This window comes from Triticum urartu, chromosome 5 (genome assembly GCF_003073215.2).
Source record: "Triticum urartu cultivar G1812 chromosome 5, Tu2.1, whole genome shotgun sequence".
In the NCBI taxonomy this organism is placed as follows: Eukaryota; Viridiplantae; Streptophyta; class Magnoliopsida; order Poales; family Poaceae; genus Triticum; species Triticum urartu.
The window spans coordinates 258896543-259040721 of record NC_053026.1 but is presented as its reverse complement, the minus strand read 5'-3'; the positions used below and the strand labels follow the sequence as shown (position 1 = coordinate 259040721).

The 144179-nt window shown below is 45.4% G+C and overlaps 1 long non-coding RNA gene across 1 annotated transcript; it reads right to left on the bottom strand.

The window, feature by feature from the left end:
* Positions 1 to 36132: 36132 nt before the first annotated feature.
* Positions 36133 to 36973, bottom strand: LOC125555870. Its single transcript, XR_007304926.1, has 2 exons — positions 36920 to 36973; positions 36133 to 36198 (listed from the first exon to the last, which is right to left on the bottom strand). It is a non-coding gene; the product is annotated as an uncharacterized LOC125555870 (long non-coding RNA).
* Between the last annotated feature and the right edge of the window lie 107206 nt (positions 36974 to 144179).

Below are 144179 nucleotides of genomic sequence, written 5' to 3'. Positions count from 1 at the left end.
GAGGTGTCATGATGACATTCATAGGAAGATTCTCCAGACACCTTTTCGGAACCCAGATCTTCTTCATAGGCGGTCCATTCCTGCAGTTAGTACCAATGTACCTGGCAAACACTTCACCATTCTGATTCTTAAACAGTATATAGTTTGCATCAAAGGATTCATCAATGATAATGGGGTTAGCACAGGTGAAGCCAGATAGATTGGATGGGTCTGCTGAAGATTCCTTTGCAGCAACCCACATGGTTTTGGGGTACTGCTCAGGTTTCCAGTAAGAGCCATCAGCATTCATTTTCCTTACGAACCCAACACCCTCTTTCCTCGGGTTTCGGTTCAGAATCTGATTTTTGAGGACATCACATAGTGTCTGATGCCCTTTAAGACTTTTGTACATCCCTGTTTCAAGCAATGTCTTCAACCTAGCATTCTCATCAGCAATAGCAGTGGTATCCTCAGCAGAGGGGTTAGTTACCACATCAACAGTTGAAGATATTGCAACAGTAGTAGCAGTAGAACATTCAGCAACAGAAGTAGCATTATCACGCTCAATGCATTTAAGACATGGTGGTTCAAATCCTTCCTGAGCGGGACTGATTTGTTTGGAGTGAAGTGACTCGTTTTCCTTTTGAAGATCTTCATGAACCGCTCTCAATTTCTCAAGATCTTGCTTCATTTGAAGATAATCATAGGAAAGCTTTTCATGAGTTGTTGAGAGAGTTTCATGATGACTTTCAAGTTCCTGATACTTAACGTGAAGATTTTTTATGTCTTCAATTAAGGATTCAGATCAAGTCATTTCAGCACCTAACAGATCATCGCTTCTGTCTAACAGTTTTTGAATATGTTCCATAGCTTTCTGCTGTTCAGTTGCAATTTTAGCAAGTGTTTTGTAGCTGGGTTTTGAATCACAATCAGAGTCATCGTCACTAGATGTTTGATAGTGATTAGTGCGTGTGTTTACCTTGGCACCGCGTGCCATGAAGCAGTAGGTAGAAGCGGAGTAGTCCTTGTCATTTGCATCGGTGTCGGTGACGAGGTCATTGTCTTCAGTATTGAAGATGGACTTGGCAACGTATGCTGTAGCCAGACTTGCGATGCCTGAATCGGACTCCTCCTCAGACTCCACCTCCGCCTCCCCAGAAGCGGACTCCTCCTCTGAATCCATTTCCTTGCCAACAAACGCACGTGCCTTGCCAGATGAGCTCTTCTTGTGTGATGAAGACTTTGAGGAAGACTTGGACGAAGACTTTGAGTATTTCTTCTTCTTCTTGTCGTCAGAGTCATATTCCTTGCTCTTCTTCTTCTTTTTGTTCTCATTGTCCCACTGTGGACACTCAGAGATGAAGTGGCCAGGTTTCTTGCACTTGTGACATGTTTTCTTCTTGTAGTTGTGAGCAGAAGCTTCATCATTCCTTGAGCTTGATCGGGAAGACTTTCTGAAGCCTTTCTTCTTGGTGAATTTTTGAAATTCTTCACAAGCATAGCAAGTTCCCTTCCAATGTCTTCAGGATCATCAGAACTGCTGTCAGATTCTTCTTCAGATGAGGAAACAACTTTTGCCTTCAAGGCACGAGTTCGCCCATAGTTTGGACCGTAGATATCTCTTTTCTCAGAAAGCTGAAACTCATGTGTGTTGAGCCTCTCAAGTATGTCAAATGGATCGAGTGTCTTGAAATTAGGACGTTCTTGAATCATCAGGGCTAGGATGTCAAACGAACTATCAAGTGATCTCAGTAGTGTCTTGACGACTTCATGTTTGGTGATCTCAGTAGCGCCGAGGGCTTGAAGCTCATTTGTGATGTCAGTGAGTCGGTCAAAAGTGTGCTGGACATTCTCATTGTCATTTCGCTTGAAGCGGTTGAAGAGGTTGCGAAGGAAATTGATTCTCTGATCTCTCTGGGTTGAGATGCCTTCATTGACCTTGGAGAGCCAGTCCCAGACCAGCTTAGATGTCTTCAAAGCACTCACACGGCCATATTGTCCTTTGGTCAGGTGACCACAGATGATATTCTTGGCAGTAGAATCCAGTTGAACAAGTTTCTTGACGTCAGCAGCAGTGACACCTTCTCCAGCCTTGGGAACACCGTTCTCGATGACATACCATAGGTCGACGTCAATGGCTTCAAGATGCATGCGCATCTTATTCTTCTAGTAGGGATATTCAGTTCCATCGAAGACGGGGCATGCAGGGGAGACTTTAATTATCCCTGTAGTCGACATAGCTAAAACTCCAGGTGGTTAAACCGAATCACACATAACAAGGGAGCACCTCGCTCTGATACCAATTGAAAGTGCGTTATATCGACTAGAGGGGGGGTGAATAGGCGATTTTATGAAAGTCTTCAAAACATGGAAGTTATGAAGACAAACGATAGAAATAAACCTATTACCATGCAGCGGAAGGTAGACTACACTAGACAAGCCATAGTCAAGTATTCAATGAAGTGAAAGCACAATGACTTAATAGCAGCAATGTAGTAAGGATCAGGTAGGAAGATATTATGAAGCCATACAGAGCATGCAGTCACTCAGTGAAGACAAAAGATAGTTCGAACATATAATGACTTCACAAGGAGCAACAATAAGTAAAGGGAAGGGAAGATGAAACCAGTGAATCGTTGAAGATAATGATTTGTTGGACCAGTTCCAGTTGCTGTGACAACTGTACGTCTGGTTGGGGCGGCTAGGTATTTAAACCTTAGGACACACAGTCCCGGACACCCAGTCCTGAACATGCAGCTCAGGACACCCAGTCCTCACCGTATTCCCCTTGAGCTAAGGTCACACAGACCTCTCCCAATCACTCTGGTAAGTCTTCAAGGTAGACTCCCAAACTTTCACAGACTTCATTCACCGGCAATCCACAATGTCTCTTGGATGCTCAGAACGCAACGCCTAACCGACTGGAGGATGCACAGTCCTCAAGTGTAATAAGTCTTCAGATCACACAAACAAGAAGACTTAAGTGATGCCCAATTCTCTCCGGCTCTGGGTGGTTAGGGCTTTATCCTCGCAAGGAATTCTCTCTCAAAGGCTTCAAGGTGGGTTGCTCTCAAACGACAAAAGCCGTATTCTCAATCTGAGCAGCCAACCGTTTATGGTTGTGGGGGGTGGGCTATTTATATCCACTTGGCAACCCGACCTGATTTGTCCGAAATGACCCTGGGTCACTAAGGAACTGACACGTGTTCCAACGGTCAGATTTCAAAATCACACGGCAACTTTACTTGGGCTACAAGCAAAGCTGACTTGTCTGTCTCTGGACAAGATTCGCTCTCATAGTCTTCACTCGAAGACATAGGTGTTTTTGGTTAGGCATCACTTCAATCATTCTGACTGGTTCTCTTGGACCCCACTTAACAGTACGGTGGTTCCTATGACTCAACACAAAAGAAAAAGAACTACAAAAGATCTGAGTCTTCGAGCTCCATAGGCTTCATGCGATGTCTTCTCTTGTCATAGTCTTCAATGTGAATATCTTCATATACCACCTTTGACATCAATGTCTTCATACATTTTAGGGGTCATCTCTGGTTGGAAAACCGAATCAATGAGGGACTTCTACCTGTGTTATCCTGCAATTCTCACAAACACATTAGTCCCTCAACTAGGTTTGTCATCAATACTCCAAAACCAACTAGGGGTGGCACTAGATGCACTTACGACATCCCAGTTAATATTTTTTAAAGCCCATTTTCCTGTTAAGCCTAATGCATCCCTCCTAGGAAAGATTTGTAGCCCAGCGGGGCGAAGAATAACAAGTTAACCTTGCCTGGGTATTCCTCAAAAAAAGTGTAGCTGGGCCAGCCATTTTGAGCTTGAAAAATTAATATCTGGGCTGGATATCTGGCCTGGGCTAGACGGGCCACAGCCCGCTGTCACAGCCCTATAATTGCTTGTAACTAATTGCATGAAAGAATTCATGTCATCATGTTTAAACTCAAGAAATTTGAATTGGGGATTGATAAACCCTAGCACCAAATGAATTCAAATAGGTTCAAATAAAATCTTTTTCAATGAACCCAAAATGCTCTAAGAAAAGTTCATGATTTCTAGTTAAGGTGCAAACCTCTGCCAAAAATGATGAATATATTTTTAGGTCATTTTTGGATTCTTGAATTAACACAAAAGTATTTGAGTTGGAGCTATTTAAATGCTATATATTTTTTAAATGGTCAAAATATTCTGAAGTTATTTGTGGAGCTCTGGAATAGTTCGTCTAACATCCACAATAATTTTCAGAATTTATTAAAATGATTTAGTGCCTAAACTAAATCAAAACAAACAGAACAAAATAGAAAACAAAACATAATTATAAAAGAGAGAGACAAGAACCTACCTGGGCCAACTTACCTGGCCCCACTGTTCGGCCCATCCCACCATTGTAGCCACCGCGCCGTCTTCCACCTCGCGCCAGTAGGCGAGGCGCGTGCCCGACGCGCGTGCACTGCCGTGCGGCCACCTCCTCCCTGCCTGGCTGCCCCCTTCTCCCTCTGGACGCCCTAGATGTTGACACGCACCCCCCGACCCCTCTCACTCTCCCTCGTGGCCCTCCTCTCCTCTGCTCCCTCTCTCTCGCCCGGACCGAACGCGCCGTTGGCACCGTCCAAATCCGCCGCGGCCACAGCCACCTCCTCGCCTCTCTGATCTATCCCCGAGGTCCGCCGCGACACCCTCTTCCTCATCTCTAAGTCACATGAGACCGGGAGCCCCGACGTGTCGTCCCCCACACCTTCTTCCTCCTACGGTCGCGGAGATCGTCGGTGACCCCACGCCGTTCCCAGCCCCTCCCCGAGCTCGCCGAGATCTTCACCGCAACCGCTGTGAGCCCACGCCTCGTCCCCCCCCCGCCCTCAATTTATGCGTTTACATTTCGTAGCACCGCCCAGCGAGCACCAGAAGTCACCGTCCGCCATTGCCGATGACCTCTACGCTCTCGAGCTTCTCCACTCGAACGCGTTGCACCATCGTGCTCCTCGAGCATCGTAGTTGCTGCTCCGCTGCTCGTTTTGCTCGCCCGCTTGCTCTAACCCCGCGCTCGCGTCACCACCGCACTCTGGCCTCCGCCTCACTCGCCGCCGCCGCCGCTACAGACCAACCCATGACCTGCTGCTGCCTCGCCTGGATGCTCGGGAGCACGGGCTCCCTCCTGGTGCCCTCAGCGCGCCGAACTGCTGCCCCTAGCACTACTCTGGCGAGCCGCCGCCGCTCTGGTTGGTCTCCGTCGGCTAAACGCCGGTGTAACCAACCGTTAGGGCCGAATCACCCCACCAACTAACCCCCTGGGCCACTGACGCATGGGCCCCATGCCCTAATTAACCATAGCTTTATTTCTGCTTAGATTAGTTATAACCCAACGAGTCCCACATGTCAGGGTTGATCATGTTGATGTGGCCGTTGACCGGTCGCACCTGTCATCCACCAAAACCAGCCCTGAGTCACTGATCAATGTGTCCCGCAGGTCAGGTTTGACCTGGCCGGCCCAGTTGACCTGCTGACATCAGCCTTGCAGAATGCTGATGCAGTAAAGCTTTTCTGGAATTTAAATAAATCTAAATGATTTATTTATTTTCAGAAAATGCCCAAAACTTTGAAAAATCATAGAAAATAACCTATAGCTCAGAATGAAATAAGTTATATATGAAAAATTATGAGAAAAATGCAATCTATCCATCTGTACCATTTTCATGCATGAAAAACCAAATTATACCTACTAAATATGTGAAAACACATAAATGGCATTTTTAAATGCTTAATTTGGAGTTGCATTTGAACCCTTGGTTTAAATGCTTAATTTGGAGTTGCATTTGAACCCTTGGTTCAAATGAACTTCATCCAAATCAAATGCTAGATGCATTAGCTCAAACCACATCATATCTACATGTCATGATCATCCATCATATTGTTGCATTGCATTGATTGTGTTTCCTTCTCTGCTGCCGGTATTTGTCCCCTCTCAATAGACGTGGTTCCAACGATGAGATCGATGACACCGATGAAGAACTATACTATCTTCAGAAGTGCCAGGCAAGCAACCCCCCCTTTTTCATTTCGATACAATCCCACTCTCTCGCTCCTGCTCTCTTTTACTGCATTAGGACAACAACGATTCATCTGTTACTTGTTGCGGTAGTTGAACCCCTTTTCCTCTGCATGACCTGTCATTGCCACAATAAATAGATGAAACCCACTAGTATGAGTAGGAGTTGTTTGAGCCTGATGTTCATACTCATTCATGCTAGTTTGTCATGCCTGCTACTTCTTACAGTTGAGTCAGGTCTGATTCATCGGGGATGAATTGGAATGGCGATGAACATGTCCTACTGTGTGTGAGTTAAGTGTGTGAACATGATTTGGTAAAGGTAGTGGTGAGAGGCCATGTAGGAGTACATTGAGGGTTGTCTCATTGAAACCGTCCTCAGGAACTGAGTTCTGTGTTTGGGATCCATGAACAGCTACTACCACGCGTTGGGCCCGAAACAAATGGACCCTTTCGACTTATTAACCGCCCATGTCCTTTGTCCGGGAGTTGCAAGTAGTTTCTGGTGTTTGTAGTATGCTGGAGGCCGTGCACAGCGCTGTCCCGAGGGATGCGCTATGATGCGGTAGGCACGTGGCCCGGTGTACTGAGTCACTCGCTTGGTGACCCGGGAACCCTGTACACATCGTTCGAAGCCGTATGTGGAAACCTTGGCTGGACTCCCTGTGGATGGAACCTGAATAGGCGATAAACATGCACTAGGGACTTGTGTGGTTAGTCAGGTCATGGCCGACACCTCGCTGGGCTTCCGCTTGAAGGTTGCCGAGTACATGTCGTGTAAACGGCGATAAGTGGTGAGAGAGTGTGTGAAGAAGTACACCCCTGCAGGGTTAGCATCATATATTCGAATAACCGTGTCCACGGTAAAGGACTTCTGGGTTGCCTGTACAGTTCATAGAAAAGTGAAAGTGGATACTCTAAAATGCGCAAGATAAGCGTGAGTGCTATGGATGGCGTTCTCGTAGGGAGATGGGAGCGAATCCATAGTGGTGTACTGATATGGTGAATATGTGGACTCGTGTGCGCCACCTCAAAAGAGTTACTTGCAGTCGTAGATCAGGATAGCTACCGAGTCAAAGCTAGCTTGCTGCAGTTAATCTCCACCACCCCTTTGTTGATACTGATGCATATGTAGCTAGTTCTGATGTAAGTCTTGTTGGGTACATTTGTACTCACATTTGCTTAATATATGTTTTTGTAGAGAGACTTAAGTCTCACTAGTAGTTCCGTGTGGACTTCGACGTTTAGCTTGTTACCTCAGCTACGATCTTGTGCCCTCGGCAGGGTCTTGTAGATAGTCAGGCTTCTCAGTCTTTTTCATTTGTAGTTGTCTATACTCAGGCAAATTAAGCTTCTGCATGTGCTTGTTGCTTGTATGACTTGAATGCTTGGTCATCAGACCCATGTTTGTAATATCTGACTCCTCGGAGCCTAATGAATAAATACTTTGAGTCATAGAGTTTTGTTGTGATGCCATGTTGTATTTGCACATATCGAGAATATTGTGTGTATGTTATTGAAATGCTTGGTATGTGTGGGATCCGACAACCTAGTTGTTTATTCTTGGTAGCCTCTCTTATGGGGAAATGTCTCCTAGTGCTTCCACTGAGCCATGGTAGCTTGCTACTGCTCCGGAACACTTAGGCTGGTCCGCATGTGTCCTTCTTTGTTCCTATGTCTGTCCCTTCGGGGTAATGTCACACGTTGTTCCTTTTAAGTCCTTGTAGCTTGCTATGACTTGGGTTCATACGTTGATGACCGACACGTTCGTTGCTGGGTCATGTATGCTTGTCCCTGTAAGTTAGTGCCACTTTGGGTTTATGACTAGTCATGTCGGGCCGGGTTCTCTGTCATATGGATGCTAGCGACACTATCATATACGTGAGCCAAAAGGCACAAACGGTCCCGGGCCACGTAAGGTGGCACCCGTGGGAATACCGTGCGTGATGCCACAAAGTGATATGATGTGTTACATGCTAGATCGGTGTGACTTAGGATCGGGGTCCTGACACCCACCCAGTTAATACCCCGCTCTCCTTTCTCACAAAAAGTACCCTGCTCTCCTCTGAACAACAACGAAAACATCGCTCAAGAAAAACTCGGCAGTGCTCACACCTCAAAAACACAAATACTGCTCGAGCTGCTTCGTCCCAGCTGTCGGCCACTCCTTGTGCAATTCTCTCATTTATTGACTACATAGGTTGACAATGGTGTGGGACCGTGATGTTAGGAAACGAGGAGGAAGCAAAAAATATATATAGTTGTACATAATAAGAAGGAACTTGCGTACGTACGGCTATGGCCCTAGTGTGTCCCTACTGTCATCCAGTCAAAATAAAGTCATCTCCTGAATCCTCATGTTCGTTGACTATGTTGACAATCCTCATGTACGGATGGTCTGATACAGCGTCTGCTCTTTATTTAGGAAGCCAGGATCATCGGACACCTATGAGCACCTTCGATAGAATGAGACGGCATGAAACTGTAAGGCCGCGCTTGGGAGCTCTGGTTTATTTCACACATGTATTAAGACACAAGTGTAATTTACTCGTCACCGGAAAAAACGCGTAAAATACAGGGGTAATGAAACCGAGGGCCCAAGGTCTATAAGTAAAACTGGCGGGTTACGCATCTAATTTGAGAGACCAGTGTATATTTTACTAGTCGAAATTGAGCAACCAAGTGCTTCGCCCGAGACCATCTGCTTTTATTTACAAGCGTCCATTTTACAAGCGGTTTTGGTTGGAAAACAATGATCCAATCACAGCCTAAGATGATGAATTGGTCGGAAGATCATATGGTTTCACCTCTAACCTACCCGAGTTGTCGTATAGGCTATGAATGAAACCTAAGACAATGAACTTCTTAAGCATAGAAACAATAGAAGAGGATGATCTTCTTAACATGCAAATCACGGGCATTAGATCAACATGCAAAACAATATGAAGCATTATTCTTAGGAGGCACGGTGAACAGCTCGTGATGCCGCATACCCCAGCATTCTGAGCTTAACTTTGCAATCAAACTCACAAGGCCTGGCATTACATAGAAAACATTCAGAACAAACTCTTAAAACACCTTACATAAGTCAACATTCATGTGACTATGCATCTCAGCAGAGTAAATATTTACTTCTGAACTGAAGACAGGAATAGGAAAAAAAACGATCGACGTTGCTTGTCGATGTCAAAACCGGCGGATCTCGGGTAGGGGGTCCCGAACTGTGCGTCTAAGATTGATGGTAACAAGAGACAGGGGACACGATGTTTACCCAGGTTCAGGCCCTCTCTATGGAGGTAATACCCTACTTCCTTCTTGATTGATCTTGATGAATATGAGTATTACAAGGGTTGATCTACCACGAGATCGAGATGGCTAAACACTAAAAGCCTAGCCTATATGACTATGGTAATGATTGTCCCCCCTACGGACTAAGTCCTCCGGTTTATATAGACACCGGTATGATCTAGGGTTACACAAGGTCGGTTACAAAGAAAGGAATCTACTTATTCGATCGCCAAGCTCGCCTTCCACGCCAAGGAGAGTCTTGTCCGGACACGGGTGCAGTCTTCGGTCTTTGTATCTTCACAACCCATCAGTCTGGCCCATGGCTAACAGGCCGGACGCCCGAGGACCCATTAGTCAAGGACTCCCTCAGTAGCCCCTGAACCTGGCTTTAATGACAAAGTATCCGGCGCGTAGATCTGTCTTCGGCATTGCAAGGCGGGTTCCTCCTTCCGAACTCTAAGATGGTCTTCGGACGTAATGGTCGTGTCCGGATCTGTAACACACACCACACACAACCATAGAGAATATAAAAAATCCACGAGTCCAATCTGCTGACAACTTTTTGCAACATGACATCACGTCCGCCCGGTCATAATTTCAAACTGTTTTTCTTCTGCCGCTCTACGTTTCGAGACGCGGTTGCCATCGGCACATCTTGTCAAAACAGAGATCGTGTCCCCTTATTGTGGGATTCTCATCAATACGGGTGTGGGTAAACCAACCGTGCTGTTTGCACAGCCCTTCGGAATAGGCGAGTTTCGGGGCGAGTGGGGAGGCGTTCGAAATTCACTGCCTTTATAAGGGGATAAGAATCCCCCCTTCTTCTCCCACGCCTTCTCTCTTCCTCTGCCCTTCCACTCTTGAGCTCTAGCACCCAAGTTCTCATCTTTTTCCCACTCGAGTAAGCACTCAACTATGTCCGGATCTGGCGGTCAAGGCAGGTGGATGGCCTCCTCCGTCAAGGAGAAGGACATTACTGAGCTTCGGGCGGCCAGTAACTTGGCGAAGGAAATTGCCCACCGTCTTCCAGCCCAGGGGCAAGTCATCCCCACACCGAAGCCCAATGAGAGGGTGGTATTCGTCCCCCATTTCCTCTGCGGGCTAGGGTTTCCACTCCACACTTTCGTCCGCGGGCTGATCTATCACCGAACTCCTTCCTCAACATCTCGACGTTCATCATCGTGTGTGAGGCCTTCCTCTGCATCCATCCCCACTTCAGGCTGTGGCTCAAGGTCTTCAACGTGAAGCCGAAGGTGGTGGATGGCCAGCACGCGGAGTGCGGAGGCGCCATGGTGAGCAAGCTGACCAATGTCTCCTGGCCAAAAGGAACTTTCATAGAGACCGTCAAGGAATGGCAGAAACAGTGGTTCTACTTCATAGAACCCCACGGCGCCACCTAGGCCGCGGCTGCCGAGTTCAACTCCGGTGCTTGCCTGCGACTCACCCCCTGGGTTGAGAAGAGCCCGAACTGGAGTTCACCAGATGAGCTGATAGCGCTGCAGATGCACGTTCAAAGCATGGTGGACAAAGATATCAAGCTTGTCGATGTAATCCAGGTGATGCTAGTTCGCCAGATTCTCCCATGCCAAAGCCGAAACCGCCCTCTATGGGAGTTCAATCCGAAGAAGCACCATACCCTGAAGAGGCTCTTCGAAACCACTCACGAAGATGCCTGGAAGTTGCTCTTCAAGGGCAACGAGACACCGCCAACCACAGACTCGGACCGCGGGCACGACATTAACCACCCCGCCAACGAGGTATGTTATTTTTAACGCATCCCCTACTTGATTGTTTCAAGTATAATATCTGAGTTTTTATTATCATAGCTTCTTCAGGAATAGATGGAGAGGGCGTAGTGGATCAGTGTCCGGCTTCGCTGCCTGAAGAACTAGTCATCCCGCGTTTAGCGAAGATGTTGGTGCCGGCGCCCTATAAGGCACCGGAGAAGAAGACCAAGGGGAGGGCCAAGGGGGTCCGGAGTGTCCCCCGCCGCAAGGGTGCTTCAGACACGACGTCCGAAGACAAGACCCACTCCTCCGCTGCCGAAGATGACGATGATGATGATGAGGAGGAGAACGATTCCCCCCATGATGGGGGAGGAAGAAGAGGGCGGCCTCCACAATTCTGGAGGCGGAGGCACCCAAGAAGGGGAAAGGCCCACTTGTGGGCAGCTCCGCGTGGGACGTCGACAGCAGTCCGGACCGACGCCCTGCACTAAGCCTCGGGCTGCATCGTAAGTGCTAAGTCTCATACATGCCCATAAATCTAGCCTCTCCTCTTTGTTGTATTGACATGATTAGTTATGGTATTGTAGTTCGGCCCATGACAGCTCCCAGCGGTCCTCGTCACGAGGTTCGTTCGATTCAAGGGCAATGGCTAGCGAGTCACCGCCGACCGCTTACTCCCCCAATGCCAAGGGCAACGCAGAGGTGCTGTCCCGGAGGACTTTCCCAGGCCAGGGGGAGGCTCAGGAGGTGCCAGAAGGCGAGGGCTCCATCGCCAGACACCAGGGGGAGCCAATCCCCTTGGAGACTGGTGGTGAGGGTCGTATTAAGTTCAGCCCTCAGCCGGATTTGATTCCGGAGACCGATACGGCTCCGGAATCCGGCGCACAACCTCCTTCGAAAGAAAGGGGGTATGCCTATTCCGCCAGTGACCCAACCAGGGGCACCGGATAATCTGCTGGAAGTGCTGCGAGGCGCTTCCATTGTGGATGAGCACCGTGTTCTTATGGGCACGGTAATTGAAAGGGTTCAGTCCGCCAAGAGCGGACTAACTGAAGCCTGCACCAGCCTGCTGACAGGTTTTGAGCTAAGCGGCGCCAAAAAAGAGAAATCCCAATATAGACAGTAGCCCCTGAGACACTGTCCGGTGTTCAGAAAGAAAAAGGCGGACAGAGGATCAATCCTTTATTGCAGGAAACTAACTAAATTTGTCTGAAGTGAATACGCAGGCGTCGCTGTTGGCCGCAGCCTCGCATATTGCCAAGGTCTCCAAACTGAAGCGGAGACTGGAGCAAGCCGAGGACGAGCTCGGCTAGGTTAGGAGGCAACTCCAAGAAAAACAAGGTATGCGATAACCCGTTATTTATTCGAAAAAAGTAAAATGATATGCATTGACCGAAGTGTCATGATATGTATAGAAGCGACGAACGAGGTCAAGGCCCTGAGAAAGGCCCTGGCCGAAGCCGAGGGGAAGGCTGTCAAGGAGCAGGCCGCCCGTAAGAACCTCAAGGCCTGGGTCAATGAGATCCAACAAGAGCTCCAGCACGCGGTGACGAAGTGCGAGACCTTGGAGCACGAAGCTTGGTATTCCAATGTTCAGGTACCTAGTGACTTCCTTCAAGTGTCGTCCAAAAGGTATGTCTTCATCCGGTTGTGCAAACATGTTCCTTGAGTCCGCCGTCCTAAAGGGTAGAAAATGGAGAGGAGTCATACATGAGTAGAGAAGAGTGACCTACGTCTCATCTTAGTGGTCGTATCTTACATTCAGTGTGTGTTATGATACCATCTTGTAGCGATCTGACCTCAGACGGTCAAATCTCTGTGTTCAGTGTCATCCCTGGATCAGTAATGGTAACACACACAGCACTTGAAGGATTTATAACAGAGTAGCAATCACACACTTATTACATCGAATGTCTCAGAAGAGAACTTATTAAGATAAATACGGCTTAAGGCCATCTAGATAAGATAGTAACGGAAGGCTGGGAAGATAAAGTGAGTCCATCAACTCCAACGGCATAGATGAGTGCATGAACAATGACCTAGCGCACCTTACTCCTTATCTGAAAAGTCTGCAACGTGATATGTTGCAGCCCGAAAACGGGTCAGCACATGGAATATGCTGGCAATATAACACAATAGAGCAATGAACAGATAAATGCTATAACTATATGCATACATGGCTGGTGGTGGCTCTATGGTTATAATTTTTTTGCGAAAAGCCAATTTTTCCCTACAACAAAGGAATATATTTTATTTAACTATCATTGTACCCCCATCTCAATCCCAATTAAAAAGTGAACATTAGCAACTCAACAAATTAATTTAGAGTGATGAGATCAAACCAATAATTCAAGTACCAGATACTCAAGCTGTCCATAGCCGGGGATACAGCTAACCATGATTAGTTTGTACACTCTGCCGAGGTTTGCACACTTTTCCCCACAAGACTCGATCTCCTCCATTGGATTTCTCGCACTACATTGTGTTTGAGAGACGGATGACCGAGACACAGTCTTTCAGAAGCATTAACTCTAACCCTGGGTAGATAGTACCAACCTACATCCCCTACATCTGTTAGCCTACCACTAGAAGAGGTCATGCAACATACTAAACTATGCTAGAGCCCATAATAGCTTGTGGCTGCACACGGAAGTTTCTAGCATGAATAATCTTATGATCTCTTTGAGCCTGGGTGGCGGGCCATAGGAGGATCACACAGTATAACCCCGGGATCTCCTAGGACAACAATGCCATAACCCCAGGTGCCCTAAACCAACAATCCACCTAGATGTGTATTAAATTTTCCACCTTAAGTTAAACCATTAAATAAACAATCTCACATCTGTCATGGATACACTCAAACCCAATCCACGTCTACGAGCATAACATAGCAATATGAGCATAACGTAGACGTAACTCCCAAGGGTTTGATAATAAAACAGGTAATAGGTTCTACCTCATCATCTACTTCCCAATACCCACAAGTTTGAGGATTGTAACTAATGCATAAAACTGGGTATGAAAAGAGTATGATCAATGTGTTACTTGACTTGCCGACGATCCACAAAACCTAGTGACTCGTCGTAGCACGCTTCGCACTCCGGGAATTCTATCACAAACAAAGAATAGCATACATAAGCACTCAAGCAAAGATGCATGGGTAAAACTCAAATAAGAATACATAACCATAAAATTCAACTAAAGAACTCCGATTTGCAAAAAGAATCAAATCAAACGGAGCAACAAAACTCAAACTGTGAAAGAAACAAGATCCATTTACTAATCTGGACTAAAGTCAAATTTTACAGTACCAAAATCTTGTTCAAGTTGGTTAAACAGAAAGAGGGCTTCAAGACGAAGATCTAGGCACTTGTTTCACCTGATTTGGATAAACGAGCGAAAAGATAAACCAAAATGAAGACCAGGGCAGAAATCACGATTGAAATAATCGCAGAAAAACCCTGGAAAATAAAACAAGACGAACAGGCTAACGAACGAACATTCGTTGTGTCGGTGTACAAAAGTAGGGGCTCTCCTTTTGACCCCTTCACTTGTGCACGGGCAGTTAGAACCGTGCGCCACGGCCACACTTAGCAAGGCATAGGCGGGAAGCCGGTGAGAAGCCAAAACACGAGGCAATCAAGGCAACGCCAAGACCAGAAGCGCAGGAGGGCAAGAGGGCGAGGTGGACTCCCTCGGCAAGATCCTTGCCGAGGCAGCCCCCCGCAGCCCCGGCTAGAGCCTTGCCGGGGCAACTTGCCCAACACCAGCAGAGCGAGCCACCCTTGAGCCCACAGGCCCTGACCCAATCAACTACATTGGAGCCAGGGCTCGGGATGCGCCTCTGTGGTGGCATGCAAATCTTCGTCAAGATCATAAACATATGAGTTCAGATGAGGACCGAAAGACGGCGACCCTCGGCAGGATCCTAGCCGAGGAAATCCACAAGACCCTCGGCAAGACTCTTGCCGGGGATGACAGCAACGCCACGGCAAGACCCTTGCCGGGCCCCTGGCAAGACCCTTGCTGAGGGCATCAGCAGGGCCACTGCCAGGCCTGCGCCAGTCAAGAATCCACCGCCATCCCCATGCAGCTGCCAGCTCAACCAGTTGAGCAGGTGCTGGTGTGGCAACGTGCGGCCTCTACACCAACCCCGCAAGCTCATGCATGGTGGCATGCAAGTCTTCCTGAAGGCTCCACCACCGCGCCAGCCCAGCAGCCAGCCAATGTGGCGCCATGACGCCCCGTCAGCTCGGACGCGTGTCAAGGCCAGGCGAGGCAGCGACAGCTGGGACGTGCTTCCCTGGCGTCCCCGATAAAGCAAGTGGGGCACGTCGGCAGCACATTAAGTGCATTTGTTCGACGGTCCCAGAGGATAGGCTCATTGACTGTAGACCTTTCCACCTCCTGTGTGCTAGTGTGGCAATCCCTTTTTCCTATAAAAGGAGGCCCGAGGCGACCAGGAGAGGGATTCGGCTTTTTGGAATGGCGCAGCCACCGTAGCTAGTTCAAAAAGCTCAAGAACACTTAATACATCCACCAAAGCAGGACTAGGGTTTTACGCATCCTCGCGGCCCGAACCTGGGTAAACGATCCGTGTGCTTGTTCCTAAACCTGCTCTTCTCACGTCCCCTCGCCCGCCGACCATAGAAGGGATCCCAGTGATTCCATAGGTGTCGTTCCCACCGACATCTTTGGCACGCCAGGTAGGGGGCGCAGTTGTGAGAATCTGGTCTAGTAGTTAGCCTAGCGGTTCTTCGTCGCCATGGCTCCAAAGAAGATGGCGGCCATGACAGTCGGTTCGTCGGGGGCCAGACGGCCCATACCATTGGGGGAGAGTAGCGGCCTGGTCGCGGACAGGACCCGAGGCACGGCCCACGAGCACCAACATCGCTCTGGTAGTCAGACCCCGGCGAGCGGCGTCGTTCGTGCGCCAGATGGTGGGCCGCACGCCACAAAATCCAGAGACGTATTTGGGCCCCCTGCAGGAGGCACGGGGCCCTCTGGGGTTGCCGCCGTGCCACCCACGGGCGGCGTCACGACCTCCCTGACGCCCGCCCGGGCACCCACAGCGTGCTCTTCCGATGGTGTGCGCGACAAGCAGCGTCACCACGCCGGCAACCCTGGACATTGCCGTGGGAAGAGCCCTGTGCATCATCTACGGGACGAAGGAGGCCAGTCTGCCCGCCGAAGTGCTGGCAAAAATGGCACGTAGCCGCTGGGCCGTGATAGAGGTCCTTCTAACGTGGTTGGAAGTCTAAGCGCGCCACGGTCCACGTAGCTTTCGCCACCACCCACGCCAGCAGAAGCTTTGGCGCGCACGAGTGGAGAGCCACCATCCGAAGCCTCGTCGCCACCGCCAACAAAGACGAGCCACGGCCGGCAGGGCCCTCGGGCCGGTACTCCGTCGAGCCACCATACACCAGCGGTGGAAGGAACGGGGGAGCTGCAGCCACAGTGCACTCTCCTCCCCCGGGCCAGCTACCGCCGGTGCTGATCCGTCGTGACGACGCTGGTGATAACATTTCAATAGCGTCGTCCAACCTCGGACCCACCGCAATGCCAAGTTCTTTGGGAGCAAGCCCACAAAGACGCTCGAACAACTATCGAGCGTCGGCGCGATATACGCCACCAGTCGGATAAGCAGGCAGGACCCGCTATGGACCACCCAGCACCGGCGGGCTCCGGCGGCCTACCTTACGAGGTGGGTTGCCCAGCCTTTACCCGTGAGCTGCGGCAGTTCCAGTGGCCGTCCCACCGCATGTTCAAGCCCGACGTCAATGAGAAGTTCAACGGCAAGACCCATCCGTCAGAGTTCCTCAGCATCTACACCATTGCGATGCAGGCTGCCAGAGCTCGCGACGACAAGGTGCTTGCCAATTACTTCCCGTTGGCACTAAAGCCCAACGTCATGTCTTGGTTAATGCACTTGCCGGCGGATCCCATTTCTTCTTGGTCAGATATGTGCCTTGAGTTCATTGGTGCCTTCATCGGAAGCCACGAAGCTCATGTCCAGGCCAGTGATTTGCATATCATTCCCTAGAAGGAAGGGGAAACCCTACGCAAGATGCATGAAGAGCTGCCAATGAACAAGGTTAAGGATGTGGCCGAACTTTATGTTCTAGCCGATAGGTACGCCCGGCTGAAGAGGGAAGGAAGTACCCCGGAGAGGACTCCGGCGTGGAAACCGACTCTACTGATGAAGACACTGCCGCCCCGATGAAGAAGGGCCGGCATCGCAACAGGAAACACAAAGGCAAGGCCGTGCTTGCCCTCGAGGGATCCGACGACACTGGCGCCGCCAAGAAGGCCAAGGCAGACAACCCCGACAAGGAGATTGCTGGGTGCGCCGCCTGCCAGGCCTTGGCGGCCGCCGACAAGCCAGGAGGCTCCGACAAGCAGTATTGCAAGATCCACTGCACCAAGGGCCACGACCTCGAGAACTCTCCGACAGGTCAAGCTGCTTGCCGAAAAGAAAGAGGCCGAGTATGAGAGGCGGGACAAGGAGAAGGGTCAGGATGGTGCCGACGGATCCGGCAAGAAGCGTGGCGGGCAAGGAGGCCCCCGCGGCAAGGATAACCAGCGAGAGGGGCCTGCTCGGGGCCGCGACAAGAAGAAGGAAGACGATGATCACGACGAGGAGGACGAGTCCGGCGAGCTAGAGTTTCAGAAGGCTACAGAGGCCATGTGCATCGATGGTGGCGCCTCGCTGCACACTTCTCACCGCCAGCTCAAGTAGTGGGCGTGTGAGATTACAGCAGAAGAGCCATTGTTCGACGCTCAGAAGCCACTGAAGTGGTCCATCACGCCCCTCATCTTTGACGCCGAGGACCACCCTGACCGCACAATTGCGGTCGGGTGTTTGCCGTTGTTGGTCTCGTCAACGATGTGCAACCTCAAGGTGAACAAGATAATGGTTGACGGCGGGGCCGGCCTGAACTTGATCTCGCCCGTCGTGATCAAAAGGCTGAAAATTCCTGATGGAAACCTCGAGGAAACGGACACGCTTCAAGGGGTCAGTCTGGGAAGGAGCCAGCCGAAGGGGAAGGTCACATTGCCCATGACGTTTGGAGGTTTGTTGAACTACAGGACGGAGAGGATCGTTTTCGATGTGACCGAGATCCCCTTGCCTTACAACGGGATCCTCGGCTGCCCGGCACTAGCCAAGTTCATGGCGGCGGCGCACTACACCTACAACACGCTGTAGATGCTTGGCTGATGACCATCATCACCATCCCCTCCGATAAGAAGGATGCGCTGATCCGTGCTGACCAACTCTATCAAGAAGCAGTTGCAGCAGCTTCCGCCAAGGCACTTGCTCCTGCCGTTGAAGCTCAGGGAGGGAAGAAGAAGACCGACAAGACCTCTCGCACCCACTCCGGCAAGCGCACCTCTTCTGGCTGTTGTGCTACCGTCGAGGACGTGCTCGAGAGCTCTACCGGCAAGACCAAGAAATCCAGAGCTGCACCACCAGAGACCAAGAGGGTGTCCGTCAAGGAGGATGGCACGGGAGGGGCTTTCACCATAAGCTCCACCCTCGATAGCAAATAGGAAAGTGCACTCGTCACTTTCCTGCGGGCGAATGTCGATGTGTTTGCGTGGCAAGCATCCAACATCCCCGGTGTTCCCAGGGAAGTAATTGAGAACCACCTTGTTGTCTGTCCCCATGTGTGACCTGTCAAGCAGAAGGTCGAGAAGCAAGCTTTGGAATGACAGGAGTTCATCACAGAGGAGATCAGGAAATTGGAAGTGGCAGGTTTGGTGAGAGGAGTGCTCCATCCGACGTGGTTGGCCAATCCGGTGGTGGTGCGCAAGGCAAATGGGAAGTGGAGACTGTGTATTGACTACACAGATGTCAATAAGGCTTGTCCTAAGGACACCTTCCCGTTGCCGCACATCGACCAGATTTTTGACTCCACGGCCGGGTGTGATCTGTTGTCATTCCTCGACACCTACTTGGGCTACCACTAGATCTTCATGACAAGAGAAGATGAAGAGAAGACAGCATTTATCACCCCATGTGGTACGTATTGCTTTTTACGGATGCCTTCCGGGTTGAAGAGTGCTGGCTCGACATTCGCAAGGGCGGTCCAGATTAGTTTTGAGCCCCAACTACATAGAAATATGGAAGCTTGTATGGATGACATAGTGGTCAAAACCAAGGACAAGGCGACCCTTGTACAAGACATAGAAGAGACGTTTGCCAACGTACGCAAGATCAACCTCAAGCTAAACCCTGAGAAGTGTGTCTTTGGCATCCCATCAGGAAAACTTCTCAGGTTCTTTGTGTCACAGCGTGGGATCGAGGAAAACCTAGACAAGATCAAGGCTATTGAGCAGATTGAGGCACCCAAGCGGATCAAGGATGTGCGCCGGCTCACTAGCTGTGCTGCCGCCATGAGCAGATTCATCTCCAAGTCCGCTGAGTGTGCCCTTCCCTTTTTCAAAATCTTGAATAAGGCAAGCCGAAAGGAGTGGACCCCAAAGGCCGAGGCGGCATTGCAGGATCTGAAGAAATACCTTTCCTCTACGCCAATACTGGTTGCTCCTAAACCACAAGAGCCGTTGCTGCTGTATCTGGCGGCAACGAATCAAGTGGTCAGCGCCGCACTAGTGGAACAGAGGGAGGTCGAGGAAGAGGCAGTGGCAATGGCAGGACCGGTGGATGGCAAGTCAGAGATTCCCCCAGCAGGGCCTGGTGCTGGCAAGGCAAGGCCCCCGGCAGAGTCCGACGCCATCGGGGCAGGGCCCGCGCAGCCAAGTGAAGTGGTGCAGAAGAAGAAGATGATGCAGCACCCGGTTTACTTTGTCAGCTCCCTCTTGCAGGGGCCAGGTCATGGTACTTCGGTGTGCAGAAATTGCTCTTCAGCCTCCTTATGGCCTCGAGGAAGCTACGTCATTACTTCCAAGCCCACGAGATCACTGTCGTCACCCGCCTCCCGTTGCAACGGATACTGCTCAACCCAGATGCAACCGGAAGGATTGTGGAGTGGGCCTTGGAGTTGTCAAGCTCTGGGTTGAAGTTTGAAAGTACTTCGACAATCCAGAGCAGAGTCTTGTCAGAGTTCATTGCATAATGGACCTCAACGCCCGACAAATAAATCTTGGAGACCACTCTCCCCGGCAAGGAAGCAAGTCGCGACTGGATCATATACTTTAACGAGGCTTTCTCCCTGCAAGGTGTCGGTGCCGATGTGCTGCTTGTCACACCCACCGGAGAGCACCTCAAGTATGTGATCTAGATGCACTTTCCTAGGGAGATGTCCACAAACAACACTGCTGAGTACGAGGGGCCGCTTGCCGGTCTCAGGATCGTGGAAGACCTCGGGGTGAAGAAGCTCATCGTCAGGGGTGATTTGCATCTTGTCGTCAGACAGGTCAACAAAGATTACCAGAGTCCATTGATGGAGGCCTACGTAGATTAGGTGAGGAAGCTGGAGGTGCGCTTCGACGGTATACAAGCGGAGCACGTTCCCTGATCGGAGAACGACATCACTGACTACCTGTCAAAGCGCGCTGCATTTAAGCAACCTGTGGAACCAGGTACGTTTTTGCTTCGGTTAACTCAACCATCCGTCGAACCATCAACTGAGCGGAACAAGCGGAGGAAATCGGGCCCAAGCAAGTACTTTCCCGTCGAGCCTCCAGGGCCCGCCGACAAGGGTGTTGCCACGGATTCCGAGCCTGCCAAGGGGCAGCTGGCTCCGGCAGGGCGCCAAGCCCTAGCCGTAGAGACGGCTGCCATCGAGCCCTAGGCTCCAGCATGGGCATAGCATACTGTCCATTTCCTCCAGACACGAGAACTTCCTGAGGAGCAGGAAGAAGCGGAAAAAGTAGCTCGTCGGTCTGCTTTGTACCAGTTCGTCGATGACGTCCTGTACAGAAAAAGACCGAACGGTGTGAAATTCAAGTGCATCCCCCGGGAGGAAGGACTGGAGTTGTTGGCGGAGATACATGGAGGCATATGTGGCTCCCACATAGGGTCGAGGGCCCTTGTCGGCAAGGCATTCCGGCAAGGCTTCTTCTAGCCCACCGCCCTCCAGGATGCGACAGCACTAGTAGCCAGGTGTGAAGCATGCGAGTTCCATTCGAAGAAGCTTCATCAACCAGCTCAAGCTCTTCAAATAATCCCTCTCTCCTGGCCGTTTTTGGTCTGGGGGCTCGACATACTGGGCCCTTTCCCTCGCGATGTTGCGGGCTTTGAGTACTTGTATGTTGCAATCGACAAGTTCACAAAGTGGCCGGAGGTGGAGGCAGTGAGGAAGGTGACAACACAATCAGCTGTCAAGTTCTTCAAGGGACTAGTCTGCCGTTTTGGTGTGCCAAACAGAGTCATCACCGACAATGGCACGTAGTTCACAAGCCACACCTTCATGCAGTACACCCAAGACCTCGGCAGCAAGGCCTGTTTCGCTTTCGTGGCACACCCACGGAGCAACGGCCAAGCGGAGAGGGAAATGTTGAAGTACTGCGAGGCCTGAGAACAAAGACTTTTGACAAGCTGCACAAAAGCGGAAGGCGCTGGATTGATGAGTTGTCGGTGGTTCTTTGGTCGATCAGAATGATGCCAAATCAAGCCACCGGCCTAGACACCCTTTGCCCTGGTATACAGGGCAGAAGCAGTTCTCCCCGCAGAACTCATATACGGGTCACCTCGAGTGCTCTCTTATGACGAGCTTAAGCAAGAGCGATTGCGGCAAGATGATGCAACGCTCCTTGAGGAAGATTGTCTTCGGGCGGCTGTGAGAGCAACACGCTACTAGCAAGCCTTGCACCACTACCATAGCCACAAGGTTCATGCCGAAGCTTTGCGGAAGGCGACCTTGTTCTTCGGCGCATTCAGTCGGCCAAGAATTCCAACAAGTTGACCTCAAAGTGGGAAGGCCACTATCGGGAAATACGAGTCACCAGGCCCGGCACAGTCCTCTGGGAGACCGAAGATGCTTTCCAAGTGAGCAATTCCTGGAACATCGAACATCTTCGCAAGTTTTACCCATAAGGCACGGTTGCCGGGCCTCCCGGCAAACCACCTTTTGTACAAGCCTTGCCGGTAAAGCATGTAACCCTCCGTACAAAGCCAGGCGCAGACCCTGAGCATAAATAAACGTAGCGATGGCGCCCTAAGTTATAGCATGCATGCTAGGTTAAGTCTTTGTTAGGGTTGATAATGCTTAGCGGCGACTAACCCCTAGCCCAGAGGTCGAGTGTGCATCTTTCTGTTCTCTTTGGTTCGCAGGGCACGCGGACACTTCTTCTGAGCCGCTTGGGAAAAAGAGAACGAACCGGCGCTCCGGCTCTGGCAGGCCAAGACTGTCGGGGGCTGAAGATACAAGGATCCAACCACGGCAAGCCAAGGTTGCCGGGGGCTGCGGATTCAGATAAGTCTTTCATCCCCCTATTATGTGTTTCCTTATAGAACTGGGACATGTGAAACCTTGTTTATGTTCTTAAAACCACCATGCTCCCCCTTTCCTGTACAGAAGAGCTACCTCCTGGGTCGGAATTTGGTAGTAGTCGCCGTGGCGAGGAGATGAATGAGGGAACTCTACTTCGCCCCTGCCTCCGCCAAGAGCGCGAGAATGGTCGACTGAAGTGGGGAGAGGGCAAGGCCTGTTGCCGGGCGACAATGTTTATCTTAAAACACTACAAGAAATATGTCAACTAGTGACCTTCTGGCAGTGACCCTGGAAGAATTGGTCATAGATCTATGACCATTTGAGACCAATTGGTCAAAAGCTGCTCGGGGGGCTCCAAACCCTAAACCATTGCGACCATTTTAGTCAGAAAGGTCGTAATTTCCTTACACGAAATGGTCATAAAGCAAACAACGCTAGTCTCCTACCTTATTTCTAGTTGTTAACGACCAATATTTGAGCCCATCTCATCTGTTTTGCCTATGTGTCATGTCCATGTGTCAATTTTTGCCCTAGGTTGTGAAGCAACCTATATTTCTGTTATTCCAAAAATTCCCAAAAAATTCTCATAAATGGTTTGGATTATATCTTCATCAAATATGTCAAAAACCTTCCTTGCCTAGTTCAAAAATAATTCAACAATATTCATTTTACTATTCTGTTCAGAGCAACACTTTGTGAAGGAAGTACCACTTTGGCAGGTCCAAATAGTATCCATTTTCTACAGTGCTTTCCTATGCTCAAATAACCATCCTCCACCAAATGCCAGCTCAATCCATTCATTATTTTGAGCCCATCTTCAACATTCGTATTTATGTCCAGTGTGGTACTTTGCAAAGCAAGTACCACCTAGGCTCCTCCTTTTGAGCTGAAAATTTTTGAAGACGGCCTTTTGAGTAACTGATCATCCTCAGCCAAAACTCACGCCCATTAGCCATGTACATTTCCCGTACCGCTAATCAAACACTTGGCTGCGAATTCATGTTTGAGCATCGATCGGTCTCCTCATGAGAATCTTATGTTGTAATTTTCTTCCTAGCACCTACCTGGGGAGTGCCAAACCCACTAGACATGCCTAGGCCGCCCAGAACACATGGCAACGCCACGGTCATGCGGTGACCACGCGGCGGGCATGCGAGTTTACGCGCTCTAGAGTTTGGGCCCTCGGCCACCGCCCAAACCTCGACGTATCGCCACGAAACCATGTATTTATGATTAAATAGGTACTTATGTAACTAGTAATGATTTTTGGAAAAAATAAATAGCAAACTATGAGGCAACTGCAGTTCAAATTTGACCCGCTTCTAACTGAATCGGCGGAAATTTGTCTTTTTCATGAGAAGTGGATCAAAACTTTTTACACCCAACCATTTTGTCAATTGTGCATTAAATATGTCCTAGTATTTTATAAAATTGATTTGGTACAATTTTGCAACAATTATTTGGGAGGTCCTTCACAAAAAAACCTCCTTTTGGGCACTCAAAAAATGGAAAATGGTTTTTTCGTCCAAAGAAAATGAAAACTTCCTTAGGCAACATTGTTTGCCATTCCATATGCACCCTTGTGCACAATATGAGATCATTTGAACAAACTATGCCATGAATGTGGCCATAAGATTGATCATTTGGCTTGAAAGCCATTGATCTCCACACGTGATAGCTCGTTTCTGAGAACACTTTTTAAAAATAATTGCCGTATTACAATTTTGTTATTTTTCCTGGGAACTTGGCCACATATAATGACACAATGCGAAGGTTTCCCAATTTTTTGATTTTTTTTTCAAATTTTTATGCGTGTTTCAAAATGCGGTCAAAACGGCGGGAATGACCGTTCCTAGCTAGTGGTTGAATCTTGGAATTTTTTTTGGTGTTTCTCTGATTAAATAGGTACTTATATACCTAGAAATGATTTTTGTAAAAAAAATAAATAGCAAACTATGAGGCAGCTACAGTTCAAATTTGACCCGCTTCCAGCTGAATCGGTGGAAATTTGTCTTTTTCACGAGAGGTGGATCAAAAAAATTTACACCCAACCATTTTGTCAATTGTGCATTAAATATGTCCTAGTATTTTAGAAAATTGATTTGGTCCAATTTTACGACAATTATTTGGGAGGTCCTTCACAAAAAAACTCCTTTCGGGCACTTAAAAAATGGGAAATGATTTTTTCGTTCAAAGAAAATGAAAACTTCATTAGGCAACATTGTTTGCCATTCCAATATGCACCCTTGTGCACAATATGAGATCATTTGAACAAACTATGCCATGAATGTGGCCATAAGATTGATCATTTGGCTTGAAAGCCATTGATCTCCGCACGTGATAGCTCGTTTCTGAGAATGTTTTTTTAAAATAATTGTCGTATTACAAGTTTGTTATTTTTCGTGGGAACTTGGCCACATAATGACACAATGCGAAGGTTTCCCGATTTTTTGATTTTTTTTTGAACTTTTTATGCCTGTTTCAAAATGCGGTCTAAACGGCGGGAATGGCCGTTCCTAGCTAGTGGTTGAATCTTGGATTTTTTTTGGTATTTCTATGATTAAATAGATACTTATGTACCTAGAAATGAGTTTTGGAAAAAATAAAAAGCAAACTACAAGGCAGCTATAGTTCAAATTTGACCCGCTTCTAGCTGAATCGGCGGAAATTTTTCTTTTTCACGAGAGGTGGATCAAAACTTTTTACGCCCAACCATTTGGTCAATTGTGCATTAAATTTGGCCTAGTATTTTAGAAAAATGATTTGGTCTGTTTTTGCAACAATTATTAGGTAGTTCCTTCACAAAAAAACCTCATTTCGGGCACTCGAAAAATGGAAAATGGTGTTTTCGTCCAAAGAAAATGAAAACTCCCTTAGGCAACATTGTTTGCCATTCCAATATGCATCCTTGTGTAAAATATGAGATCATTTGAACAAACTATGCCATGAATGTGGCCATAAGATTGATCATTTGGCTTAAAAGCCATGAATATTCACGCATGCTAGCTCATTTCTGAGAACACTTTTTTTAAAATAATTGTCGTATTACAAGTTTATTGTTTTTCCTGGTAACTTGGTCACATATGATGACACAATGCGAAGGTTTTCCAATTTTTTATGCCCGTTTTGAAAATGCGGTCAAAACGGCATGCATGACCGTTCATAGCTAGTGGTTGAATCTTGGAAAAACCTTTTGTGTTTCTCTGATTAAATAGATACTTATGTACCTAGAAATGATTTTTGGAAAAAAATAAATAGCAAACTATGAGGCACGTGCAGTTCAAATTTGACCCGCTTCCTGCTGAATCGGTGGAAATTTGTCTTTTTCACGAGAGGTGGATCGAAAATTTTGACACCCAACCATTTTGTAAATTGTGCATTATACATGGCCTAATATTTTATTAAAATTATTCGGTCCAATATTGCAACATAAATATGGTAGGTCCTTCACAAAAAAAACTCATTTTGGGCACTTGAAAAATAGAAAATGAATTTTTAGTCAACTACGACCAATTTTTTAGTTAACTGCGACCAATTTAGATGGTCATGACATGGTGCGCGTGTATTGCATTTTGATTGGTCCATGGGTGTTTCACGCGGATGGTGGATGGATCACCGACGGATGCTCCCGGATCCAACGGCTCTCCTCACCCGAAACCCACCTAAGCCGAAACCCTAGATCTCGTGTTTCACATTTTCCATCCACCCCCCCCCGCCTCCTTTCTTTCTCCCCTCACTCTATTCTCCTTCCTTTCTCCCCTCCCCTGCACCACCCACCCCTCTGCCGCTCACGCGCGCCGCTCACCTCATCCAAGACCGCCGGAGACCCCCACCCTCTCCTCTACCCCACTACCGCCGGCGCCCCCACCTTTTCCTTGTTTCCCAAGCACCTGAAACCCTAGCCCGCGGCACAACCATGGCGACCGAGCTCTGGATCTGCGGGCTGGAGGTGCAGCACCGGATCCGGTCCAGGGCGCAGCCATCATGCAGCACCATCACCAGCTGGACCAGTGGCTCGCCGACGGCGTGGGTGGGGTGCTTCGCCAGACAAAGTCTGCCCCCTGCCTCCCCGTGCCCGACCGCTTCGCTCTGCCTCAACCTCGCCGTCTCCTAGGACCTACGCGGCTGCCTCCAGGACCGTGTCTTCACGCTCGAGGAGGACCTCCACGCCGCCGCCCAACGCATCGACCTCCTCAGGGCTAACTTTCCCTTTACTCCAAAGCGTTTAACTCCTCGCAAGGGTGACACACGAAGATATGCTCTGTCTCCGATTTCATAGACTACCTCCTTGCTTTTTGAGTCTACATAACTCTTCTGCCTGGACTAAGCTACCTTCAGTCTATCTCGAATCAGCTTAACCTTCTCTTCTGACTCTTTAATCAAATTCGGTCCAAACAACTGATGGTCTCCAACTTCATCCCACATCAACGGTGTCCTGCACCTCCTTCCATACAAAGCTTCAAAAGGTGCCATCTTCAAACTGGCTTGGTATCTATTGTTGTATGAGAACTCCGCGCAGGGTAAATTGTTGTCCCAACTAGATCCATAATCTAGTGCACAAGCTCTCAACATTTCCTCCAGAATCCGTTTGACTCTCTCGGTCTGTCCATCTGTCTATGGGTGAAAAGTTGTAATTAACTCTAGCCTGGTACCCAAAGTCTAGTGCAGCTGGTGCCAAAATTTTGAAGTAAACTGCGCTCCTCTATCTGATACGATGGTCCTCGGAACTCCGTGCAGACATACGATCCTGGTCATATATATCTTGGCCAACTTTGCACTTGTATAGGTCGTCTTCACTGGGATAAAGTGAGTAACTTTGGTCGAACGTTCCACTACTACCAAAATAGAATCATATCCTGATCGGGTCCTGGGCAATCTGGTGATGAAATCCATGCCAAGATTGTCCCACTTCCATTCAGGTATCGGCATAGGATGCAGTAATCCTGCTGGCTTCTAATGTTCTGCCTTCACTTTCTGACATACATCACATACGGCCACATACTCGGCAATATCTTTATTCATTCTAGTCCACCAGAAATGCTCCTTCAAATCCAAATACATCTTGGTGTTTCCGGGGTGTATTAAGTAGGGCGAGTCATGAGCATCCTGAAGTATCAGCTTCCTGATATCTGCATTATTGGGCACATAAACACGGTCCTCAAACCACAAGGTGTCGTGTTCATCCTCCCGAAAACCTTTGGCTTTCCCTTTGCTCATTCTCTCCTTTATCTCGGCAATTTCCTTGTCATCCTTCTGAGCTTCTCGAATCTTTCCCAATAATGTTGACTGAACCTCCATTACTGCAACAAAACCTCTAGGGGCAATCTCAAAATGAAGCTCCCTGAGATCCTCGGCTAACTCCTTTGGCTATCCTCCGCTTACGAGGGTATTGGCGTAACTCTTCCGGCTCAAGGCGTCTGCTACGACATTGGCCTTACCTGGATAATATTGCAACTTCATATCATAATACTTTATGAGCTCCAACCATCTGCTTTGCCCGAGGTTTAGCTCCTTCTGCGAGAAAATGTACTTCAAACTCTTATGATCCGTGTACACATCACAACGGTTTCCAGTAAGAAAATTTTTCCAGGTCTTGAGCGCATGCACTACGGCTGCTAACTCCAAATCATGTGTGGCATAATTCAACTCATGTGGTCGAAGTTGTCGTGAGGCATATGAAACAACTCTTCTGTCTTGCATAAGTACTCCTCCAAGTCCTAAGCGAGATGCATCGCAATACACATGGAAATCCTTGCGTATATCTGGCAAAATCAGCACTAAGGTTGTAACCAAACGTTTCTTCTACTCTTGGAAACTTGCTTCACATTCTTCTGTCCATTTGAACTTAGTATCTTTATTCAACAACACCGTCATAGGCTTTGCAATCTTGGAAAAATTCTCAATAAATATCCGATAGTATCCCGCTAGTCCAAGAAAACTGCTGATCTCTCCAACTGAGGTGGGTGCCAACCACTCAGTGACTGACTGGACCTTGGTGGGATCCACTGCTATACCTTCTCCTGATATAACATGTCCAAGAGAAATCCAACTTCCTTCAACCAAAACTCACACTTGCTGAACTTGGCATATAACTAATGTTCCCTGAGCTTCTCGAGAACTAAACGCAAATGCCTCTTGTGTTCCTCTTAATTCTTCGAGTATACCAAAATATCATCAATGAACACCACAATAAACTTATCCAAGAACTCCATGAATACCTTGTTCATCATGCTCATAAAATAGACAGGGGCGCTAGTCAATCCAAATAACATAACCGTATACTCATATAGCCTGTACCTTGTGGTGAAGGCGGTCTTAGGTATATCCTGTTCTCGGATCTTCAACTGGTGGTATCCTGAATGCAGATCGATCTTGGAGGATACCTTAGCTCCTCGCAGCTGGTCAAACAGATCATTGATCATCGGCAGTGAGTACTTGTTCTTGATCGTCACTTTATTCAATGCACGATAATCAACAACCATTCTTAATGATCCATCACTACAAAAAAATACACTTCCATGATGATACGTGTTTGTCACAGTAGGTCACGTTTTCTGTCATGCATGTACATCCATGACCAATTTATGACAGAATCAAGATAGCCATACCTGTGCTGTCGTAGAAGTGTTCCATGACATTACCAAAATTATCATCACGGAAGTGTCCACTTCCATGTCGATAAATCGGGCGTCACAGAAGTGTTTTCGTCAAGGCTGACCGACACGTGGCATCCACCGTAACAGAACGCCGTTAAGCTATCAGGTCCGGTTTCGGATCCGATAACCCGTTAACAGCCCCGACCAATGGGGATTTTCCACGTGTAAAATTATCATTGGTTGGAGGGAACACGTGTCGGCTCGCCATTGGGACAGATGTCATCCACTCATTGGACCCAAAGCGCCTATGATATGTCGACACGTGGCACGACCCAATAGAGGCCCATTCCTGTGAAAAGGCTGGCCCGTTTGACTTGATCAAAAGGTGGCGGGCTGGCCCACGGCAAGCCTGTTAACGGCCTGTTCGCATATAGCCCATTTACAGCCTGCTAACCTAGTGCCCGTTTATGACCTATCCAAATTAGGCCTAGTAGCATCATCTGGGCCGTCTAATATAATTCCAGCCTGTTTTAACTTCCAACCCATATATGGCCCATGACGTCTTTCGGCCCATATGAGGCCCTTAGTAACCCTCGGCCCATTAACGGCCCGTGGTAAAACTGGCCCGTAATGAACAGTGTATCACTTTATACCCATTAATGGCCCATTATACCGTTGGGCCGTTTCCAGCCCATGTTATCTTTCGGCCTTCTTAGGGCCCATTTATTCTTGGGCTCATTTCCAGCATTCGTTTACTTACGGCCCGTTACAGGCGTTTTCTGCTTGTGGGTCAAATTCAGCCTGTGGATACAGTCGGCCCGTTTGTGGCCCATTAATCTGTTGGGCCATTTTAATAGCATCATCAAATACGACCGATTAACGACCCGTTATAGTCAGCCCATAAAACATACGATTTCCACTCTAGACCGTTTACGGCCCCCTATATGGCCCGTACAAGGCCCATAGATGAGACGACCCATAGAAGGCCCATTGACCCGACGGCCCACAGAAGGCCCATTAATCCGACGGCCCATAGAAGGCCCATGTATCTGCTGGCCCATGGAAGGCCCATGGATCCGACAGCCAATAGAAGGCCCATGGATCCGACAGCCCATAGAAGGCCCACGAATCTGACGACCGTAGATGGCCAGAGATCGTCCGTCTCGTAGATGGCCCATGGAACGTACGGCCTGTGGAGGGCCATGGTCACTACAACATTTGGGCGAGTTGTCCCCCGTTTAAACGATATAGCATATTCAAAGAATTATCCTACTCTATACTATCACCTCTAAAAACCATACACTATACAATCACTAGTAGAAAAACGACGTTTAGTACCGGTTCATAAGGACCTTTAGTACCGGTTCTGGAACCGGTACTAAAGGGTGGGCACTAAAGGTCCCCCCCCTTTAGTCCCGGTTCAGCACAAACCGGGACCAAAGGCCCACCACGTGGCACGAAGTGCGCTGTGGTCTTGGGGAACTTTAGTCCCGGTTGGTGATTTTTTATTTTTTTTTAAATAAAGCAAAAACAGCCCGCCTACTAGGCCGGCACGGCCTGCATACGACTAGAAACCCAACCTCTAGTTGGGCCAGGATGCAGGCCCGTACGGCCCAGTAGACCCCACATGGCAGAAGACTTGCAATAGGCCCACAAAGGCCTGCTTAGAAAGGGTTTGATGGTGTCGAGCTGGCCCTTTGACCTTTAGTGGGAGGTATTTGATGGCATGGAGGTCGTCTCCACGGGCCATGTGGATGTGGAGAATAAAGTCCTCAATCCATACTGCGGGATCGGTTGTTCCGTCGTATGATTCAATATTGACGGGCTTGAACCCCTCGAGGAATTTGTGATCCAGCACCTCATCTGTGAAGCAGAGAGGGTGTGCGGCGCCTCTATTTCGGGGCGTGTCACGGCGCACCTCCGATGAAGTCCGTCTGCGGTTATTGGCTCGGTTGTGACTAGGTTTGTCACGTCCGAATAGGTAGCCATCATCCCAAGTCGGGAAGCGTCCTCACGATCTGTAGATTGATCTGGTGTGTCCTGCTCTACTGTCCAGCTCCTACTGAAGGTCGTATGTATGGTCCCGAGCTGTTCTGTCCCTGTTTTTGCAAGGTGGTGGGGCGGGTTGTTGTTCGACTTGAGTTTCCATTTTATCCCGACCGCGGGGTGGCCGGTCCGCCGCACTATCCCAACCACGTGGTGGTCGGTCCGCATTGCGTGAGGGAAGTATGGGATATGGTGCCTCCTCGTCGAACTGAGGTAGCAGTCTGCACTTTGGGTAACTTTTGGCTGGGCGCTCGAGGCCGTATTCCTCGGCTGCCAGGACATCAGTCCACCTGTCAATGAGCAGGTCTTGATCAGCTTGGAGCTGCTGCTGCTTCTTCTTCAGGCTTCTTGCATTGGCTATTAGCTGGCGCTTGAAGCGCTCCTGTTCAAGGGGTGCCTCAGGCACGATGAAGTCCTCATTGCCGAGGCTCTCATCATCCTCGGAAACTAGACGATAACTATCATTGTCTGGGTCATTAGGCATGGCCTGTTTATCAGGGTTATCTTGCCTGTTGTCTTGTTCCTCCTGTTCGGATGCAGCCCCGACAGGGTCTTCATTGTTTTCTCCGGTGCCAGTGTTTCCATCATTTGTGCGATGAGGCTTAGAGCGGTGTTTAGGGTGCCGACGCTTGGACTGTGTCTCAGAAGGTTTATTCACAACTGGATCTCCTTTGTCATCATTGCTAGCGTTTTTAGGTGTCTCGACCATGTACACATCGTACGAAGAGGTGGCCGTCCAACATCCAGTAAACTGCGGGTCTTGGCCTTGCTCCATGTTGGCATCTCGTCCATACCGTCGGTGTCTTTGGAGCCGTAATCAAGCACGTCGGTTAAGTCATCGACAGTGGCTATGAAGTGGGTGGCGGGTGGGAAGCGAAATTTCCCATCATCAGCCTCTGGCTCGAACTGAACATAGTTCGACTGTGAGTCCTTCTCCAAGGACAAGTTTTCTAAAGAGTTTAGCATATCATCCAAAGGTGAGTGCTGGAAGATGTCTGCAGCGCTAAATTTGAGAATTGATAACTAATCCAGCTCGGTGTCCGCAGGCATACCTGGTCCGGGACTTCTAGCCGGAGACGAGTCCGGAGTTCCATTGACGCAAATATTGCGGGGTGCCGGGACCGTGTGCGGCTCCAATGTCGCGGACTCTAAGGCCTCGGATGGCATGATCTACTCTGGTCCTAAGGCCGTTGCAGCAACAGGGGCCATCTCCTGGATGTGATCCGATGACAGATTTAAGCCATGTTCATCGGGGTGAGGGGGAGCGATCGCTGCGGTTTCAAATCCATTGAAGATCAAGTCTCCACGGATATCCGCAATGTAGTTCAAGCTTCCAAATCTGACCTGGTGGCCAGAGGCGTAACTATCGATCTGCTCCAGATGGCCAAGCGAATTGGCCCGCAGTACGAAGCCGCCGAACACGAAAATCTGTCCGGGGAGGAAGGTTTCTCCTTGGACAGTGTCACTATAGACAATTGAAGGGGCCATCGAACCTTTCATTGATGGCATAGTGGAACTCTCAATGAAAGCACCAATGTCGGTGTCAAAACTATGCGTCTAGGATCGATGGTTACAGGAGACAGGGGACACGATGTTTACCCAGGTTCGGGCCCTCTCTATGGAGGTAATACCCTACGTCCTGCTTGATTGATCTTGATGAATATGGGTGTTACAAGAGTTGATCTACCACGAGATCGTAATGGCTAAACCCTAGAAGTCTAACATGTATGACTATGGTAACGAACGTGTCCTTTGCGGACTAACCCCTCAAGTTTATATAGACACCGGGGGGTCTAGGGTTTACATAGAGTCGGCTACATAAGAAGGAATCTTCATAGTCGGTCGCCAAGCTTGCCTTCCACGCCAAGGAGAGTCCAATCCGGACACATTTACAGTCTTCAGCCTTCATGTCTTCACAGCCCATCAGTCCGGCCCATGGATAACAGGCCGGACGCCCGAGGACCCCTTAGTCCAGGACTCCCTCATCGGGAAGTACCGATCCTTCGCGTAATGCGGAAGAAATCTCCAACGATTTGCAACCTCCGAAGAGCTGACCGGCTCTCGCCGCATCATGATAGTCAGTTTTCGGCTTTCTCTACTGAGGTGCTCCTTTGGATAAACCAAGGCACAATCGCAGTAGTTCTCCCTTTACTACCTTAGCCAATATAGCGGAACGTAAGGTAGCAAGCACACAGGAGCCGGGCAACCCAACTATTGACCAAAGACATGATTCGGAGCCAATGCATATAGTGCTAAATTCGGGGTGCCGAACTATACCATAAAAATGTTCGGACTTTTTGTTGCCGTAGTGTGGGGTGCTATGAAGCCCCTATCAAACATCAAATGTACCGAAGTGTACGGGTGCTACCTGATAGGGTTACCGACAGGGGAGAAGAAGAGAAAAAGAAAGAAAAAAAAAGAAAGAAAACAGAAAGGGTGCAAAGGTGATAAGCTGGGGCCCTAAAGCTCTAGCCGTGAACTGTTTTCATTGTAATTTGATTAATACGTCGAAACGCATTGATACAAGTAGTGCGATAAGCAACAGGCTATTTAACATGCTAAAAACCAAGGGAGAGCTGCATGTGGGTCCTGAAAAACAGGTAGAGTGATTGTTAACGAAACCACCTTGAAAATCCCCCATACGTCTGCGTTCCTCGCCGTCTTGGTGTGTTTATCCTTCAAGAGAACTGGTGATCAGGCCATCAGATGGGGCCTGTGGGATTGAAACCTGAAAAGGGAACGAATAATAGTGAAAGTATGTGTGCATCCGGTGTCGATTGAGCCGTACTGTGCATCACAAACTAGCTATGCCTCCGTCGATGCCCATGGAATTTTGAGTGCGTAGTTATGTACGCGTGGTGCGAATGCCATTACTTGGCTAGGACTGAGACGGAGGCCGAATTGCTAGTCTAGATCTTGACGAGCTGAGCTGTCCTACTGGAGGGTAGTTCGGACCCTCTTGACGGTGTCCATGGGCTCGACAGTCGAATTAAGGTTCTGCTTGAGAAAGCCGCTCTGTACTTCTGCTGCTAAGGCAGCTGTGTGCTCCTTTGTATGGAGGGAGCGTTCCGTATTTTTATTGACTATTATGATGCCACGTGGACCGGGCATCTTGAGCTTGAGATAAGCACTAGTAAGATGCCCGTTCTATGCTACGGGGTCACAATTGATAAGTGAAACATTGTTTGCTTAAACATTCCTACGGAACAATAAAAATTGTTCCTAGACAGTGATCAAACAATGTTATATTGTTCATAGGCGCACATCAAGCATAATTAAACATGTGATTTCAGACCCCTTCGGCTTCGTCCAAGCCAACCATTTTCTTCCCCATCTTCACCTGTAGGAAGGTTTTTTCTTCTTCCTACCCGGCTTTCTCATTACTCACTTTAAATAGAAAATCCGACCACACACATTTAGTAATTGCGGCAATAATGACCACCTTTATCTCTAAATACAAGAGAACTCACATGAAAGAAGAGAACACAAATATAAACACTTTATTTATAACTTGCATACATAAGAGAGTATATAAAATTCATAGTGTTGCATGTACATGAATAATTGGCACTACAATATAGAAAGCATCATGAACGCTTCTCGTCGGAAGTTTATTCATAGAATGTAAATATCTAAAACATGCAAGACCTGAGCTCCAAAACAAATTTTGCTTAAACGCAAAGGAAAAGCTGTTGATTCCATTGATAGGGAGAGTAAATATTGTATACATCAAACAATCACTACTTCATACATAACAGTCTTTATTGTTCACTGTATTACAATGAATGTTAGCATATGAACGTTACTTTCTCTATCTCTACTCTTCTCTTATAAAAAAACCAAGTTGGTGATGATGGTGTAAAGTAAACTATGACAATTTTACAAAAGGATACCCGCACCTCTCTCGCCTCCTCACCTTATCTCTCATCTTTCTCGAGATATCATTTTTTCGATGAAATATTCTTAAAACCAATCATCTCATGAAGCATATAAGCCTCCACACGTGAAACACGCCATCAAGAACTTCACGTCATGGAAAATCAACACTGTACTTAATCAATTGTTATTAAGCTTAAATGTACAAGAACAGGACAGAAGTAACAAGATATCCCCCCTACCACAAAACAGAGTATCTCCACTATAAAAAGCAAAGTATTTAACTTAGCTACATAACAGCTTTTGAAGCATAGAAAATCAGTCTCGCTTTACGCCCTCTCAGTGCACCGCACACCTCCAGTCCACTCACCTCTGCCAATGGGGTGTGATCTCTTTGATTTTTCACCTCTTGCAAGCACTGCTTAATAACAAAATTATCAATAACCATGTTTTAAAGTCTCAAACATAGTCACATATATATTGGTATATACAACAAAAATATAGGCATGATTTCCCCCTTTATTTGATATGTGTCTTGGATTATGTTAGGTATTACAAAAAAATGCTCAACGTATAGCAAGGCACTAGAGACAATGCTGCTGGAGGGCATTCATTGTGTGAGTATATATACTAATTATTTGAACAAAACTTTCACCCTCTTACACTATATAAAGCAAGATTTGACTGTATCAAGATGAAAACCAAAGCCACTGCCTGGTACTTGAGGAAAACATAAAAAATAGTATATATTTTCCAGCCAGGAACTCTGTGCTTGATCTAGATCTTCTGGCTATTTTTAGCATAATATTTCAGTCATCATAAATTTGTTTCTATACTGATGCTTATTATAATTAACTTCCTTGGTGATAAACACCTTCTTTACAACACTAATAGGCATAGAAGATCAAGCATATCACTTTAGGCTAGTTCTGTATGATGCAAGGTGCTGGAATGTTTACAGGATATGCAAGCAGATGTTTGAAATCCAACAACACTAATATGCTCCATTTGGTCAGTTTGAAATCCAACAGGATATGCAAGTAGATGTTTTTACCAAGCAGTAAGGTACATGATACAAACTTTTTGTTTTCCTTTAGCACTTTGTTGGCACGAGGGCTGTAACATTTGGGGCATAGACCCACTGCTTTCTTGACCCTACAGTTCTTCAGCATCACTCCTAAATCCAAGGGTTTCTCCAGGAAACTCCTAAGCTTATCAAATATCTTTTGGACCTGCCATGTAAATCATTTTTTTCTAGAAATTTTAGTGATTTGGTGAGAACAAAAATACAAGTGTAGTTGGAGGTGATACTGAGTATATATGTGCATATGCGTGACAAAGTAACGTGATTTTATATAAAGGGAAATATAACAAATCTAGCTTGGGAATTTCTGTCTGAATAACTCCATTAAAACAAGCTGATCCACCTAGAACTAAGATGCAGATCTTTTAATAGCAAACAGACCAACCTAGAGTTCGAAATACCCAACAATCAATATGCATTAATAATAAAATGACAAAATTACATGTTACAGAACCACTACAACTCCCCGTGATGATGTTCAACTTCACCAAAAAAGTGTCGTCATCGTCTAATAGTAGTATATGTCGATACTCATCTATTGTGACCATTAGTAAATTTTTGGGCACTAAAAATCTTCATTAACAGAAAATTATGGCCAACATGATATTGAAGTTAATTCCTCTAACAGTAACTATGGCATGTCTTCTTGTTCATAGCCATTCCAGAAGAAGAATCCAAAAATGGAATTGAACCAAATATTGCTACAGTGGTGACCGGCTGACTGCTGTGGAACCAATAGCTAATGTTGAAAAGAAAAAGAAAAACAATACACCTTGGAATATATTTATTGAACATAGGAGACAAGAGAGTTTCCCTACAAACACATGTCTGCAATTGCACAAATAAGGATTTCCTAAAACACAACATACCTTGGTCCTTGGCGAACCAGATCAAAAGGCGAAGAGCGTGACCAGAGCGTGTTGAGCGTGTTGCTTCTTTGGATGTGGTTTGAGCAGCATGAGTCCCATTTGCCTGCTCACTTGATTTATAATGGGCTGCAAGAGTGGTTTCTAGACAGTTCGACATAGGCGCGCGGATTTGGATCATAGAAAAATTGAATTTGGTAGGCAACGAGGGTGGGCACAGTGAGGTTTTGAAAGGACAAGCGGTAGCCGGGCACAGCACCATAACTGGCCGTGAGCGCGCCGGCACGAAAGGGGAAACAGTAGTAGGTGGCAACTAACAAGGTTAGGACTTGTTCTTCTTCGAGGGCCATGAAAGCAGCAACTGACACCGAAACAAATCTTTAGGCTATTAATCTTTTTGAAGTAGCAGTGTAGTAGAGAAATGTTCCGGACATTAGAAGTTCCTGATTTCTGCAACAAGGTCAAAGGCAATGATTCAGAGTTTGGACTTGCTCAAAATGGGGAACGCTTTCTTTCGCAAAAGAAATGGAGGAACACTTCACAATTAGAATAGCTTATCTTATAATTATAACCGAAGTATGCCTCAAGAAAAAAATTGAATAGGACGTAACAAACAACGTAGCAAACATAGGTATGCAAATGGTCCAGATTTCCTGGATTTTGAAAAGCCAAATAGAAGTATATGGGTAAACTTATTGGATTTAATTATTGATTCCCTCAAAAATTCTGTTAAGTAGAAGTAGCAAGGCTGAAGCATCTAGTTAGCATTGCATCTTATGGAATTACTAAAACTTATGGCCTAATATTTAATTGTAGACATTGTCAGTTTATCACCACTGGGAATTACAGTAGACAACTTTGAGACCTTGCATTGAGGGTACTCGCGAGATCGGAAACTTGCCTATTCTTGTCCAAACATCCACATTTGGAGTGCCCAGCAACCTATAGAATTAAAAAATTAAGGTAGTCCATCAACATCTAATGCAATGACATGCATCTTCCAGTTTTGTCGTCGACTTCTTTAAAACAAAATTAGGGCCTATGTGATATCAAAATCAATTCCTCTACTGCATTCTTATTCATAGTTTCATTCACCGCTTGTAATTCCTCATTAATAAAGTAATAATTAAGTTTCATTCATTTTAGAATAAGAATGTGGATAAGTAATTTTGAAACCAAACATTCCACATCTCTGCAATTGCACAAGTAAGGATTGCCTAACCAGATGAACATGACTTGACGAGAGATAGACGAGCTTTTACTCTTCCATCAACACACCATACCTAATACCTTGGTCCTTGATTAAGTAGATCAGAAGGCAAAGCGGCTCTAAAGATGTGAGAGCATGTGACACACTTCTTGGGATGTAATTCGAGCAGAGTAAGTCCCATCTAATTTGAGAGGCGCCATGGGTGGGCACAATGAGCTGTGGGAAGGGTAGGCAGTAGCCAAGCAGAGCACCTGCATGTCAACCATCACAATAGAATATGCCATGGAGTGCATCTGTGGGGAGGGGAAATCAGCAGACGGTGGCAGCACAGTCGCCGAGGATGAGCAAGGCGCATCCACCGTAACTGTGGAGGTTAGCGTCGGAGGAGATGAGGGAGAGGGTGGAGGAGATGAGGGAGAGGTGTGGGGTGTGGTGGTGAGCCTGCTGTAGCAAGAAAGGGAGGAGGAACGAGGGGTGTTGGAGCCATGGACGCAACCGACGGCATACATGCGAGGGGTGCCATCGCGGGAGTTGGGGTGTGAAGGGGATGGCGAGGAGGACGGGGTGATGGTGATAGTAGGCGGAGGGACTTCGGCCGGCAGCCGCAGAGGAGGCAGGAGAGTCGTCGGTGGATAGCAACAATGGCGTGCTTGCCGAGGTCGGCCTCGGAGCAGACGGGTAAGGGGAGGAGGAGACGGCGAGCAGGAGGTGCTCGTGGTGGTGGTGGGTGGTGGGACGAGAGGTGCTGGGGTGGATGGCGCCGGCATCGGCCACCATGACAGATCCCCAATCTTGTCGGTCGATGGTTCTTACAGCAACTATTTCCTTGGATGGTCAGGTCTTAGGTGAGTTGTGGAATAGACTGGATTGTTCTGGAGAGTTGGGGTTAGCTGCAAATGGGTGACGGAGCAGTGGGGGTCTTTTTGCAAAATTTTCACAGAGTGCTTCACGTGCGTTAGATGCAGATCCGATGACTGTAATTGAAGGATGGCAGGCACACCATCATCACCAATTCAGCTTTTTATAGGAGTAGAGATAGTGTGGCATTGCGTTGAATCGGGCGAATGCAGTCCGTCCGAGCATTGCGTGATAGCTGCTGCGAAAGGGGACTACGTCGAAGATTAACTCCTCGCTTCGGAAATTGTTTGGATATCCGAAGACAACCTCGAGCGTGATTTAGCCCGTACAGCGGGCCTCTACACCTGGTATGACTCCTTTGAAGGTAGTCTTTGTGGGTTTGATCCGTGATGGATTAATGCCCATTTTGCATACCGTGTCCTGATAGAGCAGATTGAGGCTACTACCCCCGTCCATAAGGACGCGCATCAGGTGAAATCCGTCAATGATAGGGTCAAGGACTAGCGCGGCTGAGCCACCATGATGGATACTAGTCGGATGACCCCGACGATCAAAGGTGATCGGGAATGACGATCATGGGTTGAATTTTGGGGCGACTGGCTCTGTCGCATAGACGTCCCTTAGTGCGCGCTTGCACTCCCTTTTGGGGATGTGTGTAGCATATATCATGTTCACTGTTTTGACTTGAGGGGGGAACTTCTTTTATCCCCCTGTGTTCGGTTGCTGGGACTCCTTGTCGTCGTCCTCGCTTTGTGATCCCTTTTCCTTGTTCTCGGCGTTTAATTTGCCGGCCTGTTTGAAAACCCAACAATCTCTGTTGGTATGATTGGTTGGTTTGTCTAGGGTGCCATGTATCTGGCACGGGCGATCGAGTATGCGGTCCAGGCTGGATGGTCCCTGATTGTTTCTTTTGTATGGTTTATTCCGCTAGCTAGACTTGGAGCCGCTGAATCCGGCGTTGACTGTAGTGTCGTCGGAATTATCACCATTGCTTCAGCGTTTGTGTCTGTTACATCGGAGCTTGCCATTGCTGCTTTTGACCTCGGAAGGGCCTGCCTCGCTGGCTATGTTTTTGCTACGAGCCAGCCAACTATCCTCACCCGCGCAAAAGCGGGTCATGAGTGCCGTAAGGGCTGCCATAGATTTTGGCTTTTCTTGGCCGAGGTGGCGGGCGAGCCATTCCTCGCGGATGCTATGTTTAAATGCCGCTAGGGCTTCGGCATCTGTACAATCGACGATCTGGTTCTTTTTGGTTAGGAACCTAGTCCAGAATTTCCTGGCTAACTCTCCGGGTTGTTAAACTATGTGGCTTAAGTCATCGGCGTCTGGTGGCCGGACATATGTACCTTGGAAGTTTTCAAGGAAGGCTTCTTCCAAGTCCTCCCAGGTGACGATAGAATTTTCAGGCCGGCTGTTTAACCAGTGCCGAGCTGGTCCTTTAAGCTTAAGTGGGAGGTATTTGATAGCATGGAGGTCATCTCCACGTGCCATGTGGATGTGGAGGATAAAGTCCTCGATCCATACCGCGGGATCAGTTGTCCCGTCGTATGATTCAATATTCACGGGTTTGAACCCTTCAGGGAATTCGTGACCCATTACTTCATCAGTGAAGCAAAGAGGGTGTGCGGCGCCTCTATACCTGGCCGCATCGCGACGTAGCTCTGATGGAATCCGTTTGTAGTTGTTGGCTCGGGCATGACAAGGTTTGTCACGTACGAATAAGTAGCCATCATCATGTGTCGAGGAACGTCCTCGCGATCCATAAATCGATCGTGTATACCCTGCTCTACTATCCAGGGTCTGTCGGAGGTCGTATGTATGACCCCGAACTGTTTTGTCTCTATTTTTACGTGGCGGTGGGGCAGGCTGCTGTTCGGCCTGAGTTGCTGCTCTATCCCGACCACGAGGTGGTCGGTCCGCCGCACTGTCTCGACCGCATAGTGGTCGGTCGGCCGCATTACGTGAGGGAGGTTTGGGCTCTGGCGCCTCTTCATCGAATTGAGGTAGAAACCTTCGCTTCGGGTAACTCTTGGCTGGGCATCTAAGGCCGTATTCTTCGGCTGCCAGAACATCAGTGCACCCGTCGATGAGTAGATCTTGGTTAGCTTGAAGCTGCTGCTGCTTCTTTTTTAGGCTCCTTGCGGCGGCTATTAGCTGGCTCTTGAAGCGCTCCTGCTCGAGAGGTTCCACAGGAACGATGAAATCTTCGTTGCCGAGGCTTTCCTCATCCTCGGAAGCCGACGATAACTACCATCCTCTGAGTCATTGGGCAAGGCCTGTCCGTCGGGGCTAGCTTGCCCGTTTTATTGCTCCTCTTGTTCGGATGTTACCTCAGCAATGTCTTCATTGTTTTCGGCGTCGTCCGGAGTATTATTTTCTTCGGTGCCAGCATTGCTATCTTTTGAACGACGTGACTTAGAGCAGCGCCGAGGACGCCGGCGTTTTTGAAGTGTCTTGGGAGGTTTATTCTCGACTGGATTTTATTTGTCATCGTCGTTGGTTGTTTTGGGTGTGTCCACCATCTACACATCGTACGAAGAAGTGGCCGTCCAGTGTCCAATAGATGGCGGGTTTTGGCCATGCACCTCATCTGCATCGTCGTCCATACCGTCGATGTCTTCGGAGCCGTAATCGAGCATGTCGGTTAAGTCTTCGATAGTGGCTATGAAGTGGGTGGCGGGTGGGAAGCAAAATTCCCTGTCCTCAGCTTCTAGTTCGAACTGGATATAGTTCGGCTGTGAATCCCCCGCTAAGGATAGATTTTTTAATGACTTCAGCACATTGCCCAAAGGTGAGTGCGGGAAGTTGTCTGTGGCGCTGAATTCAGCGATAGATGACCGATCATGCTCGACATGCGCGGACGCACATAGTTCGGAACTGATAACTGGAAACGAGCCCGTGGTTCCAGTGGCACAGGCATTACCAGTGGTTAGGTCTGTGTGCGTCTCCAACACTGTGGAGTCTGTGGCTTCCGTGGCAGGGTTAAGCTTCCTGTCCTCGAATGGCGTGACCTGCTCCGGATCTAAGGCTAGAGCGGTTATAGGTGCAATTTCCTGGGTATGGCCCAATGAAAGATCTAAGTCATGTTCATCGAGGTGATGGGGAGCGATTGCCGTGGTATCGAATCCACCGAAGATAAAGTCTCCGCGGATATCCGCGACATAGTTCAAGCTCCCGAATCTGACCTGACGGCCAGGGGCGTAGATGTCGATCTCCTCCAGATGGCCAAGCGAGTTGGCCCACAGTGCGAAGCCGCCGAACACGAAGATCTATCCGGGGAGGAAGACCTCCCCTTGGACAGCATCGTTGTAGATGATAGAAGGAGCCATCAAACCTTTTGAGGACGGCACAGTGGAACTCTCAATGAAAGCACAAATGTCGGTGTCAAAACCGGTGGATCTCGGGTAGGGGGTCCTGAACCGTGCGTCTAAGATTGATGGTAACATGAGACAGGGGACACGATGTTTACCCAGGTTCGGGCCCTCTCTTTGGAGGTAATACCCTACTTCCTGCTTGATTGATCTTGATGAATATGAGTATTACAAGCGTTGATCTACCACGAGATCAAGATGGCTAAACCCTAAGCCTAGCCTATATGACTATGGTAATGATTGCCCCCCATCCGGACTAAGTCCTCCGGTTTATATAGACACCGAGAGGATCTTGGGTTACACAAGGTCGGTTACAAAGAAAGGAATCTAATTATGCGATCGCTAAGCTTGCCTTCCACGGCAAATAGAGTCTCGTCCGAACACGGGTGCAGTCTTCGGTTGTCGTATCTTCATAGCCCATCAGTTCGGCCCATGGCTAACAGGCCGGACGCCCGAGGACCCCTTAGTCCAAGACTCCCTCATTGTTCACAACAAAGGGCGTCCCACTCAAAAATATCAAATGCATGTCTTCTGGCTAACATCAATGAGCAAAAATTGACAAGGTTTTCCAATTCCAATATATTAAACTAATGTCATCTTGCTAACATCAATGATTAAACTTTGACAAGCTTTTCCCATTCAAAATACGTAATGCCTATGATTGTGGAACAGGCAGGGTTTGTCATCAGTTTGTCATCTGATAGTCTGGTGGCTCAAGGTGACAAGGAATGATTAGAGAACCATTCGGTGTATTGTGCATGATGAAGTATTATGGAGGACATGAACCATCTGAATGTTTTGTGCAGTTCCACTAAATCAAGCTGAGCATCCATGTGGATTTTGTATTTATATGCTGCCAGAAAACAAAGACACATCAACACACACATGAATATTGGCCCCAGTGTCAACCCACCAATCGGTGCATTAACAAACTGAAAGTACAGTAAATAGATTACCATACCCAGATGCCCCATCATTGTTGCTTAGAGTGACATTGACAGACTTGGAGTCCTTTCCTGGCTTCTTGGTACTTGTTTGGGAACTTCTTTGCCCAGTGTTCCTCCGAACCACAAGTAAAGTAGCCATCTCTCTTTTGTCTTTCTTCTTACCCTTCTTAATGGCCGACGCTGGCATCTCCATTCAAACATATAGTCTAGTGGCTCAAGGTAACGACGAATGATTAGAGAACCATTTGATGTATTGTGCGTGATGAAGTATTATCGAGGACACAAACCATGTGAACATTTTGTGCAGTTCTAATAAAATCAAGCTGAGCAAACCTGTGGATTTTGTATTTATATGCTGCAAGAAAACAAAGAGACATCAGCACACACATGAATATTGTCCTAGTGTCAACCCACCAATCGGTGGACTAACAAATCGAAAGTACGGTAAACAGATTACCATACCTAGATGCCCCATCATTGTTGCTTAGAATGACATTGACAGATTTGGAGTCCTGTCCTGGCTTCTTGTACTTGTTTGGGCACTTTTTGCTCAGTGCACTCCACGTGTTGTAGAGTTTCCTATGCTCTCTGCAGACTAGTCATGTCACCAGCGTCTACTAATACTCTATAAAGCTTCTCGATCATTCCTTGTGTAATGTAGTGCAAACAGTGATTGCTTCTTTCCGCAAAGTGGTAAGACCAACTGGACCCACTAATGTAGCAGTTTGCCTTAGACACATTGGCTCCTTTTGTGCAGTTCAACTAAAATCAAAGTCGGAATAAAACCGAGCTTTAATTTTGATATCCCTATAAGCAACAATAGGTATAAGGGAAACAATTACTGAGAAATAATGGTTGATGACTTGTACTCCCAGAAGAAAAACATCTACTGATCTACCTTATCTTAACAAAGCAGGAGAGTAGCATTTCTCAATCAATGTGATTCATTCGTATTAACTGAGACATTATCTTCACAATGCCTTGTTTCAACATGTATAAAGAAGGACAAAGCAGAAAAGTACCATTCCTAAAACAATGCGACTGGTTCATTTTAACAGAGACATTATGTTAACAATACCTTGGTTAAACAGGTTGAAAGAACTACAAAGCCGGATAGTACCATTTTTAAAACATTGTACCTGATATATAATAATAGAGACATTATCTGAACAATACATTTCTTAAACATGTACTCCGGCCGATCCCTAAGAGAAATGGTACTCTCGCCGATCCCTAACAAGTGTTGCAGTTTTGAACTAAGATTCAGTAGTTAATTCTGGGGAAAGTCGGTACTGACCTTTCAAGACCAAGATTTGAAACAACTCGTGAGGAAGACCTAAAAGATATCTCAACACAAATACGGAAATCCGGTCTCATTTTGCACATTTCTACCAAAATTAAGCGAAGTAAAATGTCGCAATATCAACAGATTCAATAGATATCCATGTTTTAATAGAGCCAAAAAAGGAATCAGTTACTAGCCAATAAAGGAGGATGAAACAAGCGGCCACAAAAATGGTAATCCCACCAATACCTAACAAGTGTTGCAGTTTTGAACTAAGATTAATTAGTTAATTCTGAGAGTGGCATTGCTTTATTTTACTAGCAACATCAGATTAACAAAAAGCATAAACAGTTCCAGGGGTGAGTGGGAACAGCAACAACATGTGCTTCCATCTACTTATAAAGGGGGCGACAAAGAGTTTGTTGTAACAAAGCAACAATCATCATGTTTGGGTTGGTCCCATTTTTGTTCACTACTTAATGGGAAGAGACAGCAATACAATAGCTTCAATTCATCATTTATTTAAAACATTACCAATACAAGTAGCACAACATCTCAAAGCACACTGAATCATGTGGATGAAGGCCTGTACTGACCTTTCATGAGATGACCAAGATAAGATACGAATCTACAAACATGAATAGGAAATGCAATCTCGTTTTGTGCAGTTGCACTGAAATCAAGCAAAGTTGCCAGTGTGAAATTTAAGTTTTCTATAGCAACAAGTTGAATAAATATCCCTATTTTAAAAGAGGCAAAAAAGGAAAAAATTACTGGCCAATAAAGGAGGATGAAACATGCGGCCACAAAAAGAAGCATCTACCTTATCTTGATGGAAAACAAAGTATAGGATAGTAGCATTTCTAAAACGGTTGCATTGATTCATGTTAACAGAGAAATTCTCTTAAAACAGTTCAGTAGTTAATTCTGAGAGCGGCATTGCTTAATTTTACCAGCGGCATTAGATTAAGAAAAAGCATAAACAATTCCAGGGGAGAGTGGGCGCAACAACACCATGTGCTTCCATCTACTTATAAAGGGGGTGATGCAGAGTTTGTTGTAACAAAGCAACAAGTATCATGTGTAACATCCCAAAATTCTAAATTTTGGAATGTTATATTAAATAAATAGTTTCGATTAATTGTTTGATTTGTGGTGTGGTTGCTTGAGTGCAATTGAGTGAAATTTGAAAGTTGTGTAAGTTAAATGATAGCGAATAAAAGGACTTCCCAAACTTTCACTTTGCATTTTGATCTTCATGAATTCAAATTTATTTCATTACAAATCCCTAGAGATAAGATGATATGACTTCTTCCATTTAAATAAATTAAAAAGGGTTTTGAAAAGATTTGAATTCCATTTGAAAATATTTCAAATTCAGAAACTTTAAGCAACTCAATGATTTTCATGAGAGAAGTTAAAATGACTTCTTCAAACATATGAAATATGAGTTGGAAGTTTCAAAGAATCAAATGTAAAAGTCCCTTTAAAATTATTATTTTCATTTCGGTGTTATTTGGATTTTATTCAAATTATTTTTCTCCAAAAAAAATATATGGAAATTAGGGTAAAATGATTCCCTATAGTAGAAAATTGGAGAGAAATAAATTTGAAATCATTTTGGTATTTTTAAAATGATTTTTATGAGGTTTTATTGTAGCAGTAGCACTGTTGGATTATTTTATTTGATGCTAGAGAAATGTTCATTTTATAGAAAATCTTTTTCTGAAAATTTTGATATATTATATGCCTATATAATATTTTTGTTTATTTTGTTTTTATTATTTTCGTTTGTTTGTGTTTTTTTTAAAACTTCTCTAACGAACTGGGTCGGCCCAGCCAACCGGGCCAGGCCATGGCCCAGTCCCGCGCGTCGTCTCTCTCCCCGACGAGGAGACCTGTCGCCGCACGCCGTCAGCACCTCGGCGTCCGTGCCACCTCCGGACTCCCTGCGCCGCCTCCTCGCTTGCCTCCTCCACGCACCCGAGGCCGCCCCTCCTTTATAAGGCCGGCCCCGGTCCCCTCTTCTCTCCTCCCAACTCGCCGCGCTCGCCGAAAGCCGCCGCTGCAACGAGATCCACCACCGCCACCCGCTCCACTCCGTCGCCCTCGACCGCTGCCATCACCACCGCCGTCACCGCCGCATCGCGCCACGCCTCCCCGTGCCTCCGCCCAACGCCGCCGACCACCGGGGCAGCCGCCCCGCTCGCACCCAAGCCGCCCGCCGCTGTCTTCTCCAACGCAAACGACCGCGCCACCACGGTAAGCCCCGGGCTCCCCTCGTCCGTTAGATCAAAGACCAACGGCTCAGATTAGATCTAGGTTTTGTTTTTTCTTTTCAAAACGTTTTCTATTAGTTAGTGAACGTTCGCTGGTTAGGTCATTGCAGCGAACACTTTCATCGCTTAGGTCTCTGTAGCGAACGTTCAATCGGTAGATTTATTCCTTTTTCTTTTTATTTTCAGCCAGGGACTTAGATGCAATTAGTTTATTTACAGTTTAGCCCCTGATCTTCAAACGATCACAACTTTTACACCATTTTTCCAAATCCAACGAAACCAATGCCCACTTCTTCATTATGATCCCCTCTATCCTGTAAAACAAATTAAACATATTTTTGAAAGTTTGAAATTTGGTTTCAAATAGATTTGAATTCAAACTTCTTTTGTTCATAACTCGAGTTTTATAACTCCGATTTAATTGATTCTGTTTGCTAATTGAAGCTCTTGACCTAAAATTTCTGATAAGGCCAAATTCACCCAATTTTGGTACTTTTAGAAATTCTTTTATGTTGCAAGAGCTATTTGCCTGTTTTCAAAGTTTTCCGAGATCTTTTCTTCGATTCTTTTGCATGAGTGCTTATGTATGCAATTGCTTGCTCACTATAGATTGACTGAAGTGTGACGAGTAGAACTATCAAGAGTTATGAGTGTGAATCATCTTCATCAACAGTACAAGGCAAGTTCACACTTTGATCATATTTTTCATACCCAGTTTTAATGCATTAGTTTCACCCTCAAACATTTCATGAGTAGGATGTGTTAACTTGTGGGTATTTGGGAAGTAGTTGATGAGGTAGGAACCTATTGTCTTATATTCAAACCCTGGGTGTTACTACGTTATGCTTATACTGCTATGCTATGCTCGTAGACGTGGTTTGGTTCATGAGATTCATGAAAGATGTGAGAGTTATTTATATCTAAGGGTTAACTTAAGGTGGCTACTTTAATACACATCTGGGTGGATTGGTTGGGGCACCCTGGAGCACCTAGTGGTTTGCCCGGCCACCCAGAGAACCCAGTGCTTGCCCAAGGGGATCCCGGAGTACCCGTGTGATTACCCTATGGAATGCCACCCAGGCTCAAAGGGATCATAAGATTATTCATGCTAGAAACTTCCATGTGCAGCCACAAGCCATTATGGGCTCTGGCATAGTTGAGTATGTTGTGTGACCTCTTTCAGTGGTAGACTAGCAGATGTAGGGGGAATGTAGTTGGTATTGTCTACCCAGAGTAAAGAGTTAATGCTTCGGAAAGACTGTGTCTCGATCATCCATTTCTCAAACAACATGTAGTGCGATAAATTCATCGGAGGAGATCGAGTTTTGTGGGGAAAAGTGCGCAAACCTCTGCAGAGAGTACAAACTAATCATGATTAGCCATGTCCTCGATTATGGACATCTTGAGTATCTGGTACTTGAATTATTGATTTGATCTCATCACTTTACTTAATTAATTTTTTGGGTTATAATTATTATTTTGGGATTGAGTTGGAGGAACCTTCTCAATGTTTTCAACAAACTTTGTAGTTAGATAAAATTTATTCGTTTGTTGTAGGGAAAAATTAGCTTTATGCAAAATTAATCTTAGAGCCTCCACCAGCCAAATATGCATGTAGTGATAGCCATTATTAAGCATTGCTCTACAGTGTTAAATTGCCAGTACATTCAATGTACCGACCTACATGTATGCAACGTCTCATGTTTGCAGGAACCTTACAACGAGTAAGTGATACGTTAGGGTTACGATTTCTACACTCAACTTTGTCGTTGGTGTTGATGGGAATCCACAACCTTGTTGTTTTACTACCGCTATTTGGATTGAGGTAATAGTATTTACGTTACTTTATACATCTGATTTACCTCTGTTATAAATCCTCGAGTACTATGTGTGTCAGCATACTGATCCAGGGATGACACTTAAGCACAGAGACTTGACTGTCTGAGGTCGGGTCGCTACATCATGTCTGGGCAGCAAATCTAGTCCTCCACAAACTACCCAACCCCCCAGTTTCTTTCCATTTTCAACAAAGAGATTGGTTCCTTACAGATGTGTGTACTGGGTTACCCCATTTTTCCCTTTTCGACAAACAAAGCGGCTGGATAGCCAATCTACTACTTTCCCTCCCTCCTTTCCTCATTGAACCACGTCCTAGATTCATGCCCCCCCCACCGCACCCTTCTTTCCTCTTTGAACCAAGACCTAGATTCGACTACAGAATCGAAAAAGATCTACATGCAGCTAGAGCAATGACGGTTTCAAAGAAACTTATACCTTAGGGTCGTCGGGATGTGGCAAGGCGTGCGGCGGGAGGCCGAATCTGCCCACACTACATACGACGGCAAGGAAGAAGGGGTCGGTGGCCCTCCCGCATAGGCGCTAGGTGAAAGAGAACAGCGCACCGGCAGTGGATTGCCTCCCTTGCCGAAGGTGATAGAGTGAACGTGCATCTCCCCCCTTCCTGGTGCGGTGAGATCCGGACACCTCCTTCACCAGCTATGAGGAGGGAGGAGAGAGACAGGGGCAACAACACAGTCTTGTTTAGATCTGGTGAAGAGGGTGAGAGACTGTGAATATAGCAAACCCTAGCAAAGGAACGCTGAGCCTCTAGCGTGTATATATATGTAGTGCAGCGAGAGTGTGGAGAGAGCAAACCCTAGCGACTAAGAGTTGAGGCTCCAGCTTATATAGTGTACTACATATATACTGTATTACGGACTGAGCTCCGGTGCCTTAACTGCACCTGCCTTTGGCTGTATGTCAGGTGGGCCAGCCACATTTTGGGCCCACCTGTCATACACCCAAAGTCAGGTGCATTAAGTCAATGAAGCTGTGTCCATATAGTACTCGTGTATACTACTAATATATAGCGGAGCGGTTTTCTTATTATCTCCATAATAATCGTTTTAAATTGTGTAAGTACGAAACAAAACTCTTTATTTAACGTACTAGTGAAGAAAACTACTACTTTCGATGAACTAACGATCCACGCATCCTGGTTGCACTTCCTGTCCTTCACGTGCGGTACACTACAACCACACATGCGCCAAATTATTGGAAACATGTGAGAGTGTGTACAACTAAAGAATTTTAATTCCAATTATTGGAAAGGTTTGTGAGTATGTATAGTTTGCCCTCTCTCAATAATTATGGTTCGTTGTGTTCGGCCTAAACTTGGCCAAACTTTCCATAGTTTGACTTCAGTGAAATCTAATATGCAGAGTAAATAAAAATGGAGTGCTACTATGCCCATCCGGGTTTAATCAAAGTTAATAGCTGGACAAATAAAATTACAGGGGGTGATAAGGGCACGAACCCGAACGCGCCGCTGATTTAGCCCGATCTTTCACGATGCAACAACCTCGAGCAAATTCCAACGACGAAAGCTCCCAATTATGCGAGCGATACACGCAACCTGAACCTGTGGTAACAACAACTAACAAGCAATACCTCGGTTGACAAGGCACCTCCCGTCGGAGTAGAAGTAACCGGCACATAATCCGTCGTCGCCGACGTACCTCAAGCCAATATCTAGCAAATCCTCGATCACGAGAATCCTCTTGCCAAAGTGTAATCTTCTTAATAACAGAAAATTTCACAAAGATAAACAAGACAAACACCCAGAGGGCCGCTTCATAGTCGATACACGACGTTGTCTAAACTCTAAAAATAGTCTTATCCCTAAAAGTCTCAATAGTAAATAACATATATAACCTAGGATACAAACCGACTGATACTTGGTCGGCCAAGAAAAACAAAAGGCACACAGGCCATCTTACGTAAGGGCATGTACAATGGTTGATAAGGTAGTCTTATCTTAAGTCTTGCATGTAATTTAGAGATGACAAAACATTTTATCTACAATGGGTCATCTCTTAGCCTCATCTTCAATAACTAGTCATTCCTAAAAATGTAGCGAGACATATTATGCTAAGAGATCATCTCTTGTGTTCTCTTAAATAAGAAAGGACAAGCTTTTTCTTATGAGTTCTCTCTCCTCCACCTCATCACTTATCCTACGTGGCACTGGTAAGATAGCACCATTGTACATGCCCTAATTGAATTAACATCCTTCGCGTGTTTTGTTGCACCGCAGCCGATCTCCTTTGCGTGTACGTTCTGATCTTCTATTTTTCTTTTTCTTTTCCAAACATACACAGTTGGTTGACTTGGAAACGTATCTGTAGCATGTACGTGGATACTGCTCCTCTTCCTATTTTTCCTCCATGGTTTCCACGTCCCATTATTTCTCCAAAGGCATCCATGATATTCTTTTGCACGTTGGTTAGAAAACAAACAAATCTTTCCTAGTTTTGTGCGTGCATGCACTTGCATGGTCTCCTTTAAACCAACAACACTCTCACATTTAACATGCACCCTTTCTTTATGTATAACTTGCATAAATCCTGGACCACATAGAATATGCAAGGTTCCATCTTTTCCTTTGCTAAGATGTGTCATCACCTTCATAATTTGTTCATCCTCGTCTCGGTTAACTTTCTTTCCGACATCCGCCTCATGTACATGCATTGTCGCTGCCTCATTCATAATATCCTCCGTTTGCACCCCTCTGTCGACGACTGCCGAAGTCGCCTGCAACCCCTTGTCATTTACCGACATACTCACCATGACTTGTGTACTAGTCATGTTTGCAGTAGGGCATGCCACATCATCCTCCCTCTCTTGAAAGGAAACCGTCCTCGGTTTCGAGCTGTCATACAAAACTCTCTCTTTCCGTACTGTCAGCACGACATCTGAGCAAATCGACGTCTCTTCCATTGGTTTTAGTGTCATTTGTTTCCCATCATGAACAAAAGTATATGTATTCATCCTCCCGGCATGTGTTGCATTGCGGTCGTATTGCCATGATCGTCCAAGCAACTTCTAATGGCAAAACGTCACATTCCACCTCATCAATATACTGTCCAACTTTAAATGGCACACGCACCTTATGTGTAATTTTGAGCTACCCACAATTATTCAACCACTCCAAACGATGTGGTGCATCATATCGCCATGTGGACAAGCCAAGTTTCTCCACCAATGTCTTGCTGATCCCATTGGTGCAGCTACCTCCATCAATAATCAATTTACATGTCGTTCCCTTGATGTCACACTGAGTCTGAAATAAACTCCACCGCTGCCCTTTATCCACCTTATTATTGTTGCCATTGTGTACCCTCTTCAGTTGTATGCTCAACCCATTCATTGGTGCTGATGCTTCCTCTTTTATTGCCATGTCCACATGTGCCTATGGAACCTTGTGAACACCAGGTACTGTTTTTTCCTTCTCATTTGGAGTAATCACGAGGGCCTCTAACTTGTTGACACCCTTCAACACCAACTTATTAATTTTAGCATTGTGCTCCATGACTTTGATTTTCTGAGTACATGCCTTCACTGGAGCTACCACCATGGTTGCCACACGGGGCACCGCAATACTTTCATGACGAGAAGGTAAAAAATTTGCCCTTAAAAAGTTTCGAAAATCCTTCCAAATAGTCGTCGAGTAATCTAACTTTTTGTCACGTGTCTCCTTACGCCACAACTCATACAACTCATCATCCACACGCTCCAGTGCAAGATCCAAAGCAATAAACTCATCAAAATTAGAATCCTATGAAGCGCGCTTTTCAAACGCACGTTCCATCATATTTTCCCATGATTGATACTCTCTCGGTGTAGCATCACTTTTCAACCACCCTGTAATTTTTGGCGTCTTCAACTTTTCATTGTGGGACTTGTAGCCATAATAGTCAGGGTCGCCGTACATCCTCAATCAAGAAAACAAATATTGCACCATGAGAAACCAAGTAATCTGATACCACCTGATAAGGGCACGGCCCCAAACGCGCCGCTGATTTGGCCCGATCTTTCACGATGCAACAACCTCGAGCAAATTCCGCCGACGAAAGCTCCCAATTACGTGAGCGATACACGCAACCTGTAGCTGTGGTAACAACAATTGACAAGCAATACCTTGGTTGACAAGGCACCTCCCGTCAGAGTAGAAGTAACCGGCACGTAATCCGTCGTCGCCGACAGACCTCAAGCCAATTGCTAGCAAATCTTCGATCACGAGAATCCTCTCGCGAAAGTGTAATCTTCTTAATAATAGAAAATTTCACAAAGATAAACAAGACGACACCCAGAGGGACACTTCATAGTCGATACACGACGTTGTCTAAACTCTAAAAATAGTCTAATCCCAAAAAGTCTCAATAGTAAATAACATATATAACCTAGGATACAGACTGACTCATACTTGGTCGGCCAAAAAAAAGGCATGCAGGCCATCTTACGTAATTGAATTAACATCCTTCGCGTGTTTTGTTGCACCGCAGCCGATCTCCTTGGCGTGTACGTTCTAATCTTCTATTTTCTTTTTCTTTTTGAAACGTACACAGTTGGTTCACTTGGAAACGTATCTGTAGCATGTACGTGGATACTGATCCTCTTCCTATTTTTCCTCCATGGTTTCCACGTCCCATTATTTCTCCAAAGGCATCCATGATATTCTTTTGCAGGTTGGTTAGAAAACAAACAAATCTTTTCTAGTTTTGTGCGTGCATGCACTTGCATGGTCTCCTTTAAACCAGCAACGCTGTCACATTTAACATGCACTCTTTCTTTATGTATAACTGGCATAAATCCTGGACCACATAGAATACGCAAGGTTCCATATTTTCCTTTGCTAAGATGTGTCATCACCTTCATAATTTGTTCATCCTCGTCTTGGTTAACTTTCTTTCCGACATCCGCCTCATCCACATGCATTGTCGCTGCCTCATTTATAATATCCTCCGTTTGTACCCCTCTGTTGACGACTGCCGAAGTCGCCTGCAACCCCTTGTCATTGATCGACGTACTCACCATGACTTGTGGACCAGTCATGTTTGCAGTAGGGCATGCCACATCAGGGGAGCTAAAGACAAAGTTGTGAGAAGGCTTAGAAATCAATACAAAACTTATGCTCTTAGTACCAACTTCGATCCTTCTTCGAGGAACATTTGGTTGATAGCCAATTGTGTGATAAAATTGCACCAACGTGAAAGATGACTGCATCTCCAACGCAACCGTGTTGGAGCTATGTGGGGAGCTGCGGCAGTGGAGTAAGCCGGCTCCAAAAGGACGATGTACTACCTGGGACATCGGGCTGTAGCTAGAAGGGCGGTTGGGACGCGTCATCAGCCCATACCGCGGGGACCCCCGATTGGGACGCACCGACTGGGGGTTTTCTCCCTCGCCGATGTCGACCACGTCTACGCGGAAGATTGTTCCCTTCCCCCAGCAGCGGGATCAGGCCAGATATGGGGCCAGCGGTGTGGCCACCGTCGTTCTATGCTTGTGAAGAGAGCAACCCAAGCAAGCAGGCTTGTAGCTTAGGCTCCTGCTAGTGTATATATAGTGGTTTTCCTTTTCTCTCCATATCAACCATTTTATATTGCATACATGTCATTGAAGAGTGAAATGATGGTTGCTTCTTCCGACTAACTTACTGTGTGATTTGACTACTCCTTAGTGGCCCCTACACGTACCCCCCTACGTGTATGACCGTTCCTGAGTCTCACTTGTACTTCTCTCTATTTTCTTGCATGACACGTAGACATGATGCCCATAGAGGAATTTTGTTACTGGATGTTATTACGTAGTACTGTACTACTAGCACCTACCCCCTCCTTCCGGTTCACTACTAGTACTCCCTTCGTCCTAGCTTATTGGTCCCCTTTGTACTCAATTCATGGGCTCGTTTTCCTCAACAAGTTGTCTTTACCAACGTATTAATATCGGGAATGCATGCATGAACAACGAATGATTAAACCTTGCATGCAACGTTTTGACAAAGCATTGACTTATGAACATGTGAATGTGAGGGACTACAACCTCGTGCATGCATGCAACAGTCACACGTACACATGGACGCAAAAACGCACGCGACGCCTTAATGGATGCATGTCCGAGAACATGACGGAACACACACAGTCACGCTCAAGTGCTCAACCTACACCTGCATGCACACACATACTCAGCCAGGGTGAGCTAGTGACCGTATAAACACCAGAAAATGTATATATTGAGCACAATGAGTGCATTATGAAGTCCACTGACCGTATTTTTACAAATATACAGTGACAGACAGTGTATTTATCTCATTTTAAATTAAGCCATATTAACCGGAAAGGAGGCAGTATGGACTAGCATTACTTTGTTGTGTCCCGTCAACTTTCCGAACGAGGAGAAGCTTGCAGGACGGGAGAAGCTTGCGTGCAGTGGCTCACAGGACAAGGAGAAACTTTTGACTAATGCAAGTTCTCCCTCGCTCAGGCGGTGGACGTGCAACAGTTAGTTAGGTGTCAGATTGCCAGAAGCATACACTATACTAGTACTATTATTGTTCGACTTCCCGAAGAGGCGAACAACCAAGCTCAAAGTTTACGAGTACAAGTACTACTACTATAGAGGTATGTACTATACTACTAGGAACCGGATGGAGGAGCGTCTACACCCTTATTATATTTTAAAAATGTGATAAAGCAATCTTCAACACATTTGGTTCTCTTCGAGGGTTCTCGCATGTGATAATGGAAGTTGATTGCATGGAACACTCGCCACAATTCTCGCTTAATTTTGCCTCATACCCTGTTACAAATAGGAGCGTCCGGTAATATTTCCTCTTTTTTTGTTATTCAACATGTAAACAGGTCAGCAAACCTTGTAGCGCATCTTTGTCCGAACCGTGCTTGCTGCACTTTGAATGTGGCCGATAGCTGGCTTGATGAAACACCTCGTTTCCTTCTTGTTATTTTTTGCGGGGTACCTCGCTTCCTAGTGACCATTCTCTTGGCTGATCGTCCTAAGAATGCTTATATATGAATAAAGCTCTCTCATTTACCCACAAAATAGATTAAGCCATATTAACCGGAAAGGAGGGAGTATGGACTAGCACTACTTTTTGGTGTGTCCCGTCAACTCGCAGAACGGGGAGAAGCTTGCAGGACAAGGTGAAGCTCGCTGACGCCTTTTGACTAATGCAACCTACCCTCGCCCAGGCGGTGGACCAGCATCAGTTCATTCCATGTCAGATTGCCAGAGTCATACACTATAGTACCCAACATGCGGAGTACCATCATTGTTCTACTTCACGAAGAGGTGAAGAGGCAAGCGCAAGGTTTAGTCGTACGAGTAGTACTACTACTAGAACTGCATGGTAGAGCGTCTATACTCTTATTTTATTTTAATATCTGATAAAGTACACATTTATTTGGGAGAATGGCGGAAAATGGCAGCCCAATAGTATAGCATTAAAAAACATCGAACATGTAATGATGATATCGATCAACCATGCTCGAATATATCTTGGCCTCCATGCGAGCCCGTCTGTGTGCTCGCGCTCCTCATCTCTCTCAAGGAACGGCGGGTTGCCACCAATTGAGATCGGTTTGCTCACACGCCGGTCCCACATGTCAGTGATATGCCAAGAGGAGGTGCGTTGACTGACTGGCCATACACGTACTTGGTTTTGCACCTTCATACTACTCCTCCCTCCGTCCTAGTTTATAGGGCACGCTTCATTCTGATGCATTTCCCTCAATGCATTTCCACCACCAGAGAGACTTTAGACATATTTAGTTTAATGCTCAATTAATTAGGACATGGTAACCGCAATCAAGTCCACAATTTTCGTTCGATGCACTAGGAGTGGAGTAAGTGCATGCATGTGTGTTCTCGGGGTGGAAGCACTGCATGCATGTGTGTACGCATAATTTCCTCTAGTCATAGACGCCGTGCTATAACTACCAATGCTATTTTTTAGGCCGATCGCTAGTCGCCTTGGTCCTAGAGATTTTTTTTGAAGCGCGCTCTATAAACAGTGACGGATGGAGTAGTATGAGCGGATTCAAAGAAGAGCGTATTGATGGTTACGTATTCCGAGCAACTTAAAGTGGGAAAGGTGGGGCTTATGATTTGACTACTCATTACTCACTATTAATGCGGCGCAACGACCGGGCTGAGTCTCTCATGCAGTTGTGCACTACTCCCTCGATTCTTAAATATACTCCGGAGTATTTGTCTTTCTAGAGATTTCAACGAGTGACTACATACGAAGCAAAATGAGTGAATCTACACTCTAAAATATGCCCATTTGAAATTTGTAAAAAGACAAATATTTAGGAATGGAGGAGTATAATTTTGTGCATGGCACATGGACTCGGATGCTGAAGAGGCTTCTAGCAATGCTATCAAGCTTCCAGCATTTTGTTTACATAATTGACGTACTATACAAATAATTATCCAGCGACATGAAATTGTACAATGCTCTAAGCTTTCAGCTTTTGTTTCGTGTGTCTTGCCATCGATGCTCTTTTGGAAACAATAAAAACTAACTTCCTTGCTAATTCATCTCACTGGTTAGCAGATCAGAGCTAATATTTACATCACAACTAAAGACAAAGTTGTGAGAAGTTGTTAAATTAAAAGCGATCCATGCTTTCATTGGCAGCAACGTCCCCCAGCTCTGTCTAAATGAACAAGGCATGTTGGGAAAAAAGTAGCTGTCTGGAGCATGCAACATTCCGATCATTTTGTGTAGTTCCACTAAAATAGAGTTGAGCGTCCCTATTCCAAAGATATTAAGTGTGATTACGATAATACAGGACTGCTGATGAAATAATAAACACACAAATAGAACCCGATCACCTTTGCAGTCTCTCTTAAGGCTAACTAGTTGGAGAAGATTAAGAAAATAGTTGGAGAAGATTAGGCTCGGAGTTGGATGAGGAGGATAGAGCAAAGCCAATCTCCCTTTGTGCAGTCGCACTGAAATGTAGAGATGTTGCCCGTGTGAAATTTTAGTACAACTGCACAAAACACTCTTAACAAAAAAGTGATTTGTGCAGTTCACCAAAAGGTCGCAATAGCAACGAGGTGAAATGGATAGCCTTGTTTGAAAAAAGAGGTAGAAAGGAAACAATTACTGGCCAATAACAGTTCATGACACATACAACAACAAAAAAGAAGCATATTCCTTGTCTGAAGGGAAGATAACAACACAGTTGTCGGGGATATACCCCGCGGCGTAACCCGGCTGGAAGTATAACCCGGCCGGACTTGGCGATTCACTGGCGACCCGCACTGACCAGACGGTTTACAAGCAACCTGTTTAAACATTATGACGCACTAGTAACCTGGCGGGCGGGACAGACGGATGACAAGGCTCAAGGCCGAGAAAGCCGGTTTATGTTAATGGTGGGTCGGTTTAAGAGGAAAGGCGTGAGGAATATTTACCTTACAAGGTGTTAAGACCCGGACTTGTATCCAGTTTGTATTAGAAGGTAGACTAGTCCTAATCCTAATAGGACTCCACATGTACCCGCCCCTCTAACTTATATAAGGAGGGGCAGGGCTCCCCAAAGAGGGACGAACAATAAGCAAGAAGATAATCTCTAGGGCTAGACACAACTAGGAGCGCCGGTTTACGGCGACTCTCTCATGAGCATAATGAGATCTAGCCTCAAACAGCATGTAGGGCTATTACTGGATGATGTTTCCCAGGGCCCGAAGCTGTCTAAATCCCCGTCTTGTGTGTTGATCCGCCCCGCATATCTCGATTCTGACCAACCCCTTCAAGCTACCGCGTAGATACGTTGGCCTCACGACTAAGTCCTCACACTAGGACATCTGACGTAATTATTCCACGACAGTTGGCGCCCACCGTGGGGCCTGCACACGGTGGTGTTGAGTTCTTGGAGGGATCTACTTCAGGGATCAAGAAGCTCGCGGTTTACGGATGAAGAACTAGCGTGGAGCAATAGTATGGGGAAAAGCCGTGGCCGGGTTAATTAATTTTGATGTTCAACTTTGGAGCGGGCCGCATGAATTTTGAGTTCAGAACAAATTAGGGTTTGGAGTTCTGTTGTGCGCCGCCGACGCAAAGTGATCCATCGAATCCGGTCAATCAACAAGTGCGTGTGCAGGCAAGGATCAAGACCCCGTGGGATCCATCCATTGAGCCATCAACACAAGAAGAAAAGTCAAACCAACAACAAGTCAGAGAGCCCGGGTATGCATTGGACTCCGATTCCGCCTCCACCGGCTGGCATCACCGCTACGGTCAGCCTCCGCCGGCTCGTTTCTGCGGTGGCCCGCTTCTGCTGCTATTGTTTCTGGTGTCAGGACCAAGTCAAATCTGAAGTACTTGTAAAAGCAATACTATTCCGTTGCTGCTGTTCACATAGAGTGATCCATCAAATAATTGAGTACTGCCCATGGTTTAATCTCCAATGCACAACCCGTCCGGCTCGCCTCTGCTGCTAGCCCACGTGCGTGTACTTGCCACCATGGACAAGCCGCCGTGCCATTGCGCGGCCTTGAGCCGCTCGCGAGTCATCGTCTCTCCCGCACATCTCACGAGCCGGCCTCTGAGCTGCCGCCTCCATCGTTGTGTGCATCTTCATCTGACGAAAGTACCAGGTAAAATATTCATCTGCTATAAAAATAGCATTATACCGGGAATACGGAGCGCACGGCATCATCATTTTTCACCGTCGGTTCATTCGACCGTACCCGCGCCGACTTAACTGTCCGCGTTAACGGCCGACTCGTCTGTCCGCACCAGCTTACAATGCTGCGACCAACTCATCTCTTCGAACTGCCTCTGATGTTGCGGTCGTTTTACTGTCCACCCTGCGGTCCGGCCTATTCAACGTGTTGGTTTGACTATCGTACTTTACACACAGATCATCTGTCGTTCACAAACATCAGGTGATATCCATCTAAATTTATCGTATTAATACTTATTGTTTTTTTTGAAAGAACAATTACTCTGCCCTGTAATATTGTTACACAAGACAACTTTTTATGCCATTATACTGCGGATACGGAGTGCATGCACTAGCATTCGTCTATGCCAGGCTGCTCGACAGACATGCATGCAAGCCGCAGTTCCCGCCATCCAGTCCGCATCAACTCGTCTGGACCGTGTGAATTGCCCAATAAAGCGCACACAGGCTGCCATCCCCCATAGTAAGGTCTACATCAACGTATAGCCGTCTCACCCGTCTGTGCCGGTTTACAATACCACAGGTAAGTCCCTCGTCCGCCCCCACAGCCGACTCTCTCATCCGCATCAGCTTACAACGCAGCTGCCGACTCTCCCCGTTCGCACCGGTTTACAATGCCGTGGCCGGTTCATTCGTCTGCACCCGCGTCCGACTCACCCATGGTGATCATCAACTCCGCGGTGGATAATTTCTGGCCTAACATATGAAAGAGTAGTTGTTCACCACAAAAACTATGGCGGATCATGGATGTATAGCTCGCGCCACCATTATAATGCGCTAGCATCTGACCATACCATCAAGCTCGGTGAATATATGTACAAGCCGCCATTCTGCAGATCAGTTTATATCAGCATGATGTGGCTAACTCGCCCATCCACGCCGACTTATAACACCGCGGCCGACTCAACTATCTGTGCAGCCTGTGATGTTGCAGTCGTCCTTGTCGTTCGTCTCTTATGGCCTGGTCTACATCAACATACCGGGCCGCACTTGTCTGCATGAGTTGTTTATTGAGTATGAGCAAGTTACAACTTGGGTAGCCCAGTTTTCTTTCAACAAAATGGAGGCAAATTATCATATACTATCAATCGCCGTCTGCACTGGGTGGCTCAATGGGCAGGCGCACAAGTCGCCGCCACTATGGTTTGGTTAAACTTCAAATAGCCAGTTCGAAGGAACCATTGGCCGAGTTGCTGACACGGCTCATATGGGATCATTTATAACCCGCCGCAGTCACCTCAACCTTCTGTGGATTCACATCATGCTATCAACACCAATGATATACAACTTATGCCGGTTTGTATCACGGTCAAATTGTTGGGGAACGTAGTAATTTCAAAATTTTCCTACGCACATGCAAGATCATGGTGATGTATAGCAACGAGAGGGGAGAGTGTTGTCCACGTACCCTCGTAGACCGAAAGCGGAAGCGTTATGACAACGCGGTTGATGTAGTCGTACGTCTTCCCGATCCAAACGATCCAAGTACCGAACGTACGGCACCTCCGAGTTCTGCACATGTTCAGCTCGATAACGATCCCCGGACTCTGATCCAGCAGAATGTCTGGGAAGAGTTCCATCAGCACGACGGCGTGGTGACGATGTTGATGTTCTACTGTCGCAGGACTTCGCCTAAGCACCGCTACAATATTATCGAGGATTATGGTGGAAGGGGGCACCGCACACGGCTAAGAGATCAATGATCAATTGTTGTGTCTTTTGGGTGCCCCCCTGCACCCGTATATAAAGGAGCAAGGGAGGAGCAGGCCGGCCCTAGGAGGGGGCACGCCAAGTATGGAGTCCTACTAGGACTCCCTAGTCCTAGTAGGATTCCACCTCCCATATGGAATAGGAAAAGAGGAAGGGAAAAGGAGAAGGAAGGAAGGGGCGCCCCCCTTCCCTAATCCAATTCGGACCAGACCAAGGGGAGGGGTGCGGCCACCCTTGAGGCCCTTTTCCTTCTTTCCCGTATGGCCCAATAAGGCCCAATACGTATTCCCGTAACTCTCCGGTACTCCGAAAAATACCCGAATCACTTAGAACCTTTCCGATGTCCGAATATAGTCGTCCAATATATCGATCTTTACGTCTCGACCATTTTGAGACTCCTCATCATGTCCCTGATCTCATCCGGGACTCCGAACTCCTTCGGTACATCAAAACTCATAAACTCATAATATGTCATCGAAACCTTAAGCGTGCGGACCCTACGGGTTCGAGAACAATGTAGACATGATTGAGACACGTCTCCGGTCAATAACCAATAGCGGAACCTGGATGCTCATATTGGCTCCCACATATTCTACGAAGATCTTTATCGGTCAGACCGCATAACAACATACGTTGTTCCCTTTGTCATCGGTATGTTACTTGCCCGAGATTCAATCGTCGGTATCTCAATACCTAGTTCAATCTCATTACCGGCAAGTCTCTTTACTCGTTCCGTAATACATCATCCTGCAACTAACTCATTAGCTGCAATGCTTGCAAGGCTTAAGTGATGTGCATTACCGAGAGGGCCCAGAGATACCTCTCCGACAATCGAAGTGAAAAATCCTAATCTCGAAATACGCCAACCCAACAAGTACCTTCGGAGACACCTATAGAGCACCTTTATAATCACCCAGTTACGTTGTGACGTTTGGTGGCACACAAAGTGGTCCTCCGGTAAACGGGAGTTGCATAATCTCATAGTCATAGCAACATGTATAAGTCATGAAGAAAGCAATAGCAACAAACTAAACGATCAAGTGCTATGCTAACGGAATGGGTCAAGTCAATCACATCATTCTCCTAATGATGTGATCCCGTTAATCAAATGACAACTCATGTCTATGGTTAGGAAACATAGCCATCTTTGATCAACGATCTAGTCAAGTAGAGGCATACTAGTGACACTCTGTTTGTCTATGTATTCACACATGTATTATGTTTCCGGTTAATACAATTCTAGCATGAATAATAAACATTTATCATGATATAAGGAAATAAATGTTAGCTTTATTATTGCCTATAGGTCATATTTCCTTCACAAATATGGAGAATCTCAAGCCAACTCATCGAGTCACCTTGAGACTCGGGGGCTACGATGACATGACTCAGCAAATGTTGCCAGTTTCAGCAAATTTAAGAACCCGAGGACGATGGAGGGGAAGATAACCCGGTTCCGGAGGCTACTGTTATATTGATGAAAATTTAAAGGCTGTCAGAAAATTTCTGGCTTAGAAAGTATATGACAGTTACAAAAGCCCGGCTCAATGAAGAAGTTCCGGGTCATCAGGAAGGATTCCGGTTTAAAATCCGGCTCAAGGGAAGTCAGTCTCACTGAAGCTCTCAAATCCGGTTTAAGAATTTCCGGTTCAAAAAGAATTAAGTTCTCGCAAGTTCGAGTTTAAAAGGTTGTCAGAAAATTTCTGGCTGAAAATGAAGATTCTGGTTTACAATCCGGTTCAAGGGAAATATGTCTCCCATAAAGCTCTGACGCTCTCAATATCTGGTTCAAAATACCGGTTCAAGAAGAATTTATCTCTTGCAAAAAGTTAAAGGTTGCCGAAGAGGACCTGTTGCCATGACACGCGGTTCAAACCTTGAAGGATCCACTGCTCAGTTGGTAAAGCACGAAGCTCTTAACCTTGTGGACGTGGGTTGAAGCCCCAATATGGGGGTTACATCAAATGATGTTATTTTCAATGAAGTATATATAAAGTCCCAGCTCAATATTATCTTACTGAGCCGGCCCATGGGGGCTACACTGATTGAAGTTTTTATAAGCATAAGGTAATTAGAAGTCCCAGGTTGCTGCAAGCATGACAACCCGACACTTGGGGGCTACATATATGGAATACTCAGTTTATGACCGGTGATTGAGATGAACAAATTGGGTTACTTCAAGCTTGTGACATTCATATTGAAGCAAGTCTTAAGTTATTACTATGTTCCCTTCTTAAGATTTGGGGGCTACAAGTGACAGGCATATAAGAGGTATATTTTCAAGCTTGATGTTAAACTACAATTATGACCCGGTGCCATCAATATTTATAAACCGGCAATTTTTGCAATGATAAACCGACAAGTTCTACATTCTTAAACCGGCTGAAGATCAGGTGAGTATTTCAAGGACCAATATTTTTGTTAAAGCAATGGGAGTTGAGTCAAAGGAGTTATTCTTCATAATATTTCTCTGTGACAAACCAATGTCAGCAAATTGATTATGAAGTTAGCTTATTGACCCGGGTTTTCTAGAAGAAGGAAATGACAAGGACTTAAGGATGTTCAGGTGCCGACTTACAAGAATTCTTAACCCGGAGTACAACCTGTCAAATTTGTTCTTGTGTTTATTTTGTAGTAGAAGTTTACCATGGATAAATCCAAGCTAAACATGGGGGCTAATGTCGGGGATATACCCTGCGGCGTAACCCGGCTGGAAGTATAACCCGGCCGGACTTGGCGATTCACTGGCGACCCGCACAGACCAGACGGTTTACAAGCAACCAGTTTAAACATTATGACTCACTGGTAACCCGGCGGGCGGGACAGAAGGATGACAAGGCCCAAGGCCCATAAAGCCGGTTTATGTTAATGGTGGGCCGGTTTAAGAGGAAAGGCGTGAGGAATATTTACCTTACAAGGAGTTAAGACCCGGACTTGTATCCGGTTTGTATTAGAAGGTAGACTAGTCCTAATCCTAATAGGAATCCACATGTAACCCGCCCCTCTAACTTATATAAGGAGGGGCAGGGCTCCCCAAAGAGGGATGGACAATAAGCAAGAAGATAATCTCTAGGGCTAGATACAGCTAGGAGCGCCGGTTTACGGCGACTCCCTCACAAGCATAATGAGATCTAACCTCAAACAGCATGTAGGGCTATTACCGGATGATGTTTCCCGGGGCCCGGAGCTGTCTAAATCCTCGTCTTATGTGTTGATCCGCCTCGCATCTCTCGATTCTGACCAACCCCTTCAAGCTACCGCGTAGATGCGTTGGCCTCATGACTAAGTCCTCACACTAGGACATTTGCCGTAATTATTCCACGACAACAGTTGTGTTTGTCTAAAACGGTGTGAGGAGGAGATTGCAATATGGAAGGTACGCCAGTCGAGCTACGTTTTGGGCAAAGAACTATGGAAGATCCACATGCAGCGACGTGGGAAGATGGCCAGTGGAGCAAGGCTAGAGGGGATACCTGGGGGTCACATGGATGTAACTAGGTGAGCGACGGCGGGCGGGGTCTGCCCATACTGCGGCAGCGAGCAGGTGGCGTAGGCCCTACCGCGCTAGAGCTTGGTCAGAGAGAACGCCGGGTACCGCAGATCGTGACGTGCTCCCTCGGCGCCGTCGAACGGAGAAAATATGCACATCCTCACTTTCCGTCGGCGGACGGGATGCGGTCGGATCAGTGACCAATGGTGGGAGAGAGAGAGGCCACCGCCGCCTTGTGTGAGATACTCTGAAGAGAGACGAACCTAGGCAGGCAGGCTCCATTGTATATAGTGGAGCGGACTACCTTTTTCTCCATAAAAATCATTTTATATTCCGTGTACGTGCCACTGAGCGATATAACTTTATTTAAAAATAATGCGCCAATGCATCAAGTAGAACTTTGTTTCGTGCACGCATGGTACACGACCTCCGTAGGTAAACAACCGCTACACGCGTTCAAATTAGCACGTGGGCTGCCATTTTCGTACAGAAATGATCTCCATCGTGTACCTGCGCGGGTATGGCTGGGCACGAAGCGTGAGTACGTACACCTATTCTCTTCGTGTACATACACCACCTATGTGGGGTTGTGTGAGAGAGATACAAACGTAGAGAGATATAGTGTGTGGGTTCGTGAGTGTTTTTTTTGGGGGGGGGGTCAATCAAAAAATGTAACATATGCAATGTGTGTGAAATAGAGTCCTAGATATATCATATATATAGAGGGGGCGATCCACGAGAAGAGAGTGGAGGTATCATTGGCTTGAGGTATCCATAGAATCGAAGAGAGGGATGATGATGTGTGTGTGTGTGCACGCGCATGATCGATAAAGAGTGCCATCGAATTTGTGTGTGCCCACGTCAAAGATATAGAGTGGCTGGCCTACTGGAACATAAGAGGGGACAAGTGCAGTTTGTATCTGTGGCATGGACACCTGCCTACAACGCTCGACTATCGGTGTGTGGTGGTGGGGGGAGGCCTAATTAATTATAGAGGTACAATGACTGGTATATGTGTGGAGGAGGAGAGAGGCCTACCTTATGTATTAAGGGACATCGATTGGAATCCATGCATATGTGTAGGAGAGGAATAAGGTTGGGAGAGAGACAGAGCTAGAGTGTTGGAGGGGGTGGTAGTGGAGTTGCTTCTAACAAATGGTGGGAGACAGTGGCGGACCTAGGAATGGGCCAGGCCCCAGGCGAACTGGGGCAAGGCCCAGGCACCTTAGTTGACTGTAGCGTTTTATTGTAGCTACAGTGTTAAAGTCGATCGATGGGTGGGGGGGAAATAGTTAAAGTCGACCTAGGTATATGTAGGGAAATCAATCGGTATACATGCATGTATGTGTTAGAAGCAAATAAGGCCCGAGGAGAAGGATAGAGAGAGAGTGATACATCTAGGAGGTGGTGCGAGAGGCATACTATATCGAGGGGGAAGGAGTGTGTGAGTACGAGATCGATGAAAAGAGTGGTGGGAGTGAGGCATGGAAGGTGAGAAGAGAAGAGGGGAATCTTGTGTTTGTGGTAGGCACACCTGGCTAGAGAGGCATATCAATCGATGTGTGGCATAAAGAAGGAGCTGGGGAGCCTACACACACCGTGGGTGAATGACCTAAAGTGAAAAGACGAATTTGCACAATGGAGCTAGAGAATGCCGAGGGAGGTTCAGAGGGATGTGGGCGTGTGCATGCACGAGAGAAAGTTAGCGCTAGCTACAAAGATAAGAGGATTGTGTGGGTGTAAAAGACGAATAGAGATCATAATTCATTATAAAAAGTGAATTCAGATATTTGAAGAATTTATCATAGTGTTTTAAACCGACGCATGTGTGAATATATATAACGGTGATACACATGGTGTGGTTATGAATATGTTATACTACATATAATATAGTTTACTCTTCTCTTATAAAAAACAGAGTTGTTCATGATGGTGTGCCTGCCATCCTGCAATATAGGCCATCCGATTTATATATAACGGATCGGAAGGAAACTATGGCAATTTTGAAAAAAAATACCCACACCCCTCTCCATATTTGCAAATAAGGCCTCCCCTTCATCATGTTGATGTTCCCTTGAACGCATGGGAATCTTGCTAGTACTACTTATAATATATAGAACATTGATTATAATTTGGGATAATGTGTTGTCACAGCCCTAGAATACCTGAGTGGAATAGTTGCATCTGCACTCATGCATCATGGCCAAAATTTCTGAAAGTTGAATTGAGGTTTGTTGAAACCCTCAGAAACCAATTCAAAAATAATCAACATTTAACTCTCATCAAATGAGTCCAAGGAAATGTTCCTGTTACTCTGAGAAAATATTGGTAGGAGGTAAAATTCAAACAAATATTTTTGGATTCACATAAATATTTATTTTGGGCATTTGAATTAAATCATAATGTATTTGAATTGGCTTTATTTCTGTTATAAAAGAAATACATGCCCAATAATTTTTGAAATTATTGTGGGGCTCTAGAATAATATCTCTAGTCCATACAATAATTTACAGAAGCAAATAAATTGGTTTAGTACCCCTACTAAATCAAAACAAACAGACAGAAAATAGAAAACAGAAATAAAAGGGGGGGAGAGGGTTATTTGGGCCACTTACCAGCCGGCCCAGTAGTTCGGCCCAGCTAACTGGCCACGCCAGTCGTCCCTCTCCTCTCGCCAGGAGGACAGGGGCGCGTGCCCGCGGCGCGCACGTGTAAGTGCATCTAGTGCCACCCCTAGTTGCTTTTGGAGTATTGACGACAAACCTAGTTGAGGGACTAATGTGTTTGTGAGAATTGTAGGATAACACAGGTAGAAGTCCCTCATTGATTCGGTTTTCCTACCAGAGATGACCCCTAAAAATGTATGAAGACATTGAAGTCAAAGGTGGTATATGAAGATATTCACATTGAAGACTATGACAAGAGAAGACACCACATGAAGCCTATGGAGCTCGAAGACTTAGATCTTTTGTAGTTCTCTTTCTTTTGTGTTGAGTCATAGGAACCACCGTACTGTTAAGTGGGGTCCAAGAGAACCAGTCAGAATGACTATAGTGATGCCTAACCAAATCCTATGTCTTCGAGTGAAGACTATGAGAGCGAATCTTGTCCAGAGTCGGACAAGTCAGCTTTGCTTCCAGCCCAAGTAAAGTTGTCGTGTGAGTTTGAAATCTGATCGTTGGAACACGTGTCAGTTCCTTAGTGACCCAGGGTCATTTCGGACAAATCAGGTCGGGTTGCCAAGTGGCTATAAATAGCCCACCCCCTACAACCATAAACGGTTGGCTGCTCAGATTGAGAAAACGGCTTTTGTCGTTTGAGAGTAACCCACCTCGAAGCCTTTGAGAGAGAATTCCTTGCGAGGATAAATCCCTAACCACCCAGAGCCAAAGAGAATTAGGCATCACTTAAGTCTTCCTGTCTGTGTGGTCTGAAGACTTATTACACTTGAGGACTGTGCATCCTCCAGCCAGTTAGGCGTTGCGTTCTGAGCATCCAAGAGACATTGTGGATTGCCGGTGAACGAAGTCTGTGAAGGTTTGGGAGTCTACCTTGAAGACTTACCAGAGTGATTGGGCGAGGTCTGTGTGACCTTAGCTCAAGGGGAATATGGTGAGGACTGGGTGTCCTGAGCTGCGTGTTCAGGACTGGGTGTCCGGGACTGTGTGTCCTAAGCTTTAAATACCTAGCCGCCCCTAACCAGACGTACAGTTGTCATAGCAACTGGAACTGGTCCAACAAATCATTGTCTTCAGCGAGTAACTGGTTCCATCTTCCCTTCCCTTTACTTACTGTTACTCCTTGTGAAGTCATTGTATGTTTGCACTATCTTTTGTCTTCACTGAGTGACTGCATGTTCTGTGTGGCTTCACAATATCTTCCTACCTGATCCTTACTATATTGCTTCTATTAGTCATTGTGCTTTCACTATTGAATACTTGACTATGGCTTGCCTGGTGTAGTCTACCTTCCGCTGCAGGGTAATAGGTTTAATTCTATCGTTTGTCTTCATAACTTCCACGTTTTGAAGACTTTCTTAAAAATCGCCTATTCACCCCCCCTCAAGTCGATATAACGCACTTTCAGCACGCACGCGCACCGCCACCTCCTGCCAGCCTGCTCCCTCCCCGATGCTGCTACGAGCGCCATGACACCCCCCAGAGGCCCCCTGACATCTCTCTCTCTCACCCGCAACCTCTCCCCTCCCCTGGCTCTCTCTCTCTCACCACCCGAACGCGCCCGCGGCTGACCTGCACCACCGCGCCCACCGCCTCCCCCTCGCTTCCCTGACTGGCTCAAGAGCTCCGCCATCGTCCCCCTCATCTTCACGACCGAACCACGCGAGCCCAGACGCCCTGCATCGCCGGCAACATCACCATCTTCCTCCTCCGCCGCCCTGGATCGCCGAAGTCGATTAGTCACCGGCCGGCCTCCCCCGAGCTCGCTGACGTCTCCAAACTACGCGGGGTGAGCCCCTCTTCATTTCGCCCCTATCCCTGTTGCCCCGCACATCCTCTAGCGCTAGCACCGCCGTGCCCGAAGCTCGCCGCTGCCCTGCCATCTCGTTGTCCTGGCCACAGCCGCCTCCGCCCGCTTTTGAGCTTGCAGCCGTGCTAGTTGAGCTCGCAGGAGTCCGTAGCACTGCCTAGTGGTGAAAATGGTGCACCATAGACTCGTCCCGCACAACGCCGTGGCTCTGTAGCCGTTGAACCTCGTCGCCGGCGAGATTCCGGCCGCCCCGTGACCTCTCGTCTGGTCCATCAGATGCGCGAGAGCAAGAGCTCATGCCCGGTGCCTCCCGAGCGAGAAACCGCAGCCCCTAGCATGTTTCCGGCGAGCTTCCGCCGTAGTTGAGGTCGCCGCCGGTCGATCTCCGGCGGGCTGACGTGGTCGATTAGTTAGTCGCTAATCACCACTGATCCCTCCCTAAGAGACACTGACAGGCGAGCCCTGCAGCGGGTCAAATCCCAGTCAACACGGGATTAACTCCCAGTTAACAGTGAGCCAATGACATGTGGGACCCGGTCGTCAGGTTTGACCTGGTCAGCATCAGTTGACTCGCTGACGTCATGCTTGCACAACACTGACGCAGTTAAACATTTTCTGGATTTAAAATAATTCATAAAATTCCAGAAAATGTTTAAAACTTCAAAAATTCATAGAAAATCAACCGTAGCTCACAATGAAATAAATTATATATGGAAAATGATCCAAAAAAATCCGAAGAATCTGTTTATGGCATTTGCATGCATGTTAGAGCAACTTATATCCCCTGTTTAGGACAATTCAATTAAATGGCATTTAAGAAAGCACATATGGGGTTTGAATTTGAACCTAGGGTTCAAACCAACTTCATTTAATATGGTTGCTAGTTGCATTAGTTCAATCAACAGCATATTGCCGTGTCATGAGCATGCATCATATTGTTGCATTACATTGATTGTGTTTCCTTCTTTATTGCCGGAAGTTGTCCCCTCTCGATAGAAGTGGTTTCGACGATGAGTTCGATGACACCGATGAAGAGCTATACTATCTTCAGAAGTGCCAGGCAAGCAAAACCCCCTTGTTCATTCTGATACAATCCCACTCTCTTGCTCCTGCTCTCTTTTACTGCATTAGGACAACAATGATTCAACTATTACATGCTGCGGTAGTTTAACCCCTTTCCTCTGCATGACCTGTCGTTGCCACGGTAAATAGATGAAACCCACTAGCATGAGTAGGAGTTGTTTGAGCCCTGATGTGCCTACTCATTCATGTTTGCTTGTCATGCCTGCTATTGCTTAGAGTTGTGTCAGGTCTGATTCATCGGGGATGAATTGGAAAGTTGTGAACATGTCCTTCTATGTGTGAGCTAAGTGTGTTGAACACGATTTGGTGAAGTTATCGATGAGAGGCCATGTAGGAGTAAATGGTGGGTTGTTTCTTTGAGGCCGTCCTTAAGAACTGAGATCTGTATGTGTGATTCAAGAATCAGTTACTACCATACATTGGGCCTGAAACCAATGGACCCTCTCGGCTTCTTAATCACCCTAGTACTCTGTCCAGGAGTTGCAACTAGTTTCTGGTGTTTGTAGGTTATGTGTTGGCGGCCGTGCGTAGTGCTGACCCTAGGGGTGGGCTATGATGCGGTAGATACACTATGGCACGGTGTATAGAGTCCCCCGTTTGGTGTCTCGGGAACCCTGTTCACATCGTTCGGGGCCGTATGTGGAAACCTCGGCCGGACTCCCTGCGGATGGAACCTGGATAGGCGATAAACCTGGACTAGAGACTTGAGTGTTTAGGTAGGCCGTGGCCGACACCCTCGTTGGGCTTCCGCTTGAAGGTTGCTGAGTACATGTCGTGTAAACGACGGTAAGTGGTGAGAGCGTGTGTGAAGAAGTACACCCCTGCAGGGTTAACATCCTCTATTAGAATAGCCATGTCCGCGGTAAAGGACTGCTTGGTTGCCTATATAGTTCATAGACAAGTGAAAGTGGATACTTTAAATTGGCAAGAGAAGCGTGAGTGCTATGGATGGCGTTCTCGTAGGGAGGCGGGAGCGGATCCATAGTGGTGTATTGATATGGTGAATATGTGGACTCGTGTGCGCCACCTCAAAGAGTTGCTTGCAGTCGTAGTTCAGGTTAGCCACTGAGTCAAAGCTGGCTTGCTGCAGTTAAACTCCACTACCCCTTTGTTGATACCGATGCATATGTAGTTAGTTCTGATGTATGTCTTGCTGAGTACATTTGTACTCACCTTTGCTAAATTTATATTTTGCAGAAAGACTTCAGTTTCGCTAGTAGCTCCATGTGGACTTAGAATTTTAGCTTGATACCTCAGCTACGATCTTGTGCCCTCGGCAGGATCTGGTAGATAGTCAGGCTTCTTAGCATTTTTCATTTGTAGATGTCTGTACTCAGACATGTTAAGCTTCCGCATGTGCTTTGATTTGTATGCTATGATTGTTGGGTCATGAGACCCATGTTTGTAATATCCCGCTCCTCGGAGCCTAATGAATAAATACTTTCAGTCGTAGAGTCTTGTTGTGATGCCATGTTGTAGTTACACATATCGAGCATATTGTGTGTATGATTGAAATGCTTGGTATGTGTGGGATCCGACAACCTAGTTGTTTATCCTTGGTAGCCTCTCTTATGGGGAAATGTAGTCTTGTGCTTCCATGATCCATAGTAGTCCGCTACGGCCCGGTTCACCCGTGTCCTGCTAGCCCAGCACTACTGCTCCGGAACACTTGACTAGCCGGCATGTGATTCACTTCGTTCCTATGTCTGTCCCTTCGAGGAAATGTCACGCGGTGACATCCGGAGTCCTGCCTAGCCTACTACAGCCCGGGTTCCCGGAGTCCTATTAGCCTAGTGCTACAGTCCGGATTCACACGCTGCTGACCGACATGCTCGATGTTGATTCATGTATGCATGTCCCCGTAAGTTAGTGCCACTTTGGGTTCACGACTAGTCATGTCGGCCCGGGTTCTCTGTCATATGGATGCTAGCGACACTATCATATACGTGAGCCAAAAGGCGCAAACGGTCCCAGGCCATGGTAAGGCGACACCCGTGGGAATACCATGCGTGAGGCCGCAAAGTGATATGAGGTGTTACCGGCTAGATCGATGTGACATGGAATCGGGGTCCTGACAGCTTTGGTATCAGAGCCTGATTTCCTGTAGGATTACCAAGCCAAACTGGTTGAAGTCGAGTCTAGAAATGCTTTAGTTATATAAGGGAATTGAGTGTGGATGGGAACGTAAGGCTCTTTTTACTCCTTTACCTTATGCCTTCTGATCCGAGTCACCCTCATCTCTTCTACGGGGATTAAGAACTAGGCTTCTCTCCTATCTATTAGGATGATGTGTTACTAATCCATAGACTTATAGAATTGATAGTTTCAAGCCTCAGTTCCGTTCCTACTACTTCCGTATGTTGACAGTTGATCTCGGAACCTTGATATTGTGTTGTTGAGTGGTTATGCCACCATTTTGCAGGATGTCTCAAATCTTTTGAGCATTTACAGCTGTTATGCTGTCCGAGTCATCCCAGGTCTCTAACTAGTCTGATGCATTTGTAAATCCCTTCTTCCCGTTTCCGATGTCCTTTTGGGCCAGATTATGCACACTAACGGTCTGTTGAGGTACTCTACTACCTCGACATATATGTTGGAGCTATTATTATGACCCTAGGTGTTTTAGGGAGTCACCTAGTAACCTAGCCATGTTTTGTGTTCCCGGTGTGATGATTCTGGACACCATTCTTGAAAGTGTCTCATGATGTTATTAGTTAGTAGGTATTCTTTCCTGGGTTCTTGAACCCAAGATTCACTCTACTTAATTCGTGTAGATAGTGTTGCTCGTTCCTTTAGGATATTAGTAACCTTTGCGATAGTCCTCGAGGTCCATGGTACATCGATCTTGCAGAAGTTCCTCGTTGAACCGAAAGATCACAACTAGAGTGCTCTTGGCGAGTTCTCGATTCTGTGTTGTTAGTCTGCCAGTCCTTCCTTTTCTGCATGGGTTTTATCCGGAAGAAACATGTTAAACTTGGTTCGACATGCTAATCCATGAATCCACAACTCAAAAAAATCAGATGTTCTTTGAGTTGTCCCCTTTCAGTTATATTCCGACCTTCATCTATCAATTGATAGTTAGGAATAGTTGTGCATTCGTGTTCATCGATGCCTATTATTCTTGTGGTCCGTCGAGCCGTTCTATTTCAGAATGACTAGGAGAAACAAACTCCAGTACCTCATCCATATCTAGGATTGGGTCAAAGCAGTTGTATTCCGCAGATCAAAATGCCAATCCAGCTTTTGATTTTGTTCTACCCTGAAGTATTGCCCTCTTCATGTCAGGATTGTCATGAGAATTGCACCATCTCTCATGAATTCTTGATGAAGTGATACTTCTTGCCATCATGTTTCATTCCTCGGTGTCGTGTTGTCACAACCGAAATGCCGACAAGGGAATCATGGTGTGTGAAATCAATACTCCTAGCAACTGTATTGCTTGGTAGTTCATGGACATTAATATCATTCTTAGTGTGTTGGTTATCGAATCACTATACTAGGATTGGTCGTGTTACCTTGTCCTCATTTCTGGTACACTCTTCGATCAAGAGTTAGGATTGTATCAATCCCTTTCTTATTTAGCTATATCATCTTGCCCTCAAAAGCAAGATTGTTCTCGAGCTTAGAGACATGTCGATGGTTCGTGATGTTCCGAATATCCTCTCGGAAGTATTACCAGGTTGTTCCCTGACCGCTATGTTGAGTTCGTGATCATGTTGGCTTTTCGCTAAACCAGCCATCCAAGAATCTGTGTTGGATATCCCTGAGCTAGTTGGTTGAGCCAGACAACAACTTCGAGGGTTGGAAGATGAAAGCTTGTTCCGCTTAGTTCATCTCCAAAGGGATATCTTTGTGTTTGTGTGTGTTGAAGAAAGATGATATCTCCATCAACTGGTCCTCGTATCAGTTGTTGGATCTATTGTCTTGTCCAAACTTTGATTTGAGTATGGGCAATCATCAAATTAAATTAGAACCAACGATATTCGTAATGTTTTCTTACTCGCGGTTCATCCCTCGAGCATACACCATTACATCATTTGGTCTGACCAATGCTATCACCGTGTTCACATGACGGTGGAAGTCCAGTGATATGGAAATTCCGATGAGTTGCTGTTGAGCCCATCAGCAGCATCTTGTCTCCCCCATGGTCCGTGTTAAACATTAATCTAGTGTTGGAAACTTTGTAACAATGCCTTCATGTTTCGTTCATGAAGCATATGTTTGGATGGAAGTAGTGACTTCCTCTAATTCATGTGCATCTGATGCAAGTTGCCGCTGTGGATTCGAGAAAGTCGATGTTGCTTCTTTTGGAATCATCCCAAATCGGTCATGCATACATGCGAAGTATTCTGTGGTTCGGAGACTTGCAACCTTCGTTCTATATGTGTCCCTAGCACACCAAGCCACTGATTGATTTGTTCAAGGAAAAGGAGTTGTTGTGAAAATCCTAGGTCATGCACAAGACTTCGTTACCCTAGTTGATGGTTCCCCACCTGAACTCGGTAGTGTTTTATCATAAGACTACCATGTGGTCATGCTTGTCTGGGAGAGCGTGTTCACATGTGTTTAGCAGAACCGACTCATGTTTTGGAGCTTGCTATCTTAGTTCATTCCTCGAGAATCTCGCAACGCCATCTCGTCGAATTGTGTTGCAAATTTTCTTCTAGACTCGCTGAATCTGGAATATCCTGTTACCAACCAGATCTGAATCTCAAGCAGATATGATGGTTGGAATGTCTTCCAAGAGCTATAATATTGGTCCCTCTGTAACCCGGTAAAGTGGATGTCGTGACTGACACACCCAGCCGGAAGACCTATTATTGTAGTATCTTGATTGAAGAAGTTGGCCACCTCCCCATAAGGATTTCGTAGGGTTTACTCCAATAGTTGTTCCTTATGGATTTTTGTGCTCCCAAAGTCCGACCTTTTACTTGATGTCCTAGGTACCAAACCATTTTAATAAATGAGTTGCGCTAGCACATCAAGGAGAACATTAGAAGCGGAGTGCTAAATGTCTCTCGGTCGATTATCCAGATTTTGTCCCCTTGGCCTCGCTAAGGTGAAATATGAGAAAGTGTTATCTTCCTTTGCATCCGCATCCTCCACCATGGTGGTATGTTGTGTTGCCAGGATCCTTGTCATGGATATTGGTAAAACCTTGATGAATATGGAAATGCTCAAGTTCTTGAGAGCACGTGCAAGCACTAGGATTTATCGTCGACACTAATTGGGATCCGCTCTTAGTTTCTTCGGTTATGCCATAACTTTTCTAACGATGGAATCACTCTCTTTTGTTGAGTTTCTCCCAGTTACTAGAATCATTCCCATCATTAGCATTTTGTTCATAGCTTGCACCGCCATTGTGCCATTCAACCATGGACTACCCTCCTCGGTAATTTCTGGTCAGATCATCTTCAGAAGTGGTCCTACCATGGGTTCCATCCATTTCCAATGATAAGCAAAAGGTTCATCCATTGGGTTGTCTTCAACAAGGTAGTCCACATCATCCATCCTAGTTTGAGTATGCCATTCTTCCGAACTCCCTCAAACGATCGATTGTGATTTTCCTTAGGCTGGTATAAAGAGTTTCAATGATATAGATATCAAAAGTAATTCCTTTTGCCACTTAAGGGAATAATCCTACGAGTGACCTCCCCCGAGGTGTCCTGTAATGGGATCATGGCAGTTTCTCCTTGCTACTTTGAAACCCTCGTCAATTGTTTCTTCCATCCTTTTTAAGGTTTGTTTTGTGTCTCAGCTCAAGAGATGTTCAACGTCTCATTCCGTGAGTTGCTCGGTCTTTAAGAAGATCGATTCCTATAGAGTTACCTTGCTCTTTTGTCCTCGTGTTGGGTGAAGATCTCGCAAGAAAAGATGCCAAGATCAATATGACGCAAGGAGTCAACATCTTTAAGAAGGGCAGTTGGATCAAGAAGATCATGTTAGCTTGTGTCCCTCTGTCTTCTTACCTCACGACTTGAATCTCGGGACGAGATTCTTGTTTAGTAGGGGTGAGTTGTCACAGCCCTAGAATACCTGAGTGGAATAGTAGCATCTGCACTCATGCATCATGGCCAAAATTTCTGAAAGTTGAATTGAGGTTTGTTGAAACCCTCAGAAAACAGTTCAAAAATAATCAACATTTAACTCTCATCAAATGAGTCCAAGGAAATGTTCCTGTTAATCTGAGAAAATATTGGTAGGAGGTAAAATTCAAACCAATATTTTTGGAGTCACAGAAATATTTATTTTGGGCATTTGAATTAAATCATAATGTATTTGAATTCGCTTTATTTCTGTTATAAAAGAAATACATGCCCAATAATTTAGGAAATTATTGTGGGGCTCTAGAATTATATCTCTAGTCCATACAATATTTTACAGAAGCAAATAAATTGGTTTAGTACCCCTACTAAATCAAAACAAACAGATAGAAAATAGAAAACAGAAATAAAAGGGGGGGAGAGGCTTACCTGGGCCACTTACCAGCCGGCCCAGCAGTTCGGCCCAGCTGACTGTCCACGCCAGTCGTCCCTCTCCTCTCGCCAGGAGGACAAGGGCGCGTGCCCGCGGAGCGCATGCACACGCACCGCCACCTCCTGCCTGCCTGCTGCCTCCCCGACGCCGCTACGAGCGCCACGACACCCCCAGAGACCCCCTGACCTCTCTCTCTCACCCGCAACCTCTCCCCTTCCCTGGCTCTCTGTCTCACCACCCGAACGCACCCACCGCCTCACCCTCGCTTCCCTGACTGGCTCAAGAGCTCAACCATCGTCCGCCTCATCTTCACGACCGAACCACGCGAGCCCGGACGCCCAGCATCGCCGGCAACATCACCATCTTCCTCCTCCGCTGCCTTGGATCGCCGACGTTGATTAGTCACTGGCCGGCCTCCCCCGAGCTCACTGACGTCTCCAAACTACACGGGGTGAGCCCCTCTTCGTTCCGCCCCTATCCCCGTCGCCCCGCACGTCCTCTAGCGCTAGCGCCGCCGTGCCCAAAGCTCGCCGCCGCCCTACCATGTCGTTGTCCTGGCCACAGCCGCCTCCGCCCCTTTTGAGCTTGTAGCCGTGCTAGTTGAGCTCGCAGGAGTCCGTAGCACTGCTCAGTGGTGAAAATGGTGCACCGTAGACTCATCCCGCACAAAGCCGTGGCTCTGTCGCCATTGAACCTCGTCGCCGGTGACATTTTGGCCGCCCCGTGACCTCCCGTCTGGTCCATCAGATGCGCGAGAGCAAGAGCTCATGCCCGGTGCCTCTCGAGCGACAAACCGCAACCCCTAGCATGTTTCCGGCAAGCTTCCGCCGCAGTTGAGGTCATCATCGGCCTTTCTTCGGCGGGCTGACGTGGTCGCTTAGTTAGGCGCTAATCACCACTAATCCCTCCCTAACAGACACTGACAGGCCGGCCCTGCAGCGGGTCAAATCCCAGTCAACACGGGATTAACTCCCAGTTAACAGTGAGCCAATGACATGTGGGACCCGGTCGTCAGGTTTGACCTGGTCAGCATCAGTTGACTTGCTGACGTCATGCTTGCACAACCCTGACGCAGTTAAACATTTTCAGGATTTAAAATAATTCAGAAAATTCTAGAAAATGTTCAAAACTTCAAAAATTAATAGAAATTCAACCGTAGCTCAAAATGAAATAAATTATATATGAAAAATGATCAAAAAAATCCAAAGAATATGTTTATGGCATCTGCATGCATGTTAGAGCAACTTATATTCTCTATTTACGACAATTCAATTAAATGGCATTTAAGAAAGCACATATGGGGTTTGAATTTGATCCTAGGGTTCAAACCAACTTCATTTAATATGGTTGCTAGTTGCATTAGTTCAATCAACAGCATATTGCCATGTCATGAGCATGCATCATATTGTTGCATTGCATTGATTGTGTTTCCTGCTTTATTGCCGGAAGTTGTCCCCTCTCGATAGACGTGGTTTCGACGATGAGTTCGATGACACCGATGAAGAGCTATACTATCTTCAGAAGTGCCAGGCAAGCAAAACCCCCTTGTTCATTCTGATACAATCCCACTCTCTCGCTCCTGCTCTCTTTTACTGCATTAGGACAACAACGATTCAACTGTTACATGTTGCGGTAGTTGAACCCCTTGCCTCTGCATGACCTGTCGTTGCCACAGTAAATAGATGAAACCCACTAGCATGAGTAGGAGTTGTTTGAGCCCTGATGTGCCTACTCATTCATGTTTGCTTGTCATGCCTGCTATTGCTTAGAGTTGTGTCAGGTCTGATTCGTCGGGGATGAATTGGAAAGTTGTGAACATGTCCTTCTATGTGTGAGCTAAGTGTGTTGAACACGATTTGGTGAAGGTATCGATGAGAGGTCATGTAGGAGTACATGATGGGTTGTTTCATTGAGGCCGTCCTTAAGAACTGAGATCTGTATGTGTGATTCAAGAATCTGTTACTACCATACATTGGGCCCAAAACCAATGGACCCTCTCGGCTTCTTAATCACCCTAGTACTCTGTCCAGGAGTTGCAACTAGTTTCTGGTGTTTGTAGGTTATGTGTTGGCGGTCGTGCGTAGCGCTGACCCTAGGGGTGGGCTATGATGCGGTAGATACACCGTGGCATGGTGTACCGAGTGACCCATTTGGTGTCTTGGGAACCCTGTTCACATTGTTCGGGGCCATATGTGGAAACCTCAGCCGGACTCCCTACGGATGGAACCTGGATAGGCGATAAACCTGGACTAGAGACTTGAGTGTTTAGGTAGGCCGTGGCCGACACCCTCGTTGGGCTTCCGCTTGAAGGTTGCCGAGTACATGTCGTGTAAACGACGGTAAGTGGTGACAGCGTGTGTGAAGAAGTACACCCTTGCAGGGTTAACATCATCTATTCGAATAGCCGTGTCCGCGGTAAAGGGCTGCTTGGTTGCCTATACAGTTCATAGACAAGTGAAAGTGGATACTCTAAAATGCGCAAAATGGATGGCGTTCTCGTAGGGAGACGGGAGCGGATCCATAGTGGTGTATTGATATGGTGAATATGTGGACTCGTGTGCGCCACCTCAAAGAGTTGCTTGCAGTCGTAGTTCAGGTTAGCCACTGAGTCAAAGCTGGCTTGCTGCAGTTAAACTCCACTACCCCTTTGTTGATACCGATGCATATGTAGTTAGTTTTGATGTAAGTCTTGATGGGTACATTTGTACTCACGTTTGCTAAATTTATGTTTTGCAGAAAGACTTCAGTCTCGCTAGTAGTTCCATGTGGACTTAGAATTTTAGCTTGATACCTCAGCTACGATCTTGTGCCCTCGGCAGGATCTGGTAGATAGTCAGGCTTCTTAGCCTTTTTCATTTGTAGATGTCTGTACTAAGACATGTTAAGCTTCCGCATGTGCTTTGATTTGTATGCTATGATTGTTGGGTCATGAGACCCATGATTGTAATATCCCGCTCCTTGGAGCCTAATGAATAAATACTTTGAGTCGTAGAGTCTTGTTGTGATGCCATGTTGTAGTTACACATATCGAGCATATTGTGTGTATGATTGAAATGCTTGCTTTGTGTGGGATCCGACAACCTAGTTGTTTATCCTTGGTAGCCTCTCTTATGGGGAAATGTAGTCTTGTTCTTCCATGAGCCATAGTAGTCCGCTACAGCCCGGTTCACCGGAGTCCTGCTAGCCCAGCACTACTGCTCCGGAACACTTGACTGGCCGGCATGTGATTCACTTCGTTCCTGTGTCTGTCCCTTCGGGGAAATGTCATGCGGTGACATCCAGAGTCCTGCCTAGCCTGCTACAGCCCGGGTTCCCGGAGTCCTGTTAGCCCAGTGCTACAGTCCAGATTCACAGGCTGCTGACCGACATGCTCGATGTTGATTCATGTATGCATGTCCCCGTAAGTTAGTGCCATTTTGGGTTCACGACTAGTCATGTCGGCCCGGGTTCTCTGTCATATGGATGCTAGCGACACTATCATATACGTGAGCCAAAAGGCGCAAACGGTCCCGGGCCATGGTAAGGCGACACCCGTGGGAATACCGTGCGTGAGGCCGCAAAGTGATATGAGGTGTTACCGGCTAGATCGATGTGACTTGGAATCGGGGTCCTGACATGTGTGGTTTTTGCAGCTCAGGTCTAAATACTTGTCGTAATGTAGGGGGCGGGGCACTATACTTTGTGTGATAAACACGGTGTATATATGGAACATGGTTTAGATTATGAATATATAGTTAGTACATCAAATGTACTATTATTTGGAATCGACATCAAGTGTATTCAAAAAATTGAATTCGAGTTCATATAGTAAACATATTTCATATCTATCTCTATAGTAATCATGTGGTGTGTTGCTAAGGTAATACACGAATGATGGTTGAAGTTGGCAACAATCAGGATTGTAGATTCTTATTGAAATAGAGAAACGAATTCAAATTCAATTCGAATTGCAGCGGTAGTATAAACATTTGGAATGCACGAAAATGTTCGTATGAGTAGGTTACATGCATTATACAGCCAGCGAAAAAATTTAATTGGACATAACACGGATTCATACTCCCTCCTTCCATCTATATTGGGCCTAACGCGTTTTTAAGACCGCCTTTGACTATCGACGAGATTAATAGTACATGACATGCACAATGTGAAAATTATATCATTGAAAGCTCATTTCACACACAAATTTAACCGTGTGCTTTGTGTAAGTTGCATGTCATATATTATTGCTCTAATATTTGGTCAAAGTTAGCCTCGAAAAATGCATTAGGCCCTATATAGATGGAAGGAGGGAGTAGCTTTGAATAGCATTTGTATAGTAAAACGGGACAAGACTCTCTCTTTATGTGGTGTGAATAGTTTTTTCGTTGAGGGAAGTGCGAATTGATTTGGTATGTACAAGTACAATATTACACGTTAAGCTTGTCCCTAAAATTCAACCCGTGCCTTGTTATATCCCAAAAATTCAGATATCATGCCCCCAAAACTGGCACCTTCACAGCCCGCGCCTTGTTATCCCGAAATTACAACGCACGCGAAAACTCCCTCCAGCTGCCAAATCCCGACACGCGAATTCCACTTTCTAACCCTGAGCCGAAAGGGCCGCTAGTTCAAAATGGTGGGGGTACTTTTGTATAACACCCTACACTTTGGAGAAGCGCGTCCCTAAGTTATGGTTCCCCCTCCCATCGCCTAATTTTCTCCATTCGAAATCCTAGGCCGCCATAACCTCTCCGCTCCAGCCGCGAAGCCCCACCCACCTCCGTCCGCCACCTCACCGCTGCCCAGCCCGAGCCTCTACCCCGACAACGTCGTCCACCGCAACAGCTCGACGTCCCTCATCCACCTCCCCGGATGAGGATCCGTCGTCCGTCTCGTCATCCCGCCAATTCAACCACCCCATCCTCCACCTCCAAGGAGCTGCTCCGACGACCGCCTCATCTATTGCGGCTACTCCATCCCCACAGCGTCGCCTTAACCTGCTCCACCGGAACCGCGGCATCCTCACCGACTACTCAGACGAAGTCGAGGCCTACTCGGCGCCACCAAAGAGGTTGTACACTCATCGCATCGCACCTTCTCCTTAACTCGACCTCCCGTCGTCGACGGTGCTCCATCCCGCACCCCCATGGAGCGGCTACCTCAAAGCCGGTGCTGCAAGCGACATCTCCACAGCGTCTCTCCCCCAGTGTGAGGCCCCTTCGGCGGCCGCGTCCATACCAGCCAGATCTGCTTTTGCTGCTCTGGCTCTCGCTTGCTCGCTCGTGCTGCTGCTGCTGCTTCGGCTCTCGCTCGCTCGCTCGGCCGCCTAGCTACTGTTGGTCCGGCTCTCGCTCGCTTGCTCGGTCACCCAGCTACTATTGCTCTGGCTCTCGCTCGCTCACACTGCTGCTGTTGCTCTCCCCCTCGCTCATGTTGCTTCTCTGTTCCGATTTAGCTACACTTCAGTCGACTGAATCGACTTTTGGGTCAGTCGATTTTCAGGGGGTGGGGGGCTCGCCGGAGTTAAGGAAGAACCACCCGCAGCGGAGGGGGCTCGCCGGAGAGGTACCCCACTATCTATCTTAGGGTTCAGGGTGGGGGCGGTGGTCGCCGACGGTGGGGGGGGCGGTGTGGGGCGTGGGGATCGCCGAGAAAAAGCTCGGCGCGGGGGGGGCTAGAGGGCTAGCCGGGGCGGCGGCGGACCGGCAGTGGGGAGTTGTTTTGGGGCGGCGGGGCAGCGGCGGACCCGGCGGTGGGGAGTTGTTTCGGGGCGGCGAGGCGGCGCGGGGGCCGGCTGTTCGGCCGGTGGTAGCTGGCGGCTTAGGGGGGTGCAGGTTGAAGATGAACTGCAGGCCCTCCCTAAACTACATGTCAAGTGCCTCTCTACTACCATTGCGTTCAGTTTCGAATGTAACATTCAGGTTCCACAATATATTTTAGTTTCGACAGATAAGTTTAGAGTCAACAGTTTTTACCTCGTCTGTTGTGGTCAGGTGGTTTTTGGTGATGTAAATTTTACATCTATTTTACAGCATCTATTGGAGATGCTATTAGAATCCCACTTGAGATTAACGATGTCTGTCTTGTGCTGCTTCAGCCTTGACGTCTTACGGCTCACCGGAGCTACTCAAACGACAGAACGATCCATCACAACAGAGCAGTGCCCTGGACGATGTCTACAGATTCCTCAGATCTTCCTCCACACCTCCGATAGCCACCTCTCCCTCAACTTCTTCAGCGACCAACCCAATGATGCTGAGGTCGACACGGCTACGGCAAAGAGGTTGTACACTTGTTGCATCACTTATTACTCTACATTCATGTCGATCCATTAGGGCTATTTTGGTTCAACGGAAAAACATAGCAATAGGAAATTTTTCTATGGCACTCTACTATTCAATTATTCATGCATTTTGTTGAAAGGAATGGAGCAAAACATCCACCTGGACCTACTTTTCAAAATCCTATGCATGAAAACAAGACCAAGTGCATTAGTGGCAAAATAACATTCTAACTATACATGCTTTCATATGGTTTCACTTTGTTTTAGCCATGTTTCTTTGCATTCCTCTGCTCTTCCAATTCTTGTGAACCAAACACCCAAGTTGATAGAAATCCTGTGTTTACAAATGCTCTGTTTACCATGTGCATTCCTATCCTATTCTGGTGTTTTTCCTATCCCTGCATTTTTAGAATCATGCAAGCCAAATGAGCCCTTACAGAATTACTTCAGTTACAGGTAGGTGTCAAAGGAAACTTTGTGTGATTTGTCCTGCTCCTGCCGCGACGTCGTCCACCTCACCTAAGCTGCTCCATCGACAGAAGCATCCACCAAACCAGACATCACAACTCCTTGCGGTCTTTTGCCGCCTCAGATCTCCTTCCCTGCCACCAGCACCCACCGCAATAGCATCACCATCATCGACTCAACAAATGAACCTGAGGAGTACACGGGTCCACAAGAGTGGTCGCACTCTTTTGTTTATGCTTATGTTATGCATTGCTTAAAATTACTTGCTACTTTATCGTCTCGTTCACCTCTTAGACTCCAAGTCAGGTCCAAATTAATGTTCAAACATGAGTTCTAAATTAGTTGTGGGGCACATATCGAGGCAACAATGAATAGTATCTCTGTCCAATATCCGCTTCACCTAGGGTATGCCTATGTTGTTTATCTTTGGTGGGAAACAAATAGTAAAGAAATCATCATCTGTCTTTTTATTAAATTAAAGCAATCATCAGCCTGCTATCATTATTTTTGGATCCATCCACTGGTTGTTACCATCACTCTAGATTTCTGCATGCTCTCCTTACATAATCTCACCATATTTTTTTCGTATGCATGTCAGATATTGTACATAGTCATGCTGAACATGTAGAGAAAAAGAGAAGAGTTTTGCACGGCAATACAATGTCATGAAAACATTGCTCCATGGTGGGTTCAATGGCAAACCCTCGCCCCCTCTCCAGATTGTAATCCAGAGGAAGATATCCGTTCTGAGGTGGATTCAGATGCATCTAACCACTCCGATTTACCCCGAAGGTGTTTGCTCTACCTTGGCATGATGATGTTAGTCATATCGTGCATATGTTGCCTTGCAGTGCCTAATTTTGACATCATATATGTCATCTGGTTAGTTTAGACATGTTCTGTAATGCCACCGGTTTGGTTTCTATATACTATATGGGAATCATGTAGTGTCATGTCTTTTAGCCGGCCATAATATATGTGAAATGTGCAATGCCATCCTGTTTAACCAGGCATCATATATTTGATTGATATCTTGCCCATCCTTTTCTTCATTGCATTTCCATTTGTCGACAATGTTTGTACATTAAACTACTCTTCCCGTGAATCAACCATTTGGGTAGGAGATGGAAAAATCTGGAGTGAAAACAAGGCCTTCAGAGCAGACAGTGCTACCTGCCGATGCAGATCTCTTGTTGGGTCCCGATAGCTCCTCAGAGATGGATTCAGAGACAGATGTCCAGTCCTATTCCCCCACTGAGGTGTATGCTCTAACTTGGCATGGTTATATTTCTCATATCATGCATATGGTGTCTTACATTGCATAGTTTAGACATCATATACACAATATTCAACACCATGTTCTTAGTTTAGACATCATATCGAATGCCCTATGTTTAGCATATAAATCACATATGTGAATTAAATCATGCGATCCTGATTACTTAGATAACATGTATGTGAATTATGTCATGCGATCCTGTTTAGTTATTCATCATATCTATGAATTATGTTATGCTATGCTATCTAGTTTAGATAGATATCATATATGTGAAATTATGTCTTGCTATCCATTTTAGTTAAACAATATACATGTCAACTATTTCATGCCCTCTTTTTCCACACTATCTATTGCATCTGTCTCTCATACAATGTATGTACATTCAACTATGTTTCCTGTTTATCAGCCATTTGAATTGGAGCGGGTGATGCCAGTATCTAGCGGAGTAAAAACATGGTCTTCAAATAAAACAGTAGTACCTCTTGGTGGAGATAGCACCCCGGTTGTACATGCACGAGAACCAGCCCTACCACACATAACCCAGACTCTCGCAGATTGTACCCGTACTGTGATGGTCAGAGAACTAGCTTCACGGAATCTAACCCCAACCCCAGCATATAGTAACCCAGTTCCTATTAACACAGCACCATCTCCACCACAGAGCTCCCAAACAAGAGCAGTTAGTAAGGCAGCTCAAGTGCCCAAAGGGCCAGTACTACCACGGTGAACCCCAACTCCACCAGTTAGTACGCCTATTCCTGTGGAGGAAGCACAACCAGCCAGTCGTAGTTTAGCATCTATCGCATTTGATGTTGTTAAATCCTGTGTGCGTATCTTCCCATCTTGGAAATATTATACTGAAGATGAAGGAAAATGCCAGTTGGAGGTGTTTGTCTAGGAGTTATGTGTAAGTAATGTTATTCATGGCAATTACTTTGCTTTGTCCCATACATTCTACCTCCATGATGGTTATAATACAACAAATTTTCCCATTTTTCTCTATAGAGAAGGGCCGATTTGGAAACTCGGGATGACATAACCTATGCTAATACCTCTGCTATCTTCAAGAATGCTTGGTGGAAGTATCAGAATTACCTGAAGAAAACATACTTCACTGGAAAAAAAACTCATCAAATTCCTGTACGTTCTCCTGAGACACATTTACTAGACGATGACTGGGAACGCCTTGTTCTGTACTGGTCCCGAACCAAGAATGTGGTAAGGTCTATGAGCTCATTTTTTTAAGTATTGTATTCTTGTGTCTTACTATACTCTATTCATGTAGAACAAGAGCTTAAACTTGAAGAACAACTGTTCTAATTTAAGATTCCACTGCTATCGTGCATACTGCTTTGCTCTTGTATCACTGTATTTACTCATACAAACTTATTTTTAAATTAAAGGATCCAATCAAAACTCCAATGGCATAGTAAGTATGTTCACGCATGTTTTTAACAGGTTTGCTCTTATCAATAGCCATGTTGATTTCAATTTCAATTGTGTATACAGTTGAATTCTCATATCATGTGCATTACTAGCATCACAACAGAGCCACTAGTGTTGTTGTACATGTAGACCCGTCGTACCCATCTGAAATCTTATGGTGTCATGTAGTTTCCCATGCTTTGTATTCTTTCACTGCTGCTTTGTCTTGAACTGATATGATCTGAACCATGTCTCTATTTTGATTTGGCAAGACAATGAAGTGACCATAGGACATACATATATGTTTGTTTGATGCTTTTATTATGTACTAGTACTTGGCAATAGAAGATTTGGTAGTTTAATCATGTCCACCTTACTAATGAACTGGTTCACCGAGATGAGTTTCATATACTAGTACATGCTAAACCTGTTATGTGTCTGCTTGTTTCTTCTTTTAGAATGCTGATAGAATATTGGGGAAGAGTGCCTTATTAAGCAATGGTAAAGGAAGTAATGCAGATAAGGTTCAGGATAGTGAGATATCCTTGTTGGTCTCCAACAAAGCTGATAAAATAGCTAAGGAAGACTATCTTGAAGACAGTGAGGCAACCCAAAAGTCCTGTCTTGGTTTAGTGTTCGAGTTACTGGCCACTACCGCTTGCACAAGCTATTCAAACTCATTGTCTAAATCAGTTTGGTTTCTTGAGTCTAAACAACAAGCTAAAAGACATCGATCAGCTGTGCTGCGACAAGAAGCGGAAGGACTGCGGAAGTCCCAGGAGAATTCAGATGCATACTTTCTGCTGCAACAGCAAGCGTTGGAGGATTTTAGCGCCAAACATGACAAAGCTAATAAGCTTCCTAAACTTATTTCCAGCATTGTGGATACCCAGGATAACATTTCTTGAGCTCTTCTGAAGTTGTTTCAGTTATGCTCTTGTTTTGCTGTCGCGTTTATTTGCACTGGTGGCCAATTTTGACGGCCAGTGTATGTAATATGCTACTTTGTTCCCTATATTTCCACTGGTGGCGAACTTTGGTGCCCAATGGATGTAATATGTGTAATAGCTGTAATAGTCTAGCGTTAGTTGCTTGCTTATTTATTTCCTTATTGTCTTGTTTAGTTGTTTGTTTATAGTCACTGTAGTTCTTTTTCTGCGTTTTTCTAGTGTCCACAATAACCAATTTTTGGTAACTAGGCCACAATAATCATGGCAACACACGGACTATTGTAACCATGGGCCTCCTACGGGCCGTAGGATCCATGGGCCTTCTACGGGCCGTAGGATCCATGGACGTTCTACAGGCCTTATGATTCATGGGCCTTCTACGGGTCGTAGGGTCCATTGGTCTTCTACGGGCCGTAGGATCCATGGGCCTTCTACGGGGCGTATAATCATTACGCCAAACATGGGCGGTACTATTCATGGACCATAACGGGCCGTTAATAGGCCGTATTTGATAAAGCTATGAAAACAACCAAATGGGTTAACGGGCCAGAAACGGGTCGAATGTTACCACGGGCTGAATTTGGCCCACAAACGGAACAGGCCAATAACGGACCATAACTAACCGCATTCTAGAAATGATCCCAAGAATAAATGGGCCCTTAGAAGGCCTAAGTTAACACGGGCTGGAAACGGCCGACGAAATAATGGGTCGTTAATGGGTATAAAGCGATACACTGTTCATTATGGGCCAGTTTCATCTCGGGCCTTTATTGGGCCTAGAGTTACGATGGGCCTCATATGGGCCGAACGACATCATGGGCCATACATGGGCCAGAAGTAACAATGGGCTGGAATCATATTGGACGGCCTAGATGAAGCTACTGGGATTAATTCCGATAGGTCGTAACGGGCCAGGAGTTAGCAGCCGTAAATGGGCGATATACGAATAGGCTATTAACAGGCTTTCCTTGGGTTGGCCCGTTTCCTTTTGACCAAGTCAAACGAGCCGGCCTTTTCACCAGAATGGGCCTCTGTTGGGCCATGCCACATGTCGACGTATCATAGGCGCCTCCAATCCGATGAGTGGATGACATCTGTCCCAACGGTGAGCCAACACGTGTTTCCTCTAGCCAATGAGAATTTTACATGTGGAAAATCCCCATTGGTCCGGGCTGTTAACGGGTTATCGGATCAAAAACCGGACCCGATAGCTTAACGACGACCTGTTACGGTGGATGCCACGTGTCGGTCACCCTTGACGAAAACACTTCTATGACGTGTGATTTATCGTCATGGATGTGGATACTTCCGTGAAGATAATTTTGGTAATGTCATGGGACACTTCTACGACAGCACAGGTATGACTATCTTGATTCTGTCATAAAATCGTCATGGATGTCATGCATGACAGAAAATGTGACTTACTGTGACAAACATGTATCATCACGGAAGTGTATTTTTTTGTAGTGATTGGGCCTACAGAAAAGTTCAAACTTTAGTGGGCCCATTAAGTTAATGGGCCGTTACTAGGCTGAAAGTTAATTGTCGGCCCTGTTACTGATGACCCACAAGTATAGGGGATCTATCGTAGTCCTTTCGACAAGTAAGAGTGTCGAACCCAACGAGGAGCAGAAGGGAATGATAAGCGGTTTCCAGCAAGGTATTCTCTGCAAGTACTGAAATAAGTGGTAACAGATAGTTTTGAGATAAGATAATTTGTAATGAGCAACAAGTAACAAAATTAAATAAGGTCCAACAATGTGGCCCAATCATTTTTGTAGAAGGACAAGCCTGGACAAACTCTTATATGATGTAAAGCGCTCCCGAGGACACATGGGAATATCGTCAAGCTAGTTTTCATCACGTTCATATGATTCGTGTTCAGTACTTTGATAATTTGGTATGTGGGTGGACCAGTGCTTGGGTGCTTCCCTTACTTGGACAAGCATCCCACTTATGATTAACCTCTACTGCAAGTATCCGCAACTACAACAAAAGTATTAAGGTAAACCTAACCATAGCATGAAACATATGGATCCAAATCAGCCCCTTACGAAGCAACGCATAACTAGGGTTTAAGCTTCTGTCACTCTAGGAACCCATCATCTACTTATTACTTCCCAATGCCTTCCTCTAGGCCCAAACAATGGTGAAGTGTCATGTAGTCGACGTTCACATAACACCACTAGAGGATAGACAACATACATCTCATCAAAATATCGAACGAATACCAAATTCACATGACTACTAATAGCAAGACTTCTCCCATGTCCTCAGGAACAAAAGTAACTACTCACAAAGCATAAACATGTTCATAATCAGAGGGGTATTAATATGCATATAGGATCTGAACATATGATCTTCTACCAATTGAACCAACTAGCATCAACTACAAGGAGTGACTAACACTACTAGCAACCTACTAGCACCAATCCCGGACTTGGAGACAAGAATTGGATACAAGAGATGAACTAGGGTTTTGAGATGAGATGGTCCGGATGAAGATGTTGATGGAGATTTCCCTCTCCTGATGAGAGGAGTGTTGGTGATGACGATGGCGATGGTTTCCCCCTCAAGGAGGGAAGTTTCCCCGGTAGAATAGCTCCGCCAGAGCCCTAGATTGGTTCCGCCAAGGTTTCGCCTCGTGGCGGCGGAGTTTCGTCCGAGAAGATGGCTTATGATTTTTCCCCATCGAAAGACTCAATATAGCAGAAGATGGATACCGGAGGGCCACCAGGGGGCCCACGAGGTAGGGGGCGTGCCCAGGGGGGTAGGGCGCGCCCCCCACCCTCGTGGGCAGGGCGTGGCCCCCCTGGTGAAGTTCTTGCTCTCAGTATTTTTTATATATTTGGAAAACATCTTCTGTGAAGTTTCAAGACTTTTGGAGCTGTGCAGAATAGGTCTCTAATATTTGCTCCTTTTCCAGCCCAGAATCCCAGCTGTCGGCATTCTCCCTCTTTATGTAAACCTTGTAAAAAAGGAGAGAATAGGCATAAGTATTGTGACATAATGTGTAATAACAGCCCATAATGCAATAAATATCGATATAAAAGCATGATGCAAAATGGACGTATCAACTCCCCGAAGCTTAGACCTCGCTTTTCCTCAAGCGAAAAGCCGAAATCGAAAAATATGTCCACATGTTTAGAGATAGAGGTGTCGATAAAAATAAAATACGGACATGAAGGCATCATGATCATTCCTAGAACAGCAACTCATATAATTCTTTGTCATATAATCTCTAATGCTAGAGTAATAATTTAATCACAATATCAAGTATGAATCGTAAACTTCATTAAAAACTAACAAACTACAATCTCAGTCATTGAAGCAATTGCAATTTATCATAACATAGGAAAGAGTCAATGTATAAGAGCTTTTCAGCAAGTCCACATACTCAACTATCATATAGTCTTTCACAATTACTGACACTCACGCAATACTTATGGGTATGGAGTTTTAATCGGACACGGAGAAAGATAGGGCTCATAGTTTTGCCTCCCAACGCTTTACGTCAAGGGTAATGTCAACAGTAATAGTTGATGAAAACTCACATCCAATTAGCCATATTTACCAGGATCTTTCCAACACAATGTGCTTGCCAAAGGATAAAGTGTAAAAAGGAAGGGTGAAAATCACCATGACTCTTATGCAATGTAGGAGATAAAAGTAAAAGATAGACCCTTCGTAGAGGGAAGCAGAGGTTGTCATGCGCTTTTATGGTTGGATGCACAAAATCTTAATGCGAAAGAACGTCACTTTATATTGCCATTTGTGATATGGACCTTTATTATGCAGTCCATATCACACGATCGTATAAAGCTTATTTCCTCCACACCAATCAATCATACATATTTAGAGAGCAATTTTTATTGCTTGCACCTATGACAACTTACTTGATGGATCTTACTCAATCCATAGGTAGATATGGTGTACTCTTATGGCAAGCCTGGTTTAAGGGTATTTGGAAGCACAAGTAGTATCTCTACTTGGTGCAATGAATTTGGCTAGCATGAGGGGAAAAGCAAGCTCATCATGTTGGAAGATCCAAGATAATATAATTTATTTCAGATGTAAAAAAACATAACCCGTTACGTTGTCTTCCTTGTCCAATGTCAGCTCTTTAGCATGTCATATTTTAATGAGTGCTCACAATCATAAAAGATGTCCAAGATAGTATATTTATATGTGAAGACCTCTCTTTCTTTATTACTTACTATTAATTGCAATGATGACCAAAACTGTGTTTGTCAACCCTGAACAACTTTTATTCATCATACTCTTTCTATGTGAGCTCATTACTCTCCATAAGATTCACATGATCTCTTTGTTTCTTTTTATTACTTTCTCTTTTCTTTTATTCACTTAGGATCATGGCAAAATAATCAAGCCCTTGACTCAACACTAATCTTTATTATATAGCTCATGGACTCGATTACATAGAAGGATAATAAAGCAAAATTCACGACTAGATCATACTAAGAACTTCTATTCTACTAGATCAATATATTACCAAAAGGATCGAACTAAGAAAAACGGTAAAGATAAAGTGATGGTGATACGATACCGGGGCACTCCCCCAAGCTTGGCAGTTGCCAATTGGTGTGCCCATACCAGATACTCAATTCTTCTTTGTTGATGGAGACGGTGGTGATTTTGTTGATGGTGTAGGCTTGTCGTCCTTCTTCCAAGGCATAGTCTCACCATCATAGAAAGATGACCGAGTCTCCGACATCGTCAAATCTGTAGCCAAACTCATCCTTTTGAATCTATATTCATACTCACAGTTTTGGTTTTGTAGGTCATAAATTTGAGCTTGAAGGTGCGCAATTTTCTCGTGAAGCTTGAAGATGGTCTCCCCGATGTTGTCGGCATCCTGCTTGTGTTTGTTGGTGAATTCTGCGATCATCATGTGGTTGGAGTTGAGTCCAGGCTCCACCATCCCCTGACACTTGAAAACTTGTTGCTCCATTGCTTTGAGCGTCGTCTCCACGCTTCCGGTCCCCTTTGGTCCCTCAGCATCACAGATGTGCAGCAACCCATCACGCATCTCAATGGTTTGAGGGTGTCGCTGCACCTCCGCGAGGTAAGGGTTGATTACCTTCTCAAAGAACTTGTCCTTGGGATCACTTGGAGACGCCATGACAATCTAGATCTGTCAAAAAAACAGCTTGAAACAAAGACAGGAGATTTTTGCGTGATATGGGAGTCAAAACCCCTGGGAGATTATGTAATGAATTTTTACTGACCAAAATACGTATTGTGTAAGAAAACGGAGTCCGAAGAGCACACGAGGTGCCCACGAGGTAGGGGGCGCGCCCAGTAGGGTAGGGCGCGCCCTCCACCCTCGTGGAGCCCTCGTGTCCTTCCCGGACTACTGCTTATTTTTCTATTTTTCTAAATATTCCAACACAGAGAAATATTGCCTTAAAAATTGTTTTGGAGTCGATTTACTTACCATACCACATACCTATTCCTTTTCGGAGTCGGAAACGTTTCGGAAAGTGTCCCTTATGTATTCCTCCGGGGTTACGGTTTCAATAACATTGGTTTCAACATTTATGGGATTACCTGAGATATATTGTTTGATTCTTTGACCGTTCACCACCTTCGCATTTGTGCCTTCGAAGTTGTTGATTTTTATGGCACCGGAACGGTAGACCTCCTCGATAACGTAAGGACATTCGCATTTAGAGAGAAGTTTTCCTGCAAAAAATCTTAAACGAGAGTTCTATAGCAATACATAATCACCTACATTAAACTCACGCTTTTGTATCCTTTTGTCATGCCATCTTTTAACTTTTTCTTTAAACAACTTGGCATTTTCGTAGGCTTGGGTTCTCCATTCATCAAGTGAGCTAATATCAAATAACCTCTTCTCACCGGCAAGTTTAAAATCAAACTTAAGTTCTTTAATAGCCCAATAAGCCTTGTGTTCTAATTCGAGAGGTAAGTGACATGCTTTTCCATAGACCATTTTATATGGAGACATACCCATAAGATTTTTATATGCAATTCTATAGGCCCATAATGCATCATCAAGTTTCTTGGACCAATTCTTTCTAGACCTATTAACAATCTTTCGCAAAATTAATTTGAGTTCTCTATTACTCAATTCTACTTGCCCACTAGACTGAGGGTCATAAGGAGATGCAATTCTATGATTAACATCGTATTTAGCAAGCATTTTACGGAAAGCACCATGAATAAAATGTGAACCACCATCGGTCGTTAAATATCTAGGGACTCCAAATCTTGGAAAAATAACTTCTTTAAGCATTTTAATAGAAGTGTTATGATCAGCACTACTAGTTGGAATAGCTTCTACCCACTTAGTACCATAATCAACAACAACTAAAATATGTGTATACCATTAGAGGAAGGAAAAGGTCCCATATAGTCAAAGCCCCAAACATCAAATGGCTCAATAACAAGTGAATAGTTCATAGGAATTTCTTGATGTCTACTAATATTACCAATTCTTTGACATTCATCACAAGATAAGACAAACTTACGGGCATCCTTGAAGAGAGTAGGCCAATAAAAACCAGATTGCAGTACCTTATGTGCAGTTCTCTCTCCAACATGGTGTCCTCCATAAGCTTCAGAGTGACACTTGCGTAGGATCTGTTCCTGTTCATGCTCAGGTACACAACGTCTAATAACACCATCTACTCCTTCTTTATAAAGATGTGGGTCATCCCAAAAGTAATGCCTCAAATCATAGAAGAACTTTTTCTTTTGCTGGTATGTGAAACTAGTTGGTATAAACTTAGCAGCAATGTAATTAGCATAATCAGCATACCATGGAGCAGTATGAGAAGCATTTATGACATTTAATTGCTCCTCAGGAAAGCTATCATCAATAGGTAGTGGGTCATCAAGCACATTTTCTAACCTAGACAAGTTGTCCGCAACGGGGTTCTCAGCTCCTTTTCTATCAACAATATGCAAATCAAATTCTTGTAGCAAGAGAACCCATCTAATAAGTCTAGGTTTAGCATCTTTCTTTTCCATGAGATATTTAATAGCAGCATGATTAGTGTGAATAGTTACTTTAGAATCATCAATATAAGGTCTAAACTTATCACAAGAAAATACAACTACTAAGAATTCTTTTTCAGTAGTAGCATAATTTCTTTGAGCATTATCTAGAGTTTTACTAGCATATTGAATAACATTTAGTTTGTTATCAACTCTTTGTCCTAGAACAACACCTACAGCATAATCACTAGCATCACACATAATTTCAAAGGGTAAATTCCAATCAGGTGGCTGAACAATAGGTGCAGAGATCAATGCTTTCTTAAGTATTTCAAATGCTTCTACACAATCATCATCAAAGACAAATGGTATATCTTTTTGTAATAAATTAGTCAGAGGCCAAGAAATTTTTGAGAAGTCCTTAATGAACCTCCTATAAAAACCGACATGACCCAGGAAACTTCTTATACCTTTGATGTCCTTGGGACATGGCATCTTTTCAATAGCATCAACGTTGGCTTTATCAACTTCAATACCTCTTTCAGAAACTTTATGCCCCAAGACAATACCTTCATTAACCATAAAGTGGCACTTTTACCAATTCAAGACAAGATTAGTTTCTTCACATCTCTGCAAAACTTGATCAAGGTTGCTCAAGCAATCATCAAAAGAAGATCCATAGACGGAAAAGTCATCCATGAAAACCTCACAAATCTTTTCACAGAAGTTAGAGAATATAGCCATCATGCATCTTTGAAAGGTAGCAGGTGCATTACATAAACCAAAAGGCATATGTCTATAAGCAACAGTACCAAAAGGGCATGTAAAAGTAGTCTTTGATTGATCTTTGGCTGACACATGTATTTGAGAGAAACCAGAATAACCATCTAGAAAGCAAAAATGTGTATGTTTGGACAATCTTTCTAGCATTTGATCGATAAAAGGTAAGGGGTAACGATCTTTTTTAGTAGCCTTATTTAATTTGTGGAAATCAATTACCATCCTATAACCTATAATAATTCTTTGAGAAATCAATTCATCTTTATCATTAGGAACAACAATAATACCTCCCTTCTTAGGGACACAATGGATAGGGCTTACCCACTGACTATCAGCAACGGGATAAATTATACCTACCTCAAGGAGCTTATGTATCTCCTTTCTTACCACTTCTTTCATTTTAGGATTCAGCCGGCGTTGATGATCATGAACTGGTTTAGCATCTTCTTCCAAATTAATTTTATGTTGACATAGAGTGGGACTAATGCCCTTAAGATCATCAAGAGTATACCCAATAGTAGCGCGGTGCTTCTTCAGAGTTTTCAATAATTTCTCTTCCTCATGCTCTGAAAGGTTAGCACTAATAATAATAGGATATATCTTTTTCTCATCAAGATAAGCATGTTTAAGAGTATCAGGTAACAATTTAAGCTCAAACACGGGATCACCCTTGGGTGGAGGAGGATCCCCTAGTATTTCTACAGGTAAATTGTTTTTCAGAATAGGTTCCTGTTTAAAGAATACTTTATCTAATTCCCTTCTTTAATTCATAAACATATCATTTTCATGGTCTAGCAAGCATTGTTCTAAAGGATCACTAGGAAGTACGGCAATAGAAGCAAGACCAATAATTTCATCCTTACTAGGTAATTCTTCTTCACGGTGTTGTCTACTAAATTTAGAAAAATTAAATTCGTGAGCCATATCATCTAAACCGATAGTAACAACATCTCTTTTGCAATCTATGGTAGCATTAACAGTATTTAAGAAGGGTCTACCAAATATAATGGGACAAAAGCTATCTTGTGGGGAACCAAGAACAAGAAAATCAGCAGGATATTTAGTTTTCCCACACAAGACTTCAACATCTCTAACAATTCGCATTGCTGAAATAGTATCTCTATTGGCAAGTTTAATTGTGACATCAATATCTTCCATCTCAGCAGGTGCAATATCATGCATAACTTCTTTGTATAAAGAATAAGGTATTGCACTAGCACTAGCACCCATATCACATAAGCCATGATAACAATGATCTCCTATTTTAACAGAAATAACAGGCATGCCTACCACAGGTCTAGGTTTATCTTTACCACAGGGTTTAGCAATTCTAGCAGTTTCATCACAGAAATAAATAACATGCCCATCAATATTATCAGACAAGAGATCTTTAACAATAGCAATATTAGGTTCAACTTTAACTTGCTCAGGAGGTGTATATGTTTTAATATTGCTTTTACGAACTATAGTTGAAGCTTTAGCATGATCCTTTATCCTAACAGGGAAAGGTGGTTTCTCAACATAAGAAGTAGGAACAATAGGATCATTATAAGTGATAGTCTTTTCTTCAACTTTAATAGGTGTAGCTACTTTTACTTCCATGGGAGGATGATATTTAAACCACTTCTCCTTGGGAGATCAACATAGGCAGCAAAAGATTCACAGAAAGAAGCTACTATCTCAGAGTCAAGTCCATATTTAGTGCTAAATTTACAAAAAATATCGGTATCCATAAAAGATTTAACACGATCAAAACTAGGTTTCATACCTGACTCCTTACCATTGTTGAGGTCCCAATCTTCAGAGTTTCATTTAATTCTTTCCAATAAACCCCATTTGAATTCAATAGTCTTCATCATAAAAGAGCCAGCACAAGAAGTATCAAGCATGGTGCGATTGTTACCAGAAAGCCGAGCATAAAAATTTTGAATAATCATTTCTCTTGAGAGCTCATGATTGGGGCATGAATATAACATTGATTTAAGCCTCCCCAAGCTTGAGCGATGCTTTCTCCATCACGAGGCCAAAAGTTATATATATAATTGCGATCACGATGAACAAGATGCATAGGATAAAACTTCTGATGAAATTCCAATTTCAATCGTTTGTAATTCCAAGACCTCATATCATCACATAGCCTATACCATGTCGATGCATCTCCCCTCAAAGATAAAGGGAAGACCTTCTTCTTAATAACATCTCCGGGTACACCTGCAAGCTTAAATAATCCACAAACTTCATCCACATATATCAGATGTTCATCAGGATGTTTTGTTCCATCTCCTAAAAAAAGGATTAGCTAGCAGTTTTTCTATCATACCCGCAGGAACTTCAAAGCAAGCATTTTCATTTTCATTTTTAGTAGGTTCAGTAGGTTGAGGAGCAACTCTTTGCTCTACTGGTCGGGGTGAAAATACCCCTAACAAGCCCCTCGGAGGATTACTTTCCATAGTAACAAGTGACAGTAAATTTCAGCACACTATATAAATTTTTCCTTACCAAATTCCACCTACCAAAGGAGCTTCACTCCCCGGAAACGGCGCCAGAAAAGAGTCTTGATGACCCACAGGTATAGGGGATCTATTGTAGTCCTTTCGATAAATAAGAGTGTCGAACCCAACGAGGAGCAGAAGGGAATGATCAGCGGTTTCCAGCAAGGTATTCTCTGCAAGTACAGAAATAAGTGGTAACAGATAGTTTTGTGATAATATAATTTGTAACGAGCAACGAGTAACAAAAGTAAATAAGGTGCAGCAATGTGGCCCAATCCTTTTTGTAGCAAAGGACAATCCTGGACAAACTCTTATATGATGTAAAGCGCTCCCGAGGACACATGGGAATATCGTCAAGCTAGTTTTCATCACGTTCATATGATTCGCGTTCGGTACTTTGATAATTTGGTATGTGGGTGGACCAGTGCTTGGGTGTTGCCCTTACTTGGACAAGCATCCCACTTATGATTAACCTCTACTGCAAGCGTCCGCAACTACAACAAAAGTATTAAGGTAAACCTAACCATAGCATGAAACATATGGATCCAAATCAGCCCCTTACGAAGCAACACATAAACTAGGGTTTAAGCTTCTGTCACTCTAGCAACCCATCATCTACTTATTACTTACCAATGCCTTCCTCTAGGCCCAAACAATGGTGAAGTGTCATGTAGTCCATGTTCAGATAACACCACTAGAGGAGAGACAACATACATCTCATCAAAATATCGAACGAATACCAAATTCACATGACTACTAATAGCAAGACTTCTCCCATGTCCTCAGGAATAAAAGTAACTACTCACAAAGCATAAACATGTTCATAATCAGAGGGGGTATTAATATGCATATAGGATCTGAACATATGATCTTCCACCAATTAAACCAACTAGCATCAACTACAAGGAGTGATTAACACTACTAGCAACCTACTAGCACCAATCCTGGACTTGGAGACAAGAATTGGATACAAGAGATGAACTAGGGTTTTGAGATGAGATGGTGCTGATGAAGATGTTGATGGAGATTGCCCTCTCCCGATGAGAGGAGCGTTGGTGATGACGGTGGCGATGGTTTCCCCCTCTGGGAGGGATGTTTCCCCAGCAGAACAGCTCCGCCAGAGCCCTAGATTGGTTCCGCCAAGGTTCCGCCTCGTGGCGGCGGAGTTTCATCCGAGAAGATGGCTTATGATTCGTTCCCATCGAAAGACTCAATATAGCAGAAGATGGCTACCAGAGGGCCACCAGGGGGCCCACGAGGTAGGGGGCGCGCCCAGCGGGGTAGGGCATGCCCCCGCCCACGTGGGCAGGGTGTGGCCCCTGTTGAAGTTCTTGCTCTTAGTATTTTTTATATATTTGGAAAACATCTTCCGTGAAGTTTCAGGACTTTTGGAGCTGTGCAGAATACGTCTCTAATATTTGCTCCTTTTCCAGCCCAGAATCCCAGCTGCCGGCATTCTCCCTTTTTATGTAAACCTTGTAAAATAGGAGAGAATAGGCATAATTATTGTGACATAATGTGTAATAACAACCCATAATGCAATAAATATCGATATAAAAGCATGATGCAAAATGGACGTATCAGTTACCTCCCGGGTTGTTAACAGGCCGACATCGAAGCGAGCAATAGGTGGGCCCATTTGATTTCACAGGCCATTAACAGACCGATACTAAGGTCGAGCTACATATGGCCCAACTATACTGTGGGCCTTTAGCAGGACGAAAGAGACATCGGGCTAGTACTGGACCATGAAGAGCATGGGCCGCTAAGAGGCCAAAAGTCAGGTCGTACTCTATATGGCCCAACTGTGATGTGGGCCTTTAGTAGGCCGAAAGAGAAACCAGGCTGGTATTAGACCATGAAGAGCATGGGCCGTTAAAAGGCCAAAACTCAGGTACGACTATGAATGGCCCAACTCATTTATGGGTCGTCAATTGGCTGAAAGACACACTGGGCCAGAAATTGGCCCAACACATAAATGGGTCGCTAAAAGGCCGAAAGATGTACATCCTGAAAATTGGCCCATCCCTTGAATGGGTCGTTAACAGGCCGAAACCACATTGGACCAATATTGAGCCCAAATATATAGCGGGCTATTAACGGGCTTGAACTGACGATGGGCTGCAATGGTGTCAAATCGGTAATGGGCCATTGACGGGCCGAACTGGCATATCTTGTATGGGTCGTGGGCTTAAATGGACCTGACACAAGTAGGCCTTATATGGGTCGGCCTGCTAATTTTTACTAGGCTGGCCTTTTTCACCGGGATGGGCCACTGTTGGGCCGTGACACGTGTCGACCTATCATTGGCGCCTCATTTCCAATGAGTGGATGACATCTGTCCCAACGGTGAGCCAACACGTGTTTCCTCCGGCCAATGAGAATTTTACATGTGGAAAATCCCCATTGGTCTAGGCTGTTAACGGGTTATCTGATCCAAAACCGGACCCGATAGCTTAACGGCAACCAGTTATGGTGGATGCCATGTGTCGGTTACCCTTGACAAAAACACTTCCATGATGCGCCATTTATCATCATGGAAGTGGACACTTATGTGATGATAATTTTGGTAATGTCATGGAATACTTCTACGATAGCACAGGTATGACTATCTTGATTCTGTCATCAAATCATCATGGATGTACATGCATGACAGAAAACGTGACCTACCGTGACAAACACGTATCATCATGGAAGTGTATTTTTTTGTAGTGAGGCACGGACGTAGCATGTCATGCAGTCCCGTCTATATATACGGGCGGGGTTTTGAACGTGTATGCGCGCATACTTATGACCAGGGCTCGTGTACATGGAGAGGCAACGGACGGCGATGACGTCGTCCTGTTCATTGACAACTAACTGATTGGGTCGGAATGGAGGAAACAGCATCGTGTTCACTGGGAGCCAAGTGACTGGGGTCGGAACGCGTCCTGTTCACCGAGAGCGGAGCCACTGGGTTAGAACATGTCCTATTCATCGGGAGCCAACCGGCTTGGACATAACAGCCAGAACGGGGTTTGGCATACCGCAAAAAGGAGGAAAAATGACTTTCTATTAGATTGCGTACGGTCGAAACAGGGTCCTATTCATCGGGAAGGGTCTGGCGCACCATAGAACGGAGGAAACGGCCTTTTGTTTGAGTGCCTACGGTCGAAACGGTGTGTTGTTGATCGGGAGGGGTGTGGCGGACGGCAAAACGGAGGAAACAGACTTATTTTGGAGCGCCTATGGTCGAATCGGGGTCCTGTTTGTCGGGAGGGGTGTGGCGTACCATAAAACGGGACTCCACGGCCTACTGTTCATCCACCATATACTGCCTCGCCCCATCCTCGACGGGTTACTATTCATCCACCATCGACTTCTTATAGCCTCCACCTGCCACTGTTCATCCACCGTCTACTTTCCTCCTGCCTCTACAAGCTACCGTTCATCCATGGGGTCATGTTCATCCAGCCTCCACCGGCTACTGTTCAACCAGCCCTCCACGGGGTCATGTTCATCCAGCCTCCATCGGCTACTATTCAACCAGCCCTCCACGGGATCCTGTTCATCCACTCCCAACCGGCTCGATCGGGTGGTGTGTGGCGGCCTCATCTCGATCGGGATCCTGTTCATCCCACGGCAACAACCTCTACTACCACGGGGGCCTGTTCATCCAACCACCATGGGGAACTGTTCATCCAACCCCAACAATGGTCATTGTTCATCAAGAGGCAGCGGCAGGTTTGATTGGCTTCAGTTAGCAGTAGTAGCGAAGGAATCTCTTGGGTTCAGTTAACATCCAAGGGATTGATAACTTGGGTTCAGTAACGTAGCTAGAGCAATCGCTTGGCTTCAGTAAGAGAACGCCTTGCTCGGGTTCAGTTAAAGCCCAATGCCTTGCACACACGCGTGTACATGTACGAGAGAAACGCGCGAAGCTCCGTGCATCGCTCGACCCCGACCACCCACCGTAATCGGGAACTCCCCGATACTTTCCTCGCCCTTGCTTCTACCATGATTTTTCCATCATGGACGACCCAATGAATGTCATGCAGGTGCGTCCCCGGTCCGCCCAGGACGGAAAGCCCATTTTCTGTCATGATTTTTTGTCATAGAAGTACGATCCCACAACATCTATGATGATACGTGCTTTTGTCACAATTATCGTCATAGAAGTGTCATAATTAGCATGACAGAAAAAAATCGTTCGGGCCAAAATGTCACAGATGTGTATTTTTTTTGTAGTGAGATGAATGAAGTGGTAAGAACTGAAATACTAAAACTTATGGAAGTAGGTATAATCTATCCCATAGCTAATAGTAGATGGGTAAGTCCATTGTGTCCCTCGGAAAGGAGGTATCACTGTTGTTCCTAATGATAAAAATGAACTCATTCCACAAAGAGTAGTGACTAGCTATAGAATGGTAATTGATTTCAGAAAATTAAATAAATCTACTAGAAAAGATCATTACCCTCTACCTTACATTGATCAAATGTTAGAAAGATTGTCAAAGCACACACACTTTTGTTTTCTTTATGGATATTCTGGTTTTTCTCAAATACCTGCATCACAACCTGGTCAAGAGAAAATCACTTTTACTTGTCCTTTTGGAACTTATGCTTAGAGACATATGCCCTTTGGTTTATGTAATGCACCCGCTACCTTTCAAATATGTATGACTCCTATATTCTCAGATTTATGTGAAAAGATTGTTGAGGTTTTCATGGATGATTTTTTCGTTTGCGGAACTTGTTTTGATAATTGCTTAAGGAACCTTGATCGAGTTTTGCGGAGATGTGAACAAACTAATCTTTTCTTGAATTGGAAGAAGTGACACTTTCTGGTAAATGAAGGTATTGTCTTGGGGCATAAAATTATGAACGAGGTATTGAGGTGGATAAAGCTAAAGTTAATGCAATTGAGAAAATGCCATGTCGTAAAGACATTAAAGGTATTTGTAGTTTCCTCGGCCATGCTGGTTTCTATAGAGGTTCATTAAAGACTTCTCTAAAATTTCTAGGCCTCTTACTAATCTTTTACAAAAGGATGTTCCATTTGTTTTTTATGACGATTGTGTGAAAGCATTTGAAACACTTAAGAAAGCCTTAATTTCTACACCTATTGTTCAACCACCTGATTGGAACTTGCCTTTTGAAATTATGTGTGATGCTAGTGATTATGTTGTTGGTGTTGTTCTAGGACAAAGAGTTGATAAGAAATTAAATGTTATCCATTATTCTAGTAAAACTCTAGACAGTGCCCAAAGAAATTATGCTACTATTGAGAAAGAATTTTCAGCAGTTGTGCTTACTTGTGATAAATTCAGATCTTACATTGTTGATTCCAAATTAATTTTTCACACCGATCATGCTGCTATAAAATATATTATGGAAAAGAAAGATGCTAAACCTAGACTCATTAGGTGGTCTGTCTTGCTACAAGAATTTGACTTACATATCACTGATAGGAAAGGAGCTGAGAACCCCGTAGATGGTAACCTGTCTAGGTTAGAAAATATTCTTGATGACCCACTACCTATTGATGATATCTTCCCTAATGAACAAAAAGTTGTCAGAAATGCTTTTCATAGTACTCCTTTGTATGCTGACTATGCGAATTACATTGTTGCTAAATTTATACCACCTAGTTTCACATACCAACAAAAGAAAAAAATCTTCTATGACTTAAGACATTATTATTGGGATGACCCACATCTTTATAAAGGAGTAGATGGTATTATTAGATGTTGTATACCTGAGCATGAGCATGAACATGAACAAATCCTATGGAAATGTCACTCTGAAGCCTACAGAGGACATCATGTGGGAGATAGAACCGCACACAAGGTATTACAATCTGGTTTTTATTGGCCTACTCTTTTCAGAGATGCCCATAAATTTGTCTTATCTTGTGATGAATGTCAAAGAATTGGTAATATTAGTAAGCGGCAGGAAATGCCTATCAATTATTCACTTGCTATTGAGCCATTTGATGTTTGGGGCTTTGATTATATGGGACCTTTTCCTTCCTCTAATGGGTATACACATATTTTGGTTGCTGTTGATTATGTCACTGCTACCTCTTGAGCATTGCGTTGGATTTGACCGAAGAGGAAGGGATGATGCAGCAAAGTGGCGTAAGTATTTCCCTCAGTTTTTGAGAACCAAGGTATCAATCCAGTAGGAGGCTACGCTCGAGTCCCTCGTACCTACACAAAAACAATAGCTCAATGCAACCAACGCGCTTAGGGGTTGTCAATCCCTTCACGGTCACTTAGGAAAGTGAGATCTGATAGAGATGATAAATAATATTTTTGGTATTTTTGGTATAGAGATGCAAAGTAAATAAAGTAAAAGCAAAGTAAAAGCAAAGAAATAGTAAAGTGATGCAGATTGATATGATGAGAAAGAGACCATGGGGCCATAGGTTTCACTAGTGGCTTCTCTCAAGAGCATAAGTATTCTACGGTGGGTGAACAAATTGCTGTTGAGCAATTGACAGAATTGAGCATAGTTATGAGAATATCTAGATATGATCATGTATATAGGCATCACGTCCGAGACAAGTAGACCGAAACGATTCTGCATCTACTACTATTACTCCACTCATCGACCGCTACCCAGCATGCATCTAGAGTATTAAGTTAAAAACAGAGTAACGCCTTAAGCAAGATGACATGATGTAGAGGGATAATTTCATGCAATATGATAAAAACCCCATCTTGTTATCCTCGATGGCAACAATACAATACGTGCCTTGCTGCCCCTTCTGTCACTGGGAAAAGGACACCGCAAGATTGAACCCAAAGCCAAGCACTTCTCCCATGGCAAGAACAACCAATCTAGTAGGCCAAACCAAACTGATAATTTGAAGAGACTTGCAAAGATAACCAATCATACATAAAAGAATTCAGAGAAGATTGAAATATTATTCATAGATAGACTGTATCATAAACCCACAATTCATCGGTCTCAACAAACACACCGCAAAAAGAAGATTACATCGAATAGATCTCCACAAGAGAGGGGGAGAACATTGTATTGAGATCCAAAAAGAGAGAAGAAGCCACCTAGCTACTAGCTATGGACCCGTAGGTCTGAAGTAAACTACTCACACTTCATCGGAGGGGATTGGATGATGATGTAGAAGCCCTCGGTGATCGATGCCCCCTCCGGCGGAGCTCCGGAACAGGACCCAAGATGGGATCTCATGGATACAGAAAGTTGCGGCGGTGGAATTAGGTTTTTGGCTCCGTCCCGATCGTTTGGGGTACGTGGATATATATAGGAGGAGGAAGTACGTCGGTGGAGCTTCGAGAGGCCCATGAGGCAGGGGGCACACCCTAGGGGGGGCGGGTACCCCCTACCCTCGTGACCACCTCGTGGCTTTCTTGACGGAGGGTCCAGGTCTCCTGGATCTTATCTGATGAGAAAATCATGTTTCCGAAGGTTTCATTCCGTTTGGACTCCATTTGATATTCCTTTTCTTCGAAACACTAAAATAGGCAAAAAACAACAATTCTGGGCTGGGCCTCCGGTTAATAGGTCAGTCCCAAAAATAATATAGAAGTGGAAAATAAAGCCCAATAATGTCTAAAACAGTAGATAATATAGCATGGAGCAATCAAAAATTATAGATACGTTGGAGACGTATCAAGCATCCCCAAGCTTAATTCCTGCTCGTCCTCGAGTAGGTAAATGATAAAAACATAATTTTTGATGCGGAGTGCTACTTGGCATAATTTTAATGTAATTCTTCTTAATTGTGGTATGAATATTCAGATCCGAAAGATTCAAGACAAAAGTTCATATTGACATAAAAATGATAATACTTCAAGCATACTAACTAAGCAATTATGTCTTCTCAAAATAACATGGCCAAAGAAAGTTTATCCCTACAAAATCATATAGTTTAGTCATGTTTCATTTTCGTCACACAAGAATGCTATCATCATGCACAACCCCGATGACAAGGCAAGCAAATGTTTCATACTTTAGTACTCTCAAACCTATAAACTTTCACGCAATATATGAGCATGAGCCATGGACATAGCACTATGGGTGGAATAGAATATAATGAGGGGGGTTATGTGGAGAAGACAAAAAAGGAGAAAGTCTCACATCAACGAGGCTAATCAATGGGCTATGGAGATGCCCACCGATTGATGTTGATGCAAGCAGTAGGGATTACCATGCAACGGATGCACTAGAGCTATAAATGTATGAACGCTCAACAAAAGAAACTAGTGGGTGTGCATCCAACTTGCTTGCTCACGAAGACCTAGGGCACTTGAGGAGGCCCATTGTTGGAATATACAAGCCAAGTTCTATAATGAAAATTTTCCCACTAGTATATGAAGGTGATAACATGAGAGACTCTCTACTATGAAGATCATGGTGCTATTTTGAAGCACAAGTGTGGTAAAAGGATAGTAACATTGTCCCTTCTGTCTTTTTCTCTCATTTTTTTGGGCCTTCTCTTTTTATGGCCTTTCTCTCTTTTTTTGGGCCTTCTCTTTTTTTATGGCCGTTCTTTTTTTATACCTCACTTGGGAAAATGCTCTAATAATGATGATCATTACACTTCTATTTATTTACAACTCAATGATTACAACTCAATACTAGAACAAAGATGACTCTATGTGAATGCCTCCGGCGGTGTACCGGGATATGCAATGAACCAAGAGTGACATGTATGAAACAATTATGAATGGTGGCTTTGCCACAAATACTATGTCTACTACATGATCATGCTAAGCAATATGACAATGATGAATGTGTCATGATGAACGGAATGATGGAAAGTTGCATGGCAATATATCTCGGAATGGCTATGGAAATGCCATAATAGGTAGGTATGGTGGCTGTTTTGAGGAAGATATAAGGAGGTTTATGTGTGAAAGAGTGTATCATATCACGGGGTTTGGATGCACCGGCGAAGTTTGCACCAACTCTCAATGTGAGAAAGGGCAATGCACGGTACCGAAGAGGCTAGCAAGGATGGAAGGGTGAGAGTGCGTATAATCCATGGACTCAACATTAGTCATAAAGAACTCACATACTTATTGGAAAAATCTACAAGTCATCAAAAACCTTGGCACTACGCGCATGCTCCTAGGGGGATAGATTAGTAGGAAAAGACCATCGCTCATCCCCGACCGTCACTCATAAGGAAGACAATCAAATAACACCTCATGTTTCAAATTTGTTGCATAACGCTTACCATACGTGCATGCTACGGGACTTTCAAACCTCAACACAAGTATTTCTCAATTTCACAACTACTCAACTAGCACGACTTTGATATTATTACCTCCATATCTCAAAACAATCATCAAGCATCAAACTTTTCTTAGTATTCAACACACTCATAAGAAAGTTTTATTATTAATCTTGCATACCAAGCATATTAGGATCTTAAGCAAATTACCATGCTATTAAGACTCTCAAAATAATCTAAGTGAAGCATGAGAGATCAATAGTTTGTATAAAACAAATCCACCACCGTGCTCTAAAATATATAAGTGAAGTACTAGAGCAAAATTATAAAACTCAAAAGATATAAGTGAAGCACATAGAGTAAAACTATAGAGCTCAAAAGATATAAGTGAAGCACATAGAGTATTCTATCAAATTCCAAATCATGTATGGATGTATGGCTCTCTCAAAAGGTGTGTACAGCAAGGATTATTGTGGTATACTAACAAGAAAAGACTCAAATCATAAAAGACGCTCCAAGCAGAACACATATCATGTGGTGAATAAAAATATAGCTCCAAGTAAAGTTACCGATAGAAGTAGATGAAAGAGGGGATGCCTTCCGCGGCATCCCCAAACGTTGGCTTGTAGGTGTCCGTAGATTATCTTGGGGGTGCCGTGGGCATCCCCAAGCTTAGGTTCTTGCCACTTCTTGTTCCATAATCCATCAAATCTTTACCCAAAACTTGAAAACTTCACAACACAAAACTTAAAGTACAAAACTCGTGAGCTCCGTTAGCAAAAGAAAACAAAAGACCACTTCAAGGTACTGTAATGAACTCATTCTTTATTTATATGGGTGTTATACCTACAGTATTCCAACTTCTCTATGGATTATAAACTATTTTACTAGCCATAGATTCATCAAAATAAGCAAACAACACATGAAAAACAGAATCTGTCAAAAACAGAACAGTCTGTAGTAATATGTAGCTAGCGAAAGATCTGTAACCCGAAAAATTATAAACTAAATTGCTGGACGTGATGAATTTATATATTAATCATCTGAAAAAATAATTAACTAAATATCACTTTCCAAATAAAAATGACACCAGTTCTCGTGAGCGCTAATGTTTCTGTTTTTTACAGCAAGTTCAACAAGACTTTCCCCAAGTCTTCCCAACGGTTCTACTTGGCACAAACACTAATTAAACACAAAAAACACAACCAAAACAGAGGCTAAATAATTTATTTATTACTAAACAGGAGAAAAAATCAAGGAATAAAAAATAAATTTGGGTTGCCTCCCAACAAGCGCTATCGTTTAACGCCCCTAGCTAGGCATAACAAGCAAGAATAGATCTAGGTATTGCCATAATAGTAAGATAGATTGTTAAAACTCATTTCATATTCTCTACGTTCAGCAGCAAGTTTTCTTTGAGGCAAGCAAAAGTAATCAAAAGGGCTAAATTTGTTGGGACAAAAGTCTCCAAGATCAACCTTGGTAGGTATAGGTTCCTCCTTTGGTCCTTCATATTGCACAACCAATTCATCATTATAAGCATTCTTTTGACAGAACTTTGTGAGCCTATATTCAAGAGAATATCCCAATTCATTATCTCGAATAGCTAAATCATCATTAAGTTCAGAAATTCTATCAACTAAAACATTGGTAGGAACCCTTTTTCTAAGATCTTCATTGAAAGCAACATAGTCTAGAGATTGGAAACGCATTATTTCTTCTTGATAAAAGAGGATAGTATCTATGGGAGGACGGCAAACATCCACCCTATAATGCGCAAAGATTTCTTTGGCCTCTTTAATTATAAATCGAAACTCATGAACCAAAAAGATAGTAACAACACGCTTAACAGAAGAATGCTCAATATTAGAAAATTCTAGGAAAATCCTTTGTATAAAAGGATGCAAGTGCATGAATTGCCTCTCAAGTTCAACTACAAGCATGGCAATAGCGTCCGCAAGACTACTAGTTCTGTGAAGAATAGAACTACCCATAGAAGGTAAAGCACCGGCACAAGTAAAGAAATCTTGAATAACTCCTTCTCCAATAATATTGCCGCTACCAACATGAAATCTTATTATATGTGAGATAGTGGGTTCTTTAGTAGGAGAATCAAAATTATTATCGACAACAGTATCCCCAATTTCAGACATAGAGGCAGAAGGTAAAGAACTAGCCATAACGACAAGCATGCAAACTAACACACGAGCAAACAAAGAGCAAACGGAGAAAGAGAGGGAGGATAGAGAGAGAGAGGGCGAATAAAACGACAAGGGTGAAGTGGGGGAGAGGAAAACGAGAGGCAAATGGCAAATAATGTAATGCGGGCGATAGGGATTGTGATGGGTACTTGGTATGTTGACTTTTGCGTAGACTCCCCGGCAACCGCGCCAGAAATTCTTCTTGCTACCTCTTGAGCACTGCGTTGGATTTCCCCAAAGAGGAAGGGATGATGCAGCAAAGTAGCGTAAGTATTTCCCTTAGTTTTTGAGAACCAAGGTATCAATCCAGTAGGAGGCTACGCTCGAGTCCCTCATACCTACGCAGAAACAATAGCTCAATGCAACCAATGCGCTTAGGGGTTGTCAATCCCTTCACGGTCACTTACGAAAGTGAGATCTAATAGAGATGATAAATACTATTTTTGGTATTTTTGGTATAGAGATGCAAAGTAAATAAAGTAAAAGAAAAGTAAAAGCAAAGCAATAGTAAAGTGATGGAGATTTATATGATGAGAAAGAGACCTGGGGGCCATAGGTTTCACTAGTGGCTTCTCTCAAGAGCATAAGTATTCTACGGTGGGTGAACAAATTGCTGTTGAGCAATTGACAGAATTGAGCATAGTTATGAGAATATCTAGGTATGATCATGTATATAGGCATCACATCCGAGACAAGTAGACCGAAACGATTCTGCATCTACTACTATTACTCCACTCATCGACCGCTATCCAGCATGCATCTAGAGTAGTAAGTTAAAAACAGAGTAACGCCTTAAGCAAGATGACATGATGTAGAGGGATAATTTCATGCAATATGATAAAAACCCCATCTTGTTATCCTCGATGGCAACAATACAATACGTGCCTTGCTGCCCCTTCTGTCACTAGGAAAAGGACACCTCAAGATTGAACCCAAAGCTAAGCACTTCTCCCATGGCAAGAACAACCAATCTAGTAGGCCAAACCAAACTGATAATTCGAAGAGACTTGCAAGATAACCAATCATACATAAAAGAATTTAGAGAAGATTCAAATATTATTCATAGATAGACTGGATCATAAACCCACAATTCATCAGTCTCAACAAACACACTGCAAAAACAAGATTACATCGAATAGATCTCCACAAGAGAGGGGGAGAACATTGTATTGAGATCCAAAATGAGAGAAGAAGCCATCTAGCTACTAGTTATGGACCCGTAGGTCTGAAGTAAACTACTCACACTTCATCGGAGGGGCTTGGACGATGATGTAGAAGCCCTCCGTGATCGATGCCCCCTCCGGCGGAGCTCCGGAACAGGCCCCAAGATGGGATCTCGTGGATACAGAAAGTTGTGGTGGTGGAATTAGGTTTTTGGCTCCGTCCCCAATCGTTTGGGGGTACGTGGATATATATAGGGGGAAGAAGTATGTCGGTGGAGCTTCGAGGGGCCCACGAGACAGGGGGAGCGCCCTAGGGGGGCGCCCCTACCCTTGTGACCACGTCGTGGCTTTCTTGACGAAGGGTCCAAGTCTCCTGGATCTTATTTGATGAGAAAATCACGTTTCCGAAGGTTTCATTCCGTTTGGACTCCATTTGATATTCCTTTTCTTCGAAACCCTAAAATAGGCAAAAAACAACAATTCTGAGCTGGGCCTCCGGTTAATAGGTTAGTCCCAAAATAATATAAAAGTGGAAAATAAAGCCCAATAATGTCTAAAACGGTAGATAATATAGCATGGAGCAATCAAAAATTATAGATACGTTAGAGACGTATCAGTCACTAAGTGGCTAGAAGCTATTCTAGCTACTAGTGTTGACCATAACACTTCCATTAAAATTCTTAAATAAATTATCTTCTCAAGGTTTGGAGTCCTTAGATATTTAATGACTGATAGTGGTTCATACTGTATTCATAGTGCTTTCCGTAAATTGCTTGCTAAATATGATGTTAACCATATAATTGCATCACCCTATCATCCTCAATCTAGTGGTCAAGTTGACCTTAGCAATAGAGAAATACAATTAATATTACAAAAAAATGTCAATAGGTCCCAAAAGAATTGGTCTAAGAAACTTGATGACACACTTTGGGCCTATAGAACAGCTTATAAAAATCCTATGGTATGTCTCCATATCTAATGGTTTATGGAAAAGCTTGTCATTTGCCTCTTGAGCTCGAACATAAAGCACATTGGGCAATCAAAGAACTCAACTTTGATTTAAAACTTGCTGCTGAAAAGAGGTTTTTTGATATTAGCTCACTAGATGAATGGAGAACTCAAGCCTAAGAAAATGCCAAACTATTTAAAGAAAAAGTTAAAAGATGGCATGACAAAAGAATCCAAAAGCGAGAATTCAAAGTTGGTGAATATGTTATATTTTACAATTCTTGATTTAGATTTTTTGTAGGAAAACTTCTTTCCAAATGGGAAGGACCATATATCACCGAAGAAGTCTATCACTCTGGAGTTGTCAAGATTAATAATGCTGAAGGTACCAATCCGAAGGTGGTCAATGGACAAAGAACTAAACACTATATTTTAGGTATGCCTATTAATGTTGAAAATAACATTATCTAAACCATGACACTGAAGGAACACATAAAGGAAACCTTCCATAACACTCCAGAACCTGAAAAGGAAGAGGTATGTGATACGGTAAGTAAACAGACTCCGAAAAATCCAGAAAAATATTTTTTGTCAGTTGTGGAATATTAGAAAAAATAGAAAAATAAGAAACAACCGGGAAGGCAACCCAGGTGCCCACAAGGTACCAGGGCATGCTTGCCCCACCTGGCGCGCCCTGGTAGGTAGTGGGCCCCTTAGGCACTTCCCCGACTCCGTTTTCCTTTCATATACTTGTTTCCCAAGATAAAAAAATCTTTATATATTCCCTCAGATGATTTGACCACTGTATCATGGAGAAACCCTTCGTTCTTGTTTCGTGCTATTTTCTATCAGATCTATTGAGCCATGCATCATGTCTTCTCCCTCCTCCAACACCGTAGAAGAAGATGCTTGGCTGCTGAAGATGGAGCCAAGGAGAGGGGATCCAAAATAAGCCACCAAGGAGGACAAGGCCAAGGAAGTTACAGGAGACCAAGCTCAAGAATAAGGGCAAGCCATGCTCACGTGGGAAGTTGAGAAAGAAGATATCCTGCAGCCCTACTATGATCATCTCACCCCCACTGAAATAGAGCCTTTTAGGGCCTTTGAAACAGTACGTGTTCAGAATACATATCTCACTCGTGAAGTTATTTTGTTGGAAGAGCAAAATATTACCCTTCGGAGCATCAACCGTAGATTGGATTACCTACTGAAGCTGAAGTGCGAAGCTGCAACCACCCCATCCTCTTCACCGACCCCACCTCCATCTTCATCACCCAAGAAGGAGACTTGAGTACATGGGTATAGGCATTCCCCTTGTCTTGTGCCAAGCTTGGGGGAGATGCCCCGGTATCATATCACCATCACTTTTATTACCTTTACCTATCTTAGTTCGATACTTAGCTATTTCATGATTTACTTGAATAAAAGTTTAGTATGATATATTCTCGAGTGCTAGTTTCGTGATCTCACTACTGCAGGATATTGCTAACGCGACACTACGATCAGAGACCCTTTGCCAAAACTGTGTGCGATGCAAAAATCACAAACAGTGGTGTAAAAAACCATCAAGAAAGGTGCAAAACATTTGTGATGGCGGATCCATCAAACACAGTTCAGATTTTAGTTGCGTGTGCGATGTAGGGCACACGGTTAATCCATTCAAATTGTTTGTCATGAGGCAGAACAAAAGAAACATGCAGCATATCAATGTGTGTGTGATGCAGGACATACGGTTAATCCATTCGAACTGTTTGCGATGAGTTAGAACAACAGAAACGGGCAGCCATATCAATGTGTGTGCGATATATAGCATACGGTTCACTCGGACGGACTGTTTTTAATTAGAGAAAACAACAGAAACGGTTCAACTTAACAAGATGTGTGTGATATGCGGCATACAGTTCACATGGATGAACTATTTGCGATGAGCCAAAAGAACATGAACGGGTCGTGCAAACAAGATGTGTGTGATACGTGGCAAACAGCTGACTTAGATGAACTGTTTGCGATGAGAAATTACAATACAGACAGTCAATATAGTTACTTCGTGTGCCATTCTGTGTGTACAAAAAACTTTGAAAAATGTAAACTAGTTGCTTGTGGTGCATAGGAGTATCGCACACGATGCGTCTGCGAGTACTAGTGTGTGATGATTAGTATGTTACACATACGTTTCCTTATGTTAATATGTGTGTGAATTTGCCATATGGACAGTTAATATGCAAATGCCTTCTGGACATCGGGCACACGCTTAAACTCAATGAACTGTGTACGATACTAATACTTTCCATGAAAATTTATGAACTTGGGTAACATCATTTGAGGAACATATATATAGTGGTCAGACTATTCGGTAAAAGGAGGATCATCGTAACACGGTTTTGACAACCATATGGTCCATATCTACATACTTAACATAGTAACAACTATCACATTTTAAGAGGCTAAGGGCCAACAACCATATGGTCCATATCTACATACTTAACATATATAGTAACAGCTAGCACATTTTAAGAGGCTGAGGGCCACCAACCACAACTATCCACTGGAAGCAACTTGATCACGGCGACTCGACATCTCGTCAATGAAAAGGAAGAGCCCTCCTGTGCCTTGGTAGAGCATGAGTAGAATAGTGTCTCCAATTTTTCCAATATGGATGCATTGCCACGAGAAGCGAGAACTTGTTAATTTGAATGGTTCCATTTTTGTGGGAAATGCAGTACCTTGCAATCACTTTGGCGTTATTAGCAGGCACAAGTGTAATTCGACCACGCTGAGAAATCGATCCAGGAACTACTACACGGGCAATTTGTGTTGACATGTAGAATAAAAACAATTGTAACATATCGTTGAAGATATATATAGTTTATGAGCATCAACATTAAAATAAGACTTTTTACGAGTGTTTTGTGTGCACAATTGGTCTAGTTCAGTGTGTGCACCATAGGTCTAATTAATCCCATCCAAAATCCAGCGTTCATACGCTATGCTATCTCTGTCAGATTATCAACAAAGTTTATGACATGCTTCAAGTCCTTCCAGTGAAATTTGGCATGCTTAGTAACAAACAAATCATTCACTATGCATCCAACATATCCTGCTTAAAATGTGGAAAGATATTATTTATTCAGAACATGGCAGAAGAATATATAGTGTGCATAAATTGGCAAATAGAATTTGTTACTTCCTAGGAAGGGAGTCGGAATATGATATCACAATTGGTTGCTTAAATAGGGATCAATTGGTTGCTTAAATAGTAATATGACAACATGGAGAAAGTTGAAAGGACACTAACCTCGATTAGACTTTGATCGGCTGATGATGTTGGGGAAGTAAACATCCATGTAATTAGACCAGGCTGTCGTGCATGCACTAGAATTTTATTGCCAGCTTTCAGTTCATAATACTTAGACATTTTTCTCCAAAGGTCCGCATTAAAATAGGAGTGACCATCTTTATCAAGTTTTATGCTAACCGTCATTGTAAATCCATGCCGCGTTGTCAATATGACATCCTAGGAGTCATCAGCAAAGTAAAGCCCAAGATTTCCTTCTACACCTGTTCTTGCAAAGCAAAGGGATGTACTACTTGAAATGAAAATTAAGATCGTAAATTAGATGTATTGAAATAACAGAGCAAGATGCAAATATGGGAGTAACTGATAGAATAGATCAATATATAGATGAAAGCAAAGTACAAAAATATAGAATTAAAAATAGATAACGTAACAAAGATTTGATGCAAATATATAGATAATGTAGCAACACACGGTATATGTGCACAAATTTAGGCCATGCCATCCGTGGTAGGTTGAGATTGAACATACCAAGCGCTCCATGAAGTCATCCGGAATGGTGAGATAGAACTTTATTTCCGACTGGCCACGACCACAGTTGCCCGATTTGTGCTCGCACTATGGACACATGAGTAAACACCCACGAATCAACTAGAACAAAAATGATTCCACAATGATTTCCATTGGTTGATTAACAATGACGAATGGACTACGATAAGAGATGAGTGAATATTTCGCTAATTAAGTTGATTACCTTCTCCATGAGAAAAATCGCCGGCCCAATCCCGCAGAAAATCCTAGTCGACCAGAGTCTAGAATGTCGGTGCAGATAGGCGACGGAAAGAGGTAGGGGCGAAATCCGGTGCCGTTTGGAGCGCGACCTACGCCCGTGTAAGGACCCGAGACCGATGCTCCAGACGCCTTCCTTGTTTTTCATTGTTGCCGCGTGTTTAATTTGTTTGTTGCATTCATCATGTCATCATTTGCATTGCATCAGCACTTCGTTGCCGACATTTTACAAAACCCGCATCCGTCGTCGTTGTCGTTTCTCCCTTTGCCTTCATCACCTTCTCTCGGACCACTCTCTTCTCTCTCTTCTCCGAGCCCATCAAACCCCCCTTGCCTCTCTGGCCTTTTGTCAGACCCCCCCTCTCCGCACAATTCTCAGACCCCCTCGCGCAATGTCCGAAAACCTCTCCCTCTCTCGACCCGCATGGTCATAACCGATGGGTCCGGATCATCCCCAAACATCCATAAAATATCTTCGGTTCTTTGTTCGGACGCCCTAGCATATTTATTTGGGACCATCCGATTAAAATCAGAGGAACCAAATGCCCCTATCAAAAATCCACTTGCTGTATATTACACCACCACCTACCAAAACAGATCAACCCCTAACCCTAGGCTGTCCCATCCATTCCTCCCCAATCCCGAAGCCGTCGCCACCCGCTCTTCCTTGTTGTTCGGGAGATTATCCCATTGCCGCCAGATCCCTTCTTCCTCGGGATCTTCTCTCGATCCACCCAACCCGTAGCCCTACACCTCTCGATATCTCCCCACCAAACAACGCCTCGCCCGATCCCCTCGTCCACCTCCTGCAGCCGCGAGTGCCCGAGGCCCCAACAACCCAAGTACCGACCGGCACCGAAGCTCCATCACAGGCGACCAGGACCGGCCTCGTCCTGCTCCTCTCCTCGCTTGTATCTCCCTTCCTCCCCGTGCTTCTCTCTCTCTCTATCTCTCACACATCTCCCTCTTGTTTCTCTGGTAGGAAACCCCATGGCAGCCAACCCCTGTCTTGCCTTAGGTCTCTCTGGTTGCCGTCTAGATGTTGGACCCGCACCCCTCGTTGCTTCTCCTTCTCCCATTCCCTCCGTTTCCATCTCTCACTTCCTCTCTGTCCTCTATAGGAAACTGTAGCAGGCAAGCACCACGCCATGGCCTCCCCTGCTCGACGACCGCGTCGCTGTCGTCGTGTTCCCGCCCATCCCCGCCTGATTCTGCAGCGCCGCCGCCCGTCTTCGTTCACGGCGAGCACTATTGTTGTCCTGCTCACGCATGTCAAGTTCCTCTTCATCAAGCTGCCAAGTCCCTATCGCCTTGCCGTTGTACCGCGTCCTCGACCTCATTCAACAGCCCTCGCCTGAGCACCAAGAGTTGATCCCGCCGTCTTGCCAAGACCAGTTTCTGCCGCATGTTCCTCTGCTCGAGCGAGGTGGGTTCGTCCGTATCGACCCGATCCGATCCAATGCCCGCGAGCGTTGACTGCGCCCCGCTGCATCATCACCCGTGCCGGCCCTCCTCTGTTTCGCCTTCGCCGTGGGCCGCGAGATCTGCATCTCCGGCCATCCCCGTTGTTCCCCGCGTCGAAGCCATGTCGTCGCCTCTGCTGTGACGTCTCCCTAGCGCCAGGAGGAGATGAACGTGTCAAGTTCCTCTACATCGCTCGTGTAGTCGCGTTGACCGTGACCTCCCTGCCTCGCCCACTCGTGGGCCTCTGCTTGCCCCAGCCTGCCACTGCTTCTCCTCTTCTGGCCCGATGGCCCGATGTGAGCACCGACCCAAACCCTCGCTCATGAGTGATGTTCAGTTATGCTCCGCTCACTATTTCGGCCCGTAGTGTTTTTTTCATGCACTGTGAATTTTTCTATTATCCAGAGAACGCCAGAATTGCAGAAACCCCTCATAGTTCATGCATATAATAAATTCACAACCATGCATTCTAATTGAACAAACTAAATATGTAAAATGCTTAGAATTTCATCTAGTTTCATAATATATTGCTCTCATCCATGTTTAAAATGTTTAACTTGCTGTTTGATTAAATTTGCATAAATAACATGTTAAAATGGTTTATTTCATAATTAAATAATCGTAGCTTCAAATTTAATATTCTTTATATGTATATGGGGTAAAAATGCATAGTTTAACATGGTGGCGTCACTTTGCATGTTTAATAACTCTAAAATTGTGTTTAGGGAAGAACAGTACCAAATCCAGAATATGCACATGGGGATTTTCCAGATTTGTTGTTTGTTATTTCTGGCCTCATTTAAACTTGCCCAAATAATTAGTTTACTTATGCTTCACCTCTTTCCATGTTAACCAACATTTAATATTGATGCGTAACTAAACGAGAGTGAACTAAATAATCGAATGTGGTGTTGCGTCAATATGCAACTCATTGCATATTGAGCTCCACTTAATTTGTAGTATTGTTTGTTGCACTTTGCCAAGGCATGCCTTATTAAACCGGACATGCATCATACTTGGTTGTGCATCAAGCCATGTTTATGCTTATATGTTTACCATGTTGTTTACTATGATGTTTGCTTCTTTCCGGTTGCGCTTCTCCTTGATAGTTCCGATTATGTTGCGTTTGTGAGGATCCGTTCGACTACCTTGGTTCGTGTACTTCATGGATTCAGTCTTCTTCCTAGCGGTATTTCAGGAAAGATGACCGTTACCTTGGATCTCGCTACTATCTTTGCTATGCTAGTTGTCTCGATGCTATTGCTATGTCGCGCTACCTACCACTTGTTTATCAAGCCTCCCAAATTGCCTTGATAGCCTCTAACCTTTTTACCCTTCCTAGCAAACTGTTGTCTGGCTATGTTACTGCTTTGCTCAGACCCTCTTATAGCATTGCTAGTTGAAGGTCCAGTTGCAGGTTGCTCCATGTTGGGACATGGATATCATGGGACATCACAATATCTCTTATTTAATTAATGCACACATATACTTGGTAAAGGGTGGAAGGCTCGGCCTTATGACTGGTATTTTGTTCCACTCTTGCCGCCCTAGTTTTTCATCATACCGGTGTTATGTTCCTTGGTTTTTGCGTCCCTAACATGGTGAGGGCTATGGGGCCCTCTTGACAGTTCGCTTTGAATAAAACTCTTCCATCAAGGCCCAACATTGGTTTTACCATTTGCCTAATAACAACTAAAAACTTGGATATGGACTGGCTAGCACCCGAGGATAATTAATCAACCCCTCGGGCCAGTGCTCCTCTGAGTGTTGGTCCAAACCGAGTAGATTGCGGGGCCACCACGGGGAAACTCGAGGTCTGGTTTTACTCGTAGGATGTCCCATCTGGTGTGCCCTGAGAACGAGATACGCATGGCTCCTATCGGGATTTGTCGGCACATTCGGGTGGTCTAGCTGATTTTGTTTTACCATTGTCGAAATGTCTTGTGCACCGGGATTCTGAGTCTGATCGGAGGGTCCCGCGATGGAGGATTGTCTCCGCAGATCATGAGCTTGTCATGGGCTAAGTTGGGACACCCCTGCATGGTTTAAACTTTCGAGAGTCATGCCCGCGGTTATGTGGCAGATGGGAATTTGTTAATATCCGGTTGTAGTGGACTTGAACTAAACTCAATTAAAATAAACCAACCGCATGCGTAACCATGACTGTCTCTTTTTGGGTGCGTTCGAGAAGAGAACACGGTTGGGTTATGTTTGAACATAAGTAGTTTAGGATCACTTATTGATCATTACTAGTTTGCGACCGTTGCATAGTTTCTCATCTTATTCTTGTACTCGTATGTTAACCACCATACATGCTTAGTGTTGCTGCAACCTCACCACTTATACATTCCATGCCCATTAAGCTTTGCTAGTCTTGATACCCATGGTAATGGGATTGTTGTGTCCTCATGGCTCACAAATTACTACAACAATAGTTGAAGGTGCAGGTAAAGTGAATCTTTGACATGAGAGCGATGCTTGCTTGTTTGGAGTTCTTCTGCTTCTTCTACTTCGATCAAGGGAAAGGTTATGGGTTAGGGAGCCTGGCTAGTAGGGTGGTTGTCGTTCTTCTTTTTTGTTTGATTCCATCCGTAGTCGGATCCTGCTCTTATGTATGATGATTGCTATGTATTGATGTATTCATGTTGTAGCTTGTGGTGAGTGTAAGTCTTTATCTTGTATTCTCATCTATTCAGTACATGGTATGTTGTAATGATATCGACCTTGCTATGTGCTCGAAATGCGATTGTGCCTCAATCATGAATTCATCACATGATTGGGATAGAATCGCATCTTGGCTGCTACAAGTTGGTATCAGAGCCTTACCGACCTTAGGAGCCCCCTTTCTTGATCGAATCGATGCCGTTGTTGAGTCTGGAAGAAAACTATTTTGAGTCTAGTTATATCGGAGAGTTGGAATTCTTTTTACTCCTTATCCCTTCGACGCTCTGGTGAGGACACCTGACGTAGATGTTTTGACTTTACTCTCCTCTTTTTCACTCAAATGTTTTTAGGATCACGCGAGTATTGTTGGATCGTTGTGATATCATTGTGACGGGAATTCTGTCTTGGTGCCTCCTGTCATTTAGGGGTTGTGGCAGTGTCCCGGGGAGTTGAGCTCCAAGGTGTTTTTGTCACAGTTCTTATCGTTTCAGTTCTGGAATACCAGAGTTTGCCAACATCGAAAACGCTTCTATACTCTTCGTGGTGAGAGTAGTTTGACGACACCCAGTACTAGGGAGAGCTATCAGATGTATTGCCACATCTAGTATATCGGATGTTTTTGAAGGTCTAAGGTACACGATTTCTGAGGTTTTCTTGGTTATGTGTTGAAGGATGGATATAGTTGGAGCGTAGGGCTTGTTAGTTGTGTGATATATTTGTGCCTACCTGTATCCCCAACACTAGATTGCATACCAAGAAAGTTTTGGGAGTTTTTAGGTGGGAATTCAAGTATCACGTAGGAATTCTTTCCAACAGATACATGATATGATATGGGGTCTATCATTTTTTTTTGTTCTGGCTTATTCCGCAAGTCAAATCATTTGTTTTGTTTTTGAGTAGTGGCATTGGAGTTGCTTCGGAGTCAAGTGTTGATTCCATACCTTTTCCTAAGCGGTGTTCTCATATTTCTATGGGAGTATTAATCCTTTTGATCATGTGGAATGGTCATGCCAATTCTTTTCCAACCTACGTGCTTCTCTTCAAGCTAATTCAATCTTCTTCACCATGTTCAAGATCAATTCTCATCTTTAACAATGGAGTTCATTCCATCCATCCTAAGTTGCCTTTGTTTTTCCCACCCTCCCGCCCTTTTTCCTTACAGAGTCAGATATCTTAATCAAGTATCCATTTTATTCATGTGAAGTCTCTTCATTCTTTTGTTTCAATGTTCTTATCTGGTGATTCTTAGGAAGATGCTCAGGAGCTTCAATTTTATAGTTTTTCATTCCCTTTTCTTCTCCGGTGGACTTAAGTCAAGCTTCTGTCTTAATCATATCCCTTCCTTTTGTTTCACATGTTTTATCATGTTGCAATATCTTAACCAAGTCTCTCTTTTTATTCACCTCTCTCTATTCCTATCCAGAGTGCTATAGATATCTCAGAAGATTCATGTTTTCATTCTTAATCTGTTCAAGCTATTTGGAGATTATTATCTCATTCAAGCCATTTAATTCAACCGGTGCAATCTCCCTTTCAACTTATCAATTCAACGGTGTTTATTTTGAGTGGGCCCTAACCCACAGGTATTTCCTAGGATCTTACCTGACTCTTCTAAAAAAATTCGGAACTATTCTCAAATTCATTTTAAAGTTTGATGTAAGAATGAATTTTCATCAATCATATGCCTTCTCAAATATTGCTTTCAAATTCTATTCATTTTTGGCTCGACGTCTCTGTCGGTGTCAAAACCGGCGGATCTCGGGTAGGGGGTCCCCGACTATGCGTCTAAGGCGGATGGTAACAGGAGGCAGGGGACACGATGTTTTACCTAGGTTCGGGCCCTCTTGATGGAGGTAAAACCCTATGTCCTGCTTGATTAATATTGATGATATGGGTAGTACAAGAGTAGATCTACCATGAGATCAGAAAGGCTAAACCCTAGAAGCTAGCCTATGGTATGATTGTCCGTCGTCCTACGGACTAAAACCCTCTGGTTTATATAGACACCGGAGAGGTTAGGGTTACACAATGTCGGTTACAAAGGAGGAGATACACATATCCGTATTGCCTAGCTTGCCTTCCACGCCAAGTAGAGTCCCATCCGGACACGAGACGAAGTCTTCAATCTTGTATCTTCATAGTCTAACAGTCCGGCCAATGGATATAGTCCGGCTGTCCAGAGACCCCCTAATCCAGGACTCCCTCAGTAGCCCCTGAACCAGGCTTTCAATGACGATGAGTTCGGCACGCAGTATTGTCATTGGCATTGCAAGGCGGGTTCCTCCTCCGAATACATCACGGAAGAATCTGAATTCAAGGATAGTGTCTGACCCTGCAAAATAAGTTCCAGATACCACCGTAGAGAGAATAGTATTTCCACAAATCTAATTTTCGGACTTGTTTTGGCAACACGACATAATGTCACGGCCAGTGATTATTTGAACCATTTCCTTTAACTAGCCCCGCACATAACATGAGGCAGTTTTTTGACACGTCTTGTCAAAGTAGAGATCGTGTCCCCTTATCACGGGATTCTCATCAATACGGGTGTGGGTAACCCAACCGCGCCATCGATTATAGTGCTTGGGGGACGAGCGAGTTTTACCAGGCTAGTGGGGACGCATAGTTTCGTCCGCCCATATAAAGGGATAAGGACTTACCATTTCATCCACGCCTTCTTCCTCCTTTGCTCATCCACCTTCGCATACTCGAGCCCCAGCGCCCAAGTTCGCATTCCCCACCTCGATCTTCTCCAACCATGTCCGGAGTGGGAGGCAGGTGGATGGTCTCCTCCATCATGGAGGGACACGTCAAGAAGCTGAGGAGAGCCGGATACTTGCCCGACGACATTGCGCACCAGCTCCCAGAGGAGGGGCAGCTCATCCCCACCCCCAGGCCCCATGAGAGGGTGGTGTTCCTTACCCATTCCCTCCGTGGACTGGGATTTCCTCTCCACCCATTTGTCCGAGGGCTCATGTTCTACTACGGCCTGGATTTCCACGATCTGGCACCGAACTTCATCCTCAACATCTTGGCGTTTATCGTTGTGTGCGAGGCCTTCCTCCGCCTCAAGCCCCACTTCGGCTTATGGCTGAAGACTTTCAATGTCAAGCCGAAGGTAGTGAGCAGCCGCCAGGCGGAGTGCGGAGTGCGGAGGCTCCTTCGTGGATACAATAAAGGCGTGGCAGTCGGGGTGGTTCTACATCACCGAGCCGCGTGACCCTACGTGGGTAGCAGCCCCCGAATTTCGATCTGGCTTCCTCACACGGCTCACCTCCTGGCAAGAGAAGGTCCTGTCCTGGGGTAGTTCGGGAGAGCTGACCAGACTCCAAACATGTATTCAAAACATGGTAAACAAGAAGCTCAAACTCGTCAACGTAGTCCAGGTCATGCTCATCCGCCGGATCCTACCGTGCCAACAACGGGCCTTCAACTTATGGGAGTTTGACCCGGCGCAGCACTGAACTCTGAACAGGCTCTTCGACACAACTCACGAAGATGCCTGGAGGGTGCTGTTCAAGAGCGCCGAGGTCCCCCCTCCTACTACTGAGGATCGCGGATTCAGCGCGAAGCGCCAAGCCAGGGCGGTAAGCTGCTTTACCTCTTACAGGATACTTGTTTTTCATAGCTTGACTCCATGTGGGATCTAAACTTCCGTACCTTTGACAGGACTGGCAGGAGACGGACGGACAGATTGACTGTCCGGCTCCTTTGCCCGAAGGCCCAGAAAACGCTCTTCTGACGAAGATGCCGACCTCGGCTCCTTATACGGTGCCGGAGAAGACCAAGAAGGCCAAGGGAACCCGAAAGAGTTCCCGGCGCCAGGCGTCATCGGACTCACTGTCCGAGGACTCTACGGCGCAATCCTCCCCCGAAGACGAGGAGGCAGAAGAAGATGCTCCCCCTCCAGACGGGGGAGACAAGAAAAGGAAGGCCGCCCCAACTGGGGAGGCTGAAGGGTCCAAGAAGGGGAGAACCCTCCTTCCGGACAGCTCTACCACCGCCGCCGATGGCGAAGACGAGTGGCTTCCCAAGGCCAAGCCCCTGGGGAATTCGTAAGTGTTCGGATACCAGAGTAACTCATAGCATTCCTTTGTCGCACTACTTCACCTAACGCCGAAATATGATTATGCAGGCCGCCCCGAGCCCGTATCGATGTATCATCGGATGGCTCCCTGGGCTCGTCGGATATGGATAGCGATCCAGTTCCGACCGCCACCTCCCCTCATCCTGCGGACGACGCCAAGGTGTTGTCTCATGAGGCGCCAGGTCGAGGGGAGACGGTCTCGGAGGCGCCTCAAAGCAGCCTCCCAGACTCCGGGAGAAGAGGGGACAAGGCCCCTGAGGGCTCCGAGTTCGACCCTCAGTCGAACACCGCGCCGGAACCTCCAGTGGTTCCGGACTCGGGCAGGAGACCTCCTTCTAAGAGGGGCAAGACGCCTACACCGGTGACCTCTGTCCATCCAGAGGCGCCGGACAATTTGCTGGAAGCGCTTCGCAGCGCTTCCATCAACGAGGAGCACCGCACTATTATGAGTGCGGTGATCCAGAAGGTTCAGTCCGCTAAGAGCGGATTGACTGAAGCCTGTGCCAGCCTTCTAACAGGCTTTGAGGTAAGTGTCTAACATATAGGAAAAATATTACCGCATAGACAGTAGCCCCTGATGCTTTGTTCGGTGTTCACAAAGAAAAGCCGAATAGAGGATCAAACAATATCGCAGGAGTCTAATATGAGTATGTAAATATGCATATGCAGGCTTCGCTGCTGGCGTCCGCCGCACTGATTGCGGAGGTCGCCGTACTGAAGCAGGACCTTAAAGGGTCCCAGGACGAGCTCGGCCTTGCCAAGAGGCAGCTTGACGAGAACAAAGGTAAGTAGTACCTAGTCTATGGATATGTATAAATAGAATGCGATTGCAAAATGACAGGATCATCATGAATTTGCCAGGGGCCACGACCAAAGTGGCGACCCTAAAGCAAGCGCTGTCCGAGGCCGAAGATAAAGCGGCCAAGGAGCGCACTGAGCGAGAAAAGCAAGAGGCTCGGGTGGGCGAGGTGCAGCAAGAGCTCCGGGCTCTCGTGACGAAGCACGAGGCGTTGGAGCTTGACTTGAAGATGCAGGAGTCTGAGCTTGCCGAGGCCCTCGAGAGTGCAAAGAGTGCCAAGGCCAAAGCCCAAAAGGCCCTCCAGGAGATCGACACAATGAAGAAGATAGCGGCAGGTAAGGCATTCTATATGCAAATCAAGCATGTAAAAGTAAATTACCGATTACTTACCCGAATCCGGAGCTCTCCAGGAGCATTCGCAGATTTGCCCCGCAGCGTGTCCGATGCCGCACAATTTTACCAGGCCGAGGATGGAAGCTCAACGGAGAAGTTGTTCTGGTCTCAGTATACTAAGGCCGAACACCCGGTGCCAATGAGCGACCAGCTGAAGCAGATGGTCGAGTTACATAAGGCGACCGAATAGGCCATGAAGGGCTTTATAGTCCGGCTGTGGCCTGGCAACGCCCTTTCGAACAGCTTCTTCGGCCTAGTGAGGCGGCTTGTGGATGCCTGCCCGCGGCTAGAGGTCGTCAAGCGATCCGTCTGCATTGAAGGTGCACGCCGGGCTTTCGCCCGTGTGAAATTGCAATGGGTCAAGCTAGACGCCTTGAAGCTGATCAAGGAAGGGCCGCCGAAGGGCAAGGAGCATCGCCACCCCGAGATGTACTACGAGGGTGTTCTGCCGGGTGCCCGTCTCATAGTGGACGAGTGCACAAAAGATGTAATATTTGAGTAAAACTTGCTCGTGTGATCCTGTATTTATGAAAACTTGTTTCATATGCGCTATGCAACGCTTGTTGGAATTTAAAATATTACCTTCTGTTTGGTTGTTTATCCAATCTGAGAAATGGATAGTCCTTGGCTTCTGCCCCCATGCCGCGAGTGCTGGGGTGTTCAGGATAAACCTGAGCACTCTTGTTCCCATTTTTGGGTCCTTCTAGGGAGGTGCTCAGCACAACGAACAAGGCAACCGGACTAATAATGCTTTATCACTCTCACTTAGCCATAGAATTCTATACTTTTAAATTTCGGTGAAGCCCCTGGTATTCGGAAGGCCGAATTCGGGGCGCGATACACGCCTTTAAGCCAGACAGGGCCGGCCCTTCGCTCTAAGCGGCATAAGTCTTTAGGGACTCGAAAACTCGCCGAATAGCGACCAGTCTCTCGCCTTATCATGACAGTCAGTTTTAGCTTTCTCTACTGAGGTGCTTAACCCAGCAGAACCGGGGCACAATCGCAGTAGTTCTCCTAGTGCTACCTTAGCCGATAGAGCGGAACATAAGGTACCAAAACATAGGAGCCGGGCAAACCCAACATTTGACCAAAGACATGATTCAGAGCTGATGCATATAATGCTATAAGTTCGGGGTGCCGCACTTGTGAAAGTGTTCGGGCTTTTCACACCATATTGTGGGGTACATAATCCCCTGGTGTATTGGCCGTACCAAAGTGTACGGTTGCAAGGCATCATTAATGAACACATATATATAAACCATGAATGTAATAATAGTCATAATGTTATGCATTGTTTATAAAAAAGGTGCGTTAAAGTAGAATGATACAGATAGTGTGATAAGCAAAGTGCAGGACTATGTTCCTTCCCAGGGCGAGCTGAGGAATAGTATTAAATCAAATATTTCGCTCGTTACTGTAATCCACCTGGGAATTCCGTGGTGTGACGTAGCTTTCTGCCTCCTTGGTTGCTGCATCATGTGTTCGGCAATAGTGCTGCTGGACAGGGTTCCCAGAGATTGATGTCTTGAAAAAGAGAAAAACAACCAAGCGGGAAGCCCCCAGTGCGGTTTAAGCCGCGTCTTGGGGCGTGCCGCAGTTGTGCCCCCCTCCCCGCGTGTGCCCATGGTATTTTTAATGTGTAATTATGTACGCGTGGCACGAGTTTTGCCGCTTGGCTAGGACTGGGGTGGGGGCCGCATTGCTACGCGAGCTCAGATCGCGCTAGGCGGTCTAGTTGCCGATTCCTTCAAGCGCGCTTGAAGGTGCCCGGGTTTTGAAACGCCGAACTGGTGGATTGCCTTGAGAGGCTGATTTGCGCTTCTGCTGCGAGGGCCGCAGTGTGCTCCTCTGTTCGGAGAGAGCGCTCTGTGTTTCCATTGACTGTAATAACCCCACGAGGTCCTGGCATCTTGAGCTTGAGGTATGCATAATGCGGTACCGCATTGAATCTCGCAAATGCGGTTCGCCCGAGCAGTGCGTGATAACCACTGCGGAATGGGACTATACCGTAGATCAACTCTTTGCTTCAGAAGTTATTCGTGGATCCGAAGACCACTTCTAGTGTAATTGAGCCTGTGCAATGGGCCTCTACGCCTGGAATAATGCCTTTAAAGGTCTTTTTTGTGGGTTTGATCCTTGAGGGGTCGATACCCATTTTGCGCACCATGTCCTAATAAAGCAGGTTCAGGCTGTTGTCACCATCCATGAGGACTCGAGTGAGGTGAAATCCGTCAATGATTGGGTCTAGAACCAGTGCGGCGAATCCTCCATGACGGATACTAGTGGGGTGGTCCCTGCGATCGAAAGTGATCGAATAGGAGGACCATGGGTTGAACTTTGGGGCGACTGGCTCCAACGCGTATACGTCCCTGAGCGCACACTTCCGCTCCCTCTTGGGGATGTGGGTTGCGTATATCATGCTCACCGTCCGCACTTGTGGGGGAAACCTTTTCTGTCCTCCAGTGTGTGGCTGCCGGGGCTCCTCCTCGTCATCGCTATGTGACCCCTTATCCTTGTTTTCGGCAATTAACTTGCCGACCTGCTTGAACACCCAACAATCCCTGTTGGTGTGATTGGCTGGCTTGTCTGGGGTGCCGTGTATTTGACACGAGCGATCGAGTATGCGGTCCAAACTGGACGGGCCCGGCGTACTTTGTTTAAATGCCTTTTTCCGCTGACCGGGTTTAGAGCCTTTGAATCCGGCATTGACTGCCGTATCCTCAGTATTATCGATGTTAATGCGGCTCTTATGTTTGTTGCGACGGGACCTGCTATTGCCGTCCTTGGTATCCGAGGTACCATGGTTCTTTGACATATTGTTACTGCGAGCCAGCCAGCTGTCTTCTCCTGCACAAAAGCGGGTCATGAGTGTCGTGAGGGCTGCCATAGATTTCGGCTTTCCCTGACCAAGGTGCCGGGCTAGCCACTCGTCATGGATGTTATGTTTGAAAGCCGCTAGGGCCTCTGCATCCGGACAATCGACGATTTGATTTGTCTTTCTTAGGAACCGAGTCCAGAATTGCCTGGCTGATTCTTCTAGCTGCTGAATTATGTGGCTCAAGTCATCAGCATCTGGTGGTCGCACATAAGTGCCCTGAAAGTTGTCGAGGAATGCAGCCTCCAGATCTTCCCAACAGCTAATGGACTCTGCTGGCAAGCTGTTAAGCCAATGCCACGCTGGTCCTTTGAGCTTTAGTGGGAGGTATTTGATGGCGTGTAAGTCATCACCGCGGGCCATGTGGATGTGGAGGAGGAAATCCTCGATCCGTACCGCAGGATCTGTTGTGCCGTCGTATGATTCAATATTTACAGGTTTGAAACCTTTTGGGATTTGATGATCCATTACTTCGTCTGTGAAGCATAAGGGGTGTGCGGCGCCTCTGTATTGGGCTATATCCCGACGCAGCTCAAATGGGTCTTGCCCGCTGTGTTTGGCCCGGACGGATTTACTTTTACTGTATCCGGCGTGACATTTATCGTCTCGCATAGTGGTGCGCCCTCATGATCCGTAGATCGATCTTGCATGTTTTGCTTTGTCCTCCAATACGTCTCGCAGGTCTGGCGTGTTTCCCCATGCTTTTTTATTTGAATGGCGTCAGGGTGCGGGCTGAGATTTTGGCAGGAATGCCTCTCTATCACGGCCATGAGGTGGCCTATCAGCCGCATCATACGCTTCTTCCTCCAGTCGAGGTAGCGGCCTACATTTTGGGTAACTCTTGGAGGGGCGCTCGAGTTTATATTCCTCCGCCGCGATGACTTCAGTCCATCTGTCAGCTAGCAGATCTTGATCAGCTTGAAGCTGCTGCTGCTTTTTCTTAAGGCTATTTGCCGTGGCCATAAGCCGGCGCTTGAAGCGCTCTTGTTCAACGGGATCCTCTGGCATGGCGAATTCGTCATCGCCGAGGCTTGCCTCGTCCTCGGAGGGGGCATGTAATTATCATCCTCTGCCTCTCCGTCTGCCGCTCTCTCAGGAGGGCTAGCTCCTCCGTCCTCCTGCTCTAAATCTTGCTGGAGGGGGCTGTTGTTGTCTTCGACACTATCCGGAGTGTTATTACCTCCTGTGCCGGTATCACCAATTTTGCTTTGGTAGGACTTAGAGCGGCCCCGCTGACGTCGGCGCTTGGGTTGCTTCTTGGAGGGGTCATTCTCCGCTATCTCGTTGCCATTGCCTTCTTTGGGTGTATCCACCATGTATATATCGTATGATGAGGTGGCTATCTAGTGCCCTGTGGGCAGTGGTTCCTCTTCGTCTCCCGCATCGTCATCCATACCGTCGATGTCTTCGGAGTCAAAGTCGAGCATGTCGGTTAAGTCATCGACAGTGGCTACTAAGTGGGTGGTGGGCGGGCCGCCAATTTCTTCGTCGTCCGCATCCCAGTCCTGCCGGACATAGTTCGGCCAGGATCCTCCTGACAAGGAGAGAGACCTTAATGAGTTCAGTATGTCTCCAAAGGGCGAGTGCTGAAAAATATCCGCAGAGGTAAACTCCATGATCGGCGCCCAATCGGATTCGATAGGAACGGGCGGGCCGGAGAAGGATCTGGCAGTTTAACAACACGGCTCTCGTGCAAGGTAACATCGATGTTTGGCTCGATCGCCGCTGAGGGTAAGGCCTCCGTGGCAGGGTCCATCCACCCATCCATGAACGGCGCAACTGGCTCCGAATTGAGGGTCAGAGCGGCTGCTTGTGCGATCTCCCGAACAATGTCCGATGGTAGAGCTAAATCGTGCTCATCGTGACCGCATGACGCACAAGGCAGAGGCTCGAATCCGTCGAAGATCAAGTCTCCACGGATGTCGGTCGTGTAGTTTAAGCTTCCAAACCTGACCTGGTGGCCAGGGGCGTAACTTTCAATCTGCTCCAGATGGCTAAGAGAATTGGCCCGCAGTGCAAAGCCGCCGAACACGAAGATCTATCCAGGGAGAAAAGTCTCATCCTGGACTGCATTGCCATCGATGATAGTAGGATCCATCAAGCCTAACGGCGACGACACAGAGGAACTCTCAATGAACGCACCAATGTCGGTGTCAAAACCGGCGGATCTCGGGTAGGGGGTCCCGAGCTGTGCGTCTAAGGAGGATGGTAACAGGAGGCAGGGGACACGATGTTTTACCCAGGTTCGGGCCCTCTTGATGGAGGTAAAACCCTACGTCCTGCTTGATTAATATTGATGATATGGGTAGTACAAGAGTAGTTCTACCACGAGATTAGAAAGGCTAAACCCTAGAAGCTAGCCTATGGTATGATTTTCTCTCGTCCTACGGACTAAAACCCTCCGGTTTATATAGACACTGGAGAGGTCAGGATTACACAAGGTCGGTTACAAAGGAGGAGATACACATATCCGTATTGCCTAGATTTCCTTCCACGCCAAGTAGAGTCCCATCCGGACACGAGACGAAGTCTTCAATCTTGTATCTTCATAGTCTAACAGTTCGGCCAATGGATATAGTCCGGCTGTCCGGAGACCCCCTAATCCAGGACTCCCTCACTCTCTATTCTTCATTGTTCCGGAGTCTCTCAACAATTGGGTGGTGTTCCTCATCGACATTCTCAATGTTGAAGACCGAAGAAGAGTGTCCTCCAAATTATATCCGTTCTCTTGAAGATTCGTGGTTCAAGCTTATTACCATCCTCTCAAATCATTTTCGATAGTGACAATTATTATCATACCCATCCGAAGCATTTCATGAGTTGTTTTCATTTCATGATCATCCAAAGGCCATCATTTCAGAAGATTTATTCATTCTCAACATTCACTCTCATTCCACAATTCTACCGGCCGGTGCATCGTTCAAATATCCTCTAATCAGTTCATGTTCTCTACGTTCTCTCGTATTTTAATTCCCTCAAGTATCTTCATTTGTTTGTTAATTTTTTCCCGGTGTCTCGTTCTATTTTATTTGTTCGTTTTCAAATTCTTACGGTGGTCCATTCAAGATTCCTCTTCTCTTCGAATCATATCAATTCATTCGTACTTTCCTAAAGCCTACCAGTGGATCGTTGAAGACCTTCCTCAAGTTTGCGCTATATCTCTCTTAATCCTTTCAATGAGAATAAGTAGTATGCAAAATCCATTGTTTGCCATCAATTTAAGTTGATGAAGGATAAGCATAATATAATTCTTATTCTTCTTTCACCCAAGTGATTAATCCCTTCCTTCGGAGTTTATCCATGATGAGGAAATTCTCAGTTTCAAGTTGTTCATCTTTCTCTTCAGGAGTTCCAAGTTTTCTCGGTTATCTAGTCACGAAGCTCCATCTAAATCATTGCAAGGCTTCACATTGTGTTTTCAACTTCTATTCCTTTCTATCATCCTCTTATTACCGGAGTTCTTCATGGAGGCTCTACATGGTGGTTCATTAAGGATTTAATTCATTCTCAAAGTGTTCTTCAAGATTCTTGTTGGAGGAGTTCAAACATTCTTGATCGTGCATCCCGAAGTGCAATTGTTTCTACCTTATCCTTTGAGGTGGTGTTATGTCATTCTTGACAATTTCCATTCGTGCTTCAAGGTTCACAAGTTGTTAAGAATGAGATATTTAAACCCATCATTTTCTTTTCGTTCAGGAGATCCTTTGCAACCCATCAATCTCTTCATTGGAGTTATCTTGGTATAGATTTCACTTAAAGCCTTCCCTAAGGAATGTTGCTAATTGTGGTGTCTATCAATGATCCAAGTTTTCTCCTATCCTCTCGGCGAAAGAAGTTTTACAACTTTTCGTGATCTCAACCAATAAATTGTTTTCCTTTAGTGGCTGGTTGTCACCTCATAATTTCGAGATGTTTTCCATAAGCCCACACAAGATTATTCTTTTGTTGTTGATTTTTTTTCAACAACTCCTTTCAATCCTTATTTTTAAGGATGCTCTCTTAAATTCATTTCAGGTAGAACATGTTGTTTTCTTCTCCGTTCTTTTGGTTCCATTCTTTTATTTGTTCCGGAGGCATTGTGATGTTACTCTCTTCGACCCATCATCCCATTTTGTAAATATCATGTTCTTTTTCTTGCTTATCCATTTAACCGGAGTGTTGTATCTTCTGCTCAAGTTCTTTTCATCTTATCAAGTCCTGCATCTCTTTTCAACCGGAGTGATGTTCGAATTTGTTCTTCCTTGTTCCCTATTTATTTTGTTTCAACCAGAGTGGTTTCAATTCCTTCTTGTCCATTATGCTCGTCATTCATAGCTTTGCAACCTCCAAGGTTCACATGGTGTTCCTTGTTTCTCTTTTCTACCGGAGTGCTCTCAATTTCGTTCAACTCTGTTGTGTTCTTCCTTCAAGTTTTCAACCTCTCAAGGTTCATTGGTTTCACTCGTTTGTCAAAGAAGAAACTTTGTTTTACCTCTTCCTCTTCCGTTTCTCTCTGGTGCCATCCTTAGATCTCGGGGCGAGATCTCTTGTAAGTGGAGGAGAGTTGTAACGACCGAGACCGATGCTCTAGATGCCTTCCTTGTTTTTCATTGCTGTTGCATGTTTCATTTGTTTTTTGCATTCATCATGTCATCATTTGCATTGCATCGGCACTTCGTTGCTGACATTTTACAAAAACTGCATCCGTCGTCCTTGTTGTTTCTCTCTTTGCCTTCATCACCTTCTCTCGGACCGCTCTCTTCTATCTCTTCTCTGAGTCCATCAGACACCCCTTGCCTCTGTGGCCTTTTGTCAGACCCCCCTCTCTGCACAATTCTCAGACCCCATCGTGCAATGTCCGAAAACCTCTCCCTCTCCCAAGCCGCACGGTCATAACCGATGGTCCGAATCATCCCCAAACATTCATAAAATATCTTCGGCTCTTTGTTTGGACGCCCTAGCCCATTTATCTGGGACCGTCCAATTAAAATCGGAGGGACCAAATGCCCCTATCAAAAATACACTTGCTATATATAAGACCACCACCTACCAAAACAGATCAACCCCTAACCCTAGGCTATCCCATCCATTCCTCCCCAATCCCGAAGCCGCTGCCACCCGCTCTTCCTTGTTGTTGGGAGATTGTCCCATCGCCGCCAAATCCCTTCTTCCTCGGGATCTTCTCGCGGTCCACCCAACCCGTAGCTCTCCACCTCTCGATCTCTCCCCACCAACCAACGCCTCCCCTGATCCCCTCGTCCACCTCCTGCAGCTGCGAGCGCCCGAGGCCCCAACAGCCTGAGCACCGGCCGGCCACCGATGCTCCATCACCGGCGACTAGGACCGGCCTCGTCCCGCTCCTCTCCTCCCCTGTATCACCCATCCTCCCCGTGCTTCTCTCTCTCACACATCTCCCTCTCGTTTCTGTGGCAAGAAACCCCATGGCCACCGACCCCTGCCTCGCCTTGGGTCTCGCTGGGTTGTCGTCTCGCTGCTGGACCTGCACCCCTTGTTGCTTGTCCTTCTCCCGTTCCTTCTGTTTCCCTCTCTCACTTGCTCTCTGTCCTCTCCAGGAAACTGCAGGAGGCAAGCACCATGCCATGGCCTCCCCTGCTCGACGACCGCGTCGCTATTGTCATCTTCACGCCCATCCCGACCGATTCTGCAGAGACGCCGCCCGTCTTCTTCGTTCACATCAAGCACTGCTGCTGTCCTGCTCGTGCGCGTCAAGTTCGTGTTCATCGAGCTGCCAAGTCCCTGTCGCCTCGTCGCTGTACCCCGTCCTCCACCTCATTCATCAGCCCTCGCCCGAGCACCCGGAGTTGATCCCGCCGTCTCGCCAAGACCGGCTTATGCCGCCTGTTCCTCTGCATCGAGCGAGGCAGGTTCGTCCGTGTCGACCTGCTCCAATCCAGCGCCCGTGAGCGTTGACCGTGCCCTGCTGCATCATCGCACGTGCCGGCCCTCCTCTATTTCGCCTTCACGGTGGGCCGCCAGATCTGTGTCTCCAGCCATCCCCGTTGTTCCCCGCGTCCAAGCTGTGCCATCACCGCTGCTACGACTTCTCCCACGTGCCAGGAGGAGATGAACGCGTCAAGTTTCTCTGCATCACTCGCGTATTCGCATTGACCGCGACCTCCCTGCCTCGCCCACTGGTGGGCCTCTGCTTGCCCCGGCCTGCCTCTACTTCTCCTCTTCTGGCCCGATGGCCCAATGTGAGCATAGACTCAAACCCTCGCTCATGAGCGTTGTTCAGTTATCATGCGCTCACTGTTTCGACCCATAATGTTTTTTTCCTGGGATGCGAATTTGTCTATTTTCAAGAGAATGCCAGAATTCCAGAAAACCTCTCATACTTCATGCATATAATAACTTCACAACCGTGCATCCTAATTGAACAAACTAAATATCTAAAATGCTTAGAATTTCATCTAGTTTCATAATATGCGGCTCTCATCCATGTTTAACATGTTTAACTTGCTGTTTGATTAAGTTTGCATAAATCACATGTTAAAATGGTTTATTTCAGAACTAAATAACCGTAGATCTGAATTTAATAATCTTTATATGTATATGGGGTAGAAAGATGCAAAGTTTAACAAGGTGGCATTACTTTGCATATTTAATAACTCTAAAATTCTGTTTAGGGAAGAACAATACCATATCCAAAATATGCACATGGGGATTTTCCGGATTTGTTGTTTGTTATTTTCGGCCTCATTTAAACTGGCCTAAATAGTTAGTTTACTTATGTTTCACCTCTTTCTTTTTTAACCAACATTTAATATTGATGAGTACCTAAACGAGAGTGAAATAAATAATTGAATGTGGTGTTGCATCAATATGCAACTCGTTGTATATTGAGCTCCACTTAATTTGTAGTATTTTTTGTTGCACTTTGCCATGCCATGCCTTATTAAAGCGGACATGCATCACACTTGGTTGTGCATCATGCCATGTTTATGCTTGTTTGTTTACCATGTTGTTTAATATGATGTTTGCTTCTTTTTGGTTGCGCTTCTCCTTGATAATTCTGGTTACGTTGCGTTTGTGAGGATCCGTTCAACTACGTTGGTCCGTCTACTTCATGGGCTCGGTCTTCTTCCTAGCGAGATTTCAGGCAAGATGACTGTTACCCTGGATCTCACTATTATCTTTGCTATGCTAGTTGTCTCGATGCTATCGCTGTGTCGCGCTACCTACCACTTGTTTATCAAGCCTCCCAAATTGCCTTGATAGCCTCTAACCTTTTTACCCTACCTAGCAAAGCGTTGTTTGGCGATGTTACCGCTTCGCTCAACGCCTCTTATGGCATTGCTACACTACAAAAAAATACACTTCCGTGATGATACGTGTTTGTCACAGTAGGTCGCATTTTTTCATGCATGTACATCCATGAGAAAATTATGACAGAATCAAGATAGTCATACCTGTGCTATCGTAGAAGTGTTCCATGACATTACCAAAATTATCATCACGGAAGTGTCTACTTCCATGACGATAAATCGTGCGTCACAGAAGTGCTTTCGTCAAGGGTGACTGACACGTGGCATCCACCGTAACGGAACGCTGTTAAGCTATCGGGTCGGGTTTTGGATCTGATAACCCGTTAACAGCCCCGACCAATGGGTATTTTCCACGTGTAAAATCATCATTGGCTGGAGGAAACATGTGTCGGCTCATCATCGAGACAGATGTCATCCACTCATTGGATAGAAGTTGCCTATGATACGTTGACACGTGGCACGACCCAACGGAGGCCCATTCCTGTGAAAAGGCCGGCCCGTTTGACTTGGTCAAAAGGTGGCGGCCCGGCCCAAGGAAAGCCTGTTAACGGCCTGTTCGCATATAGCCCATTTACATCTCGCTAACCCAAGGCCCGTTACGCCCTATCCGATTAAGGACCAGTAGTGTCATCTAGGCCATCCAATATGATTCCAGCCCGTTTTCACTTCTGGTCCATGTATGGTCGATGACGTCTTTCGGCCCATATGAGGCCCTATGTAACTCTTGGCCTATTAACGACCCGTGGTGAAACTGGCCCGTAATGAACAGTGTATCACTTTACATCCATTAACGGCCCGTGGTAAAACTGGCTCGTAATGAACAGTGTATCACTTTATACCCATTAACGGCCCGTTATTCCGTTGGGTCGTCTCCAGCCCATGTTATCTTTCGGCCTTCTCAGAGCCCATTTATTCTTGGGCTCATTTCCAGCATTCGTTTACTTACGGACCGTTACTGTCATTTTCTGCTTGTGGGCCAAATTCAGCCCGTGGTTACAGTCGGCCCGTTTGTGGTCCATTAATACGTTGGGCCATTTTCATAGCGTCATCAAATACGGCCTATTAATGATGGCCCGTTATCGTCGGCCCATGAACGGACGATTCCAACTCTAGCCCGTGTACGGCCAGAATGCGGTTTGTTTGGCCCATGTTTGGCCAATCGATCATACGGCCTGTATAAGGCCCATTGATGATACGGCCCGTAGAAGGCCCATTGTTTCTACGGCCCGTAGAAGGCCCACTGTTTATACGGGCCGTAGAAGGCCCACTGTTTCTACGGCCCGTAGGAGGCCCAATGTCACTACAGTAAATATTAGCCCATGATTATTGTGGCCTAGTTTTAAAAAATAGGTTATTGCAGCCACTAGCGAACCGCAGAAAAAGAACTGCACTGACTACAAGCAAACAAATAAACAAGACAACAAGGAAGTAAATAAGCAAGGAACTTACAATAGGCTATCACGGCTATTACACATATTAAATCCACTGGGCATCAAAGTTCACCACCAGTGCAAATATAGGGAACACAGCAGCATATAAACGCCGCAGCAAAACAAGTCCAGAACTGAAACCACTTCAGAAGAGCTCAAGAAATAATATCCTGGGTACCCATAATGCTGGCAAGATGCTTAGCAAGCTTATTAACTTTCTCTTGTTTGGCGCTTAAGTCCTCCAGTGCTTGCTGTTGCACCAGAAAGTATGCATCTGAATTCCGCAGGGACTTCCTTAGTCCTTCGGCTTCCTGTCGCATAACATATGATCGATATCTTTCAACTTGAAGTTGAGACTCAAGAAGCCGAACTGATTCAGGCAATGAGTTCGAAGAGCTGGTGCCAGCAGTGGTAGCTAGTAACTCGAACACTACATCAAGACAGGACTTTGGGGTTGTCTCAGTGTCTTCAATAGAGTTTTTGTCAGCTTTCTTGGAGACCAACAGGGATGTCTCACTATCTTGAACCTTATCTGCATTACTTCCTTTACCATTGCATAATAGGGTACTCTTCTCCAATATTATATCCATGTTCTAAAAGAGAAATAAACAAACACATCTCAGGTTTAAAATGTAGTATATGAAACACATTTTAGTAAACCCGTTCAGTAGTAAGGTGGACAGGATAACAACATGAAACAAACATATATCTATGTAGTATGGTCACTGTATGGTCTATATCATTCTAGTTTATGTTGCCAAATCAAGATAGATACAGTTCGAATCATATCTATTTAAGACAAAGCAGCATAGACAGAATATAAGTGTGGGAAAGTACACAACAATAACAACACTTGTAATGTGCATGGCATGAGAACATAGCTTTTTATTCAATTGAAACTGAAATCAACATAGAGCAAGTTACAACATAAAACAGCCAAGCACGTTGAAGAAACAGGTTTAAAACATACCTGTTGCGCCATTGGAGTTTCAATTGCATCCTTCAAATTTGAAATTAGTTGGTATCAGTAAATACAGTGATGCAAGAGCAAAGTAGTATGAACCATAGCTACGGAACCTGACCTGAGAACAATTCTTCTTCTGCTTTAAGAGTTGACTTTGGGTTCAGAGTGGTGGTCCTCGTGATTTGGGCACTGCAATTGCCTTACTAACTGCTTGTGTTTGGGTGCTCTATGGTGGAGACGGTGTTGTGTCAACGGGAACTGGGTGTCTATCTGCTGGGGTTGGGGTTAGAAGGGGTGTAGCTGGTTCTCTGTCCAACTGGGTAGGGGTACAATCTGCATGAGTGTGGGTTATGTGTGGTGGGGCTGGTTCTTGGGAAAGTATAACCGTGGTTCTATCTGCATCGACAGGTATCACGATCTTTTCTGAAGACCGTGTTTTACTTCCACAGATACTGCCATCACTCCCTCCAATTTAAATGGTTGATAAACAAGAAAAGTAATTGAATGTACAGACATTGTAAGATAGACAGGTGCAATGGATAGTAGGGAAGAAAACATGGCATGAAATAATTCACATTTATGTTGTCTAAGCAAACAGAATAGCAGGACATAATTTCACATATATGATGGCTAATTAAACAGGATAGCATGACACAATTTCACAGGTATGATGGCTAACTAAACAGGATAGAATGACATACTTCAAAACATGATGACTATGTAAACAGGATGACATGATATAACTATACAATGTGTCTATTAAAGTGGTTGGCATGCCATAAATCAGAAACATACCGTCGATGGAAACATGATGGCATGATATAATTCACGGATAGAATGACATAATTTAAATATGATGACTATGTAAACAGGATGAGATGATATAATTATATTATGTCTTTAGAAAATGGGTTGGCATGCCATAATTTAGATACATGTTGTCTATGTAAACATCATGGCATGACGTAATTCAAATATATGATTTGTATACTAAGGAAGTGAGCAGAGGGCAATCGCATATATGATGTGTCAACTAAGGAGATGGCATTCAATATTGTGTATATGATGTAAAAACTAAGCATTGCAATACAACATATGCATTATATGAGTAATATAACCCTGCCAAGTTTGAGCATACACCTCAGGGGGATAATACGACTGGTCATCTGCCTCTGAATCCTCCTCTGAAGAGCTATCTGTAACCAGCAAGATATCTGCTTCGGCAGGTAGCATTGTCTACTCTAAAGACCTTGTTTTCACTCCAGATTTCTCCATCACCAATTCAAATGGCTGATGCACAGGAAGAGCAATTGAATATACAAACATTGTCGACAAAAGCAATGAGAAATACAAAAAAAGGATGGCATGATATAATTCACATATATGACGCTTGCCTAAATAGCATGGCATTGCATAATTCACATACATAATGCCTTGCAACAAGATAACATTGCATAATTCACATATATAATGTCTTGCAACAAGATGGCATTGCATAATTGACATATATGGTAATTAGACACTAAACAGGTGGCATTCACACAAAGCATGTCTAAACTAAGCAAATGACATAGCAATGCAAGATACCATACGCACGATATGAAAAGATAACCCTGCCAAGTTAGGGCATGCACCTCGGGGGGGATATGACTGGTCATCTGTCTATGAATCCTCCTTTGAGGAGCTATCGTTAACCAGCAAGACATGCGCTTCGTCAGATAGCATTGTCTGCTCTGAAGACCTTGTTTCCACTCTAGATTTTTCCATGACCGTGCCAAATGGCTGATGCACCGGAAGAATAATTGAATGTACTAAAATTGTTGACAACTTTAACATGTAATAAAAAATGATGGCATGATATAATTCACATATAAGATGTCTGGCTAACCAGGGTGGCATTGCAAAATTCACATATATGATGCCTGGCTAGAAAAGATGGCATTGCATGATTCACATATACGATAAAGAAACTAAACAGATGGCATTGACACAAAGCATGTCTAAACTAAGCAGATGACATCTTTAATGTATACAGTAAGCAATGCAAGGCACCATATGCATGATATTACCAACATCAGCATGCCAAGTTAGAGCGAAGACCTCATGGGGTAAATAGGAGTGGTCTTCTCCTTTTGAATCCCCCTCATAACAATTATCTTCCTCTTGATTACGATCCGAAATGGGTGGAGGGGGTTGCCTTTGCGCCCACCATGGAACGACGTTTGCATGAAATTTTATTGCCACGCAAGGCTCGTCTCTTTTGCTCTACATGATCAGTTCCATTATGTACAGTAACTGGCATGCATAGGAATAAAACATAGTGAGATTATGTAAGGAGTGCATGCACAAATCCAGAGTGATGGTAGCAAACTGTGGATAGACCCAAAACCAATGATAGCAGGCAGATAATAGCCTTAGTTAAAAAATATAGATAATGGCTCCTTTAATTTTTGTTTGCACCCAACATGAAACTCATAGTAGACACCGGAGATTAACCAGATAATAGACAGATAGTACTGATTGCTGCCCCAATATGTACCCCACAACCATTTAAAAACTCAAGTTTCAGCATTAGTTTGGACCTGACTCGGAGTCTAATAGGTGAACACGACGATAATGTAGCATGTCATCATATTAAGCGACGCATAACGTAAGCAGACACGGAAGAGTGCGACCTCTCTTGCGGACCCGTGTAGTCCTCAAGGTCATCTGCTCAGTTGATGATGGTAATGTAGTTGCCGTGGCTGCCGGCGGCGGGGAAGAAGATCTGAGGCGGCGAAAGACAGTCTGGAGAGCGGATCCCTACTGTGGTGAACCCTTCCGTCATTGGAGCAGCTGAGCTGGGGTGGAACATAGCGCCGCAGGAGCAGCACAAACCACACAAGGTTTTCTTTGACACATATCTGTAACAGAAGTAATTGAGTAAGGGCTTGTTTGAATTTGAGGATTCTAACAATGCATGGTTAGTAAATAGATAGGAATAGGATAGGAATGCACATGCAAAACAGAGAATTTAAAAACACAGGGTTTCTGCCAATCTGGGTGTTTGATTCACAACAATTGGAAGATCACAAGATGCAAAAAAGCATAGTGAGATTAAGTCAAACCACAAGAAAATGTACGGTTATAATGCTATTATGCTACTATCTCTTAGTCTTGTGCTTGATGAATAGGAATATGAAAAGGAGGAGAAGTGGAAATTAGAATTCCTATGGTTTTTCTTTCAAGGAGACACTAAAGGAACAAATCCTACAGTTTTCCTTTGCTCCATTCGTTTGCACCAAATTCATGAAAAGTAGTGAAAGTGCGTTACATCGACTAGAGGGGGGGGTGAATAGGCGATTTTTATGGAAGTCTTCAAAACTTGGGAGTTACGAAGACAAACAGTGAAGATTATGCCTATTACTATGCAGCGGAAGTTAGATTACACTAGGCCAACCATGGTCATGTATTCAATAGAGTGAAAGCACAGTGACAAATAACTTTAGTGTAATAAGGATCAAGTAGGAAGAAGTTATGAAGCCAAACAGATCATGCATTCACGTTGTGAAGACAAATGATAAAGCAAGCACGCAATGACTTCACAATGAGTAACAGCAAGAGAAGGAAGTGAAGATGAAACCAGTGACTCGTTGAAGACAATGATATGTTGGACCAGTTCCAGTTGCTGTGACAACTGTACGTCTGGTTGGAGCGGCTAGGTATTTAAACCTTAGGACACACAGTCCCGGACACCCAGTCCTGAACACACAGTTCAGGACACCAAGTCCTCACCGTAATCTCCTTGAGCTAAGGTCACTTAGTCCTCGCCCAATCACTCAGGTAAGTCTTCAAGGTAGACTCCCAAACCTTCACAGACTTCGTTCACTGGCAATCCACAATGTCTCTTGGATTCTCTGAACGCGACGCCTAACCGTCTGGAGGATTCACAGTCCTCAAGTGTAATAAGTCTTCAGATCACACAGACAAGAAGACTTAAGTGATGCCCAATTTACTCTGGCTCTGGGTGGTTAGGGCTTTTCTCCTCACTAGGAATTTTCTCTCAAAGGCTTCGAGGTGGGTTGCTCTCAAACGACAAAAGCCGTGCACTGAAATCTGAGCAGCCAATTGTTTATGGTTGTGGGGGTGGGCTATTTATAGCCACTTGGCAACCCGACCTGATTTGTCCGAAATGACCCTGGGTCACTAAGGAACTGACACGTGTCTCAACAGTCAGATTTCGAACTCTCATGGCAACTTTACTTGGGCTACAAGCAAAGCTGACTTGTCTAGCTCTGGACAAGATTTGCTCTCATTGTCTTCACTCGAAGACATAGGTTTTTGATTTAGGCATCACTTAAGTCATTCTGACTTGTTCTCCTGGACCCCACTTAACAGTACGGTGGTTCCTATGACTCAACAAAAATAAAAAGAACTACGAAAGATCTAAGTCTTCGAGTTCCATAGGCTTCATAACGTGTCTTCTGTTGTCATAGTCTTCAATGTGAATATCTTCATATACCACCTTTGACTTCAATGTCTTCATTCATTTTTAGGGGTCATCTCTGGTAGTAAACCGAATCAATGAGGGACTTCTACCTGTGTTTTCCTGCAATTCTCACAAACACATTAGTCCCTCAACTAGGTTTGTCGTCAATACTCCAAAACCAACTAGGGGTGGCACTAGATGCACTTACAATCTCCCCTTTTTTGGTGATTGATGACAAACTAGTTGAAGTTTTCAACGGGGAATATAAAGTGTGAAGTCTGTAAAGGAATTGTCATCATAAGTTGCAAGTGCTCCCCCTGAAGATGTGCATATAAGTTAATTTGCTTTTGGAATGCAAATGCACATGGCAGGTTGTACTTGTGGAGATCAGCTTCAGCTTATGATGACAATCTACTATGCATGTGAAAGTATATGAAGATAATAACATGCATAATGGAAAATGGACGTCTGCAGAATGAGATGAGTGCGGAATTTATCGTCGCACATGCGGAATTTATCTTCGCAAAAGGAGTGGTAAAACAAGTAGCAGATGACCATCGAGTTTTAGTGTTCACAACTCAAAAGAACCAAATGAAGCAAAACAAGAGTTGCAAACACGAAGCAAGTATAACAAAACAAGGTACCCGCCCATATTGACCCGCTTGAAGACTATAAACATCATATGCTTCTCCCCCTTTTGTTAGGAATGACCAAAAAGGTTTGAAGACATAGAGTTTTCTACGCGTTCCCAGGCGCAGCAGGGTCGGTGGAGTTGTTTGGCGGTGCTGAGCTTTGAGGTGCTGAAGCGGGTGGTGGTGAAGTAGCATCATCATCTTCATCAATGATCCTCGCAGTGACGGTGGCAGCAGATGAGGAATACTCAGAGTCTTCAAGTGACGGTGTGTTGCGCATCACAGCCCTCCTAGGAGGTGTGGTGTCAAATTTGAAGCGCTCTGTGAAGCCATCCTCTTCAAGTTCAGCTTCAGTGCAGATCATTGAGAGCCCTTTCCACATACGACGGCAAGTCTCATGCGTAACGAAGGCATTCTTGGTGGCCAGGTTTCGAAGACGGTTGACATCCACCAAGAGGCTCTTCATCTGACGTTTCAGCCAGTCATGATGCCTATCTTGCTTTTGGTGAAGGGCCACAAGAAGCTCTCGGTCACTGAGGACACGAGCATGCTTCGTGGGTCTTGGAGCGTTTGTGCTATCTGTGGCTTCAGTTGATGCTGGTGCACGTGTAGTGCCAGCCATAGGATAGACCCTGGACATGGCTTCAACACCTTCAACATTCTGCGTGAAGCTCTGGTGTTCGGCATTCTGAAGACTTATTGGTTGCTTGGCAGGCTCAGGGTATATTGCTTAAGCAGAGATATCCACAACTGGCAGGAAGATGCGATGGTTTCGGGCTGAGGCCTGATACGAAATTGTAGAGTGTAGTTTGATCAGCCTCATCACCCAAGGGGCATAGATTTTTAGACCAAATGAGTCCGAGCCTGACGCAGCAAGTTGTCGTATGAAAAGATCCTGTGCATTGATGCATTTGCCATGCATGATATAGAATATGAGAGTCTTCATTGCACCCTCAATCTTGGCATGTGGAGAGTGTCCCTTAATGGGCCAGAGAGTCCGCCGGATAATATGATATATGGTCCTGGGCAGGTACTCTAGGTCTTCAACGAAGAACTCAGTTGGATAGGGTGCATCTTGAGGCAATGGCTTCATCATTGAGAGCATCTGACTCATATTGGGTTCAGGTCTCTGAAATATGCTCTCAATAGCTTCAGAATGAAGTTGACACCCTTCCTCGAAGAATTCGCCTGGAGTGGGCAGGCCAGTGAGCTCAATGATATTGAATGCATTGGCTTCATGATGGACATTTCCGGTCATCCACTCCAGGATCCAAGTCTTAGGATCTCTGTTGTAGCCTTTGATGTGGAGAGTGGCATAAAACTGAAGCAAAAGCTCTTTGTTCCAGTGCTCTTCATCAGTCACGAACGGCAGCAGACCCACTTGCCTGAAGCAGTCCAAAGCTTCCTCAAGACATGGCAGACCAGCAATAGCTTCAACCTCAAGGCGCTTGTGTGGGAAGATGCGACCTTGGTTGTATAAGATGCAAGAATAATAGCTGCGCTGTGAATAGCTCCAGAACCTGTCTGATACAATCCTTTCCCTTGAATAGGGGTTCTTGGAGCTATCGAAAAATGTGTTGTCTGCCTTGAAGCTGTTTACATCAAAGGAGCCAGGTGCTGATGCAGGACCTGGGAACCTTGGAAGCCATGGGACTGGCTTCTGGACATGAGGCCTGTGCTCTATGTGGTAGTCAAATTGTGGACCTGCAGCAGACTCAGGAACTGAAGTGTCTGGCTCAGTGGCTTCGATGTTCGCTGAAGCATTTGGTGGGCGGGCTCCACATTGGCTTCAGTGTTAGTAGTTTGAGGGACATCTTCAGGCACGTTCTCTTGGGGAACTGCATCTTGATGGAGTGGGGGAGTGAGTTCTGGAGGTGCTTCTTGATTGTCTGCGGCTAATGCAGCCGGAATTTCAGACTGGACTTGAGGCCATGGACCTTTGCGAAGCCTACGGAACGCAGACGACGCTTGTGGTGTCGGAGTGGGCTGGGCCTGAATGTCTTCTTCCTCCAGAGGGCGATCTGCCCATGACTCATCTTGTGCAATTGGCGTTAGAGGACGACCAATGCTGATGGGTTTGCTTGTTTCAAGCTGAGGAAGGGCTGCATCACCTTGCACATTGTCCTGATGACCAATGTCTTCAACAGCTAGTGGGTCGGCTGCTGGAATATCTTCAGCGTCAGGTGCCTCTGTGGGAGCAGGCTCATGAACTGTTAGTCTTCTTTA